At 40.6% G+C, this 144,179-nt stretch overlaps 1 protein-coding gene, 1 long non-coding RNA gene and 4 other non-coding genes across 17 annotated transcripts; 3 read left to right on the forward strand and 3 right to left on the reverse strand.

Annotated features, from left to right (window-relative positions):
* Nucleotides 1–417: 417 nt before the first annotated feature.
* trnas-aga lies at nucleotides 418–499 on the reverse strand. The gene has a single exon. It is a non-coding gene; the product is annotated as a tRNA-Ser (tRNA).
* Nucleotides 500–665: 166 nt separating this feature from the next.
* trnaa-agc lies at nucleotides 666–738 on the forward strand. Its single transcript has one exon. It is a non-coding gene; the product is annotated as a tRNA-Ala (tRNA).
* A 393-nt stretch (nucleotides 739–1,131) lies between these two features.
* trnas-gcu lies at nucleotides 1,132–1,211 on the reverse strand. Its single transcript has one exon. It is a non-coding gene; the product is annotated as a tRNA-Ser (tRNA).
* A 1,055-nt stretch (nucleotides 1,212–2,266) lies between these two features.
* trnag-ucc lies at nucleotides 2,267–2,338 on the reverse strand. Its single transcript has one exon. It is a non-coding gene; the product is annotated as a tRNA-Gly (tRNA).
* An 18,126-nt stretch (nucleotides 2,339–20,464) lies between these two features.
* Nucleotides 20,465–60,467, forward strand: LOC120790107. Its single transcript, XR_005707497.1, has 4 exons — nucleotides 20,465–20,646; nucleotides 27,798–27,866; nucleotides 58,599–58,662; nucleotides 60,424–60,467. It is a non-coding gene; the product is annotated as an uncharacterized LOC120790107 (long non-coding RNA).
* On the forward strand, nucleotides 60,466–104,906 carry svila (supervillin a). 12 transcript variants are annotated; one of them, XM_040127398.1, is made up of 39 exons: nucleotides 60,466–60,515; nucleotides 61,265–61,328; nucleotides 61,439–61,581; nucleotides 61,658–62,381; nucleotides 65,269–65,352; nucleotides 66,470–67,354; nucleotides 68,742–68,776; nucleotides 71,460–71,524; nucleotides 72,109–72,245; nucleotides 73,016–73,111; nucleotides 73,617–73,923; nucleotides 74,797–74,862; nucleotides 75,750–76,272; nucleotides 77,472–77,655; nucleotides 81,577–81,709; nucleotides 83,970–84,023; nucleotides 85,630–85,710; nucleotides 86,281–86,337; nucleotides 86,893–87,058; nucleotides 88,430–88,513; nucleotides 89,327–89,413; nucleotides 90,650–90,827; nucleotides 90,918–91,090; nucleotides 92,169–92,324; nucleotides 93,696–93,832; nucleotides 95,025–95,172; nucleotides 95,265–95,410; nucleotides 95,667–95,842; nucleotides 97,632–97,785; nucleotides 97,908–98,187; nucleotides 99,073–99,227; nucleotides 99,337–99,442; nucleotides 99,964–100,171; nucleotides 100,335–100,468; nucleotides 100,597–100,752; nucleotides 101,639–101,782; nucleotides 101,966–102,087; nucleotides 102,333–102,488; nucleotides 103,909–104,906. In XM_040127398.1, exons 2-39 carry the CDS (start codon nucleotides 61,321–61,323, stop codon nucleotides 103,993–103,995), a joined length of 6,735 nt encoding a protein of 2,244 aa, XP_039983332.1. In that variant the 5' UTR covers nucleotides 60,466–60,515; nucleotides 61,265–61,320; the 3' UTR covers nucleotides 103,996–104,906. The 12 variants fall into 12 exon arrangements, with proteins under 12 accessions (XP_039983332.1, XP_039983335.1, XP_039983333.1 ...); XM_040127401.1 differs by lacking the exon at nucleotides 85,630–85,710 and adding an exon at nucleotides 103,439–103,459; XM_040127399.1 differs by lacking the exon at nucleotides 83,970–84,023 and adding an exon at nucleotides 103,439–103,459.
* Nucleotides 104,907–144,179: the final 39,273 nt, after the last annotated feature.

Genomic DNA, 144,179 nt, shown 5'->3' on the forward strand with positions numbered 1-144,179 from the left:
GGATAATCCAGCAACATAGGGAAGGACAACGTTTTCCTCTCTGTCTGTTCCGCCTCTTTTTGTGGTTTTGACGAAGGCCCAGTTGGGATGACCGCACCACGCTCACAATCTTATCTCGTGCTCTAGATGCCCCTCTCTCCTGCACTGACACTGATGAGCTATTCACTCTCTTCAACTCATCCTGCTCTCATACTCTGGACTATGCAGCTCCTTTGAAACCAAAAACACATAAGGCTAACACTGGCAGTACCCTCTGGCTGCATGACTCAGAGTTTGACTGACCAGTTACACGTGACAGCACCTGCAGACTGAATGACCTTTTGAACTGTCTAGATAACATCAAATGCCTTTGAGTGTACTACAGCGTAGGGTAGGGTGTAGACACCCAAATACAAAAAAAATCCACAAACGGTCACACGTTATTGGCAGGATTCGAACCTGCGCGGGGAGACCCCAATGGATTTCTAGTCCATCGCCTTAACCACTCGGCCACAACAACCACGCGCAGCTTACCTGTGTGCCAAAAATCCTCACAGAGTTGTCTGTAGAGTATCCGGAAAACACGAGTAGTCTTATGCAAGACTGGCTGTGATGACATTGTATTTAGGCCTAATTAGCTAATGTTAGCAAAGTGGAACTTACAGACTCTACACAGCACTGTTACAGGGGAATTAGCTCAAATGGTAGAGCGCTCGCTTAGCATGCGAGAGGTAGCGGGATCGATGCCCGCATTCTCCATAAGACTCTTCAGCATTCCATCTCACACGACCACAGTTGACGAGAATGGGATTCGAACCCACGCGTGCAGAAGCGTGAACGAGTAAGCAGTGGAAAAGCATCTCTGAACCTTGAGGTATCACATATGTGGGTCTGCCCACCAGGTCAGAACAAAAACAAGACAGTTTGAAAATTCTAAGTATGGGTCAAGAGGAGCTAAGCAAGCACTTTTCAGTTCAGATGTTTTTGAGGGTTTGTTCAATGATTTTTTTTTTCTTCTTTTCATGTAACAGTAGATCAATGCAGATGAGAACTTTACTGACAGAGAAAGTGATGGTGTCATAGATGGTTTTTATAATTGAGACAGTTATGTTGTTGAAATTGAGACGTGTCGGACAAAAGTGGGCTCCCTTGCGACGAGAATGGGATTCAAACCCATGCGCAGAGCACAATAGATTAGCAGTCCATCGCCTTAACCTCTCGGCCACCTCGTCTTTGGTTGTTGGTCTAGAAGGTGATCATCCAGGATTAAAACCATAAAAAGCAAAGAACGCTAAACACTGCTCAACTTTTGTTGCTATGCAATGCTAAGTATAAAATCTTGGTCCTAATGAAGTCATACTTTTGATAGATATAAATGTATTTTGACCCTCTGTCACATCTTGAGTCATCCAGGACCTTGTCTCACTTTTGTGACCCTACGTTTGGTGTACACTTCAACACCAGGTGGATCGTGTGGTGCTCTCAGGGTTGATCAGGCATAAATCTGAGGTGTCAATCAGTTCCCACACACGATATAGCAATTCGGAGCAGGCTACGGGTTTCCTCAACCCTGCGAGTTCTCCTTCTGCAATGCTTAGCCAGTTCACTGGAGCTTACAGTTTTGGAAGGGGCAAGCCCGACACGCTTATTCTTCAGCCCTGACCTATTGGTTTCCTTGAAACAACAGAGTTCACGCTGGTCCCCTCTTAAATACAACTAGACAACATTGAGCTGAAATTGCCATAGAGAACATGGTGTTCAGCTGTGAGACCAGTGGTGAATCGACTCATGAAGTGGAAAAGTCCATTCTGATTTTGGTCTTCCAAAAAAAAATCAATATAACAACATCATCAATATAAAACATACTAGTACAATCACTGACCATTGAAGAAAACAAAGACCCGTCAAAGGTTTACAGAGATTTACCTGTAACTTGCGTGCACCTACAACTGCTTGAAAGGCAGACACGCCACCACTATACCACTGTTGCTGTGAGGAAAAAAAAAAAAGAAGAATGTTGCTGAGTCAGGAGTTTACGTCACTGGAGGAATTTGACTGTGACGAGAGGAATTTTGAATTTTTTTAGCACTTAAGCTGTATGATGATGCATCTTATGTAGTAAAAAAAAAAAAAAAAACTAAGTGAAATACTGTTGTGTGTCACTTTGGTGCATATCTGGGCAGCTATGAACAAGCTGAATTCCATAAGCTCTATCACTGTAAAGTTCTGCCATCTTTAGAGACACACGTTACTAACAGTACACCCAAGACTAAAGACAACATACAACTGCGATGGCCGGGAATCGAACTCAGGTCAACTGCTTGGAAGGCAGCTATGCTCACCACTATACCACCATCGCCACGAAAAGGAGAGGATTTGGCTGCTCACTCACGTATTAATGTCACTGGATACTTTTGGTGTAGGAGAGTGAGAAATACTGAAGGAGGAGCCAAGGGGAATAACTGGGAGGTACACCAGGAAGACAAGAGAAAAACGAAGAGAGGAAACAGTTTTAACTCAAAGTTCTGTGTCTCATAAAAGTAACAGTAGTGTTGACTGTATAAATAATGTCTCTCTGACTGAGTACAAGTAGTCAGAGCTTGTTATCACTGCTTTGTATGAAGTTGAGAAGAAAAACATCATCGGTGAGCTTGCCGGTGTGTCAAAAGTAGCCATAACCACTGATGGGTGGACAAGTATCACACAGGATCACTATATCACAGTCACACTCCTCTATGTAAATGAAGGCCAACGGAGACAGAAAGTTCTCAAGACCCAGGCAGTGTATGAGTCTCAGAGTGGTCCTGTTGTGGCTGAGGAGATAGAAGAAATCCTTGCAGAACTGGCTGTAAGAGAGAAGGTTATAGCCATAACAGTAGATAATAGTGCAGTCGTTGACATGGCTGTATGACAGCTCGAAATCATAAAGCGTGGATGCTTCACGCATACTCTGAACCTTAGAGTGGACGGAAAGGATCCAAGATGCCACTGTGTGGATCAAGAGATCATCCATCATGAAGACTGTGCTCCAGGAGAAGCAGTAGATTGTTTCAGTATTATTCAGGCAGGACGAAATAGATTTAAATTGATCTCAGTGGGTCCTTTACATGTGTCAGGCCTAATAAATATTAACGAATAGTCTAAGCAGACATCACAATGTATGACTTAAAAAATGGGTCCATGTCAGCATGATGAAAATTCATGTCATGAAAAAAACAAATAATATTGTAACTTAATGTACAATATGTACATATAATATTATAATAATTTCATCTCAGACTTGAAAAGGTCACAGACGACATCGTCAGGACAAGTAAGGAGTTCATCAGTCTGATGCGCATTCTGTACACGTCTACTCTGCGCGTGTCAAACAACAGGCAGGCTACATGTGGCTAGAGTCTGCCTGTCCTTCAAAAGCTGAAAGGCCATTTCCGAAATCAAGAGGAAGAATCACAGATTGTGGCCTCCGTCGAAGAAAAAGTCTGGGGTGATCTATCTCACCGTTACCGGGTGCAATAAACAAAACAAAACAAAAGAACATTTCATAATCCCAATTCATATAAAGCATATAAAGTTTTCTCCGTAATAAATAAATGACATGATATACCCTTACTGTGAAGTTAGTGTTTAATTGTTTTCTGGAACTTCTCGAGGAGGACACAATAATGGACCCTAGATATAAGGGAAAGGTGAAAAATGATGACGTTTGGGAAGGACTGAAGAAGGCAGCAGTGAGGGAGGTAAGTAATCATCAAAATGTAAGTTCTTTGAGAATGCGTGCAATGTTTATTACAAGGTGTATTTTCATTTTGAATGTAATAATATACAGAGCAGCACGAATAAGGCAATCTCCCTCTCAGATGTCAGAGAAGGATGATGAGGTGACACTGCAGGCTGCAGAGGATGAAGAGGACGAGGAGGAAGATGAAGGCTAGACATACTTTAGTGATACCTATGCTACATTCTAAGAAAAAAGCGATAAGCCTGACTACAATACTGATAAATTTTGAGCTGTATTTGTGCTTCCCGTTTCCAAGGAACCCAGAATGTCTGCACTAGAAGAACTCTTTGCCGAAGAAGATCGAGAGCTGAGGAGGAACCTCATTCTACAGCAAAGCACTGAGACAATCATGAAAAGATCAAGAGTGAAATGTCAGTCTACAGAGGCCTCCCTCCAATCCCTACCGCAGAAGACCCTGCCCTCTGGTGGTGGGGTAAGAAGGATACTCTTCCTCATCTCTCAGAACAGTTTCAATAAGAGTATCGATAAGTATCGGTATCGATAAGCAGTGTCAGTATCAATATCGGTATCAATAAAATTCTAACGATACCGATTCCTACTGGCAATAACGGTCTATATTGGCACAGCCTGATTATATTTGCAGAGGATTTGAACTGCTCATAAAGACACTGAACAAACATATGGCAGCTGAATTGGTAGAGCCACAATTTTGTGAATGGTTGATCATAACTGAGAACATATTATAAACATGTAAAAAGTTTTATACACTCAAATAATAGTTAGGTTCAAAACACCATGAGAGTGACATAAGGTCCATTTTAAACTGGTGTACATCAACTCCAGATTAGCCACATTTATTTAGAGTAAGAATAAATAACCAGTCATTATTCCATTGATATTAACTGCTACAAATCACAGAGCCACTAAGTCAAACTGTCCCTGTCTTTGGCCACTGTGCCAACCGCAATTTTAGTTAAGTTACATTAAAGCTCTATGCAGTCATTTTTGTGTACACTGGAACAAGTGCAGTTGATAAAATGGTGTCTAACTATCAATAGATGAAAACTCAGACTTACTAAGAATCTGCCATAATTAAGACGTATGTACGACACAAGCCCAGCTGTAATTTCTATCAAGAAACTTTAAGTATACATAGGTAAGTAGCCCCAAGCAGACATGAAATGATGCCTCAGCAAACCCCAATGACATCTACAGTCAATCCCTCACTTTTCTTTACACTGATCACAACTCAGTAGTCTGTTAACAGAGAACTATGCACTATTGCTTCTGGCTCCCGCTGTTGGAGACAGCATGACATTGTCAGCAGGTTGCAAACTTCTGCAGGGAGGGCCACTGGATCTCTAGTACATCACCTTAACCACTCGGTCATGACAACCATCCCCACAAGCAACTGACGCCGGGGTCCAAAGAGTATACATTTACCACCTATTCTTCACTATAGTTCAACCTTTACTTTCTCATCTTACAAACAACTTCAAAAATAATCCGCTCAGTTTCCATAGTCAGTATCATTCTTCAGTTTTGGTGTATGACTGTCTCAACAGAGACCTTGTAATGATATACAAGTAAATATGTTTCAGAGACCAATAGCAAAAACAAATCTAGAGTTACCCTATTGGCGGGTGCTTCTAACTTGGTCTATCTAAGTTTACCAAGTTAAAGGCAAATGGATGATCAAAACTGAAATTGCATTGTAAACTAATAAAAACAATTTCAACTTAAGAGTTGGGAAAAAATGCAGGAAGATGACTGCATGAGTGTCTGCACACATACTACTGAAAGAACAGCAGCTATTTATTTTGTTTATCTGAAATAAATCTGAGCTTGAGATATGTTTGAATGTTGTTCCTTCTGACAACATAGGAAGTCTATCAGAATAAAAATTTCCACAAGATGGCAGCGGTTCACATTCACAAGACCCATGAGGGAAACCTGACGAGCAAACTGATGCTAATAGAAACAAATCTCTTTTGCTGTTGGCAAGACCATTATAAAATCTACATTTATGTCTGCTGTTGGGTGATATTGTATAGATGCAAGCCTCTCCCTCCACTTTTAATCCTCATGACTCTGTGTATCAGCGTGCACTGCGCTTTACCACAGGTGATAAATTCCTCACTCACCATTGCATCTTATATAAATGGGTGGAGTTGTCCTCCTTAACCGACAGAGGGAAAGTGCATTGTCTGGTATTTATCTCTAAGGTTCTAACTGCCTCGTCACCTCCGCTGTCTGGTCTCATATAAACACAGCACTCACAATGTCAGGTCACAGAATATTTTAACATTAGCTGAACTACATGTTCAAACTGAGCTTGGAAGAACTGGTTTCAGATGCTATGCTCCCTTCCAATAGACTTAGAGCTTCAAAGAAATTTTAAACAAAAAAGTCTCATTTCACTTTTTAAAAGGTTACATTCAAGTATTTGCACTTCCACTTGTAACTGCTTTTCTAATGTCACTCTAATGTAACGTGTGTGGATTTTCTGTATATCTAAACTGTATATGTTTTATGTCTTGTAAGAAAGTCTCTCTTGAAAAAGAGATCACAATATCAATGTGACTTTTCTTTAAATAAAGGACTAAATAAAAATTCTTGTAAAAGTCACTTTAAGGTAACCCACCACTAAGTTACACGCAGTCGCTGTAACACATGAAAAGAGACAGAGTGTGATGAAGCCTACCCTGCGGGGCAGTTCAATGAAGCTCCATCAGTGTGAATATCCCTCATGTCTCAAACAAAATTCAGGGCCATCTTCCTAAAGTCTTCCTCATGTTGCCATTACAGTTGAACTTTAAACATGCAAAAGCAGAGAAAGGGAAACTGGCAAATGTCAACCAATTCAGTGAAAATGGGGTGGGCTTTTATTTATTTTTTTTAACGAGTGTGAAGGGTGTTGTTTATGCCCAACTACAGGACACCTGTCTGACCACTGTGCGCTGTAAGCGATACCGTAGCCTTTCAGTATTATAGCTTACATGGTTATCTACATTCTCAACCCTGTTTTGGTAGCAGTTTGGTAGCTTCCCTCTACCAAACTGTTTCAATTAAAACAACGACCACCACAGACCGGGCCTCTGAATCAAAGTTACTGAGCGAGAAACAGATACAGGGGACAGCGGGCTGAAATGAGCACAAGTCAGACTACAGCCCGCTAACGCTGGCTCACCTGTGGACGAGCTCAGTTTTCGACCTTTCGACAACACAGGCACCTGCCATTTGCTTTGGCTGTAGACTTATTTTATATTATTATTATTATTATTATTATTATTATTATCATTATTAGTATTTAGTTTTGCATGGATGGATCAGGACCACATTGGAGTGACATCGGAATGTTTTTATGGCCCTCTAGTGGTTACATTGTATAATGTTAGTATTGCCATTGATTCATTTTCTTAGTTACGTTGGGTTATATAACGGTGAAATAACGTTCCTGTACCTCTTTTAACAATATTTTTATTATGCTTTTAAACACACAAACAACACAGACATTTCCAACAATACCAACAATACACAATGGCCACAAGAACTAAACATATGACTTAGATCCGTGATGTATATTAATAATAATAATTCCATAGCATAAATGGGACAATATCTATATATCTATACATACATACATACACATATGCATATACAGTCTATACGTGTGAAAACATATACAGCACACACATGCCCATACATATAAGGATATAAACTTTTGGAGAGAAAGAAGGAAAAATACATATTTACATTGATTATAACCTTGAGAAAAGAGAGAAAAAAACATCCCTCCTCACAAGTCAAAAAACGTCAGTTAGCCAATTTTCATAACTGTAATCTATCATCCCTTTAAATGCAATATATCTTTTACCAACATATTCCATTGGTATTAGCTCAAATATCAACAATTTTCGGTGGTATATTACCAATCCATATAGCAATATATTTTTATGGGTAGCAAATGTAAGAACACTGAACAACTTTCTTTGATTAGAGCCTCTCATACAAGAACTAAGTAAACCGAGAAGAAAAACATGAGGTTCAGTGTCAAGCAGTGTCAAGCTTACCAAGAAATTTACCCCAGTATTCCTTAATATGGATAGATGTCCACATATAGAGCTATAACTTCCCACCTCCACTTGACATTTTGAACACATTTCTGTCGCATTTTGGTGTCTAAGGTGGGGGGTCGTCTGTAAATGATGCAGAATCCTAAACAGAGTCTCTGTGGTCCAATTACATATGGTAATCTCCTTTGCATATTGCCATATTTCTACCAATGTTGTTTCATTAATTATAAGAGTAAACTCATCATTCCATGTGTGTCCTAGATAGTCTGAACTCATGTTACTTGCAAGGTTGAGATCAGCGCATCTGTTCATTTTTAAGTTTCCTAAATGTATTTATATCCTGTATCTCCTCCAAGTATTAGTCAAGATTATTTGTAATTCTCACATTCATTTATTACCATATATATTTACCATAGGTTATTTTCATGGCAGCCATTTTGTTGGAATAGGAAAAGCACAGGTGCAAATAAACTACATTTCTAAATTTCCATTTAGCTGCTTCAGAATCAGGGTCCTGGTACAGTGCGTGCTGGTTTGCTGTCACGCCGTGATGGCTTACTATGACACTGGAATAGAAAAGAACCATAAGAAATGTCATTAGTCACACCTTTTTTTCCTACCATTACAAAGTCAAAGTGTCTACTGTGAAAAAGGCATGTTGATGAATTATGCGCACTGGACAGTTGTGTATCTTGTTCAAAGTAAGACATTTCTGGGGGAAAAACTGACAAGATTTTATTTGTTTTTTTATTGTTTGTTTTTGTATTAGGAAACATGTAATAATAAGCAATTTTCTATGATCTGTCATGGCAGAGAAAGCACAGCTCCTGCTAATAACATTTACAATGGCTTCATTCCATTGAAGTGTCCCAGTAAGCCAGAGCGCAAGCATACACAGTACCAGGGCCCTGGAACCAGCAGACAGGCAGAGCACCCCTTATTAATGTTTTTGAATTAAAACTGTGCTTTTTCTGCTATGACCTGTCCAGCTATTTGCTATGAAATAAGGCCTTTATTCCATTATAAATGAACAAACCCCCCCCACCTTATCTATAAGATAGGGTAGAGTCCTCGTTCTTTCCTGCTGTCATGCAGCTCTTTCATCACAGACAGCAGACCTGAGTATGCAATCGACTCCAAAAGAAAATGTGTCTAAATAATCACCATAATTTGGCGAGAATGTCACCCTCCAGTTTTAATTTATGAGTCATTTTGAAAGGGCTAAAGGCAGTGAAGGTGAAATTATCATAGCTTCTCAACTTCGAGTGCAATCAAGCTTCATTCGGCAAAGGTTTGTGTTGATAAACAGTAATATCCCATCCTGAAACACTCTCCCATGGGCATAGAATAACGGGCTCCACCCATCCAACTATGCTGGTGTTGGCAATATGATTCAAGGCGTAAACACGCTTGTTGTCTGGAGGCTGACACTCAGAGAAAATCACGGATCTTGTTGTGAGAACAAGCTCTCACTGCCAAACACCTGAACAGCATTTTTTGCACATTAGGCAGTAGCAGGATCACTCCTTTTTCTACTAAAGCTAGTTCTTCAGTGTTACACAGCCTGTCTCTCCACACGATATAAAAGCTCCAGTGTGTGTCAGCTCACTGCAGAGATCCAGCTGTTGTGAAACCACTGTGGTCTTTCCACTGAGGAATTCGACCGAATGTTTCCAGTATCTCAATAAGAGGGGTCAAGGGCCTGAGGAGGAGGCTATCCAACTGCTGTAACTGACATAATCCTCATCCTCTCCACGCTTTCTCTCACATGTGGCCAAAAATCGGGAAACTTTTTGTTTTTGTTTGGTCTCCGTCGTGGCAAAGCAACGCAACACAGAGTCTGTTGCTCTGGTGAGAAAGGCTCAGAAAGAGCAGAAAGCAGCATTTTTTATTAGCTGAACTGCCTGAACAGAGCAGAAACTGCAGAGTGAGGGCAACATCTGGCACAGATCAAATGAAGAAAACGAGGGACAGAGTTGTTGTGATTTTCTGGAATGAAAACTCAAAAAAACAACACTTGAAATGACATTGCAAAATTCTTTGCTCTGAGACATTGGGAGAGTGGATTGAAATACGTTACCTCACTTTGGGAAAGTACACCCAGATAAGCCACACGCATGCCTGGCCAGTAGAGAAACTTTATATAAACAGACTGTGTACCAACACCAGCTGACACCAAACTCTTAAAAAAACAGTATGTGGTAGCCTCCAGGTCCTGCATAGCCAGCTGCTATTTTGTAAGAACCTTCCCTTTCGTATCTCCACCTCACTGAATATGTAAATTACCAAGGTACGCGCTGTACGGCAACGGAGAGGAAACCTCTGTCTTTAATTATTCAGCTTGGCTAACAGTGGGCCACAAACAGTACAAGGCCTCACTGCCATTCAGCACTGGCCTAACCATGAATAATGGATGAACTGGGGAGACCTTAGTGGCAGCAGAGTCTTTTTAGACAGATTGGACCACTCAGGTTGCTCCTGTCAAAACACTTCATCTCAACTTCATAATCATAATCTGCAAAGTCTTGCCAAGCTCAATAAATGTTTCAGTGCAAGGAAGTTCCCATAAAGAAAACACTTTGGAGGTCCAACACTGTAAGTCATAGCTTTGTAACTTAATGTCCACTGCTTTTCTTATTCCCAATGAACATACATCCTCCCATAACCACAAAAGCACCTGAGTTTGGAAAAGGAAAGTCATGTTATTGCATTTGTGTCATGTGATGCTGCCACGGTACATTTCACATCTTTTAGGTTATATCTAGTGAGCGAATGTATAAATGCAGAGGGATGCAGCAGCGGACACAGAAGTCTAAATTACATAGAGTGGTTCACTTTCTGCATTGGTCAAATAGCCTAAAAGGTTTTGTTGGCATACAGCAATAACTGAATAGAAGTCTTCTTGCCACTGTCCACAGTACATGAACAGCGTACAGTAGGCTACTGTTTATGTGTTGTGTGTTCATGTGGATTGTGGGCATTGCAAACGGAGCTGCACTGACCACAGAAAAATTCCTCCAGCTGTGTCTGTGTGGTCATTAAACTTAGGCTTGACTTCCCTACACATAACTGGCCAATAACCGGGTTGACAGTCTGAGCCGTCCTCAGGTTGATCATATGACCTGTTCCTGTCTGCTGCACACTCGAAACAATTCACATAAAGCACCAATGCTCGAAACACCTCCGCTGTGACCTCTTTTAACTGACTTCAGTTAAATAAAGGTTAGTAATTGCAAACCTGAAAATTGTTATTTTGACGGTATAACATGACACATTTAGGGAGTTTTGCCAAGAACATCAAGAGGTTGTGGGTCTTGAGCTGCTTCATGGTCACCTTTGTTCTCCTGCTAGCCAGCCACTAACCTTGTCTGACTGTCGCTTTGCACTGAGCAGGTAGTGTACAGTGGGTTTATCAGGGCTTTTTTGCTCAAAATGGACATGAGGTTGATAAGAGCTGCGAGACCGAACCCAAACAGTCAAGTTACTAGCTGTAAAAGCAAAAAACAATGAGCTGGAAGGTGCTATAACAACAGAGTCCAGGAATAATTCTCTGTGGGCTCATCACTATGAGCAACACATTCCACATTAAAAAGAGACAGTTTAATATTGTTGATATAAAAATATTGAATAGTGCATTAAATGAACATCTCCTAGCATGCGAGGACTGTGACGGTTGAAAATTGCATTGGTGGGAGGGCTACATTGCTCACTACTGATTGGGTTAGAGCAAAATAACAACCCCTCCCTAATAGCTAACATGAACTCAGTGTCAGAATGAATAACAGAAATGGCTAGTCAGTCTGATTACCAGGCTAACTGTAACTTAACATCTACCCTTTGAAAAGGTGACAAAAGAGAACAGGCCTCACTTTGGGTGAGTTGGGTAAACTCAGGTTTGGTTCTCACAGGAATAGAAAACACCAGAAAACACACAGACACACTGTTCTGATCATCAGCTCAGACAGCCATATCTCATTTGTGTTTCCTCCCTTCTTTTCCTGTTCTCATCTTGTTGTCCCCTCCGTTATTTCATGTTTTCTCTCGTCCTCTGTCTCTTGCGTGCAGAGCCTTGCATCAACACAAATCTGATTTGTAAGCAACAAGCAGATTGTTTTCTGTCCTCCCTCTAATCTGCACAGCCTGCCGAGCTATTGCATTATTCATGTTTGTCGTTATTCTTCCTTTGAGCTGCAGAGATACATGCTTTCCCAAATATTGTTCATTTTTCCATGTGACTTTGCTTGGGAGGAGAAGACTACGAGGCTTTGTTAGTCAGATACTGATACACCATGGCATGTCTGCAGGATTACAAAGGCAGTAAAAGGTTATGTATGATGCAGACATGGCACAGTTATTTAATGCCATACACCCATTTGCATTAGATCAGACTGAAAGTATACCCAGCTGCATCACATTAGTCTCAAAATGCTGTTTAAAGACAGAACGCAGCTCACTTTTTCCTGTAATTTGTATAAAGCCACAGTTTGTTGTTTTCATCCACCCTGGTTTATTTGTGAATATATTTGTAATAGTATAGTTTTTAAAATGTATTAACTGTTGAAAGGTATGAGTATGTTGTCTGCCACAAACACTACACCTTATTGAAAATTACTGAGTTATACTGGCCTAAGTCCAAACTGTCTCATATAATTTGTTGTTGTTTTAGAATAATCACTTGCAGATGTGACTCTCTCGCTGGTTGGCCTCATCACAGGTCCTGGTAATCTTACAAAAACAGAACCTAGAAAAAGAATGGATTCCTTAATTCAATAGCACACAATTTTTTCACCTGTTTTTCATTTTTACTTTCACTAAAGGATGGCAGTCTAACAAGGCCATTTGCATGAGGTCACATGGTGTTGTTCATGACATTGTTGTCAAAATTCTAGTATTTAAAATCACATCATGAACAGAATCTGAATAGGGAATAAATAAAACCAAATAAACCTGTATACTATATGTCCACATCTAAAAACACAAGTACATTGATACCAAATGCCTGGAATACAAGTGCAGTATTTGGAAATATTGTGACTGAAAGAGTGTCACATGACTAAAAGGAAAGCTCTGATTTACCATGGATACAAGTCAAATAATCCCACCTTGCTGGACATAAATAACAAAGTTGGCTTGAACATTTTCTACAGTGCAGCACCAACCATTCCCAGACAGAGCTGTTACCCAAGGATGCTGAAAGCATGCACTTGTTATTAACAAGGATTTGATATGTAGAAGAAATTTATGGGGTCAGTTTGGAATTAAATTTTACCAGCCAGGATCACATCTATCCTGCAATAGGTCATCACACACACACAAACACACACACGCACACACGCACACACACACACACACACACACACACACACACACACACACACAAATGGGGTACAGTCCTCAGTGTAGAATGCCAACAGAAGGAAGCTTAGAGACCTATTTTGACTGACTGATGAGCAGTTTGAGTTGTCCTTACATCACTACGCCTCTAGAATCATATGCTTCTAAAAGTTAAATGGATAAACATTGCTGCGCCACTTTCTGGTGTGACCTGGCCTAATAATTACATCAATGTGAGTTTGCATTCTCTGATTACACACATATCACAAATGGTGTAAGGCTAATATTTCTGATACATCTGATATTTATTAGGGTAAACGTGATTCCATTTCGATTGCATTCATTCAGTTCCAACTATGCATACAGTAGGGTGTTTTTTTAAAGTTTAAGCTGGTCCATTTTGAGTTTCATATATCACCTTCAGCACATGTTGTAATGGTTTAAAACACATTAAACTGCTTAACTGTGGAGCCTTAAAAGATCTAATTTTCGTGGTTTGAAGCAAAGTGAGGCAAAGTTCACCTGGATGTGTTTGTTCAGGGTCACACTTCACTGCTTACATTCAATAGCTTCTCTTAGGGGTGTACAAGCCCCCGGTGACAGAATGGTATGATTTCTGTGGGAAACTAACTCTAAAAATGGTGCTTCTTCTAGCTAGCTGTCACCATAGTGAGAAGGGCAAAGTTCAAATCCAAGCAGAAGGCTGTGCAGTCAAAGCTTTTCTGATGTCCAAAATTATACTCATTACAGTACCCTGTTGACCTTGAATAACGTCTCATTTAGCTATCTTGGGCATCCACTGGAAGTAAAACAGAAGATATAGATTGCAGTGGGTGAGGATATAGCAGTTCAATGGTGCATCGTTGACAAGTCTGCAATTTTCAGCAGTCGAGTCTTTCTCTCGGGTCATTTCCTTCTCTAAGGCCAAAAGACTATCATTAGGCACATGAATGATGAACAAGGTTTTTCCACAACTTTTTCTCATGTCTGTTTCTCTCAAATGGCCATTAAGAGAACTTACTGACATGTACTGCATCTTCCTCATCAACAGTAACGAAAAGACACTGCAACTCGCATTCAATGCTGACACTGCAAAAAGCAATTAAAAGTAATGTCAGGGAGGGATCTGAAGTATCAGCTGTGCAGGAACAAACAGAGTTCAGTCCAGTCTGTCCCAAAATATATAGAACAATGGAATAACAGAGGTCTTGTTAGTGTAGCCTGTGCTGCCAGAGTACACTACTAGTTTGACCTCATTACTTGGGCTTATACTAGTCACAGAGCTGACGAGGGCCTGAGCAGCACAGTTAAATGCCCTCTGCAGATAGGACAACCCCATACCAAGACTGCACACTCATTTGGCATGCAGAGACAGACCCACACAAACCCAGCTCGCCTATTGCGCCTAAACATCAGTAAGTTCAACAAGGACATGAAATATCACTGAATGTTGTGCAAGACAGGGAACAAAAGTGGTGAAGTGGTGATATTTGCATTTAAGGCATGTCCAACTTGCTTGCAATAATCTGACATGTTGTTTACCAGAATCATTGTATTGATAAATGTTGACAGAGCCATTCTGAAAATACAGGTGCATCATCCAAAGTTTGCACATAGTTGTTGTAACCTCAGCAACAGGTAGTAATAGTTTTTTGGTAGTAGGTGACATTTCAAAAATTATGTTATGTAAAAGTTATTAGACATTATTACATTTTCCCTCCAGCATTTTCATGTGACGTAAAAAAACTGCCTGCTGAGGGCGAGATATGTTAGAAATACTGGATGGAAATTTAAGCTTTGTAACTACAGATGGCTGCGAATGTATTTACCGTATATGCCAACAAACAAAAACGTGGATTTTGACAGCGTTCCGTTGCAAGATATTCAGTCCACATTTTATGTAACCAAAATAATCTAAGCTCAAGCCCCACCTATGAGTTTACAAGTACATCTCTTGGTCTTCCTTCAGTGATGGCATTGGAGCAAGTGTCATCACGTGACCTAAGTGTGAAACGTCTGTCCTGTGATAACAGGAGTTTGGCATCTGCGGTGCAGTATCCTTACAAATTATATCCATATTGGATTATTTTCTTTAAATATTCTTTTGCTGGTGGGGAGCAGTTCTCAGTCGCTCATGGTCCCAAATCTGCCGAAGTTGTTGATCCCAACACATTGCCTCTGGATTGCCGTGAAACTTGGTATAGATAATCGTCATGCCCAGATGATGAATCCTGATAAGTTTAGTGATCCCCTGATAACTATTCTGTCCTGTGATAACAGGAGTTTGGCAGCAGTATCCTTACAAATTATATCCATAAGTCGCTCATGGTCCCAAATCTGCCGAAGTTGTTGATCCCAACACATTGCCTCTAGTGCTTCCATAAGTCTGAAATTTTTGCCGTCTTGCGAAATGTCTCAATAACGATCGGGTGGATTGCCGTGAAACTTGGTATAGATAATCGTCATGCCCAGATGATGAATCCTGATAAGTTTAGTGATCCCCTGATAACTATTGCTACCAGCGTGTCAAAGTTTTGTCTCATCCGGCAAAATATCCCAACAACGTTTAGTTGGATTGCCAAGAAATTATGCTATTTGGACAATCAGCGTTGTCTATTTTAGAAATTCCATGACCTCTCCTATGGTGCGACCATCATGCAAAAATGACACGCAATCACATAATCACATTGGTAGATTGCCGTGAAATTTGTTTAACACATTCATATTGTATCGTTGACAACCCAGTGGTACTTCCTCTAGGAAAAAAATGATTTTTAGATCCACTGCTGGCAAGGATCAAACAATGGCAAAATAGCTGTCCACCATAAATCCAATTCTGAGATGTAATGAATATGGCATCCTCTAGGGGGCACTAGCAGGGTTTTAGGTTTTTTAATTCTATTAAGTACCAACAGCAAAAAAGAGTTGTTTAAAAAAGAAAATATCTGAATTTTACCACTAACAATCAGACAGACGCTTGCAATTTCCAGGTCAAGATATGAATAAATGTGCAAGTACAATATTTGGCTGATATCCCGGAAAAATAAAGGTTAAAGTTAGTAATACATCAAATGGAAATTTTCAGTGTAAGCATTACTACCCCAGACTAACTCTTAATTCTTCTGCCTTGACTCAACTGTGAAATTCAATGATGATGTGATGATATTTTTCAGATGGCCTTCACCCAGCCGTCTGTTTTATGTGATGTTTGAGAACCTCATGTGTGCCCTTGCTGTTCTAAAGATACCAAACCCTTGGTGGCAATGTCACAACCTCAAAGGCTGCTGCTGGAGCCAGATGTGTTTCTTGTGCATTGAGTGCCAAATGGAATTGACGTCAAACCACTCCTTAAGTGCTGGAGAACCTGGTCCTGTTTAGAAAGCATGGCAGACTGTATTTCTGTGAGACCAAAGGGGCTACAGTCAGAACAACAATATGGATCTCATGATATGCTTTCCCACGGTCAGGAAAGTGAAATCAACATAATGGGCCTTCTTCTTACTCCAAGAAACCATTACGGGATGTCTGACCAAATATTGACTGTGGTGTAATGCAAGCATAAAGTATAGTGCACTCACATGCACAAGCACATACAAATCTGATGGCTTGAAACGTAATATGACACAAGGGGAAAGGGAAAAGAAAAGTAACTGCAACCTCATATGACTTGCTGTGATATGGTTTTGTAAAAACTGCTTTGAAGCCTGTTGTAAACCTGCTGGTATACTATATTAGTCAAGACAAGTTAGTTTTATTCATAAAGACCAAAATCACAAATCACAAATTTGCCTCAGAAGGCTTTACAAGCTATACAACATACTTAGACCCTTCATTTGGAAATCAAGGGTCTAAAGGGTCTAAAGTTGCACTAATCGAATTTTTTATATTAACAATGGATCCTATGACTATGTGTAATGTGGAAAGGTGTCACTCATAGTGATAAACAGAGACATTGCTACCTGATTCTGCAGTACAACTCAGCTCTACGAAGTGTTTTAGTGTCAGCTCACTGCTTTGGTTTGGTGTCATTTTCATTCCTGGTAGCTGCTCAGCAAAATGCTGTTATAAACCCAATGTATACTACCTGCCTAGTACCAAACGGCAGGCAGATGAAGTTTGCATTGAGCTGGTGAACATAATGGAAAACTCAGGGGCTAAAGAACCAGATATTTCCCTCAGGAATTGGTGGAGACCAAAGCAGAAACAAAAGTACAGTGAATATTGGGCTTGCATTCATCAGGTGGCCAGAAATATCCAGGCTCGAAACTCCAAATGAATGCTAATGTTGCTCCATATCTGCTGGATGTATTTATAAGGTGATGGAACAAACACTGACTAAGTGGAAGACAAAGACATGGATCAGAAATAGGATGGATCAGATGCAAGTGAGAGGTACATGGCTGCAGACGAGATGGCAGCCCACAATCAAGATCATCAATTAGATGCAGGAAGTCAGCTTGCCTCAACCGATGTATTTGCTTCTTCTTTTTACTTTTGTCAGAGAATGCAACCTATTTTTTCCCAACGCTCTTTTTACAAATAACCTATACATTACAAGTTGGGGGATATAACAAACAATGCATGCTGGAAATCTAAAATGCGAAGAGGTGTGTTTTTGTAAGCTTGTGATGATAGTTTTCGACAGCAGAAAGTCTTAGATCGTGAAATCCCAATATTGTGTGAAGTATTTGAATTGCTAGCTGTATAAACTGTCTACAGAGATTCACATAGCCTCAACTGAGGGCAGAACCATTTTTTTTTTCCATTTTTCTAAAGATAGTCTTGGTTTAATTTGTTTTCCCAATCATGTTTTGAAAGGAAACTTAATTGGAGTCTAGATTATGTCCCCAGGCAACATATTTCCTACCCTAAGGAGTGGGACATCTATTTCCTGTACAACCCACAACCTGTAGGGGGGGGTTTCAGAGGTGGTTAAGGTTAGTCAATAAAAGTACTTTGGTAAAGGAATGGTCCTGGTTTTGTTTATGAAGTGAACACGTTGTGTCTCAGGCATTAGGTCATTTTTAACTTTTTTAGTATCTAACCAAGACCACAATCTTTCTCTATGTGCTGTGAATGCCTAAGTTTACCTATAGAAAACTTTGATCACGCTTTATTTGCTCTGAGCAGATATTGTATAGCAATAGCAGAAAATGTCAGAAAAAAATACAATTCTATTGCAACATTTTGTGACTTGACAAATACGTTCATTAATAATGTTTTCTCATTATGTTGATTCAAACCATAGTATTTCCTGTTGCAAATTAGTGACACACAAACAGAATTTCTAGGAGGTAGGGTTGTAAGGATAGTCCAGTGCAGAAGAAACATAATCACAACTCACCATTTGGAGATCAATTTTAAAAAGACATTACCAGGTAAAACTTTAAGAGGACATACAATTTTTTTCTTATTTTTCAAAGGGCAGCAATGCTGATATTTTTTTGCCTAATGTCTTATGTGTCAGTCTGTACTGATACATGTAGCTCAGTATAGAACTGTTCAGTTTGGTGCTCTATTTGTACTCAGAGAAAAGTAAGAAATCATCTGATACCAGCAGTAGCAGAAGGTCACTTAGCTGTCTGTGTCTATGTGTGTCTGATTTACAACTATCATTTCTTAGCTACTGGCATTTATGGAATGCGCTATCCGACAACATAACTGTTGTCCTTTTCACCATTGTGAAAGGTATATGGTAGCAGTTTCAGCAGCAACAAAAGCATTGTGTATGAGATTCCTCATGTGTAAACAAAGAGTCCTTTATCTTTCATGGTTAAAAATAATTGAGATATGCAGATAGGGAAAACATTTGCAACCACAATGCTGCATAACTTAGAATATAATCACACTGGAGAAGGAATGAACTGAAACTCATTGGCTTTGTGGCCAACCTATGGGTCTGGCCCCCTCCTCCCAATCAACTCATCCCTGTGTTTTCCATATGGTTGCTGGTGAGTTTCATGTGTCATTACAGGCTCATCAGCCATTCTAACTGTGGTTGGGGATCATTTGTTTGCCATTGGCCTGTTAGCCTTAGCAACATCCCTTAAAACTCGCTACCGTGGAGACTATTCAAAGCAGGCAAGGTGTACAAAGAGCAGAGGTGACAAGTCAAACAAAGTCACATGATTACATTCCTATGTAGTAGGACACATTTGATAGAAAGCTGTGCCCCTAATTTTCAAATAATATATCCTCTCTTTCAATAGGGTGTGACAGCAAGAAAGGGCGATCTATTCACCACCAGCATTTTGCATTTTACAAGCCTATTAAGTGCCGCAGTCATAGAGGTAGGAGGGGCTCGAACTGTGGTCAGATTGAATGTTCATCTGGGCTTGTTTTCAATGGGCAGGATATGTGGACTGTTAACTCTGCCATTAGAGCACGCTGGGAAATGACTGTCCATTGTACCGAGGCTGACCCCATAAGTCACTGCAGCAAAAACACTTGGAATGTGTGTGTGTCTGTGCATGTGTATCAGAGATATGAAGGTCACGCTAGAGAATATTAATAGACTGATGAGGAGAAAATTGCACTGGTAAAAGCACTCTCAGATAAAGAGAGGGGAAAGAGGACCTGCAGTACATGCTGCTGATAGAGAAAATTAAACGTACAATGTGTTTAGAAGAAGCTCTATGTTCTGACTACAGGTGAAGACAATGTAGCTGAGCAGAAAGAACTGAGTCAAGCCAGACCAGAGTTCGACAATAATTTTAAAATGCTAATCCTAATATTATCTTGCCTTCAAAATAAAAGCATGAAATGACTCAGTGGAGAGAAAAAAAGAACTTGTATGCAGGGGTGGAATCAGTGGAATCATTGGGACGGCTGCGAATTAGTCAGTCAACAGTGAGTCAGACTCACGCTCTAAATTACAATTAACTGCACAAATGGACTGCGTTTAACACACTTCTTTTACTGTTCTGTCACCCTTTTCCTGTTAAGTGATAGATAAATAAGATAAGATAAGATAAGATAAGATTAAAAAAAAAGAAGAAAATAGGTTAAAAAAAATACAGTGATCAAAAACAAGTAAGGGAAGAATTCAGGTAAAATATAAAAAAGTCCAATATAGTCAGGATTAGCTCTGAAACAAGTATGTTTTAAAAAAAATCTAAATGACAATTCTGACCCAGGGACAAAACAATATCAAGAGCAGTATCTCACGAAGTAAGCTACGACCAGCTGTACAAACCCTGATGGACCTGTCTTTAAAAAGGAGTCAGCTGTGGGCACAGCCAGTCAATATAATGTACTGGCGTTGACGTATTTGTGCGACTTCAACCAGGCTTTTATTTTGAAAATTCAAGTCGGCAGCCCGTTGGGCTGTTGCGGTTAACTTAACAGGAGTGAAAAAGTTTACAGCCGGCATCGGCGGATCTGTGTGTGTGCGTGGGGGGGTATGGGTGTGTGGGTGACAGCCGACCGGTCGTGCTCGTGTGTACCCGCGGGACCCAACAAGAGTTTGTTTTCAGTGGTCTTTCCACAGCCATTGTTCCCTCCGGCACGGCACCGGTAAGTGAATCTGACTGAGCGTCTGTGCACTGGAAACTCCAGCCCCCGTTGTCTTCTAACGTGCGAGGGACTTAAAACATTTTGTCAGCCTGGTGGGTTCTGCGTACAACCGCAGAAGAAGAGCCTTTGAAAGAAGTTTTCGGTCCGTCAAGGCGATAACCCGCAGCAGGGCGTGTTGCCAGTGTCGCCCGTGACCTCGCTTTGCAGATTTCAGGTGGCGTTTGCGGACGGTTTGTCTCATGTGGAATCGTTAGGATGTTTAGAAATAGCGTGCCGCTTGTCGCGTGAACCTTTAGTCGCGGCGCACATCCAGGTGAGCCCGTCCTCCGACAGGTGGAGACTATCCTGCGACACCGTCCACACCGGCTCACATCGCCCCAACCAGGGAAATGAAAGGAAAGGTGGAGTAATGCGTCTGCATTTAGACTGCTCGTTAAACCAAAGACCCAGGCCCAAGGCCACAATAGACTATTTTATGAACTCTCGGCGCCAGATATGTATTATGTTACACGGTACATGACATCCAATACCTCAACAGTGAGGAGAGGACACTGGTCTGCCTCGGTGCGTGCGCTCCACGTTAGGGCGAGAACGCTGTGCCAAACTACGTTGAGAAATCTGGTAATTGAATGTGCTCGTACACAAAGACAGAATTTGACACGCTCTTGCATCTCTCAGCGCAATGTTGTCTTCATTTCGGCATATATCCCACATACCATGCAGCATTTATTGAAGCGAAATTTCGACTTTTATGATTGGCACGCAAGTTATCCCCTCAAAGCAACTTTAAAATGTAGTTTTCCATACGGTGTTTGGCGTAGAAAAAGCAAACATAGTGCCACGACGGATGTTTTGTGGTTATGTGTTTCTTTATCTTTAAAGTGCACTGCATATTACCATGACTTGCAAACACATCGTTGCACTGCGAGTTTGCACAGTAGGCTAGGTCAGTGTATCTGTTGCAGCCAGTGCAGAATGGGCTATGCTACAACTGAAAAAGGGAGTGAATGCATATTTAGTCTAATAGGATCACAGACTTTATACAAACACACACCCACACACACACAGACTGTGCACTGTCCAAGCGTTTCCCTTTCCTTCTTATTTGGCAGGTAGTCTGGTGCTTATAATCAGCCAAAATAAATAACCTGTGGATAATTAGGAAGGCTACTTCTGTGTTTTTTCTCCACACTTGGAAATGCATAAAGAAGCTAATCGGCAGCCATTCCCCTTTTCTTGTACTGTTTTCCCAGACTGGATCACGTATAATGCAATCTGCTGCGGATATTGCTATGTTTATAAACAACGTTCAGATATTCTTACAGGTATCAACGGGTAACATTTCCCTTTGTTCACGTTCCACTACTTGAATACTGTTGTCTAGTTTGAATAATCCCAACATCCGATCAAAATTCAGCAGTTTTTTTTAGTAAGACTCACTCAAAAGTATTAATGTCATAAAATGCATTAATACTGTAGCTTTTGTTCCTACTTAAATGTGATATTGCTGCCTTTGACACAGATGAGGTGAAAACGGAGACATTTTGTTTTCCAAGTTGAAGTTCAGGGTCAGGGTGGTTCCAGAACATTTTTTTCCCCATTCTGTATTCCCATTTCAAATTTTTCTTTAAATGATATCCTTAACATTACTTAACACAGAAACACCCAACCCTGGTAATTTGCCACTCCTATAGGTTTATTTTATGGCCACCAGTTTTAATTATTTCAACTTTGCTTCTGACAAATCATGTTTTGTCATTTTGGCACCGTGGACAGGTCGAAATACTACAATACCCATGAGCCTCGGGCGCCGTTGCTTTGGACGGGAAAACAGTAAGAAATTCAAAACGCTTTGTCATTGCAGTTGTTAACAAAATGTGTTACATAATTGCTAAATTCTATCAAAACTGAGCGAGAATTTAAAAGTTAACTGATTTAAGCTGAAAACTTTTTTGTTTTCTCAATAGTGTAATATTTAGCTCCCCCCTACTGTGACAGAATTTTAAGCTCAATAATTGGACATCTCTTGCTGAGATGTACTTTGGTAATTGTAGTTAACTTTTTTTTTATAAATTTTATTTACACAAGCTTGCACCTTTTTGACTTTTTACCAAAGAACCTGATATTTGTCTAACGCAACTGTTCATCATTTGGACTGATGATTGGACCGGGAGAGTTTCATGATCTAAGCCACAGAAGTACTCCAACTGTGGGTCAACATTGTCTATGGGAAAAACGAATGGGACTTTTACTTACAGATCCAGGGGCGCCCTAAATACTTTCTCCCGTTTCTCAGCTCTATACAACAACAATGGTTTAAGGTATTTCTATGTCCTCTACATGAATCATCAGCTGGTGAGGAACATGTAGTTTTGTCCTCAGTCCTTTGGCACTATATCATGTTTTTAAACATTTACAAAATTTAAACAAAACGGAGAAGTCAGCTAGAAACAGTTTTCAAACAACCAGAGCTGCATTATCATTAGCCTACTGGAAAACTAGTAAGCCACTCACTAGTATGCTAATACTAGTACACTAGAAAGCTACTACACTAGCTAGCTACATTTGATGAAATCTGCTAGCGACAATCATCACTTCAGCTAACAATATCCATGGTCGTCGGTACATGGTCATTTCAGTACTAATTCCGCCAGTTTTATCATATATGCCGTGCTAGAATAGAAACCTTGACGGGCATAGTAACAGTATTTAAGAGCATTCAGGACACATTAGGAAATGGTCTTGCTTTAAATACATCATCATTAGGCAGCCCGGATGAGAGCTTGTGGATTTAACAGGGGATATACATGTAGCTAGACGCTAATAACCTGAGCTTTCAGTCGGTTTGTTGATGAGGGTGATGTTGATTGTTCAGTCTTCCCGTACTTGCTGGGTATTTTAAACCAAAATTTATTTGAAAGGCAAGACAGAACTAGTTATAGTGAAAATAAGTCTTTATTGAAATGTGGGTGTACCAACCTTTACATATGATCCATTTTCTGTGCCATGGTATGTGTATGCAAATGCAGTTGAAGTCCGTGTGGACACACTGAATTACAGTCCAGCGTACTTATATGGTGTGAGTGTTTCCAGGGTCTCTGCCTTCTGTGTTTCAGGGTGAGAAACTTCCAGCAGAGGTTAGTTATATAAGTCAGTGGGGTGTTACATCATTGTTTTGGGGGCCCCGGTCCGGAGAGCTGGGGTTCAGGCTTCAGATGGGCCCAGTGGGTCTGCTGCCTCCCACAGACCTCCTCAGTGGAGGAGGAAGGGAGAAGGCTATTGGAAGCAGATGCTCAGTGAATCTCTCCTGCTGGAGACGTGGCTCAGTGCTGGTGATGAAACGAGGCTCCACCTGTTACATAGATGGAGTTTTTGTATGAGTTCTGTGCTTTTTGTCTATCTGTGTTTGATGATTAACTGATGTATGTTTGAAGTATGATTTGGGTGGGATGGTTGCCATGACACCAAAGGAAAAACGTGCAAAACAGCAATGATTTATAGGTCTATAATCCTCAATACAACCCCACCTCTTTTGTTCCAGTAAATCAATCTCCCAAAAACTCATAACTACTCATAAAAAAAATGTGGGTCAGAGTTGATATGTGCTTACACACAGTATTGGTTGAAAAACCAAAAGTAAAATTCCCTAAATTGCCCATCCAAAGGATTTAAGAGTAGATGTTTTTTGCATTTTGGTGTTTCTGCGATCTGGAACTTGAGAACAAACAGCACATAAAAATCATGAACATATAAAGCCCACTTGGCTGGAACAGCATGCTTTTAATTGGCTGTGTGTCATTTAGATCTGCGCCCATATTAGGCTCCACATCACTAGTTTTTGAAAACAAGCTTTGGATTACCCCTGGTTCTTCTCATAAAGATCCAAAGACCTGCTAATTTTAGAGCACCTTTAGGCTCAGTGATCTAAGGTGTGTACCGTGTAAATTCAGTCTAGACTTGGATCTGATGCAGGTTCTTTGTTAGAAAGCCTCCACTTTATCTCACAATCTTGTTGGTTTCTCTTCTTTGAAAAGTCTAATACCGTTAAAGAGGGGGTTTTAAGTTATTTAAATCCTTTTATCAGCCTCTATGGGCAGGTAGAAGGAACTGCAACAAGATTATGGATCTGTAGTACAGTTCCCCCAACCAGTCTGTCTCATTAAGAAGTGGTGGCTTGTAAGGAACAAATGCTCAAGTCACACTTTCACAACAAAGGGGAACTAAGCCAGCAAGGATGTTGGTATCGACTGACACAAAAAGATTACAGTAATTAAGTGCTGAACTGCATGCTTGGTCACTGAGTATATCTGGCCATTTATTACTTTATACTTTGTAAAGATTTTATCCAATTTCAAGATCACGGCATTTCCTCTGTCAGAGTGAAAAGTCTTGCTTTTTGCCACCTTAATATCATTCCTAAAAGGACTGGACAATATGGATAACATCATTTTATCACCGTATATAATAAATTTCATATTGCAATATTGATGTAGAGTACTGTGTAGACGTTTTAGGCACTAAAAGTAAAGTGAGGATCCTTTCAAAAATAATGCCATGAGTAGTTTTTATTCATCAGTTAACTTAATACAAAGTGCAGTAAACAGAAGAACCCTGATTTAAATCTTTATTTGCTGTGTCGACCCTTTTTCTCTAAAACAGCAGCAATTTGAGACTCTCTTCCCTTATAAAAACAAACCCATAGGTCATTTGTGAAAGCAGCTTATTACAACCCATAGCTACGTTTTATTTTTAAGTGACCTCTAGCAGTTGTATGAGACAACATTAGTCTTTTCAGCCAATTCCCCATGTTTACATTCAAATGACGAAGCCTTTAGTGGCTGTAGTAGTTATGATGTGAGCGAAGGAAGAAGTCAGGGGACATTGTTAAAGAGCCGCAAAGTTGGCGTAGGAAAAAGGTCAGGTTGGATGGATGGGCTTACAAAACATTGGACAAGAGTCAGCTGTTTGTTTTCTGTTTCCATACCATAGTCTACATTGTTTCTTTTAACCAGGACTGTTTTATTGTAACCGTGACAACAGAGGTCCTCTAACCTTATACTTATTTCACCCCAAACCATGATCTTTCCCTAACCATAACTAGGTTGGTTTTGTGCCTAGACCCAACCAAACCTTTACCATAGCATTGTCACATTATAAGAAGGTTAGCTATTTATTTTCAACAGTGATATATATAATTTTTTTTTTTTTTAAATAAACAGTTTATCTGTAGCATAGTTCCTGCCACTGGTAAGGGCGCAATGCCCCTATGGGTCGTATCAGAGGGTAGGAACGGATGACCTATATGGTCATTTAGGTTGGACAACTTGTTGACCAGTTCTCTGTATGTTTGGGTTTATTGTTGTGCTGCAGAGTGAATTTATAAGACGCCTTCCAGATGGTATTGACTGATTAGTAAAAATGTAAACATCTAAATGACCTAACATTTCTGCACAACACTGTATATCGGGGCTACAAATTACTGCTATTTTCATCTCAGATTAATCTGTCGATTATTTTCTTAGTTTGTTGTTGGTCTATAAAATTACAGAGAAACGTTAAAAATTGTAATTACAGTTTCTTCAAGCTTAAGGTGACATCATTAATTTGCTTGTTTTTTCTAATCAACACAGGGGTGGGGGCAGAGGGGTGGTCCAGGGTGGCAGAGACCCCCCTCTGGAATCTGATCGGCCACCCCTGGTGCTTCCTTACCACAGTAAGAAGGTGATATAGTACAGGCCTACCCTCATTACCCTCATTGCAACTCGACTGCTGACAGTTCAGTGGGAGACTCGAGTGTGTTACGCTAGCTTTGGCTAATGTATCCTCAAGCTGCTACGCTCAAGCAGAGATGAGGAACAGAGGTTTGATAAGATCACTTCTCTCTAACTCCACACCCCTAGATTTTTTTCATTTTCAAACTTGTAGTCTTCAGCCCCAACCGATGTTTTGACATTACTTGAGGCGCATAATAAAATGGCTCCATAGGCTCCACGGCTTTAATCTGTTATTACCTCGGCTAAATAGGTTATATTTTCACCTGTGTCTGTTTGTTGGTTTATTTTTGTCGGCAGGAGTACGCAAAAAGTACTGACCCAATTTATACCAAACTTGATGGAGGGATGGGGCATGGTCCAGGGAAGACCCCAGTAAATTTCGGTTTGCATCTGGTTAAAGGGGTGGATCCAGGAATTTAAAAAAAAAATAATTTTACTTAACATTGTGTGAGAGGGCATTTTTCACCATGGCAGAGGTATGTGCTCTACTGAGTGCCAGTCTTGTTGTTGCCAATTATTTTCCTCTAGATCGACCTATTGTTTAATCAACAAATTGTTTCATCTCTATTATAAATCATGATATTGCACATTTAAAATTCTGAAACTATATGCAAAAATCAAAATGCTTGTGTCTGTGTAATTCACTGAATTAAACACTTTACAAGTCAAGAAACTCCACTGATCCAAAAATCATACTAAAATCCAATAAATCTACAATGGCTGGTACACCCAGAAATGGTAAAGGGGATAGCCACTATGGTATAAACAGTATGGCAGAAATATGTATCTTTTGTCATGGTATATACGGCCATATCGCTTTCCCCTAGTTCCTGAGGTGCTGTTGTTGTATTTGAGACATATCGTAGTCATTAATGGATTGCAGGGCTAGAGGGCTACTGGGTTCACAGACCTTACGTCCAGTGGCGTCTATTGGGTATAGGCTGATGTAGGTCACAAAGACAATGCTCCAGTGTTGCACATTAATTGACAGCCACTTGATATGTTAATAGCTTCTGTAATGGTTTTGTTGATTTAATTGGAATGTAATGAGCTTTTTATAGCAGTATATATGGTGTGCATCAATATTTGCAGATTTGTTACTGAATATGGAAGTATGCTGCTTGCCATCACCTGTCACACTTTTCACCTGTCTCCATGCAGTCAAAGGTTATTAGTGTTTTGTTGACATATACCTCAAAGAAGAGATACCAGTGGACTGGTGTGAATTTGTGTTTGTGTCTGTGAATTGCACTTTTTATTTTCCTAATATCTTGCACTGTCGAAGGGGAAAAGGAAACTGGCAACTCCTACACAGCTTTAAGATTAAGTAGAAATTCCTAATACACTCTGGTGACTAATTTGAAAATTTGTTTTCAGGACCAGGTGGCGTTCAGAAGCTTGGACACTGCAGGAAGAAAGCTGGACTTCCGTCTCAATGGTCATCTTGTAAGTACATCAGCTGAGTCCTTTTTTTCCTCGCATAAAAACAGATTCTTCTCTTAGAATGTCTGAAAGTTTTATGGCACAGAAAAAAAGGACCCATCACCTGCAGCTAAGAGGACATGTTGTACGTCACTAAGCAGCATAGCCCATTGATCACAGTAGGAGGGGAGGTGGGGGGAGGGGCAGCTATTTCTTCATGCACACACACATGTATATCATTCCTTTCCTGGGGTCATCCAGAGATGAGCTAGCGTTTAAAAGATGTTTCTCTCTTTTGCTGATTCACTAATCGGCTGTTTGTCATTTGTGAGTGACATCATGTGTATCTATGATGATGTGATTCAACAACATACCCTGGCTGTGCCAAAAAAGCCAAACTCTCCCCTTTCACAATGGTAACAGCTTTGTGTGTGTGTGCACGTGTGTCTTTTGTGGTTACAGACATTATAGTTTTTGATTATACATTAGTTATTTTGAAGTAGTTTTGGAGTTACTTTCTTACCTACGGTTTGTTGTTTTTGGTACTGTTACTTTTAAAAATATTTACATTATGTCTCTATTCTTGTTTTAGTATTATTAGTAGAGGTTATTTATTTTTACAATATAATGATTAGAAGCTCAGATCATAAAAGGGATACAAAAGGTCCAAAGGGTGCAAGATACATCTGAGGATTTGTGAGATGATTAATGGGACAGAAGGCAAGAAGAAATAAAGTTGTGATACACAAATTTGTTTTCATTTGTGGACTCCTCACTAATATTTAGTGATCTTTTTAGTAATTTCTTTGCATTTTGGTAAAATTTTGGATTCTTTTACATCTGTGATCTTAAAACATATCTATTGCCACTTGAAACATGACAGGTTTCCCCGAGCATACACTACTGTTTTTTTGTAAAGGGTCATAAGCAAAAAAGGTTGTGAACCACTGGTTTTATCTTAAATTGTTTGTTTTACAAACCTTTGTTTTTTTATGTAAAATCTTAATATGAAAGGTAACTAGTGACTATAGCTGTCAGATAAATGTAGAGTGACCAGTATAGTATTTTCCTTTGAAATTTAGTGGAGTATAAACTATAAAGTAGCATGGAAATGAAAATTCTCAAGTAAAGTACGAGTACTTCAAAATTAAAGTAAGTACTATTTGAGTAAATGTGCTTTGGAAAAAACAAGAGACAAAAGTCAGTTGGCTTAGCTAAGCCAGAAACAGGGAAAATTGGGGGCAACAACTAGCCTGCTTTTGTCCAAAGTCCTAAAATACACCTACAGAAAACACATTTATACAAAACCAAAACTATAAAAACCTCAAGTTGGGAAATACAGGGATGCTTGTTGTCAACGTGAGGATGCCAGGCAACCAACAGAGACTCCAGGAAGTCACTGCAACCAGAGAAAAGTACTTCCAGCATGTAACTAACAGTTAAACCACAAAGCTTTAAGCAGAGCCAGGCTAGCTGTTTCAACCTGCTTCCAGTCTTTATGCTAAGCTTAGCTAAGCTAAGATAATCAACTCCCAGCTCTAGCTCCCCGGTGAACATAGACATGAGAGTGGAATCATTTTTGTCATCTAACTCTTGGCAAGAAAGCAAAAAAAGAGTACGTAAAATATCAAAATACTGTATATCTTTAATGATTAGGTGGCATCACAACATTATAGTCATATATCAATATCTCCCCATAAATCCCCTGTTTTAACAACCTGGAGGACCTGGACCAGTTCCTCCAGAAAGTAGCTTTGTTCTGAGGGGAGCTTAGCACACACAAACAACCCCTCCCTCTTCAGAACTGACCTTCTTTCTTGTCTCCATTGATACCAGGGCGATGTAGATCCCAGTAGCCAGTTCAAATTTACAATGCAGTTTCTCATTCTGCTGCTGACTGTGTGGATAGTGTGGTATGAGCTTCAGCATAGGTACATTGAATTATTAAATGTATTATCTTTTGTAGGTAATTCCAAAACAGAAAAAGTAATGTGGGCACTTCACATTGATAACGCAATTTTCTAATATTACTACTGGCAATGATGGACAAACTTTCCACTGTTTGTGTTCTATGTCTTTTGAGATGTTGGAAAGATTAGACCTCAGCTGCTGTTGTGTTGACACAATCGGTAGCGCGTTGCCAAGTGCGCGCGCGCACACACACGCACACAAACTTAGACACAGGCTTGAGTGGCCTAACTGTGTCATTGTGTGAGTGGCAGAGTGCACTGAATGCTTTAGCAGAGACCCTAATGGACTTTGATCCACCTATAAACATGTTTATTCCTACTACACTAACTGACATTCTCACACCAAGAAGTTACATCAGATCCATTATCAATGTTTTTCACAGCTGTTTTGTGCTCAGCTGATTATCCAACAATAACACTGTTGGCATTCTTGAAAGAAAGAAGAGTTGGGTTAGAGGCCCTGCTCACATGCTAAACCCACACAGGTGATTTTACTTATTTTGCCTGATTATACTTCTTTCCAGGACTCTGTTGGCCTGAGTTTTATTGACTCCTTTTTTAGTAATTATGCAAAAACATAGCAATATATACAGTGATATAGCAATAATACAAAATTTGATTTTAAGTAGGGATGGTGCAGTAAAATACAATAACTTAACCAGTTTCTTCATAATTATAATATAGTCTTGAACTGTATAACTGTAAATATATGTAAGAAAAGCCATTCACTTAGGTTTTGTTTGACTTCATTGTGTCCCCCTCCCCCCATCTAAAACCAAACACTGTTGGATCTCATTGAGTTAGTACATGTTCTCATAACCAATCAAATGAGGGCCAGAACTACAAAAATAAAATGTGAAATTGTCTCTTAAATCCAGCCCAACTCCATGCACATTTCTAGCAGAGTATCAGATACCGACAAATTTCTTACAGCTTCCCGCTGTAATTATACTCCTCAACCCCCTTATGCCTCTAGGCTCCATACATACACTGACACAACTCCAACACAAATAAACACTCCATCAACAATTCCGCCCACATTGTTCCCATTTACCCATCAGTCTAACACTGGAGTGTGTTTTACTAGAACCTGCTCTGTACTGATGAAGTTTGTTGCTATCAAAAAGAGATATACATGACTCATGCTGAAACAGGACAATGACAATGACAGCAGGACTGAATCAAACAGAGGTTGCAGATAGATTGTGCCAATTGTTTCAGTTCAGATATTTGAAATTTGGTTCAGTCATGTCTGATTGACAGACTGATGCTATTAGTCCTCTGCTGGGAAGGGAAACTCCAACCATCTGGTACTCCAAATGGGTTTAATCATCCAATAAAAATATGTTTGACCCATGTCTCATTGAAACAAGAGACCCTGACGTAGCTGAGTGTGTGAGGTCATGATGTTGGATGTTATCAGGTGGTTCAGGTGCTGTTCATCCCCCTTCGTGTCTAGCCAGTTAGCACAGATCAGAGGTGGGTGATGACTTGAAGACGAGTCATCATGAAGTGCTAAAGTCTGACTGGCTAACTGTTGAGGTGACAGACGTATGTGAACACACACCTGCACCTGGTGCTGCTCATCATTGTCCCTGGTCTAATGCCATGCTGGAGCAAACAGCTTGCCTTTTATAGGAAAGCATTTGAACAGGATGCCTGGGATGGTAGAATTGCATGTGCGGGGGTGTGCACACATGTTTCTGCATGTACTTGTGTGAAATAACATTGATGCACAATCACAGAGCTGCTGAATACTTCTCATTACTTCCGTGATACCAATTTATCAATGATTAATCTAATAAAATTAAAGCGTTTCCTGCCACAGGGACCCATATCAAAACCTGATTAGGCTACAGTGCCTAAAGCCTATAAAAAGGGCTCTATAAATCAAGTTACTCACCTAGCCAAAAAAAACACAGTATTGTATGTAAAAGTGTATTGATTTTTAAAACGTGTACTAAGTTTGGCCCTTTTTCGCTTAGTCCTGCCATGTTTACTCATTTTGTTACAGACTGGCTTACCGGGTCTCTGTCCAATTAGCCCGTAGGTCAGCTTAGTCTGATTGAGGCAATAAACTGGTCTGTTTCTGTGTTTTCCTTCACAATAAACACTTGTCTGAAATGCTCTAAACAGTTTGATTCATTTTGGCTTGTTTGCAGCTACACGTGCTCAGTATTGGCCATTTAAGTATCAGATATCAGCCTGTGATTGTTCTCCTTCCACTATATGGGAGGTTCCTTCCTGACCTCATCTACGTAAAGTGTCTGTACAGCTTGGAGTCCTTTTTTTTCTTTTTTTCTTTTTCTTGATACATTATTTTTATGGACACCAATCAATAATTTTATATTAACATTGCATCAAATGACTATGTGTTGTTTATAGTAAGTCATGGGGAAATATCACCCCGCTCTGCAGTTCCCCTCAAGATTTAAGGCTTTTAGAGTTTATGGGCTCTCCCTGTTTTCAGCAGAAGCAAGCAATTGCTTTATATACTAGCATAAGATGACTGTTGGAGCAGCTGATAACAGCAAAGCCCAGAAAACATCTAGCCATCTATTGAAAATGGACCAAATTCCACTGAAAACTTTTGTTTAGTTTTTTAGATAATAAACTTTATTTTTTATGGCATTTAAATGACTATCCTTTTTAACATGTAATATGCTCTACAGGATCTTTACAAGGTAAAATCGACATTAAATTACATATTACCCAAATTTAGTGAGTGAGATTCCACCACAGCCAAGGCAGGTTGTTTACTTCTACGTACATCCCAGTTCATCTGCACTTCATGGGGGATAATATGTCAGATTAGGGGTTTTTGGTTTGTTCTGCTACGCCAAAGTGGCCAAGAATTAGCAAATGCAGCTTTAATGTGTCTCAGTAAATTACTCCTGAATTTAATGCAGATTTTCTCCAAATTTTAATTAGCTGCATTGGGTCGTGCTGGCTTGAGGAGCAACAACCTTTAATTAGTGCTAGTTTCAGCAGAGAGCTTTAGTGTCCCTTCTTGTCTAAAGGCACTTTTATGGGTTTTCCCACAGTGATAAAACCTTGGAATGTTTGTACAGAGATTCAGCTTTCAAGATATTGATTAATGGTGTAAAATGCATGCTATTATCAGCTTTCATATACACATTTTAGTATCAGTACTGAGTTTCATATTTTCATACTGATTGACATGCGGACATTTTTAAAGAAATTATATCATGAGTCCATTGGACTTCAAAATAATATGTCCGCCTTGGTTTCAGTATAGCACTATAGCAATGTAGTATAGCACAGATCCAAATCAGTCTACGTAACCTCTGACCTGGAGATTAAGACTGCCTCTCAAACTGTCAGAGGGAGTGATGTAGGCACACCTACTTATCTCCTGTAGGAACTGGAATCATGTTTGTTTCTGTGTTTGTCGGTTACGGCCGTTGGGAAAGTGGTTCCCTCTGCCTCTGAGCTGTTGCTTTTTTCTGGTTTACTGTCCCTCTGTTTGACTCATTAGGGCGGCTGGAAGAAATAAAAAGGGATGCCTCCCATTCCTATCTCTGCTGGGTGACTCAGTCCTACCCTCTCCCACCCCATCATTCTCATTCTTTGTTGGAGCTCATTAGGACAGACTGCCATTTCTATTCATTGCTGTCATAATGTCCATTAGTTCTGTCAGACACACTCCAGGTGTATGTATCTTGGCTGCAGTCCTGGTGACCCACTCCCAGATGCCAGGCTGACATTCTAACTGCGCCTGCTGTTGCCTAAACGGGCCAATGCTGGTGTCACTGCCAAACCCACCCTGTGGTTTTGTGAGCCACCAGTCGCTTCCAGTCTGATCATGTGACCCCGATAGTCCTTCCAGTCCTACCCTCTGGCAGTCTCACTCTTTCTGTTCGCCTCCTTCTCTACTATGTCCATGCTATCTCTTCATTTCCTCTTGCTGTTTGTCAAGTGTTCTGACTGTGGATACAAAGTTTTTCTGGAGATAATCTGTTCTACAAATAACAACCGGAATCAGAGGAGCTATGAAAGGTACTCTCCACTGTTCCTCATCCTCTGCCCCAATTTTATCAAACCTTGGCTGTATGATTGCTCTCATTGCTGGACATATCTGCTCATTAATGTGCTTTGAAAGCCTATTTATCTGCCGGGAGCCTGGGCGATATGCTTTGGTGGAAAAGGGGGTCTGGTTTGTGTAACAGCAATTTTGCTGGCATAGAGTAGACATGTAGGTCATGGCTGGGTAGGATGGTAGAGGTGAAATGGGATGGATGGAGCAGAGAGGCTGGAGCTGTCATCAATGGGTGCTGTCAAGATAAGGGTCTTAGCATATAAGTGCAGCTTCAGTTTGGGGAAAATTACACCTTTTATTGTCCTATCTTTCTCTCTCTTCATTCTTGATACCTTGTGTTGAGCTTTTATCAAATGCATGAATCGTCTTCTACCTGTCATATTTTTTTCTTCTTTCTATCACCCACTGACCTTTTCCTCTGCCCTATTTGAAGCTCTTATCTGCTCTTATAATTTCTATTTGTGGCCACTGAATAGCACCTTGAAATCTTGTGTTGTGTGCTGTACTAAAACATGCTCTCGGGGAAACTTTTCCCCTGACGTCTTGTCTTGTGTGTGGTCCTGATGTGCGCTGCATCAAAGTTGCAAAGAGGAGTTTGTAGAGTATTTAGCAAAAAAGAGCAGCTTTGAAAAAACCACTCGAAATGTCTGGACGCTTACCATGCAGTTTGAGAGAGTACAGCTTGGTTGAATCAACTTTGTTGGGGTACTAATGGGAGTGAAAGAGTGGGAAAGTCAAGGTGAGGTTTGAAATTTTTGGACGATGCTTTGTGTGCCAATTGATAATTGAAAAAGGTTGCCTGTTTCACTTTTTATAGCGAGAAATTCATGATTGAAACCTCACAAATTTGAGGTTCTGAAACACCATACAGTGTGCATGTGATTTTCTGTAAACTACTAGTGTGCTAAAAGTTTTTTTTTCTCTCCTAAGGTATTTCCAAACCAAGGTCTGAATTTACATGTGAGATATCAGTGCTAAACCAAACAAGTAGTTAGATGCTTTTTCTAATTGCTTCTTACAAACCATATTCATAATTTAATGCCATGGAAAACAACATTAGATTTGTGTCATTTTTTTTATAAAGTTTTTTGTTGGAAATGAGCATTTGACTTGTGAAATTAGTGTCCACTTAATGAAGGTACAAGATCAAGGCATGAAGTCATGAGTTCAGCATTGTTTCTCAACTAAGCCCGCATTTTATCACCATGGGCTGAGGGAGCCGTAACAACAAAAGCCGTCACATAAAGGTGAATGATACGAATGGGGAAAGAGCCTTTTTCTCTCATATACAAAAAATATTAAGTCCTACCTAAAACACGCTGCAAGTCAGTGACACTCACAAACCTCTTGTGGCCTTGCCATGATTTTTTTAAGTTGACACCTTATTTTTCTTTTGTTAAGAAGCATGAAAAGCAACATATGAATGGTGCTAAAGCTCGGAGAATGTATTACTGACCATATGGGCATAATGAAAACAAAATAGAACGCACAGTGTGCAGTTTTGTGTCTCTAGTTGGTGTGTGTTGTTCGTGTACAGAATTTATGCACATATATTTTCTGCATTTTTGCAATGGAAATTTCCAATCCACTGTGGGATGGCTTTTAGCCTGAAATGTTGCAAATGTGAAAAGACTTTTCTATTAGTTGTTTTGGTTTGTTATTGGGCAAAGTATTTTATGAATGGCATGTAATTATCATCATCCACCTGTTGTCCCAACTCCTCAGTTAAGAAACACCCTCTGCTAAATGACTGTAAAAAAGGTCAAACAAACGTATTTTCTCCTGCTTTTAACCCTGATGAAGACTTACATGGGTCAAAGACAGGTTCATTTTTTCTTTTTAATTATCTCACGCACACTAAGCTTTTCATTAGAATTTAAACATTGCTCCCTCTTCTGCATGCTTGAGTGTTTGATGTATGCTTCTGCATGCGTATGACAAATTCAACCCCTTTTTCTTCAATAGCATCAACATTTGTTCATCCTAAAACACATGCAACCTAAAGCCTACTTTTTGAGCACGACTGTCCTTTTGTACTTCAGTCAGTCTACTCCTGCTATCAATCGTGTAAGACACAGTGGTAATGATGACAGTTTTTTTTTTTTTAAATAAGCAATTGTTTCTTACGCTGTCTCTCTTCAAACTGTTCTCGTGTTGTTCTTCTGTTTTCCCATCTGTTCTTTTCACAGCACTTTAAACAGACTTTTATTGTGTCTCAGTTTAATTGCCGCTGGCGTTTCATGCTCAGTGCTCCGTGTGAATGGTGTCCCATGCTGCTTAATGATTAGAGGGCTGAACAGGCCCAGTCTGGTCTGGTCTGCCTTGCAGTCTCAGGACCGGTCCATGCCCATCTTTATTCTTGTGACTGCTCTGCATATACAGAATATTCCTTTATCCAAACCTGCTGAGTGTGAGTTGTGCTCGCACGTCTTGACAACCACCAAGGGAGGCACTGAAGGAGAGGATTGGGTTTAATAGTACACATATTTCTAGTTTTTCTGTATCTCAGGACATTGTTGTGGTCTATCTGCAACTGTTTATGGAAAAACAGGAGGCGAGTTATTTTGCCCTCAGTTTTCTATGTTTTGCTGACAGTTCAGTGTGGTTGGGACATGTTAGCAATCAACATTCAGCTCTTGCCTGACAGGGGGCTAAATTGAAATCACATTTGCTCTGACTTTTCTCTGCTGCTTGATGAAAAACCAATGTTTCTCCTCTGCTAATTAGCTCTGAAGTGGCTGAATCGCGTCGTTTTCAATGCTCAATTAAAGTACAAAGCCCCGCTGAAGAGTCTCAAAACTGGGCCTCATGCCCAGAGCTGCTTTCACAACCAGCTGGTGAAATCATAAATCAGTTTTAGGGTTTACCTTTAACACAGCGTTTAACAAATCAGTTGGTGGGATGTCTCTGAAGAATGAGGTGGTGTTACGGCTCAAGACTTAAAACACCAGAGGCCAGAGTGAACATTGTGTTTGTTCCATGTTGCCAACACTAGATGGTGCCGTTTGCCTTGAAGCTCAAAACCAAAGTGGAAATGATTGTTTGATCCTAATCACAATGAGTACATGCCAGTTACTCTAAGAATTCTGTAGCCCATAGGTTTCATAGGCTTCCCTCCACTAAAAAGCATCTAATGAAAAATCTGCCTTGTCCTTTATGTCCAACTCTTCCCTCTTCCATGTGACTGGCAGTGTCCCTGTGGCCTCTTCTTTGCGTGGTGTGTCCTTTGTTCATTGGCCAGCTGAATCAGAGCCCTGTCCTCATCTCTGGGTCTTTGTGTGTATTCCTTCCTCTCCATCTGTCCAGTTTTTGCCTTCATTTTTCTTTAGAAACTCAAATGTCAAATCAGCATGATGACTGAGAGGTTTGTCTTGCTTTTAGAGGCTTGTTGAACTGACTTTTACAGTAAGTATGTTCATCTCGCTTTTTAGTACTCTTACCCTAACCCAGACTCTGCAAATAAGATGGTGAGTTGTTAGGTTTCATGTCTTTGTTTGATGGCTGCTTTAAATAAAGATTGTGCCCAAATATGCCACAGGTCTGTGTTTTGGTTTTTACCCATGGCAGTGTCAGTCGGCGTGTTGGTCAGTCAGTCCACCACTTTGGTCTAGAATGAAATATCGCAACAACTATTGGGTGGACTGCCATGCAATTCTTAAAAACATACATAGTGCATGGTGCATAGAGAATGAATTTAATGATAATCCCCCAGTCTTTCCTGTAGTGCCACCAGCGGGTCAAAGCTTTAACTTATCTTGTGAAACATCTAAACATATACTGGATAGACTAGCACAAAATGATAATTTGAAAAGATATGCATGGTTCATTTGGGTCATTCCGTGTCAAATCAGTTAAGGTTGTTGCAGCACCATCTCAGATTTTGTTCGGACTTTGTCTATAACATGAATGGCTCCCAAATACCATGGCCTTTAAATATTTCTGTTCAAATCCTATGTTTTCATATTTTTCCCGTGATATTATTTAATTTTTATGGCCTCAAAAACGCCTTATCTGGGATGCCATGTTTGGGCAATAATATTTTGACAAGTATTGTTCCTAGCCTCACCAAAATTGGTAAGATGGAAGACAAACATGTTTTCTGCATTCCAAAACCATTAAAAGCCTGTAATGCATGCCCTAGATTTGGAAAAATGTGCATAAATCCAAAAGAAGAGTGATATTGAGGGGTACTACAAACCCACAGTTTTGCACTAATATATCAGTCTTTTTTTTTTTCTTCTGCAAATACAATTCTTTATTTATTTTGAAGCCCCTTCACCAATGGAAATGAATATATTATGAATAAAACAAGGTGTGGTAATATATTTTGGTCATTTACATAGGACCTAAATGGGATATGGGTTAGCTAGAAGGAACATTAAAATATACATGATGTATGGTTATTAAGGGTACAAAGTGCCATTGTCCTTCCATTTTTCATTACAAAACTAGACACAGGTTTGAGAGATATTTCAACTTATGGCAAAAAAATATCCATTTCAGGTTTACATTTTGTTCTTCAGTATCTCCATGATTATTGAATTCCTGTGTCATAGGAAATGTAAGAGATAAAGGATAAAGATGTTTTCATTATGTTCATTGGAATAGAGGGCATTTGAGATTTGAACTGTGTAAGGTCCTGGATATTGAGAAGAGGTGAAATATTTTGATAAAACATTAAGGCATATCCTAAATGGCCCCTTTGAGCTCCAGTGGGAGTATCTAAAGGTGTTTCCACATAAAAGGTTGGCTGTTTTTTCTACATGTGTAATTTTACAGTGTGCGTGTTACAAAACTTTATATGGAAATTGTACTGATACGCATGTTGAAACATGTCCACACAGTGAAATCATCAGTATATGCCCTTACATGTTATCAAGAAAACACCAAGAATGTACCCAATTCAGTCCTGGTGTTCAGGTTATATGTGGATAATCGTTTTCATCACATGTACTTTCTAGTACATAATTTGCTACATTGCATATAATTTTCAGTAAAGTTATGTGAATTTGTTGAGTATCTTATTCTTTTTTTTTAAAATCTAGAATATATATAGTATTTAATCACTCCATAAAATATAGCATCTATCAGAGTTAGTGTTTTTCTATAATGAGGCCCTGATAGTAAAGAATGTAGCTTGCATTATTGACCTATAGTCAAATGAACCCACAGAAAACATGTATTTCTTTACTCCAATAAATGTTTAAGAGGCTGGGTAACACATAAGTAGAGATAATAAGGGAAGACCCTATTTCTTCATTATGAACGCTTTTTTTTTTTTTACAAGTAAAGCATTGCCTTTAACTATGTGTATTTATCTATGCAGGAAACATGGAAGGATATTGGCACTTTGTACACTAAATGACCATACATTAAACTATTTCCACATTCATTTTCATGTTCCTACGAGCTACCCCACATACCCTTTTGGTCCTATGAAAATGACTGCTACCACGGCTTGTTTTATTCTTAATATCTTCATGTCCATTAGTGGTAAACACCTCAAATACTGGCAAAAAAATGATAAAAGATTGTGTATGACTAAAAAATAGTGATTAATATCATATGGGTGCAAAAAAATGGGTTACCCTCAGTATCACTGTTGTTTGAGACTTTTGCACTTCTTTCCAAATCTAGAGCCTTATAGAAAATGATAAGGCATGCAGTAGAAACTTTTAATAGTTCAGTCATACTGAAAACATGTTTGTTTTCTATCCTACAAATTTTGGTGAGGCTAGGAATAATATTTTTCAAGATATTAATGCCCAAACATGGTTTCCCAGATAAGGCCTTGAAGAGTGTAAAAATGGAAAAAATATCAAGGGCCAAAGAAATATATGAAAACATAGGAATTGAACAAAAATATTTTACATGGCTTAGTTTTGGAACCAAAACACTGTATTGAAAAACTTTTAACAAAATCCGAGAGATGGCTGCAACCACTTTCCTGGATTCTCTCAGATTTGACACGGAATGACCCAGGAGATTGATCATACTGACTTTGGTGATTCCCCTGACTTTCACTTTAGTGTCACCATCAGGTTGACATTTGAGGTTTTGACTGAAATGTGAATCTACGTGCATACTAGGTTCATCCAGTACTTTATTATGTTGTATATCAGGCCTCAGGTGTTATGCAAAGGTCTTTCTGTCTGTAACTGGTACAAAGCCTGTCTGTGTTTTGCCAGTTTTATGTATATGGGAGGGATTATTGGCCTGACAGCTGATTTGATCCCGGAGACCAGCAGAACTATATTTTCAGGAGAGTGTTATCAATATTTTAATCTGTTTCACCCACTGGGCTATCACATTATTTGTCACTAGCTTGGGACAAGTGTTGTATCAGAATCAGAAGAGCTTTAATAATCTCCAAAGAGAGAGTGTGTGTGTGTGTGTGTGTGTGTGTGTGTGTGTGTGTGTGTGTGTGTGTGTGTGTGTGTGTGTGTGTGTGTGTGTGTGAGAGAGAGAGTGAGATTATACAATGTCTTCTGTGGCTCTACAGGAACTACAGACTGAGAAAACAACCATCGCAATAACATGAGGGTTTGTTTGGGCTTAGAAACTACAACTATTTAAAGTCTGTATCACAAACTATGGGTGTGGAGTTGGAAAATTTGGGCATTTAGGGGAGGTGAAATGAAAATTGCTATATAGTTGTATTTTGGGAAATGTAGGAACCAGCTTTTTGAGGCCAAAAGTCAGGATATCTCAGCCTTTAATTTTGACCCCCCTTTTTTTAAGTGTGTGTCTTGTACCCAGACTTTGTGGAAATGGTATAAAAAAATCAATCTAATACTACTTAAATAGTTTGGGTGAATTTATGTTAGATGAAACATTTTGGCATATAGCTCTAATATGGCGCTTTTTAATATAAATTTTGTGTTAAGTAGGGCTGCAACTTATTTTCACAATCATTTAATCTCTCAAATATTTCACAGTTAACTGATGTAGCCTAGAGTTTATCTCGACATTTTCCCTGTAGTAGGATCCGAATCCAAAACTCAATGCATTGTTTTTTATTTTGTTATAAAGCGCAGAAAAAAGTTAGTTATTGTTGTATTTGTGAAGCTGTAATTTTTTAGAAGAAAATAAGTGATCATATTTAATTGAATAATGATTTCTTAATCGACTGTCCATTTTAGCACAAATCTAAAGTGTGGATGTTGTGACTGTACCAGGTGAATTAACATAAATAAACAAAATAGCCATGGCTCTGTCTGTACATAAATGACAAAAGACTCCGTTGGGTCAATAGAAGCATTTTTATGACTGAAGTCCACAAACTCTACTATACTGTATACAGTATTTTAAAATTACTTTTTATAGATGTAATTGCACCATTCATTACTTTAAACTGTAAATTCAGAAACACTTTGTTAGGCTGTCTTCCTTCATCTTGGCTTCCCACTGCCCCTAGTTTGACAGGCCTCTTGACTCTTAACCTCTGTCATTTGATTGATTTGGCGTAGCGTTGAAGGACTGGGAAAGCACCGTTCTAAATTTATCACCCACCTACCCACCCACCCCTTGAGTTCACGCCTGCTGTGGATCTAGCCACAACACATGCTAAAGGAAGGTTGTTGATAGAAAGTGGGCGGGAGGTGGGGGGTCTGTGGAACTGTCAGTCTATCTTTATGTCTCAGTAGTCCTGTCCCACAAGTCTCCAGAGCTCTGACCTTCTGTAGAGGTGTAGAACCTGTAGGCTGAAAAAAACAGACTATTAACTAACTTGTTACTGTACTTACTCAAAACAATTCAACTTTAAGATTCAATGGCTTTCTGAGAAGATAACCTACATTAAGAAGGTATGTGGCTTTCATTTGATAACTGACTACAGGTTTAGACGTCCATAAAAGTTGTTGAATGACTTTGGAGGTTAAATATTTTTGATTTAATATTCCTTTTTTACCGTGGTTGTATCAGTTAGATTAAATGTTTGGGATTGATACCATTGGATTCCTAACATTTTAAACACTTAAAAGGTTTAAGAAAAGTGGCCTAAAATGTGCTTTTTTTTTTCTTATGTGTTTGGATAAAAATCTATTCTGAATCATGATTATGAGGATTTAATGACAGATTCCACATTTTTCCCAGAAGTAGCTAAGCAACAAATTACAGCGAACTCTCCTTGTGTCAGTAATTGATTACATGTTCAATTATTTAAGTTAACATGTGGAGTTGGTCCAGTCCACTGACTGAAAGTGATTTTCATGCTTCTGGATGTGTATTTATCTGTGTGTATGTGAGTTGAGGAAATGAATGGTCTAATAGAGATTTGGGATTTGGGCTGTTGAGCTCCTCCATGTGCGATTCATTCAGTGGTGAGTGACTGGCTGGGGAGACTACAGTTGTTCATTGTGCTGCACCTGCTCTCACTCTGTCAGGACACACAGATAGAAATAGAGTGCTGCCTAACAGGGCAACACACTCACCAAACATTTTACACATGTTTTTCCATTTATACAAGCCTCGTCTCTTATCATTACTCATGTCCATTAAAGTTTTAGGACTTTTCTGAACACCTAAGAATTAAAATGCACGCTATAATTACACTGTAGCCTCCAGTTACTGTGTGGAAAGTTTTATTATTATTTTCAAGGAAAGAAATACCAAAACAGGATGTAATTCTGTTGTTTAATTGTTTAGAATAACTAATAAAGAAAGATTTATGAACACTCTCCTGTAGGCATCATTTAATCACGACGCGCTGAGCAATAGGTTTATTTTTATCCTCTGCTCCAAATATACAAGAGCCCTAGTTCACAGTTACTTAATTGGCTGAGGTCTGATCTGATTCCTGGCACAGGAGGACGTGAAGTGGAGCGGTGATGTTGTGACTGTCTCCTGTTACGCATGTGCAGTGTTTGACTGTCACTCGGATTGTGTCACTGTCACTTTTCTCAGCTGTTTGTGATGGTGTCAGAATGCTTCGGGGGAATCACTGTGATCTGATTGGCTCAGATCCAGAGTAACTAATCTCTTACTAGGGTTGAGAGGAAGTGCACGGTGTTCGTGTGTTGGAGTATTGATATGTCTGTGTTGTGTCTGCGTCCAGGCAATCATTCGAAGAGCTACAGTCAGTGTGTTTTATTTCCTTTTGAGATCAGCGTCTGATAGCTTATTCACCTGTATTTACCATATCAGTTCATCACGAGCTGCTCTAACAAATGACACATTAACTTTGAGGACGACCTACAGCAGTGTCTTTGCAGTCTTCACAAAATAGAAAACAGACATTAGTCGGGCCTATATGTGGATTAATGTCTCACTGATAGAACCACCATGACTGAACATGTCTCATGCTGCTGTTCAAAGGCTTTTTTTAGCCTGGACGTCCTTTGTCAACCCTCAGGGTCAACCAAACACTAGGCTGAAAAATTAAATGGGGCTTAGACTGACCTATTACTTTTTTTTGTTTACTGTTCTGTCACCATAGACAGGCATCCAGAGTGTGTATCAGCTCAGTTTTCTTTGTCGTAACCTTCCTATTAATTTAACCACATTTGTCATGCTTATGCAATCTAAGTTTTATAGCTAACATATATTTTCATTGTTGATTATTCTTTTGAAATATTTTACCCGATTAATATCGATATGTTTGCATTGCCATTGTGAGCATGTTATAGCCACTAGCATGGTTATGGTCTTTTAGCCATCTTACTTTATTTTGAGGTGCTGGGTTCCAGTTGATGTTGTGCTTACTTTATCTCTTCATGTTCCTAAACACTTTTGTGTTGAATTGTTTGGCCACTTGGAGGTGGCGGAACAAGTTGTAAACAATATTCACTTTTATAAACCTCAAATTGATATGGCTAACGTCATCAGACAAAGAGCAACATTAGCATTCATTTGGAGTCGTGTGTGTGGTTACCTGATGAATCCAAATCCAAAATTGACTTTCCTTTTAACTCTGCTTTTTTCTCTACCAACTCCTGAGAAATATATTTGGCTCATAAGCTGCTAAATACTTCATTATGTTCACCAGCTAGTTGCCAACTTTTTCTGTCTCCTGTTTGTTGCCGACCATGGTGAGTTGCTGACCCTAACCAACAGTCCAAAATCAAAGATAATCAATTTACAATGATTCTGCATAACACAGAGAAAATACACTTTAGAACCTGGAGCTAGCAAATGTTTGACATTTTTACTTAATGAATGCCAGATACTATTAATTAATTATCAAAATTAAAACAACACTGTTGGAGTCATCATAAAGTGTGTTAAGAGTTAGGATAATGATTTTCCTGTCTCCTAGTCTGGATCCTTGTCCAACAGTCTGTCTGGACCAAGGACCAGATGAGGCTGAAGTGTCCCTGACTAGAGACCCACACATGGTCCTGCTCCAGGCTTTATGGTAGCACCCAAAGTCTTGCAGGAGGCTTAGTCCTGGTGGTCACACGTGGTGGGTATTAAGTGCGTATTTACTCCTTCATGACAGCTTTTCCTTTATTTTAAATCCATTAGTCCCAGTTTACAATCTAATTAGTGGTGATTTATGATGAGCCACTAATACATGTAGGACTTTGAGCAGGGGTCTCTGTCCTTGGTGTGACCTCAACCTTGAGCTCTGACTGAGCTGCTATGGCTGAAATGCATTGCAGACTAGGCATTCATTTTGTTAGTTAAACCCCCTGAAAAATATAAAGAAAAAGTGCAACAAAAGTGGCACAAATGCTAAACAAAATATTTCCAAATAAATATAAGCATTTCTCACTCTCTGTTTAGAGACTGCATATGCATTGAATTGTATTTGCTGAAATAAGATTCTTTTTGTAGATAGGCTCTCGAGCAATTAACATAACCTTGGATAGGATGTAACTGTAGAAAGGTAAAATCATCATGATTTGGATTGTTCGGCGACAAAGATGTCCATAGAAAATCTGTAAATTTCAGAAGAAAGAGGGTCACAAATTTGGGAAATATATGCAGTTTACAATGATAACAATGGCAAACTAACCATTGAAATTCTTAGCAGTTTTTGAAACAATGGGTTCTTGATTTCAGACAGAGATAGAGAAATGGAACTTCTGAATTCTAGCCACTGAGCACCAATTTTACTAAGCAAAATTACAACTGTCACAGGCAGACTTTATTAACTGTGGCTGCTAAACTAATGAACCTAGCTCATGAGTTGGTTGAGGACACTGTTTTTAGCTGACCTTTGAATGTTTCCGGTTGGCTCATTTTGAAACAAAAGTCCTGTAAGAGGGTTCTTAGATATGCACTTGATGACTACATACATGATACGATGCTAGACAGAGGCTAAAGCTGCATGTCCCAGGGAAAAAGCCAGCATCCTCACAAGGTGATGCTTCGTGTAGATGTGGAAACGAAGAAACAGCATTGTTCTTTTATTGAAATGGAGAGCTATTTAGTACTATGAGGACAACGAGAAAACATAAGATAAATGTTATTTCTGGAAGTAACACTTATTTAAAGCTGTAGCTACTGTAGTAAGCTGGTTAGCTGGACATGCTTGGAAAAACTGAGAAAGCGACACCATCTTCCAACAGTTGATATGTTGTTCAGCGAGGCAGTTTAGCGAAAGGTTTGTTTCCTTAAGGATTCCAACTTCTCTGGTTGATCAAATGTTTTTAACTGATCAACCATGGGTAAAGTGCTTATGCCACTGATAATGTTTATTTAGGAATAGCATACCTGCTCTACGGAGCTCATAGTTCACTGAGTTCCCAGCTATTAATCTGGAAATAGATCTGGAAAAATAGAATCTGGAAATGCATCCTGCCAGGCACTGATCATCGCACTCATCATTGCAGCTACATTTGGTTCAGGTCATCAATTGCAGCCTTTGCTCTTCTGGCTCAACTCACACGTCATTGACTTTGGAAGGAAATGAGAGACACACGCTTTCCACTAGTGTGTCTCCATCCCTTTAGGTATTCCCATCCTGCAGGATGACAGTTCTTGGGAGGTGTCCACGGCGCCTAGGGATGGAAACAAATTGCCTGGCAAGCTGGATCGATGGAGAATTCTGGTGCTGTAGCTTTCTCTCTTGACCAGATGTGCTGTGTGTATCACACCGAAGCATGCGCCGGTGAGAGCTCTATATGTGTGTGTGCTGACTTGGGTATAGATCTCTCCCCAGGGCTTCTTTTGAATCAGATAGTGTAGATATGTGTTTCAGCATTTCAGGTGCATCACTGAGGAACATTGAGGAACAGATGGTGCCATATTGGCTTATATAATTACAAATTGATCATGATTGCTATTATGGTTATAGCAAGTGTGGACTCCACTCACTTTTAGTATTTTAGTTAAATACCTATTCAGGGGGCAGAAAAAGGAAATGTCACAAAAGTATACAACATGACTTCAAATGTTCTCACCAACATTGATGAAGTTTAACAGCAGAAAGAAAATGGTAATAGCCAAAGTCAGGTTTTGGTGTCAGCCCCATAGAATGACAAAGCAAGATTTCTTCCAAAAACTGCAATTTTTCACCACAATTCAACATTTAAACAGGAACAAATCTGTCAAAGGGCCGAAATTCCTTTTTTCTTTTTTTTTTTTTTAAAAGAACAGCTGCCTCAGCAGATCAGAATCCAATGATGAAAAAATATTCTTAAATAATGGATAGTGCTGAAACGATTTGTTGATCAATCAACCAAGACATGAAAGCCACAACTTCACATCCTTTCATGGGTGGTTCTCAAAAGGCTTTGTGGGAAATTCATCTCATTCAAATTTTGAGAGTCACATCCATCCTTCCGCAAGTCATTTAACACGAGACAATGGGTGTAAATGAGGTATAGCTGATACCCAGGGCCAGATTTAAGCTTTGTGATAGGCCGAGAGGCACACATCGCTGGACCCCTTGGAGCATTCCATTTGGAGTCTCTGAGTCCCCTACTTAACACCTCTTATCTGTTTTATTTTGGAAAACCATGCTGAGCTGCATGTATCTGGGTGTTAATTCACTGTACAATGGCCAGAGAAGGTCAGTGTTGTCTTGCTGTGTCTATTTTCAGTGTGACTATAAAGTTTCAAAGACTCGAGGCAGTTCTGAACACAAGTCGATAATGAGGTTTAAAGCGCTCGTTCTGGAGTGTCTCTTGAGGTCAGTCATATCTGACCTCAGAGACCCTGCAGGGGTCAGAGGGCCACTAAAGGTACAGATGCACAATCTAGCTAACTCTGTTAACACTATACATTTATACAGGGACATATTAACCTGAGCAAATTGGCCACTTTTTGTGACAAAGTTTGGAGAAAAAAAAGGGGGATTTGTTAAGCTCAAAGTGAAATTTTTGAATCTCCTCTCTCTCTTTTTATTAGCAGTTAGCAAGGGGCAGAACATGCAGGTAGTCATTTTTTATATCAGAGTCTCGGTTTTAGTTTTTTTAAGGTCGCTCTCACACCTCTTGTTTAGTTGATTTGGTCCAGAACAAAGAAAAAAATGAGACATTGTTACTTTCTAGTTACAGAAGAGCCAAGACGTATATATATGAATTTATATGGACAGACAGGCAACTAATTCATTTGACAGTTTTGTGACTGTCATCCTGCATCATCAATGATGTATGGAACACAGTGGGGAAATTGTATTGACTTATAATTTATTGTGCCTCTTGTATTAATTTATCTTCTGTGGCAGTCAGCATTATTAGTCAGGGAGGGGAGTCGGTCAGAAGCTCAAGACAATCCTGAAGTCCTATTTTTGCAGTGTTTGACATGCTAGCCTACAACAGATCAGCCTGATAGTGACATGTTTATTGTAATTAATCTTTTATTAACAAATTAACATTTCAATTTCTGCAAGTTTTTGAATGCTTACAGTGCGCACATTTCAACTACTTCAGCACTTCAGCTTTTATCATTTACAATTAAACTAACCTTTCAACTACCTTCATCCCTAATGATTAAATGACCGTTCAACTGCTTTTATCATGCATCAGTTTCTCTATATTTTTTGGAAATTCTTTTTTGGCATTTTTGCTTTTATTTCATACCAGACAGGGGGGTACAACATGCACAAAGCCCAATGGCCAGAATCAAACTGGGAACATTGTGGTTATGTGGTATGTGCCCATACATACATACGTATGTATGTATGTATGTATGTATGTATGTATGTAGAGAGAGGAAGGGATCTCCTAACTCATTTGCTGATATGCTGATGTGTTATGTATATCTGCATGATGCTGAAATTTTCACTAAAATTAACATTTTATTAACATTTTGACTGCTGCCATTACTTCCATACCAACTGAATTTTGTTGCTCTTGCCATTTATAGTTCAACTGACATATCTGTATTACACACACTTTCTGATGTATAAGAGAAAGTCACATGTGCTGACATGCATTCATGTTTCTATGGTTAGTTAATGATCTTACATGTTTATACAAGTTTTCTTCATAAGCAGACAGCTTTTACATTCATGCTGAAACGACACTTCTGGTATCACAGTCCTGCAGGTGTCAAGCTTTGTGTTTGCACCACAAACAAACTGGACCACAGCTCTGTTGGAACTGGATCAAGACCGGTCTTAGATGGTATTGGTCTGGTTGTTTGTTTCAGGTGAGGGCGCTCACACCTGTATAAGGGTTAGGGTAACGAGATGCAGTGAGTTTTTTTAAACTGTACAAAACAGGTTAGATGTACAAGAACCTGAATGTTAATCTTTGAGTATTGGTTTTTATCTTGTTGAGTTAACTTGAACTTTTATAACTTAGAATTGCCAAAAACTGAATGGTAAATGGTCTTTTAGCCTCAGCCTCCCTCCCTCTAACTCCCTTTATGTGTGCATATGAATATCTTTACTTTTCAGTCTCTAACCCCCTAGTCTGAATTTATGACCATGCGGCAGAGGCTCAGGCTCTGTTATGTGTCTGCAGAGATGGCATGGCTGCACGCACTGTATCCCTCCGCCGCTCTCTCGCCAGAGCAGACGGAAGTCTTTCCTGTGGGATGCCATAAATCTGGACTTTATTTCCAAGAGGGCTATGAAAGAGCCCAGAGCAAGAGACAAGCCTTGCTAATACTTAATTATCTCCCTCTTTCTCAGTGTTCTCTCTCTTCTCAAAGATTTTCCAACCATGAAGGTGATGCAGCCATTAAGGACTTCTCTCCTAGCAGACCTGTCGAGATGCCTCTGTGCGTAAGAGGTCATTTTAAGTGCAAACACGGACTGTCTGGAAGTGTTTATCTAATAATGACCCACTGACTTGCTGCACATGTGAGCTTGTCCAGGCTGAAATAGCACCCACTCTGATTGTGTACCTGACTGAACATCTGTGGGGAGGATTTGTGGAAAGGTGTGGCTCTTTTATTATAATGTTAAACACAATGTGCCTTGCTCTTGGTGCTGTTAAATTTCAAGATCCTGAAGAGGCTTTCTCGTAGCATGTTTTACATGTCGGGGGGCGGCTCTGGCTCAGGCGGGAGTGCGGGTCGTCCACTAACCGGATGGTCAGTGGTTTGTTCCTCCACTCTGCATGTCGAAAAGTCCTTGGGCAAGATACTGAACCCCAAATTGCCACCGATGTATCATCAATACATAAAAAGTAACAATTCAACTCCCTACAAGTCTTAAACGCCAAATTTCAAATGTTTTCAGCGACTGCACTTTGACGATTAAGCTTGTTTCAGTTCTTACACCTCAATTGATTTCACAGTCAGTTTGCTTTCATGGCTTAAACTTTGACTGACATACTTTCCTCTCACATGGTGGCTGACAGTTTAACTGCTTTAACTCTTCAACTAGTAATTAATCTACTTTCAGCGCTTACTTACAAATCTGCCAAGTGGGTTTACACTTGAAACTGACATTTCAGCTGCTTTCAACAATTCCACTTAAGCTGATTTCAACTGCTTTCAGTTTTTACACCTGACTCGCTTCAACTTCTATTAATGCTTACACTTTTACTGACACTTCAGACTTCAACTGACACTTCAACTGATTCAAAAACATCTCACATGCAAACAATTAAAATCTAAAGGCGTTTTAACCTGTTAACAGTGCTACATCTTCCAGCATTTTGCATCACATTTAGGTCTCCATGTTGTCATTTCTCTAAGCATTTACAGAATGAAACTTATTCAGTTCCCACAGACACCAACAAAAAAGGTAGAGGGTCCCCTTATGAGAAGGTTTGTCTTGGTCCAATGAGCTGTTTTGGATTTAAAGGATTATAAATAATTAAAAAAGAGTTTGAAATCTTTTACCAAATTAGATGTAATATTAGACTATTTAAGTTTTTAATTGCAGAGTCAGTGGCAGGGCTTTCTTAGAGTAAACACTCAGCTGGTTTTCCTCAGTTTGTTTGAAGTGTGGCTTCCCATTTGACTCCCATATGCCTGTGATGTGTAGCATATGTAGCACTGCACATGCTCATATTTCTCATATCTGCAGAGTAGTTGCTAATTATCACTTATGTGAGCACAGAGCTAAACACCGAATAAATACCATTTCTTTTAAGGTCATCTGTGCATACTTTGTGTCTGTACATTCTTGTTTGTTTATGTGCATGCCTCTTTTCTGAGGGGCCTATATTACTGTCGAAAGAAATCCAACAATCCACCACAAAGATTCCAGAACAAGAGTAGTGTTGCATCATTTCAGCGACCTGTAAGGTCTTGCCCATCTTTGGCGGTAAAAACTTGCTAATAACATTGCTCATAACAGGGTAGTCACTGCTATGTGGTTTTGTTGGTCTGATATAATCCCTGTAGCAGATGAGTCAAAGAAACAAACATTACATATAGTACAAGTCAGACCACCAGATGGTAGATTGTGGTAGGTGCAGAGGTGATAACAGTTTGTGTTTCAAAATCATCACTGAATGTGCTCAGTGTGCTCGATTACGCTGAAAATTGCAGACGCTAATGTACTGTAAACATTTCAGTTTTTTTCACTTAAAGGAGTTGAAGTGTTAGTTGAAACCAGAGCACTGAAACAGTCAAGTGTCAGTCGAGGTGTAAGCTTTGAAAAGAGTTGAGGTGTCAGTTGAAGTGTTGTCACTGAAAGCATTTGAAAGTTTTAGCTTCAAGCCCTGCTAACAGTTTGTATGTAAGCACTGAAAGTAGCAACCCCAACAGTGGAAATGTTAGATACTTGAAACTAGTATGTGCACTGTAAGTAGTCAGTTGGTATGTACTGTCAGCAGTGACAGCAGATGAAATGTTAATAAAATGTTACCTTTTACTGATACAGGATATTTGGAAGCTAACATGTCAAGCATGTGACATTTCAGTCATGTAGGTAGTTGAGTTGTGAGTTTTATGTAAAAGGTCAAAGCAATTAAAACTGTTAGCTGAAGAGATGAAAGCAGCTAAAATTGCAGTGAATATGTAAGCCATGAAAGCAACTGAAATGTCAAGTGTAGGCACTGAAAGCAGTACAATTATCCTTTGAAGAGTAAGAGATGAAAGTTGAATTGTAAACGGTGAAAGCAAGTGAAATTGAAATGAAACAGTCATAAATGTTTTACTTAGCTCACTTATTTCCTTAGGTAAAATCAGCCTTTCAGCAAAGTTACATTTAAACTACTCCAGTTTGAATTCATCAATTGATTAGGTCAAATAATGAACATTAGATGCTTTTTTATTTTAATACATTACTGTATGATTCATCAGCTGTCAGTCTGGCAGTATTCTGTTAGAACCTTACAGCTAGTGCTGAATATAAAACAAGTTAATTGCTGAGTGCAGTGCTCTTCCCGTCCCCTCACCCCCAGTGCAAATTGACAGGTGTGTGTGTGTGTGTGTGTGGTTCACATGCTGAGCCAGATGAGCTCATCTCAAAGAAGGGTCCAAACATGCCACCTCGAAAGGTTTACACACCCCAGTCTTTCAGTCGAGCCACATCTTCACACACCCGTGTAGACCTTGACGGTGAGGCTGGACAGATTTATTTGATCTGACAAATGTCGCGACGTGATCAGCTTATTCTGTATTGGTGCTTTTGAAACGGTCCAACAACCTGGCTTAGATTTAGAATAAGTTCAGAAGTATTCCACTGAGATCCATGTATTCTGGAGAAGGCAGCAGGCTTTCTCTAATCATTTTTCTTACCATTCTGCAATCACTGAATTGAAAAACTAACATTTATCACCGCTTCCATCCATAGATCTGTTTTATGTTGACGCCTGCGTGTTTAGCAGTGACAGCTTTTGCTCTGTATGCTGCAGAAAGATAAGATACCGCTCATTGTTTGCCCAGCAGCATCTGAAAAGCGGCGTTGGGCTCTGCGCCAGCCTCCATGCATTTCCCTCTCAGTACAATGATAAGCACGTCATCACCAGCTTGATGTATAGGTGAGGTGTGTGCATTTGTGCTTTTGTCTCGTTTTTGGCATTCACTTACAGTATAATCACACTAGGAAATAGGTTTATACACACCATGACTCAAGGAATATCAGTTGATGTATGCTTTGTGACACACAAACAATTGATGGGTGTGTTGAAAAGACTGCGGGATTGTCAATAAATCAACCTATTTTACTTCCTCTTGCACTTCTGTTTGGGAAGAACCAAAGTGTTAGCATTTTGCTACTTAGCAAAATCCTAACACAAGTGGACATAACAAAGCTCACTTATCTTTTGTATGGTCCTTCTGTCTTTCTCCTCCTAACTTTGTGTGACTATATCTTTCTTACCTTCTCTTTGTCCCTCTGCCCTTCTCCTTTCTCACTCTGCATGCTCATCCTTTTATTTTGTTACTCCTGAGAGATGACTGGAATTTCTCATTTGGCTGAGAGGACAATTTTAACTTTCTCCTCTTCCTCTGCTCACTTTATTTCCTCTCCCATCCACCCACCCTGCAAGCCCCCCCCCCCACACTCGACATCCCTCTCGAGTATGTGAGCCAAGAGAATGCAGCACTCTCCTGGGACACTCCTAACTATCTCTGTCTTTCTTTCCTCTTCTCTGTGCCTGTGAGGCTCATTCTGTAGCATGCAGGACTCTTCACTCCAAGCTGTAGTGGGGATGGGGCCTAATTTGCTTGCCTTGGCTAATGAGCTTAGCCCATGCTGAGCAGATTTTAGCCCTGCGGGTTGTTGTTGTAGTGGGCACTGGTTAGCCCTAAGTGGTTAGCGAGAGGAACCAGAGCAGAGGAGTGGATCTGAGAAGCAGCAGAGCTGCAGCCACAGCTTCACCACTCCTCTGTTTACCTACAAGAACCACCTCTACTTGTACCAGCACTGCGGCTTGGACGTCTCTCTCTTACTCCCCCCCCCCTCCCCCTCCTCCCTGCTCTGCCTCTCTCTAACACTACCTGACTCTCTCCTCTGTCCCTCTCTCTGTCGCGGAGCACTGACAGACTACTTTTGTAGCTGCATCATCTTTTAGGGAGCTTTCCCTCTTTCTACCCTGTCTTTCCATTGCTTTCACTTCTTTTCTATCCACCCTCTCCCCTGACTTTGTTGCCAAAATGTACCGGAACCCGTGGATCTCAAATTACCTGACTCATGTCAAGTTTTGCAGCCAAGGTAAGAAAGCAACTTGGGGCTCTTTGGCTCAGGGCAGAGCTGAGATTTGAAGCTCAGACTGGAAGCTTGAAGATTGGAAGATTATTCTGGTCGTGGATCTGGGAATCTGAGCTCTTGAAAGTTGGCAAGCAACAAACTGCAGACTCCCTTCCTCTCTGCTCACTGTCCTGCTTTCCAGCCAGCTGTCCTTGCACTGCTGCAGTAGCCTCCAAGGACACGACGTAGCAGAGATAAGGGACTCTTAACAGTGCAGGGGGCTGTTTTAGAGAGGAGTTATTTCTGTGCTCCACAGCTACTTGGACTCAGTTAAGTGTAGTCGCATGTATTGGTGTATGTTTACAGTTGCTCTAATTGATGTATATATGGGCACTAGGGCTGGATAAAAATCTAATTTATTGAATTACCAACAGTAAGGATCTCTAACTGACCTGAATTTACTCTCATCAGAATTTTCAAAAAATAGTCTTACTTCCATATAACTAAATATCCAATGATATAACTAGTGGTTCTAAAAGCCTGTAAGCCCAAAGTCAAACAACCCATTCACACCAGCATTTAAAACAGCCAAATTTTGCCGCAAAATCCATGAATTCAAATGGAGGTGCTGTGATCAGCAAATTAGCTCACATTGGCAAAGAAAATCTTCACAAATTTTTCCTGGGTAATGGCAGAATACATGGGCTGCGAGTTCAACTTGAGTGAACTTTTACACACCAGTTCGTACCACTGACCAATAAGAAAGCCACCTTGACAATGCATCTTGGAGGAATCGGAGCTGGAGACTGTGACTGATGAGTGCAAGCATATTCCGGATTTCCAAAAACGTCAGACAGCCAGCTACATTATGTCACCAACTAGCCCTTTGAGTAATCATTATGTCATCAAGCTACAAGAGCCACATATTTCGCAAAGACACATAGACTAATTTTGCTGTGTCATCTTCTGGTGTGACTTTGCCTTAATACAGAACTCCTGTTGGCCTGTAATTAGTAATACCAAACGTAATAGAAGTGACTCAGCATGAGAAAGGAAATATTATGTACTAATTTAATAAAACATATTTATGGTTAAATTTGTTTTTAGTTGGGTATATTTGACAATTTATTGATTATATTAAAGATTATACTTTGAGATGATGATGATGATGCACCAGGTGCATGTCTGCTTTTCTTTTAGTGCTTCTCATTCCCACCCTTCTCTGTAATACTTTCTGACTGAGAGTTGAGTGTTGAGATCTGGCTTCTCCATGCTTAACTGGCTGGGAATCCACAACAGGTGGCCCACAGTTTGAGGCTGTAATGCAAGGGTAGAGTTTGGTTTAGGGAAAGGGGTGTGTATTGAAGCTTGTTTGAGGGGTTAGACGATTTAGTGTCCTCCGTTTCCTCCCCAGAACTGAATTTGGGACTGAGCTGCTTGTATAGTAATTGTTATTAGTGTTAAATCCATAATTGGCTTAATGTCACATCCTTTTGTTAAGTCTACTGTTTATAGTCTGGGTCTCCCCTAATTTCTGATTCTCCATCAGTTTTTTTTTTTTTTTTTTAATGCTTTACTTCTTAAGCCTCTCTCAGACTCTCTCACTTCCTTTTGGGCTCCCTGTAATCCCAGGAATAAGAGTTAATCCTGTATCTCAAATTGGACATATGCTCAGTCCCTGATGCCTCCTTGGTTATCACACCGGGTGTTTTTGTATGTTAAGACAGGATCTAAGTATTGCTGTTTGATTGACACCTGCTCAAGGTTTCTTGTGAATGGGTCTCTATTTATTTGTAATGTGTTAAAGCTGTGAGGTTTGAGCTTAGCCTCAGGTTAAAGAGGAGTTTATCAGAGCAGAGGTTTCCCAAAGACAATTTAGTTTCTTTGTGTAGACAGGGTTATACAGTCTTTGTGCTTCACACCTTTGATTCGTTCACATAAAAGGCTTTCCTCACTTCAGAGCCTGAATGACAGTCCAATTAATCATGAAATTATTTTATTTTATTATTTTATCCCCATGCTTTATCAGTGTCAAGCCGCTTTTACAGCCCCATAAACAAAAACGGGGCATGGTGCTGAGGAATTCCTAGTGCATTCCCTTGCGGCTCTAGCAGCCATAGTGTTTCTGTAGGTTATAGACAGCATCAAAGGCTCTGTGACATCTGTGATCATTATGGGAGTTTTTATGTCTGTGTCCTGAATGACGAAATGTATTGAGGCACTTAGGCTTACCAAAGGGGGTCGTCCCCGATGGCCAACATGTCACTATGTATCGGCTGTATGGGGTGTGGAAAGAGTACAGGTCTGGGGTGTTGAGAACTCCTTAGACCTGACAGTAGCCTCAGACAGCTGGCCCCAAGGGACAAATGCTTTTATTATTTAGCGCTAGCAGCTAATTAACCTTTACATTGTCACCTGGCTTTGTTTCACACTCCTGTTTAAAGGTAAATTCTGATAAGTCAACTTGGGTGTTATTCTCATATTTCTGATCTGTATGACAAATGGTCATGATGACAGTTTGCTCTCCACCGGCATTATACAGATGTAGGAAAGATGGACTGTAGCAAAGACATGTTAATTGGGGCAAGGAGCCTGCAAGCTTTCCAAAACACCTCAGCTCAACAGAAATCACTTCAAAATACTTGTCTGGCTCAAACTATACACAGAAATTGTTCCACTTTAGCCCTATAGCTTTTGTAGATAAACTGCAAAGCAACTGTAGCCCAGTTAGTCATAACTGGCAAATTCATATATCATATAATGGCGTTCAGATAAAACTAGACCTTGGATACTTTATCATTTTATTTTTGCAACTTGGGAACTTGCACAAATTAACCATCTTGTCGCTATGCTACTACTTCTCTAGCATGTACGTATACCAAATCAATGAAGAATCACAAATAATAACAGCATAAACAAACAACTGTACTCACGTGAGTACAGCAGGTAAATCAGCAGGCAAGTTGACAAGGAAGTGGATCCACTAATCTTTGCACTTCGCTACAATGACTATGGGGACATTGTTCCTATTGGGTTCCGCATCTCCCAAATCTCTACAACAGAGGGGTAAGTAAAATGTTTTGATGATTAATTGACAAGTACTCTTAGTGTCTATGGCGGTTGATAAGTTATATTGGCCAATAATATGAGAATTAGGTTGACAAATACCAGAACTTATGTTACAGGTCTGGTTTTGGTCTGGTTCTGCCTTTGAACCAGATTGACGCAATTCCATCAAACTTTTCACCCTCCAGAGTCGTAATTTCCTGAAATCTGAACATACGGGAGTCATACACACATTGCTGGATTCAGCGGAACTTACACTCCTGTTGAAAGTATTTTGGAGATCTCAATCTAGGATAAACAAATCTGCTTAGAAATAATAGAAAAAATACAATCCTTATAACTTCAGATCTTGCCCAATAATCATTATGTTTAGACTATTTTCAATAATTTTTCAAACTATTTTAATTTGCATAATTTTTTTCCATTAAAAACTTTAATATTTAGAACAAAATAGGTGGAATTTATGAATAGCCTAACTTACCTTGAAAATAACTATACAGTATGACACCTCACTAAGACATAGTGAGTGTGCCAAAAGCCTGTCAATAAAGGGAGTGAGAAATGAGCAAAGAAAGCTGAATGTTCCAAGGGTTAATGTGAAATTTACATGGTAATTTTTGTGCAGAGTAGCACAGCTCTGTAATGAAGCTCAGTCAGAACAAGTTTTCTAGTTGCAGACATGTATGCAGTAGGTGTTAGAGGAAAAATTAGCTAAAGTTTTTCGAGTCTTAGAGAGATGAGTCCTCACAAAGATGAGTTTAAAATGCCATGAGCACATGGGTCGATGTTTGAGATTGCTGAATAATATGTTATTGTCTCAGTTAGGAAAGGATGTGTACACTCAGAATTTATTTAACTATGGTTTTTATACTTTAAAATATCTACTAGAATGGGGTCAGACTAATTTTTGACTCACTGTCAAAACACAATCTGTTCAGATAAGCAGGATCATCATTTAAGGCTTACAAGGAATAAGCCGTGTTTTCACCAGCCATATTCCACCCAGCTGAAACAATACACGACTATCCCCAAACACTGCCCTCTCCAAATAAGCCTTCTTTCTTCTCAAATGATGTTTTGCTTAAGTAGGAGGGATTTAAAGCATCAACCCGAACATCCTTAATAAGGACTAACAGATCTGGAAACTGGAGGGGTTAGGGGTGGGCGGCCTTGGGAGAGGTTAAGGGTTTGGTAGGAGCAGTGGGGGAGTTGGAGGGCGTCAAGTGGCCCTGAGGTGAACTCGGAGGGGATGGAAGTGGGACCACATGTTTGTCCTGAAATTGCACAGCTCTGACCACTCTGAGGTCCGAGGGCAGCCAAAACCGCACATTTGAGGTTTGGAGTCAATAAGTGAAGCAGGTGTAGACATTCCTTAAAGGGATGCTCCACAAAACTCGAATTCCTCGCAAAACTGTTAATGATACTTTATACCCACTAATGCCGGTTTTCTTGGTAATGAGGTTGTATTTCTCTGTAGGCAAGTGTTTATGTCATGTTTTGCTCTTGTTTACTTTGGCCACTTTTCCTAATAGATACCAGACTTTATTAGGTTAGACTGTTAAGTCTTGTGTGTCTAATTGAGGTTTATCACATCGCTTCATAACAGTATGTGTGTACAAGGTTTTGGGAATTGGAAAGTATGATATCTCTGTCTTATCATGCTGTACCCTATCTGTATTCATGATGGGTATAGAAAGGATGCCCAGCAACAATGACGTGCTTGGACCCTCCTGGCACCATCCCAGCTTCACTGCACTGCAACCTTGACGTGTGATCAGACTTTACGCCGCCTGTCTCGGGCAGTGACACAAGACAGTCACCCATCTATCGAACAAGCTTTAGCCTCATGCACAGCACATACTTATATTTACGATGGAGACAGTCACTGTCTCTGGATGTAAGTGCAGTGATGATTTGTGTGACTGTCTGCTGTTTGTGGGGGTGGCGGTTGGAGCGGTGCAAGCCTTTTAACTAAACAGAACATGTTTGATGTGATTCAGTCAGACAGGCAGATTATTGTTTTCCACATCATTTGTTTTCTCTGTGGAAGTCCACTTAATTAATGTTGGTCTGTGCCAAGGACCTGCAGACAGGCTGGCTGGTTCACTTTAAGATGCCTAGTTGCAATGTTTGTCTCTTCATTAAAAGCTAAAACTGAAGATTCTGCTGTTCAAAGTGGAATTGATGAATGAAAAGTGTGACTAAATGTTATTCTTTTCTTCTGCCCACAGGACTTGGGAGTGAGACCCCTATAAAACTAAGCAATCCAAGATTGTTGCAGAAGACAGCTTTGAGGTAATATATGCTAAAACACTTAGACTGTTACCACATTTGGTCAGGTTTTCATTTCTATTGTCCTAGGTCACTTTGTTGAAGAACTGGTAAATAAAAACCTGGGTCCTTTAGGGATCATTTAAATTTAAATGATGCGTGTAATGATGTGATGTGTAAGACTTTGACATCAGATTAAAGCCACATTGAAATGTGTAGCATATGAAATTTTTTTACTCCTCGTGGTAGTATTAGAAAACAGACTGGTAGACCACAGTGCAAAACTAAAGCATACAACAATACAGAGTGAAGATTATCTTATTTTTTTACAAACAAAAATTTATGCCATCAGAGCGATTTTGAAGATGCTACACAAAAATTCTACACATGGGGGCTTTAATTTTCAGATGTTAATGTAAGTACCATAAACAAATGAAGGGATAGGTTTGCGTCAGCATTTCTCTGGATTGATACATTGCATGACAACCAGTGAGATTTGTAGGGAAAGCTGATGGATTGCATTATGGCACAAAACAGACAGAGATGAGAGTCATTACGTGGAGGACAGAAATGATGTGTGAGTAACGGGCAGTTCACACATACAGACTCAAAGTAGCAGCTTTCTCTTCCCTCTCACAAGCTTGAAGCTTGCGGGTGTGTTTAGTTGAGGTTGCAACTTGCATACTCAGCTCTATTTGGACAGTTGATAATAATAAAAACACTCCCATTGCTGCTATACTGGAACACAATGAAGTAGTTGATTTCATAAGCAATGTGTTTCGACACATCATTTTCAAGGCCCAGTAGCTTGTTAAAGTTGTATCATGTTGAATGTGGAATCCACTTACTATGATGATCCCCTTTTCCAACACTCGTTTAGAGTGATCTTACAAGTTGTACTCAGTTTTATACATGAAAAATGCCACAAATAGCTGTAAGACAAAGGAGACAAAAAGAGAGCTAGAGAGAAGCACAAATCCAACTATACCAGTTATCAGGATTAAGCCCTATCCTGGACTAAAACAGAACTGTATGGAGATATCCATTACGCATACATTTTTAATGTAGTACCATGATTGTGCAAACAAACAGATAATAGGGTATCAAGTAAAGCTTGTGTATTTCAGACAGATCCAGTGGCCAAGCTTATTGAGAAAGTAATGGGTGTCAAATACTCCATCATGCCTACACCTTAGTCTCCATTTAGAAAGTTTTCTATATGGCAGTGGGGACATCGAGCACACCAAATTGGTGCCAAACGGTGTGACTATGGCTTTGACCTGGAAACACTTTGCATGCAGGAATCACATGTTGGAAGATATTTACTCATGAAAACAGATGCTGTCATAATAGAAAGGGTTCTACTATTTCTTTGTATATCACTGTGTTTACAACTCATTGGTTGCTGGAATGAGAAAAAACCACAGTCATGTTTTCCCAATTCAGCATTTCTTCATATCAATAATCTACTGCCAGTTCTTTTATAGCTATGTTGCAACTTTGCGGTTTAGAATCAAATCCATAAATGACTTCAGCATGTTTCTGAGAGAGAAATTTGCTGTGTATCTGAGGCAGATGATGTGATGGGGTTAAAACCTACGCATAATTTCTAAATAAATATAAGGAGATTGAAAACTTAACTTGATTTGAACGTGTTTGACTGTTTGATCAGTTTCAGATTCATTCATTGTGCCCCTAAAACTTCCTACACTGTTGTCTGTAAACAAATCCAGTTTCCCACAGCCCCGTTTCAATAGCAGTTGGTATTTTTCCTACATCCCTTAGCTTCCAGAAAGAATACCCTTTCGACGAAAAAGAAGACCCAGCCAAAAGCACCAAGGATATAGATGTTAGTCTCTTGGCCAATCTTCCCAAAGGTGAGTAAAGTTCTTTTTTCTCTGCCTGCTTGCATATGGCACTCACAATGTCAAGTTTTCCCGAGTTTTTGAAAGCCACTGTTGTACAACAGCAGCCCCTTGCCGGGTAGATCTGTATCACGATTTGTCTAAAAACAGTTTTTGTATAAGCACAGTTCTCACATGTTGTACCATATAAACCACTGCAGTTTCTATTTTCTCTACAGGGTCCATTAAATACAAAATGTAAGACCTATAAAGAGATATGGTCCTGTAGAGATTTATTGGTCTGTCAAGTCCAGCTTGATGGTGAATGCTGTATAAGGGTTTGATTAGCTGTGGAAGGCCACTTTAGCTTTTTCCAAGTTATGACTTGTGCAATACGAAAGGATGGTATGGATAAAATCGAAAGTAAAACTGGTCATTGCATGGCATGATTTTCTGGGAAATAAGCCAGTTGAAAAGACTATTGTATTTTGTGCAGCTTTGTTAAAAAGATATTCCCAAATTGAACTCAACAAACCACAGCTATCAAACTCCAACCTTACAAATAATAGGCAAAAAAATTGCTATCCAGATCTAACCTGTAAATGTCCACAACTGTCTTAAAGTGCAACTCTACATCAGCCTCAACTAGCATCACACACCAAAATCTCTGACTGAAGTGTCGGTGGAGCACATTGCCATCTTCTCACAAGGCGTCACTAACAAAACAGATGTTTTCTTTTTATCAAGCTATAACAGTATTTTGTCTTTTATTCCTCCCTAAGTCTCTGAATTGAGAAAACGATTTGAAGGCATTAGCACAAGCACAAGTGACTGGGAAATGAACAGGTAAGAAGATGATCATTTGTGTTTAGAAAGCTTTTTTTTTTTTAATAATAATTTTGAGGATGATAATAGATCAGAGTTTGACTACTTCTTTTGTGTCCATATGTGTGTAGAAAGGAGCGCATTGCTCGTCGGTTGGAGGGCATAGAGGGTGAGGTGCAACCGTCTCTGCTGCCTAGCTTGGTGGCCAACCGGCTTCTAGAGGAGGATACGCCAAGATACACCAGGGGCTCTGACCCCTGTGAACCCTGTGCTGGTGAGACATGTACATACCCGTATAATTTTGTGTCTCATTTTTGTGCTTGTATGTGTATAACAGACTTGTGTTACAGTCCAGTGGTATGGCGTGGAGGGAAACGAAAGCTCAGAAATGCAGCTGATGGCTCCAGAGCAACAGTCCAGAGCTCGATGTAGGCCTGACCCTCAGTCCCCCATCCACACAGAGCCAATCTACAGTTCTGGTTACACCACCAGTGGCCTAGAGCTGGAGTCCAAGGCCGAACGAATTGCCCGCTACAAGGCAGAACGGCGCCGGCAGCTGGCAGAGCGCTACGGTATCTCTTTGGATCAGGAGCCGGACTTGGACTATCCTTCCCGCTACACTGGCACCCGGAAAGAGACAGAAGGCTCAGAGAGGCAAAACAGAGGGGAGTCCGTGGGGGAAGAAGGAAGAGACATCACCCTGACTTCTTATACCAACACCTCTGCCACTAGCCCGGCGCTTGAACGCACAGCAACGCACCACGGCCACGCCGACCCGAGCTACGAGATGGGTCGAACCAGGGTAGGCTCCTTCTCAGAGAGGGAAAGGTTTATGAACCTGGAGAATCAACGCCGGGCTGCTCCTCCTGAGCTGCCATCCTCCTCCTCATACATGGATGTGACATCATCGTCCTCAACCACCAGGGTGCCCGCCAGGGATCATTCAGTCCCAGGGATCTCACCCAGTTCAGCCAAGCTGAGCAGGCACCCTTCCCTCTCCTCACCTAAACATGGTGCGGCTCCTGGAGACTTCTTCATAGAGCAGCAGGCCCACAACATCCTCAGCAGACAGGGGTGAGTGGGTGTAATGACTTGCTTTTTGGCCTTTTTGTTTTTTTTTATCCTTATTTATTCCACAAAGTAGTTTCTCTCCCTAGTAAGTAAATATTACGATTTTTTTCTGTGAAAATGATCAGTCTGTCCTCATCTGTGTTTGATATCTTATTTAGCACAGCATTCCCCCCTAGGGTCCAGACCCCAGCTTCCCTTCAAATCCATATACACAGGGTTAGAGCCAGGTTTCGATGTGGGCCAGAATACTGCTGTGTCATTCTCTTTAATAGATAGATTCACTGTGACAGCGTTATCCATCACACTGACTCTAACTCACTCCATCTCTGTCTCTGTCCCTCTTCTCATCCACAAATGTCCAAGGTAGGACATGTGGTTTCATACCAGGTCAGGCAACCTGAGCTTGTTCTGGAACAATATTTGAGGGCTGACTGACTCCCACTTAGACATAAAGCTGGGCTCGCAAAATACACAGATTAGGCAGATTAGTACAAAATGTATGTGTGTTATGTTTGTATTCCAGAGACTTCAGGTGGATCTGTTGAGAATAGCAAATTCCTGTACTGTTTAAATTCCCTGAGGAGCTGTTACTGGCCAAGTTGTTGCTATTTTGTTAGGAAGATGTATTTCCAAGGCTGTTTGGATAAAGTAAACCACCAGCTCTGTAGCTGATCCCACATTCTTAAAGGAAATTGCTCCTATTTGAGCAGTTCACCAGTGCTGACCCCAGTATGAAGTTCATCCCTACCGGATGCACTTCATGCATACAGATTTTATTACAGATTATTACATTTATTATGATGATGATTCCTACTGTACCGGTAATTACAACCATGCACTCTTCGAGTTATTGTTATCCAAATGATTATTACACAGACAGTCTGTTTTTAACATCCTTCAGTTTGTAGACCGACTTCCTGGTTTAGCTTTGACTTACTGTACTGTTCTTGCTGTAGTTGTGCATGCACCATCATTGGGTTTACAAAGTGGGAGAAGTTGGAAACTGCCTGATGGCCCCAGACCATTACGGGTTTTTGATAGCTCAAGAAAATTGGTGTAAATTTTATCTTTTGGTAATTTTATTACTTGCAAATTAGTTTGGAAATATATACCAGTAAAACAATAAAATCATAAATGGTAAATGCCCTAAAATCTAGTTTTAGTACCTTTAATATTTTAGTGGATGTTATGTTTGCAAGGTGCATATTTGCTAATTAACTGACATACTGCAAACCTGGGACAGGGTAGTGTTCCAGCTTATAGCAACATAAGCTAGTTTCTCAGCTTCTTCTTGTTTATGTTGGTGGTATATGTATATATTTAGTGTAGTTACAGATCCTTAGGATTAAGATATTTGTAGCCATTTATTGTTTACAGCATGAAAAACATCTTCCACAAAACAAGATTATCTGTCCCATTAAAAGCGTTTTTACAAAAAAAACATAGCTCTCCACCAAGACATATTCTTGATTACACATAGCATCGAAAAATATCATCATGACAGTATTTTTTTTTATAAGGAGTGTCTTTATTTAGACAGCAGTTAATTTTAAGATAAGTTGTTGCCATGAATTCCATATTTTAAAAGCAACTACCAAGTAAACTGGCTGTGCTGTTTTGAGAGCTCACAGAAGAGGTCCAGAACAGACCCACAGAAAATCTACCCTAACCCAGTGTGCATAAATAAATGTTTAAAAAAGAGAGAGCCAATCCAAAGGGGACCCAAGCAAAGCCAGACCCAACCCGAATAGACCTCAGGATAATTAGACCCGATCCAAAACATTTTCAAACCAAACAGAACCAACTTTGCAGCGGCATGATGATATCATTATTGTTATCATCATTATCATTATTAGATTTTTTAAAGGTTTTTTTTTTTAAAGGGGTATTTTTTCCTTTTTAGTATAGCGTCAGACAGAAAACAAGAAGAGACAGATATACAGTATAAGATGCAAGACAATTCCATGGCTGGAATCAAACCAGGGACAAAGCAGTTATGCGGTATGTGCCTTAACCATTCAGCCACCATGATGCCCATCCCAAAGTAGTGGTTATTATGTAGGACGTGATCAGAGCTGATGCTTACTATGCTCAGATCCATTTGGATCCACTCGTGTATTAGACATTTTGACTCACAGACCAGAGACTGTACACAACCTGGTTAGACCAAGTATAATTTAGGAAGAGGTTACGTTCCCATCAGATATAACTTTTTGTCTTGTCGGTCCTGGTAGCACTAAAAGGACAATATCTGGTTTATGAATTGATCTTCCCCTCCTGCAGTTTCCCTCTCAAGTCCTCTTTTTCTGCATTTATTACTGAGGGACGTTCTCCATGATTTTGTTAAACTCTGCCTGAGCTTAACAAAACTGTTCAGGCTGTTTCTTTACTCAGCATCAGAAGGCTAGGATGACTCATCGGCCTTTAGCTGTAGTGGAGTGACATGGCATTTCCTCTGCTGCAGAAGATAAGACCTAATTTAGACAGGCCTGACTATAGAGAACCTCTCTAGACACAGTGATGCGTTGCTAACATAGTAAATAAGTAAATTCTGTTTTTTTTTTTTGTTTTTTTTGTTTTTTTTAAGCAGATGCTCTTCATTTGACATACATTTAACATATTAATTTTTTTTTTTGTCATACCTGTTCCAAAACCATAACGACAATGAAATGCCTCACCAGGGAGTTGAACTTGTATTGCTAGTAGGTTCTTGCTGGTGGCCAAGCCCATTCTCACTCTGGTCAAGCTCAGTGTGAAATCAACGATGTGTGTAATGTATTGTAGTGCCTGGTGTGTGCTCCAAGAAAAGAGCTGAACACTGAATCTAGACTATTACCCACCCACTCACTCACTCACTCTCGTGTCTCCTGCTGGGTTTCCATTGGTACAGTGTGAGGGCGATACTGAGCCCTGATTGGTTCTTCCAGACTGATGCTGAGGGCGACACCCACTCCCTCATCAACTGGCCATCGAGGTACACCCAGGCTGGTTGTGTCTCCCCTCAGTATCACCTGCCATGTTCCCATTTTGCTAGACTTAACAAAACCCATCAACCCTTATGAGCAGTGCTTCTTAAACTGTGGATGAGGACAGGACCAAATACTTTTTCAGCTGACATCGCATCATTCATCATCCTCCTCATTGTCACAAGCTCCTTTTGCCTTTGCTTCGGACCATAACTTCATTTCCCATGCACATGTTGCTGTATTCCATTTAATCCACATGTGAAAACAAATATTTAAAGGAACATATTATATTAAACATACTAATGAAGGATAAAACATCTGGTAGTGATGCTGCAGTATAACTTCTTTTCCTAGAGTAATTTTGACTTTACATCAGTGACTATAGATTTGAGGTCCTTGTTTACAGTTAGTGTCCTCCACTCAATTTCTCTTCGAAACTCTCCTCTTAAATGCAATGAGTTTGGGTAACAATGCTAAAACTCCATGTATCAAGTACAGTTTAAATGCTTATTGTTAGATTCAAAACTAAGAACATGATTATCCCAAATAGAAGAAACAAAAAGAATAAAAATAGGAGTTCATATACATATATATGCCATGTGTTGAAAATCTGTTGATAATACAGGCAGAAAACTCAAAAAAAGCAAAAACTGTAATGATGTATAGTACTACTCAAATGCAAACTACTTTCAGTTTTCAATACCTTATTTAGTTCTTGTTTACCAGTCTACAACAATACAAACCTCTTAGTGTATCAGCATTGAATGTGTTAGTACCCCAAACATAGGAAAGTTGCCCTAAATAAAAAGGGGCAAATAGTTTAAAGTTAACAATATTATGATTTTGGAAATGTTTGATCAAACAAGACTAAAAATCTGACCAATCATTCTATTTCAACTTTGGCTATTTGACAATTGTCAGTATTTGGACTCAAAGGACACACTACGGTTATTTTTCATAAGTACTCAAGTTCGGTACCCAAGCCTAATCTCAAACAGGAGAAAGATTCTTCTAGATTACAGTAGGAGTTGAGTGCTGTTTGTCTGTTTTATCAGACCAAGTAATTTTATCATTTTTATGAGTTCTTGCAGTACAAATGTTAACCAGCCCTTTGTTTCCTTGAAGAATCAGAGTTAGGGAGAGGCTTGCCAGGGAGGAGGGCCGACAGAGGAGCCCAGAGCTGGGAAATGTTACAGAAGCCCCAGTGTACCGCAGACAATTTCAGCACCAGTCCCAGACTTCTTCACGCTACCACACAGACCAACCAGGCCCCGAGCAGGCCTTCACCCATCCCCACCATCATACCCAAGTTCAGCACATTCAACCTGGGCAAGCGGGAGGACAAGAAGTTGTTGGTTACCTCAGTTATCTCTCCATGGCCTCTGGTCCTACATCCAGAGGTGGGCAACAGCAGGCACAGGAGAAAGCGACTGAGGAGACAGAAGATGTGAAGACAGAAGGCCTTCTGAGGAGTAGGAAAGCAGTGCTGCCCTCAGAGATCCGCCGTAGGGAGAGGAGCACCGAGGACCTACGAAGAGGAAGGGGGGAAGAGGACCTGGGGATATCCAAGGTACAAAGCCTCAGCCATGCAAGGGAGGCTGAGGCAGAGAATCTTGCAGGAGAAAGACACAGAGGCAGAGCCAGGTGGGATGTAGCAGAGCATACCTCCCGTCTGAGAGCAGCAGAGAACAAGCCCAGAGAGTGGGAAAATGCCTTTTATATCCACAAAGGGGCGACTGCAACCCACATCAAGCCCAGAGTGGCACATGTAGGCCCAGGAAGCTCAACCTCCAGCACAGCCTTGAGTCGCTTCATGTCAGATGCTGGGGCTCCACAAGGGCCCAGTCAGAGGAACGTGCAGCACCAGACCCACGACCTCAAGGAGGTCTGGCAGGGTGAAGGATTCAGTAATGGAGAGAGTCACCAAGACAGCCGGATGTCTGTGGCCCAGCTCAGACATTCCTACATGGAGAGCACCACCACCCCTCCAACCAGCCGCCAGAATGAGCTGTAGGTGACAAAGTAAAAGGCTAGACCGCTGCTACTCACTGGTTAGCTGCTGAGGAACTCACATTGATGCTTGCTACCTAGTAACGGCCAGCTACTGAATGACTAACAAGCAAGTCTAATGTGAAGTTAACATCAAAGCACAATGATTCTATTTCTAATCTTTAGAAATGTCATTCATGCATTAATCGCCTAACACTGCGTAGAGTATGATGTTGGTTTTGTCTAATTTAGTTGCACTGTGACCTGTCTAGTTGCTACCTGGGGCCAATGAATGTGTGCATTCTTTAACCGTTAATAAATCTGCATGGCCTTGCTTACATACTTGATCTAAAAACCATGGGTGTGACTGAATCGTCAAACCTACATCTCTGCTTTTAATCAATTTTGTTTTTGCTACCCGTCCCTCTCTATCTCTCCCGTATTTTCTCTTTCTTTTGGGTACTCTCTCTGTTAGTCCCTCTCCTTGGGTGACCCCTCCAGTGAGGTTGAGGGGGACAGGGCACTCGCAGGCTACGAAGCCCCTTGGAGAGGGAAAAGGGACAGGGGGGGCAGGCCCCGCCAGTATATCTATCCCGGGGAGAGTAGAAAGACCTCAGAGAGGTTTAGGACTCAGCCCATTACTTCTGCTGAGCACCAGGAGACTGATAGGTACTGCTCTGGAGTCAGGAATGCATGGCTAAGATCGAAAGAATGCTGGAAAATGTCCGTATGATTGTACACGTCAAGAAAATCTTAATAAAATGTTAATTTTATTATATTTGATGTACCTAAATGATTCTTCTAGTCAGGTTTTGTTTCACTATACAGATTAGTAAATTATATGCTGTTTAGTTTACAATAATTAATTCTATAGAATGTAGCAAGTCCTTAAGCACAGTAATACCTTGAGCTGGATCATGGGCGTGACATACACACAAACATGCATACGCTCACTTTCTCCTTGATTTAGCCCCTCACTCTAACAACATTAGCAAACAGGGAAGCTTAATGGCCAAAGGTCCCTCTGATTGGGCCTTGGCAGTGGTCATCACATGTGACCATACGAAGGAAGCATGAATTGGCCTTTGTTAGTAATCATTCCCTGAGACCATGGAACTGAACAGGCTTCTGTAATGCTGTCTAATTCTCCAACTTAGTCTGCTTTACTAGGCTGTCTCCCTTTTTCATTTCTTCTCTAACACTCGATGTCACATTTTCAGCATACCAGAAACGACTGTTTTTCACTGCATCTCCTCACCTCCTTTGTACCTAGATTTCTCTCGTTCCTGTCCCTTACTACTCACTGCCCTTTGATATTACTGCTTTATGTATTTTTGCATGGATATTAGGAGATTTTGCTGACTGTTTTTTTTTTTGTTTGTTTGTTTTTTTTCCTGCACTCTTAAAGGTCCTGTGTGAGCTCAGATTTTGCTTCCGCTGAAGGTAAGTTTTTTTTTGTTTTGTTTTTTTTTTTTTTTCCACAACTTGTCTTGGCAAAGATTTGAAGGTGGGAGGGTAGAGCTGGATTTTCAGAATATATAATATTATAATGTAGTATTGTATTATATTATATAGTACATAGAAGAATGCAAGCATATTTGTTGATGTATACGGTTATAAACATTTAGGATTTATTTTAACCCAAAACATGTTCTACAAACACATGTACTGTACTATACATCCAGTAAAAGTAAAGCTCCTGAACTACTGTAGCCTCCGTAAGTGTTTGTGAAGTAATTGACTAACGAGGCTAGCTTTAGTGGAGTCATCAGTATGTGTTTGACCAATGGGACTGCTTGGCTGGGACTTCAGTTGCATAATGTTCAATTGAATATGTACAACAGTAAAAGTAAGGCAGTTTTGTTAGTGGCTAGTGAATCTATGGGCGTTACATTTTTAGTTTCATGAATTAATTTTTGACTCATGAGTTATAACTACCAAATGCATTATTAATGATATATTTGGGTTCTGTAAAGGATAAGAATGTCACCAAAAACTGACAGATACCAGCACAGCTCTCTGACTAAATTTAATTTCATCAGTCCTTTGTTTTGGGATGGGCTGAGTTGATGAGCTCAGAGTGATGTGAAAAACACCAACTTGAGTTTAGAGAGATACTATTTTCAGCGGTATTAAACAATAATTGGTTCATGATGTTTACGTCTGCCAATGAAAACAACCCAGTTGACATGATTATCTTGAGCTTCACAATTGTAGCCATCCACAGATTATTAAAATGTGACTTTCCAGTGGCTTTATATCCAAGCTCCAAGAATAGACATGAAGGTGGAGGAAAAATGACTCAAACGTCTTTTTAAGGTCTTTTTTTTTTTTTTTTTTTTTTTTTCCGGGAAAGCACAACATTTTGAAGTGTTTTGTAGTTTATAAAGTTTACAGAGTCATTACTGGTGCTAACAGTAGCATAACAGCAAAGCAGCTCCAGCAGAACTAGCTCATCTGCTTCTTATAAGCACACGCTCAACCAGGGCGCTTTTTGTAATGATGAGAATTAGAGGGAGCAGTGCTCAGCGAGGCGGCGTCAGTCAAAGGGAATAGTTTTTTGGTGATGTCATGTCATATATGTCTTGCAGAGAGAGTGTGTGTGTGTGTGCATGTCTCTTACACCTGTCTAGCTCTGCATAGTCTCCCCAATGACGCCAGTCATAGGTTTAGCAGTTTATCTTTGCTCCCAGCAACAAAGCCAGATGGGGCTGGTGGTGGTAATAATGAAGTTGAATATAATGACGGTGAACAGAGGATTCTAAGTACATTACACTTACGAATTGTTGCTCATTGTTTGCACTCATAAAGATGGCCACCACTCAGAATTCTTAGTAATTTTATAAACAATGGGTCCTGGATTTCAGACAGATGCAGACTAAAGTAGGCTTTTCCTTTCTAACTGATGATTGTCGAATCCAGTCAGCTGAAGTGACTGTTTCTGACAGATTTTATCACCTGTAGCTAGCCAGCTAATCAATCTTAAACTACCTCAATGAGTTGGTGGAAAACACTGTCGCCAACTGACTTTAAATAGTTTTCAACTGACTCGTTTTAAAACGAGTACCCTGGAAAAGGGTCTTAAGTAGGCTCCTGAGGACTACATACATATGATGCTAAAAGAGGCTAAAGCTACAGGTCCCAAGCAAAAAGTGACAGTTGTCACCAGCTGGTGATCGTTGTAGAAATCATGGAAATGAAGAACCAGAATTGTGCTTGTATTCTAGTGAAGAGTTATTTCTAATAAGTTACACTCTAAGCAAACAAGTATCAACCTTTAATTGCTGGCTCTCTAGTGATTTAGTATTGGGCTTTCATAAAGTTGGGGGACTCGTGGGTGACGGATTAAAAAAGGAATGGTCAAAATCAAAGCAGCAGATTCTCATATGATGACTTTTAGTCCCTAGTATTGGTCAATGTCCAGAACCACTAGATCCTACATTTCCCATAATGCATCAAATAGTGGACAAATACTACTAAAATATCCATTGTCATAAGCCAAGATAACCCTGATGACATCATCTTCTATGACATCATCGGGGTTATTTTCTCATACTTGTGTTCCTCTAGAGCCAGAGAAGACATCGTATAACAAGCCATAAGTAGTTCTCTCCATGACAAGTGAACTAACCTGGCTGTGTAAAAACAGTGGAGTTCCCCTTTAAAACCCCTTCATGTTTTATATCTCCTTAAATTGGCCTTAAGGTTGGAAGAATCATCATATTCTTCCTCTATCTGGCAGCATCATATGTATTCTGTGTTGGCTAGTTCCAACATATTACTGAAATTATATGATGTTTAAAACCCAAGACTCCATGTTTTTATGGTTGCATAATTTCATCAAATGAAAATATTGTCTATCTTGTACATAACACATTTCCTCAAAATACAGTCAGCCATATTTGTATCTTTAGAAACTGTGTTATCTTCTCTTGAAGTTAATAATATCTCCTGAATTAGAATAATGTTTAGTTGGACAGTATGAGTTTGTAATGACTAACCCACCTGCAAGCCACTGCTTGTTAAGGGCTTTTAAGATCATTCTGCCAGTAATTTTTTATGGGGAAGACATCCAAAGTTTCTAATGTCCAAATGTCTTCTTTTCTCTCTGCCTCTCCCTCTGTAGCAGATGAAGAGAAGCTAGATGAACGGGCCAAGCTGAGCGTAGCAGCCAAGCGCTCTCTCTTCAGGGTGAGCTTCAACAATCGCCTGTTTGTCCTCTCTTCTACAGGAGAAATGTGCTTCCAATCAAGGCGCAAATTGACAATGTTGGATTTTTCTCCTCCGTCCTCTCATCTCTGTGAGGATTCAGATCTGAAAACTTGTAAATACTCATGGTTTAATTTAATCTCATGCAGGGATCAGACTAAACAGAGCATTTTAATGGAGCACATTTCACTCCACATCTGTGAAATTGACCCCAAAGATGCTCGGTAGTTCTTGTTTGCTTGAGCTCAAGTCAATAGATACATGAATTGCCAGAGAGCTTTGATATGATCTTAATGTGCTCATTCATCTGTCTTAAATCACTGTTATGCTGATACCTTGAGTAGTTAATCTATTCCAATAGCTAATTCAGTCACTGTAACTTTCAATGGAAATATTCCCTTGTTTAAGCCTGTGAACCCCATGTTTCAACAGTCTTTCACTTTTGACCAAACTCCACAACAAGTGCGTTAACTCTGCCCCTAGATCATCCCACTAGGGTTAAGGTGAAGTAAAATTTTCATTGGGTTCTAATGATTTTCAATGTTTACCTGGATGTGTTCATCCAGGAACTGGAGAAAAGCATTGATGGCGGAGCTCCTAAGCTACGATCCAGGAATGCAGCGGTGGACAGGAGACTAAGGAGGGCACAAGACCGATCAAGAACTCAGCCAGTCACCACTGAGGAAGTAGTCATTGCTGCCACGTAAGTCTCTAAAAGTTACTTTGTTTGATGCATCTTCTCATGTAACTCTCAAGAAGGCAAGAAAGAAAATTAGCTTATTTCCCAAAACTATGCCTTTAAATCAAGCACACCCAACACGCTTTAAAGGGTCAGTTCACCCAAATTACAAAAAAAACATGTTTCTCACTTGTCTCATTGGTTTTTTTCCCGTCCAAATAATTGGTTTTATTTGTGCAGGTTTTCAGATATCCATCCATTCCAATAATCGAACAAATTGATTCTGTGAAGGGTTTGCTGTAGAAAATTTTGAATGTAATTTTTCTAAGTGGGCACCACAAAGGAAATTCATCTCAATCTCAGAGTCAGATATGTCTATAAAACCAAAACTATATGCATGGTTACACACTACTAGGGGTATTAAACAATAAGATTGTAAATATTTGAAACTTGTATGAACAAACGTCATAATGTAGTAACATTTTCTTATTCTGTCATCCTGAAACCTAATCCGTCACATTTTCTGCTCTGGACATAATAAAAAATTTGAACTGTATGCAAAATCCTCTATGAATTCTGAAACGACATTTTGGTTTGAGCCTCCGGCCATCTTTCCGTACACTGATGTATTAACTGTCTACCCTTCAACATGCTGTATACTCCTTTCCATTAACTTGAATCATTCTTTTTCTTAATCACCTGGAAATCACCTGGTTCCTTCCCTCTGTCACCTGTGTGTTTTCTCTGCCACCTGTATATATGTGTGTGCCTTTCTCTCTCCTTGACTATTGTAGCGTCCCCAATCATGTGCCACAAAAGGTGACTATTCACACTGCTGTAGCGCGCATCCCTAGCCCCACCCTAGTTTGTAGGACTGTTCAACCATGCAGGTACATGGCACGCGTGCGTGCTTGGGTATGAATGCTCTCGCCACCCTTTAGTTTGCAGCTAACACTTTTACTGGTTGTTGCTCATTCACCACACCACAGTTTTATTTTAAGAGTGGTATTCTGACTAATATGTTTTAGCCCACAGTGGGAATGGATCTAAGTTCTCAGTAATGTCAAATTCTACTGCACAATGTTTTTTGATGTTTTGGTGCCCTCCTGTGTGATTGGAGGAAATTACATGACTGAATTATTAATTATTATGATTGAGAGGACTAAAAGGGTTTTACTCATGTCATTGTTTTGTTTGTAGTGGGCATGACTCACTCTGCCTGTGTAACCCTTTTTTGCTCTTTGTTTAAAACTTATATTGGGTGTCAAACAGCTCCATAATGCTGTCTGCCATGTAGCATGCCACTTGCTAGCTTGCATGAGCTCCTTCCAGGCTTACCAGATGTCTCCCTTTCTCCCCTACTTCTTTGTCTCTTGGGTGTCATCCTCCCCTCAGCCTGCAGGCATCCTCACAGCAGAGCGCTGCTGCCCAGGAGCAGGCGCGGGAGGCTCAGCTGATGCAGGATTCACATGAGGCCCAGGGCTCTAAGCCAGTGTCCACAATGGAGGGAAAAGACCAGAGTCAGAGTCAGGGTCAGGACGAACCTGACCTCTGTACCCTCAGCCTGGCAGAGAAGATGGCACTGTTCAACCGTCTGGCTCAGCCTCCAATCAAGGTTACCCGCATGAGAGGGGACACACGCCAGCGCAGGACCAATGCTCGCTACCAGACACAACCAATCACACTGGTAGATATGGAGCAGGTAGGGGAAGAGCAGGATAATGTGCAGTTTATCCAGTACATAACAGGAAAGCTGTACAAGCATTTCTTTTGCTTCTTTTTCTTTTTTTTAATGATATTACAGGTTCAAAAGTGTCCAAAGTCAAATTTAAGTTAAATGTATATAGCTCAAAATCCAAAATTTGTCTAAGGAGGTTTTACATTGTCTAATAACGTCTGACATCCTGTAATTGTAGACTCTAAATTAAGGTCAGAAAAACTCAACTCACAAAACAAAAAAGAGGAAGGAAAAAGTAGTGGGGGGGGGAAATGAGGACCCTCGACAAGAGGAAGAGAGGAGGTATCCCTTTTCCAGTATGGATAGACATATAATAGGTGTCATATATATACACCTTTGAGGTTTACGTGGAGACATAAAATTGTGAGAAGTAACTGATCAGAGGATCTGAGGGGACCGTACTGACTATACGGACTGCGGATACTGGTGACAGTGCAGGGAGGCCAGTACAGGGGAGATATTATTGTACTCCTTGGTACCAGTGAGGAGCCTTGCTCCTTTGAACCAGCTGCAGGCAAGACAGTGCTGACTTACTGACTCCCACAGGGAGTTAAGGTAGCCAAGATGTGAACAACCAAAAGCATGCAAGACAATCAACTGAACTCCAACAGAGAGAATTTCGTAGCAGTCATCAGAAAACAATATGGAGAAAAAGAATTACACTTTTAAGTAAATAAAGTACATAACGTATATTATTAAGCAAATATTTAGTGTAATAAGCCAAAGTTACAGTGTATAGTATAGGCAGTATAGGCAGTTACAGTATAACTTATTCCATTTATCAAAATGGAAAATACATGAACCAAATATTGTAGCATGTACATGTTTCTGCTCCAGGAGTCCTCAGACATGGACAACAGGGATGAACAGGAGCTATGTGACAGCCCAGTAGAGCAAATACAAGTAAGGTTCCTCTGAACAATCACCATACATTTGCCTGAGACAGGGAAGGCTGACGCAGCTCGAGAAGTCTTCTCAGAAATGGCCATACATTTCAGTCGACATCATTTGCTGAGCGGCATCTCATTTGTGGCCCATCTGTATGTTCTGTGATTTCATTATGAATGGACATCGCATGGCCTAGCTTCTGATAAAGGTCTGACTCAGCTCTTCATCATCTCACTGTGACGATAAAGAGGTTGTGATGTGGGGCCTGCCAGCAATATTTCAGCAAGGCTGAGGGCTTGAAAGACGCCTCTGTGGTGCGAGAGAGGAGAACAGAAGTAGTTCAACTCTTGTTCACCGCTCCGTGGACTGAAAGCGGCTATTTGTCTTCATCTCATTCGCATCTAGCAACTGTTTCCGGGAGATGAAATGAGAGGGAGAAAGTTGAAGTGAAAAGAAAAAGAAGTTAAAGGAATTTTGCACAAGTTTTCTCAACAGTTTTACACATTCCATGGATGTTTACTGTTGTTTCTCATATGTTACTCAGCAAAAACATAAGGTAAAAATATAAACTATAAGGTTAATTCTTCACATGTTAATACTTCACGTGTATTTGATGAAAGTAATGCTTATAAGAGAGTGTGTCTTTTGGCTCCAGCTGGTTGCATTGTGCACGGGGGAGGGTTGCTGGCATGGCTTTGTGATTTGGGCTGCAACTGACCAGCGAGATAGGCTGCCCTTTGATGCTCAGGAAGTGCAGTGAGTCCGGCAGGCGGTGATTAGTCAGCGTGATTCTCTCTATTTTGTGTGCGTGTGCACTTTGCCAGAGCAGTTTCTCAGCCTCTGTAGCAAACTGCCACACTTCTTTCTTTGTCTGTGTCTCTTTCTGCTTCCCCGTTCCATAGCTTCAAAATGGTACAGGCTCTCGGTTTGGACACTTCCCCTCCTCATCCTCCTCCTCTGCACTGAGAGCAGAAGGCACCGTATCCACTGACCATGCCGGAGACATCCACATAACCAGAGCATCAGCCCAGTTTGAAAACCTCCCTCCCAGCTTTGAAAGGTTTCTGCCCCCTTGCCACCCAGACGGCCAGGCCTTGAGGTCCCAGGAATTCGTGGACCACCAGAGATACAGAATCTTGCCCCACGAAGAAGACGGAGCCGATCTGGGAGGAGGGAAAAGAAAGCTGCCCTCTCCTGAGGGAGCGTTCAGGCAGGCCACTCAGCCCCAGCCACAGACTGGAAGAGAAAGGAGGGAGGGGGGGGGGGAGTTGGAAGAGGTGGAGCAGTGGCTGTCCAGAGGGAGGGCGGAGGGAGCCGTGCAGAGCTCAGAGAGCCACATGCTTCTGGAGAGGCAGGAGCAGAGGGGATATCTCAGGGAGGAAGGACACTACCCTGACAGCCAGAGGAGCAGGGCCGTCAGTGGGGGTAAGAACAGCAGAGAGGGAACTGAAAGCTATTTGAACTTTTTATTCTGCTTCCGTTATATTCTAGACCTACTCCTTTGGTGTCGGAGATTTGTACCTTTTTTCCTTTCTTTTCTCTCATTTACAGAAAGTGAATTTTGATTTTCTTTTTAATAAATTACAGATTGTGTCATTTCAAAGCTTTTCCATAATTTATACAGTATCATGCTTTGCAAAGAATTTTAAACCATATCAGCTATGGCAATACCATTCCTTGACACTGGTCTGTTTTTTTTTTCCCCTGTGTACAGATGTAGTCAGTATATTTTTGTTCTATGTGCAAAAGGAGATGTTTGCAAAAATCTGGTTTTTCGTATGTTTTATCCACAAAAGTGTATGAGGGATTTTTCGATAAGTTGTTGTGGGTTTAACAGGATGAAATTTAGAAAAGCAAAAGTGATGTTTTATAGGAGAATGAAACAGGCTTTAAATATTTAAAGAGCAAGTTGCAAGACTAAATTAACTTTGGTGTCAGTGTCAGTCAAGAGTCAACAACCATTTCTCACTCAACCATATTTCCTGTGTGTGTGTTGTCTGTGAAAATTTTTTTGTAAAAGTTCTGGTTTTCAGGCTTCTTTTTTTTGTCCGAGCGGCAGTGAATTTGAACCAGACAAGTTGATTGTCTGTTGTCAGAAATCAGTCTCATGAACAGAAAAGAAGATCTGCCACTGTCTGTGGACTGGGGACAGGGTGATAGAGCAGTATGGATGAACAAACAAAGATCAGGCAGTTGTGCATCGACCAGAGAGCTCCAGTGCTTGTACAAAACAGTGCGGGTTATTAGATTATAGCCGTGACAGGGACGTTTAAAGCTGTGAAAATTGTCTGCGCTGCTTCTCACCAGCCAGTGAAAGCCTCTTGTTAAGTGTGAAAGATGTTCGCTCCCATGCTGGTTTTGCTGCTGAATTTGCACTGTGAGAGCAATGACTGTACTTTTATGCAAACCCCTGTAGTCATGGAATTTTTGGAATACTGTGTTATTTAAAGGGGTGTATTCTAGACAGTTTGAATGTATTTTAAATGCTTTTTTTCTTCATTTAAGTAATTCCTAAGCGGATCATCCAATCCCCCAAGGGAATCTTGTTAACATCTTTGTAGTTGCTGTCAAGTTTATTGATTCTACTCACTCCTTTGTGTGCGCTCGTCTGCTTGTGCTCACAGAGCTGCCGGAGTCAACTGTGGTGACATCCAGAGCAGCATCTGGTTCGCCCAGGACTGTGTGTCAGCCTCCAGCACCAGATACACACACGGACGGCAGCGGACACATAGCCAGCCTGGTTCAGTCTGAGCAAGGAGACGACCTGAGCGACATGATGACAGCCAGACACATGTCCATCAAAGAGAGGTGAGCCTGGTCAGCTGTTTTTTATTTTTAGGCTTGGAGTGGGTAGAGACTTTTTTTTTTTTTTTTTTTTTTTTCCTTATAAGGGCATATGCAAGTACTGTTAAACTTTTACTTTAATCTGAATTCCGTCAGCCTTGCTTAAAATGTATTTCCTTTGGATCATTTGGTTAATTAATATAGCCAACGAAACTAAGGCTGAAGGAAGAGAAGATTCCCTTTCGTTCTCTGCTAAAATATGGGTTAGATGGATACAGAAGATGAGACCATGAGGACAAGACAGAGTGAGTTAGAGGGTTATTAGAGTTTTTTTTATTTTCAGCCACTGCTGCTGAGCTGCTGGGTTCGCCAAAATGAGGAGTGGAGTAAAACAGCAGCAGTATGCTGGATATGGAATAGATAGAGTGGACCTTTACAATCACACTGAAACTTTTGAATGCTACTAAACCTTAGTGCACAAGGCTACAAAAGGTAATTTATTGAGATAAGTAAATATCTTTAATAAGAATTTTGCAGGCAATCCTCTATGCCCACAAAAGCGTACAGGATTGCCTGTAGGGTGAACAGATCAGTTGTAGTCAGTCCCTATATTTTCCCATTCTTTCTTTTAAATTATTATTATTACGTTACCGATTTGTAGCTCATTAAACGCTAATGCTGGGGATGTCCAGTGTTTTAGTTACTGTCCACAAATCCCATAAGAAACCAAAATCAACACTGTGTTAGTTTGTTTCTCAATACTTTGTCCACTTCCCTAACCCTTCTGGGTGCTTTCTGCACCAAGCCTAATGGTTTCTACTGAAGACGCTAATAGACAAAAAAAACCTATCCCAAATTTATATTTTTGTTTGAAAAAAGGCCAATTAATTTCTGTTTGAAAGAGGTGTTGATTTATTGTAATGGTCCTTTTGGAGGCTGCAATTTGTGGTGCTATTGAACTGTCCATCCTATTATGAATAAAGGTTGACAAAACTAAAGGCACACCTCTAAGTATAACCCAGTACAGTTCAACAGCACCACCAATTACAGCCTCCAAAATGACTATTTAAATAAATCAGCATCCTCTTTTTATCTGTGTACCTAATTAATTGGCAAGTGTGTGTAGATTAATTAAATCGCTGTGTGTCGATAACTATTTCCCTGAACTTGAGAATCAGTATTTTTGTTGAAGAACTAGACCTAAAACCTAAAATGGGTATGACGTGGATTTATTTCATCACTGGAGTAATGTGTGGTCAAGAAAATCACTTGCAAATTTATTTTTTTGCATCAGCAAGGAAAATATTTGAAGCGATTTAACGTCGGTTTTAAGCCATTTTCTCAATCATACATGAGTATTTTAAAGGAAACAAAATATACAACATCAGAAAAAACAACGTTAGATGATGCATGGTGTAACATTACGTTATCATAACAGCACCAGTTCATAAATTACTTGATCCTCCTGTTAATAATCGTTATAAATCATTCTTGGGTGGGGATAAAAAGTAAACAAAACAGTTCTGTCTTGCTGTTGTTTCATCTTAAACAAAGCACTCCGGGATGCTTTTGCTTCAACAGATTGTGCATAGCAGTTGAACTGCTGTTGTGATCCATTTCCAATTTGCAGAGTTTTGGTCTCTGGTTTTGTAGCAGCAGCTCGTTTTCCGGGGAATCCACGCTTTGCCTTCTTTGCGACAGGCAAAGGAGACATCCCAGCCCTTACCGACGGTAGTTTAACGTTTCTCTTTTGATGTTTCTCAAGAACCGCTCATCCAAAAACCTACACAGTCCACACTGCACTTCCTTGGGTCCTCAGCGATATACATTGAAGAGGAGACAGACAGATTTCTGTATTTATTAGTAGGATGAAGGAACATATCACACAGTGCAATAATGTGACTCACTGATGTGTATTTTAATAGTTTTTGGAGCTCTATGGCACAGAGTAATAAGATACATCAGGCTTTGGATACACACACTACTTGTTATTAGGATCTATTGTTGGTATAGTTCTTAATGGAATTTGTTGACAATAAGAAAACTATAGAATATCATCACACTCATACTTTAAAGAAATACCACTGATGATACATAGCATGGTCGTACAGCCTGAAAATTCGTCAGTTTTAAGTTTTCTGTTTTATTCATTTATGTATATATTTATTTATTGTGTGGGCATATGCTCACTTAAGCACGTACCATGCTTTCACAGTATGATCTAAAATGATCGCGTACAACTTTTAACTGGAGCCCAGTATTGGATTCCCCAACACATGACATAATTACGTAAGTCCAGTTATGTCACATGGTGTTAGCGTGCACAGCCTTCCGGTTTGACTGGTAAACACAGTGGGCAGCGATCAGACTAAATTGATTGATGACATAATGGAATAATATATAACCTGGTGTTAAAGGGTACGTATTATCTGTACCACTCTTCTTATACTTTCTGTCACATCTAATGCATTTTTCCTCCTCCTAGATTGTCTTTGAGTCGCTCTCAATTTCAAAGCATTTTGCTGAAGGCAGGATCTGTATGCCAGTTACAGTTGGTGACATCTATTCAGTGTTACTTTCATTCTGTTTTTGGCATTTCAGAGAAGCCCCCTGGGGCAGAACAGTACGTCCTACTCACTGGGTCAGAGGGGTGGCTGTAAGAGGGGCAGAGGGCACTGCCAACACCCTGACCGCTCCCTTATGGGTATCGTCTGCTCCCCATTTAGAGATGAGAGCTCAATAATTGAACCTCTGTTCTCGTCGCTCTATATTATACAGTCCTGGTTGAAGTTATTGGCACCCCTGAATTTTAAGTACAGAATTTAAAATAACTTTAGAAAAAATTTCAACCAGGACTGTACTTCAGTTTGTGATTATCTAAGCATCCATGCATTATATGTAACACTAGTTTTCTGCTACTCCTCAATTAAAAGACTGCAAGTCCAAATAGGGATTTTATGTTACTACTTGCCACATTGCAAACTTTCCTCACTGATTTGCCTACACGTACTTTTGCTAAAATAAAACCCAACATCTTTTCTGTTGTTATAGCTCCTTGTTTAAACCAAAGCTGGTCAGTCTTCCAGCTCCAGTTACACTGACTTGACACCTCTGAGTGATGTTTATGTCTAATTGTACTTTAGCTGTCATTGGTCTGTTTATCTGTGAGCCAGAACTGCGTAGTATTTCTAACTGTGCTGTGCTTCCTCTACTTAGTATTTGTTATCTTTCCTGCAGACTGTCCTGTAGATGCGACTGAAAGACGTGTGGGAACATCCCTGTTTTTTTTTTTTTTTTGCCTCAGTGTTGTGACAGCAAGGTTGAGGTTTTACTGAGTTCTAACCTTGTGCAGTGGGCTGTCCGTCTTCATTTCACACGCTGCTATATTGCTTCAATGTACAGACAACGCACATATTCAGCTAATTTCCGGCAAAAAAGCGAATTTTTCAAAATTTCAAACAATTTCTTTAATTAGAACTTGATTTCTGGAGTAACAACATTGAAATGTTCTTGCCTAAATTTGGCAGTGCTATTACAGTGATGTGTTGCTAGTGTCAGATAAAAGCTCCAAAAATATGGGTTTACAAAGATAACATTTCATTTGGCTTCTTTCTTATTCTCAAATGTAAAGTAGTGGTTTTTAAACATTATCAACATGGCGTTTTAATTGGGGAAAATGCGGTTGGAAATTTATTTTTTATTTATTTATTATTTTTTTTTTAGGCTTTTATTGAATTTAAATCATAAATGAAGGGTTTTTTGGTACCCCTTACCCACTTTTTTGTTTTGAGTCGTGTGAGTCCAACAATGTCTCTCTAAATCACTGCATCTCACACCATGTTGCTTAAGCATACTGGATATTTGAGCTTTTTTTTTTTTCTCCTGATCCCCTATTAGGAATTTTATATTAACTTTTCCACACTTTCTGCCCCTCTCTCCCCCCAGAGTTGCCTTGTTGAAGAAGAGTGGCGAGGAGGACTGGAGGAATAGGATCAATAAGAAGCAGGATGTGGTGAAGGTTGCCATGGGTGAGCAGCATGCTCAGCTCTGGGAGGTGGAGCAGAGCTTCAAGAAGAAGGTAACCGCCTGACCTGCACACTCACTCCTGTCTTAACACAACAGACAAGCCTGAGACTGGCAGTCATCTGCCTGCGACTGTTATGTCGATCATGTCTGTTGCATTGTGTTTTTCATGACTGTTTTGTGCCTTCATGTCATCTTAAAAGAATGGTAGAGTGTCCTACTTGAACTTTTTTCTACTTATGAGCAGAAATCAAATTGTGCTTCAAATTCCCATAATGGCATCTTGAAACAAGTTCAAACACATAAACACCTCCGGGGAACAGCTTTTAACTGTCACTGTATCGCTTTATGCCCATGAGACTTGAAGGAAGCACTAATAAAGTGGCAGCAACATGCCACTGAGGTTTCAGTAATTTGATTTGAGCCACAGTATCACATTATGACAGCAAGTATTTCCTGTATCAGCCTCTGACGTCAGGCTCTTCATAAACATACTTTGGGTATGTTTTTAAACATCTTTTGCTGACATGTAACTCTGAAGACAAAGAGGCTGACATCTATTAAAATATCAGTTCTGCAGAATATACCTGCAAAGACACGTGGAAAGAATTGAGGATATCTCTAAACAGAGAGGTTGTGTATTGTCCATGTTTGTGTCTTTCGATCTCTTTGTCTCCTTATCTTCTGTCTCGTAAACAGCTGCTGCATGTTTTTGTGCTTGAATTTTATCAAGATTTCATATGCTTTTATTCAAGTCATGACCATAGTTTATATGTGTGTACATATAGCATATTGTGTGGCTGCCCATATTGAAGAAATAATTCAATCAAATTGAAACTTAACTTTCAATTTTTTGTGCATATGTGACAACATTAAAATAAATAATAGTAAAATTAAAAAAAATCTAAAATAAATTACAATTGAAAAAGCATAACTCTCAATGACAACTCTGCCAGCAAACAATTTCCAGTGTACTCCAGTGTAGCATAACACTGCCGTAAAGATAATGAAATTGAATGTTTGGTTGTTTTTTTTTAAACTGGCTAATTATTTGCAGCCTACACTTGAAAATGAAATTGCAAACTGTACTTTTGCATTTGAATTTGTTTATATCTTTTTTTTTTAATTTTTTCTAAGAAGTCAATTTTATTCAAATTTATTTAAATTTGATTAGTGGCAGCTTTAGACTTCCATACATATTGTAAAAGCTTAATTTTCCCCGGAAAATCCATGTATTTGCTACAGTAGTTTTGATTAGAGGTGATCGAGATGGGAGCACATTAAGCTGAATTCGAACACCTCATTTTGGCTAAATTACACAAATATTAAAAGGTAAACTCTATTTTTTTTCTCAGAAAAAGGGTACTCACTTTGTACTTTTAAAATAAAAACTGTGTGACTAATTGTCCAGAGTCAGTGACAGTAATGACTAACTGTTCAGTGTAATGTAGCCTCTGTAATTTGTCGTGCCTGTCTTCAACCTTTCTTTCCAGTCAACTGCATGTTACATGTAACTTTTCATTTTTCTGTTTGCCTTTGTCTCTGCTTGCATGTCCTTTACCTTTTTAAAAAAAAAAAAAAAAAAAGAATAAAAGTCATTTCATCCTCTGCATGTTGAGTTTGTTTCTGTGTTGACGTCCTCGGCGTGTTTTTGAAGGGAGGGGCTGGGCGGGACGGTACATGCACCTCTCTGTTTAGACATATTCACAACGGCTACCTTCACAGCTGTTTTTGTTTCCAGCTGCTTATCAGGGTTTGTTCAGATCGGCTCGTCACTTCTGTCTGTCAATATTCTGATTTCAGCTTTTCAGTTCATTCAAGGTCAGGAAGAGCTTTGCTTTGATGCTCTGATGCCATTTTGAGTGATAAGACACAGTGAGTTTGAATTGCCTTTTCTGGATTTTTTTAAAATACAAAACATGTTTTAATCAAATCAGGAAAAATAAATACTTTTTATTCAAGTTCAGGAAGTAACTAAGTAGAGGTCAAGGGTAAGGACAGCTCATGGTGTTCAGCTTGTTTTCATCCTCAAATTCATCAGAGCCAGTGGACACAATTCAGTAAGGTTCCTGCTGTAGATCAAACAAGAGCTACACTACAGATGAGACAGACAAAATGAGCAGAGTCAAACAAAAAGAAACAGTAGAGCATATAAAGACTCACATTGTTTCAACCAAGAACATGGTTTTGATGCAAGTGCCAGTCTTGTTACATCACACCTACATGCATCATGCGATTCGGCCACAGTATTATTTTTGGGACAACACAACCTTCAGAAAGCATGTACCTTCTCACCTGCGGTTGCTTGTCTGTAGGATGATGAAGCACTGATGATGATCGATGAGTTGGCTGTATCTGACCAGCTATGGGTAAGGCCAGTGTGCAAGGCCAGAATCACACACACACACACACACACACACACACACACACACACACACACACACACACACACACACTCACACAAACTGCCGTGGTATTTATCAAATGCATTTAAATTGGATTAGTCATCTAAACTTTACATCTTAAACTGAATTTCCTGGCTGCTAACTCTTTTGAAAATACATCGTTGTTGTTTGTGTGTCTGTGCACATGTGGTGGTATCGTTGGTGGTTCTCTGTGTGGGTATTTCCCTTTACGTTCATGGTGATGAATCACCCCGCCTGTGCTCATTGGCTTTCAGAATTATGGCTGTGTCAAGGAGTTCTCATACTGTCTCACATACTGTGGATGGTTGTGTGTCAAATTTCACATTTGGTTCTAAAATTGAACCATTATTTGTCTCTAATCAACATAACTTTACTAGAGATATTATTTTTTAATTTGTGAGCTGTGTATTAAAGTTGGAGTAGGACTACAATCATTATCCCTGTTCTAAAATCTCAATGGCCAGAACTGTTGACATTTAATCGATTCAAGCTCCTCAGGGCTGTAGGTCATGTCCTAGGTTTAATAACATGAAGAGTTTGCATTCGAATAATACAAATATTACACATGATGAAGTTTTGAACCGGTTTTTTATGTTCAAGCAGACTAAATATCTTAAAATTGGACTTTTTAGACAAAAAAGCAAACAAATGACCTAATCAGCTAATATTGACCGGCTGGTGAACATAGTGGAGCATTTCGCAGCTAAATTCTCAGGAGTTGGTGGAGAGCAAAACAGAGCTAAAAGGAGAGTGAATATTAGGCTTACATTCATCAAGTGACCAGAACCATGACTCAGAATGAACAATAATGTTGCTGTGTGTCTGCTGGACGTATGACTAGGCAACTATTTGCTAAAACGTTCGCCATAAAGACTTCATAAGTTGATAATATGTCTGTGTGTGTTTATAGCTCGTTTTGCTTCCCTCAAGTGGGTAGAAAATCAAATAATATGATTTAAAATAAAACAAATGTAGTATTCTTTACCCAAATTAGATACCTGGCAGGGTATGGAAGGCTTTAAAACAACATTTGGACCATGACTATAATGTTGTGGCAATAATGTTTAGATTAAATGTAACTGAACAGTGAAATAAGGGAATAACGTTGATTTTTATTTTTGAAGAGGTCCTTCAGTGCTTTATGTTAATCTTCCATAAAATTGGGGAATTTGTGAAATAGATTAAAAAAAAAAAAAAAAAAGGTTAATATTGGAGCAGCACAGGCGAAGTTACCTTGACTTCAACTCCCTAGTATGTGTCAGGCTCCAAAAACAATGAATGCTACACTTTCAATAATGAAACTAGATAGTGTCTTTCATTAGACCTTCCCTGCCTCTCTCAAACTCCACTCCTCCAGTTTGTAACGCAGTCTTTTTGTTATAAATTTCTGATCACTAGATAACCTTGATGAAAGGCTGAGCTATCTTACTTGGGTGGGTTTCCTCTGTGGCAATTTTTTTCCCATATAGCTAAGGCTATACGGTTGCTGTACTCTTGACGATGTTGTGTGTGTGTCTGTGTGTATTTCCTCTATCTGTGGCCTCTATAGGAGCCAGTCTTTGCCTCTACTCTTTCTCCTGCTCCCGAATCTCCTTTCCATAGCCCTTCCCCTGATGAATCAGCCAGCCAGGTACGAAGTTGCACCAGATCTTTCTGGCTCTGAAATCACTAAGCACTAAGCTTCACTAAGCTCTGAAATCCATGCACAGATCACAAACCGCATTGTTTAAATAGGCAGCTTCATTATTTGATTTTAAATCACTCCTTGAGAAAGAATATCTGTAAAATGCCATGTACATAGAATAAAGCTTTTCAAAATTCTGCCATTCCTGCGTGGTAAATTGGAACAGTTTCACCACAAATAGTACACTATCTTTGATTTTTTTTTTTTTTTTTTTTTTTTTCTGCTCCGTCAGTTGCAGCTGTGCTGGCAAAGCAATTTTGGCAGGAGAACCTTATGATTACTAGTGGTCTGCAGTCCTTCACAGCCACCCTGCCCCTGTTTTGTGCCACTCAATATCCATCCCTGTCCCAAAGCTTCATCACTTTTCCTATGACGACAGCATGGCAGCCTCCTGCAGCTTCAGCTTGTGGAGAGCTTACTTTTTCTACCATATACACAGCTGCTATCTTATTTTTCATCCTTATCTTGAATCCTCATCCTTTCTTACCTTCCTCATCCCCTCCTTTGGTTGTGAAGGTCACCAGATCTCCTAGACCTATGCAGGTGGATGAGAGACACCCCTGGAGACGGAAGGTGACTCACCCAGCCATGTTAATACTGTATACAGCACTGTCACAAATACCCACTCCCTAGCGATAGCATGCACAAGGTTTATCAAAATTAACGCCAAATTAACGCCGATTACTATAAGAAATTGTCTGCTAATGTCCGTTGTCCTCACTGTATTAACTAACATTATGTTCATTTTTAATTTCATGAGGGACACTAAAATACTTTTAAAGGTCAATTACTGGGTGTAACATTTACCCTCACAGTCATGTGCATCCAGCAGAAGACAATACTCATCAATTATTTCCTCCGGATGTTGGTAAAAGGCTTCACGGGATTAATGTGGTTCATGTGTGTTAGTTTCCCCCCTTTGTGATCCTTGTTTTGCTTGACTACTTTGTCTGTTTGTGAATGTGGCCCGCTGTTAAAGGAAAATTCCACATTTCAACACTTTAACACTGTTAAAAACAGTCAATGGCAATGTAAGATGCAGTCCTTGTTTGAGTTCACATCACACGTCACGTCACGTCACGTCACATGTATTCAGTGTAACTGACAGCAACTTCTCTCCTTTCTTAGAGAATAGCTGAGGCTGAGATGGAGTGCCAGAGGATTGAGGCTCAGATGTCTATCCAGGAGAGGAAACAGCTGATAGTGGCCCAAGAGGAGGCCTGGAAGACCAAAGGCCAAGGAGCCGCCAACGACTCCACCCAGTTCACTGTGGCTGCACGCATGGTGAAGAAAGGTTAGAGGGCAAACTGTGAACACACATATTCTCCTAAAAAATTCTTTCTCCGTCTTTCATAAGCATATGCACACAGGCTGAAATGCATTCAGTCTTTTCACCACAGAGAGGTAAGTCCAAAGTTCAGTCTTGGGGAAGATGATTCTCCTTTTCCCTCCATCAGAACCAGAAACACCAGGCCACAGCAGCTGCTCGGAGGCCTCTCCTGAGGCAGAAAATTATTTAATGGTTGGAGTTTTTTCCTATTAGCTCTGGAGTCAGCCGGGGGGGGGTTGAGTCGATGGAAGGTTTCATTTGTGTTTTGGAGGAATTGGTGGGCTTGACCAGTTTATGGCTAATGGAGAATGGTATAGGAAGGATCCACATTAGAAACAATGGTCTTTTCCAACTTTTCAAGCATCATTGAGAGTTCTTCTATTCACTAGCTCTGGTAGCCTTTTAGGTTTTACCATTTAATTCAGTGTCAGTGTCTTGTTTTTGGCCACAACAGGCAGCCGTTTCCTGCCATAAAAAAAGCACACTGTAGACTACCTGCCCAGCAACAAACAGCAGACAAAGATTGCAAGTAGCTGGTGAACATGGTGGGGCATGTAGCAACTAAAGAGACAGACATTTTCCTCAGGAGTTAATGTAAACCAAAACACAGCTATCCTACAGGAGAATAAATATGACTGACATCAACTAGATAGCCAGAAACAGGACTCCAAATAGATGCTAATGTTGCTCTGTGTCTGCTAATGTGTAAATAAGCAACTGTTTTCTATATTTATAAGGTGCTAATATGTCAGTGTTGTGTTGACAGCTTTTTACGCTGCCAGCAACTCGCCAGATTATCAATTAATGCTGGCTTACATACACTGGTGGCATATTGCAGGTGCTAAAAGCCCTGGACCTGCTGTTTTTTCTATGTAAGCCTACAAAATGACTTCAACATATGCCACTTGCCTGTTTCCCCAGCATTGGAATCAGAAAAGCAGCACTTTTTTAAATGTTTGAGCTTATGATTGGCACATCACTTCATTGGCATGTACAGATGTCACCCTGCTAGCTGGTATGTGCTATGCTTTACAACGCAGCCAGTGGGTGTTGTCTTTTAGAGTGTGACTGTTCCTAAATATTGGTAGTACACGGGACCCTCCTAGCAGTGGTTAACTATTATGTTTCTCTTTCACTGGTTATAATGCATCTTTCAATAACGGTTCTCACAAAGTCACAATCAATGTCCTAACGAAAGGAAACTATGAAAAAAAAAAAAAAAAAAAAATTAAAAACCTATTTGGATATTTCACCATTTGAAAAGGATAACCAGTGTAACCATGTCATGCCGTTTGAGTCACTGCATGCTTAAAGCTGTCTGTGGTCCTTCATCAGGGTTGGCCTCCCCCTCTGCCGTACAGTCTCCAGCGCCATCCAAACCTAAGAACAGTAGCCCTGCCATCTCCAAACCACAAGAAGGTCAGTTCTTTCCTGCTATCTCACTCATCTATTCTACTTTACATTTTTTATGTCTACTTGACATGTTATTTTCTGCCCACACTCTTGTATCCTCTGCTTACTTGTTATGTCACTGTGCTATCACGTAAAACCGTTGAGTTAATTTAGTTAGTACAGCTGCCTCTCCAGTCTGATTTAGACTTAATGACATGACTTTGTTACATCCTCAGCTGTCACCCGACACACATTCTCCAAAAATAAAATTCTACATACAATGAATGAAGTGAAATCTTGTTTTGAACTGATTTGGATTCCTGTGTTATATGATTTCCGGTTCTGCGCCATTGAGTTGATAGTTTGTCCACCCGTGCTAAATTTACAGTTTTTGAATTTATTCTGGCTCAGATCTCATTTGGACACTATGTAACTGATTGTCTTTGCTTCTCTTTCAAAAGACATGGAGGAGATGTCTGATACTGAAGGTCTACCCCTACTTTTTTTGTGTTGCACCGTATCCACAATTCATCATTATCTCCAAACCCACCATATCATCTACACTAATGTGGCCGATGTTGCTGTGAGACTTCTATTAGGTTACAAAGCCTAATAGAATAAACCCATGGGAAAGTGTTTACTTTAATGAATATGCATGATTCCGTATGGCCAGAAGAAATCATATTCAGCGGCTGTTAAATGTGAAATGCTTGAGACTATGTTCACATTTACTTCATTGTGACTCTCTGCGTGTGTTTGTGTGTGTGTGTGTGTGTGTGTGTGTGTGTGTGTGTGTGTGTGTGTGTGTGTGTGTGCGTGCGTGCGTGTGCGTGTGTGCAGAGATCAAGGCCATATCAGATCTGAACCTGGAGTCGGACAGGAAACTGGATAAGCTGGAGTCATTCCTAGGCAAACTGAACAGTAAAGGTCAGTCTTGTTCAGCATCCTGTCTACAAGTTCGTCGTGCTTCAGCTTTGCACCATACTTGGTGACTGAGTGTGGAATTTTTCCTGTCACACTGTTCAAATAATAAAAAATGATGCCACATTATCACCATACAATTATTAATAGATTCATACAAGGATGCATATCTCATTCTTAATCAATGTATAACTGAGACCAAACTTAATGCATTAAATTCAGTGTTCTTTAGTTCACTATGATTCATTTAAGATGAGAGAATCTATTAGTGTTGCTCTTTTCCAGGCAGATATTGCATGCATTTAGTATTTTCATACTTTAATTCACAATCCATAAGAGTCCTAGTGGATTTGGTGAAACCTTTGGTTACTGGAGATGACAGGAAGCATGTTTCAATAGCGCCGCTTTCAGATATGCACCTCGTGACAAAAATGTAAAGGCTGTTTAGCATGTTGGTTTCATGTCTGAATAAGCATCAGAGTCACAGAGTAACATTTCATTTTACTTAATTAGATGTCGTCAGATTAACAGAAAGGATGCAGTAGCTAGAGGTTAAATATGTGCCTTCATAAGCGCACTGTAACAAATGTATTGCTTGATTATCATGTGATATGTACAAAGAAAATGGATTTCTTTAATAAACCAGGAAACACTGTGAAAGAGCCAGTTTTAAGTTGTGGGAGAGATTCCTCTCATATCAAATCAGGATGTTTTCCTTTTTTTCCCCTTTCAGTGCAACCAGGACAAAAAAGATTTTTTTTTAAAACAACCTTTATACAATTCTTTTAGAACCACGGTACTAACCCTAATCATATTTGTTTTTTTTTAACTCAGGGCTTCCACTCATACATCAGATCATTCAATCACTGTGGCATTTTCAGTCCTGTCAGGTCTGCATGCACCAGCTTTTGCCTTCGACAATGTTGACAGACACAGATAGTATCAAAAATTAGTTTTCATATAATAAAAATCAAGAGGATTATAATTTTATAATTTTATAATTCCTTTATGCATGCATAGAAATAAGACTTTTTAGTAGCTTTATGAAAATTTTCTTCGTTAAGAAAAGTTACAATATAAATTTGATATTTATTCATAAATAAGTAAGTCTTACCACTTTCATTAGCAGTAGATAAGCTAAGTGGTGTTTGTACAAGCTTTGACAAATAGTCTGTAGTAGTAACATAAATGAATTCTAGATAATGTATGATGCTGACACAGCCTCGTCTTGTACCTTCCCAGTGTCCGGACTGCCAGAAGCTACCATCACAGTGACAGAGAAGAAGGTAAAGGAAGTGATGACCCTCGAAGATGAAACTTTCTCTAAGTTCTACCGCCAAGTGGAGGAGCTCCCCTCTGTCACCAACAAGGTGGAGTTGGATGACGACTTTGATGCCATCTTCGGTCCCCAGGTGCCAAAGTAAGTTCAGTAAAATAACCTCCGACTAAACCATCAGTATGAGACCTCTTTCCTGTTAATCCCGACCCTTCACCTCTGACCCCCTCCCAGGCTGACCTCGGAGATGGTGCAGCACAAGCGAGCGGTGCGCCCTGCGCGGAACGTCCAGTCGTCCAGGAACCCTCTAAAGATGCTTGCTGCCAGGGAGGACATCAGACATGAGTACACAGAGCAGAGGCTCAATGTGGGCCTGCTGGAGAGCAAGAGGATGAAGGCTGAGAAGAGTGAGTGAGAATGGATGAGGAGCTGGAGAATACATGAGATGAATATGCTTAGGGATGCAACATGTAACAGGCTTGTTTGTCAAGATTAATTCTATATTTGCACGATTAAACTTTTAATACAATTCTTGATGTAACACCATTAAATCTTGAATGTTTTCAAGTGAAATTTGTACATTATCAATCACAATATCAGTCTCTTGAATATGTTCCAATTTGTTTATGGCATCAAATTCTTCTCATTAATCAGAATCCAATCTTGGCCTATCCCATGGGAATTGCACATTTTTAATAAAGTGCAGTAAATGTTTGTCTGTGATCTTGTTTTCCCCTTTATGTCAACCTGTGAAGCCTTGTGAAAAGTTGTTGAACACGGCAGATGCATGAGCTTTTATAGATGTGACCCTGCAGAAACGCAATGACAAATATCCCCGTCTTCTTGTGAAGAGTTGTAATCCTGTAATCATGTAGTGCAATAAATGTCTGGTCTTGTCTTGTCTTTATGATACTGGCAGAAAGATGTATTGACCTGTTGAACACCCGGTGTTTGAAACAAAAAGGCTTCCGCTTTCACAGCGCATGGACGACAACAGAACATACATCTCAATCTCAAATACAAAATTAAGCGTCACTGATATTATACAATCTATAAATAATCTCCCCATGCTGTGAACTAACCCACTCGAGCTACTTGGGGACTTTAACTGACCCACATCTTGCATCAGATATGGCACTGGAGTCAGTTTCCCGTCATTGTGCGGAGCAACCCTCAGAATCTTCGTTGTGTTGTTTTTTGAGCTGCACATGGTCGGAGTGACGTCAGAGAACCTACAAAGTCAAAAGTCGTGTAACTTCCTCCTTCACCTCCGACAGCAGCAATAAAAACATTGAAACTGTCTCTGGAGTATTTGCCGCTGTCATATAGACACCTTCATTGTCATGCCTGAAAGATCATGTGTGCCTAGCTGTTGCTTCTGTACTTATCTTTGTATTAGGGCTAAACATAATGATTTAATGTTTTGTGTTATGACCTTTCTCTCTGTCTCATGTCCCCCCTCTATGTTTTTTCTATTCATTGCAGTGAATAAGAACTCTGGTTTTTCTGAGGTGGCTCTGGCTGGTCTCGCAAGCAAGGAAAACTTCAGCAATGTCAACCTGCGCAGTGTCAGCATCTCCGAACAGATGTCCAACAACAGTGCTGTACCTTACAAGAGACTCATGCTCTTGCAGGTCAAAGGTCAGTTGAACCGACAGGCTTCTTCAATCGCCCAGAAATGGGTGCACCTGCATCCACAACAGGCTGTTTTTATCGTCTGTATTTTTTTTGGGGGGAAGTCTATATTAGATTGACTCTAAAAAGTGTAGTTGTAATGGGCACTCACTAATAGAGAGAGAGAAAAATACATATATATATTTCAGAGATGTATGGTCAATATTATTTAGTAAAACAGTTTAATAAACCAAGAGCAGTGGTTCCCAACAGGTCTAGCCACAGCGTCCAGTTTTCCCTTAGACATTATTTCAGGGTCTATTTGTAGGTTTACTTAGTACCCATTCGGTTTTATTTCCATCCGTCCATTCTGCGTGTCGGTGGATTTGAACCCAGGACCTTCTTGTTTTGAGGAGACGTTGCTAACATTCAACTTCGATTCGCAAAATGAAAACTATAGCACAGCGTAACCCTGGTTCAAAACTCAAAGAAGCAAGCGGCATTGCATGAAGAGAGCAAAGAAGCGCCTTATCTCTTGAAGTCTTCTGTTGGCCATAGAAAAATAAAATTGAAGGCACCCCCTTCAAATAGACAGGCTTAAGGATACAGCTTATTTACTGCACAATCAAGCTAGCCAAGCAGCAGGGTATATAAAACGTCAACATTTTCCTTATCTTTTAAATTAGTTTGTTTGTTCTGTAGAGAAATAGAAGTGAAATATTCAGGCAGTGAAGCATTATCTCCATTCAGATGCTCAAGAGGATGGAAAAACAAACAGCTCCTATTTTACACAAAGCTCTGGAGGATGCTGCTTCAAGGATGTCCTTACCAGAGGATATCTAAAATGGGAGAGGAGAGTGGGTCTATTTCGGTGTCTTTGCACCTCCTCCACAAGTCTGTTGGTGACAGCTGTGGCTCTAAGTCATTCTCCCTATGTCATCTCACGCTGGCATGGGCTGATCCCCCTCCTCCAAACCCCACTGTGTGTAATCCAGAACAAATCCACTACACAGGGGGTACCACCTTGTTAGGTCAACTGTTCCAACCTGACAGTGGTGCTTTAGAGTAGCCTGTGCTGGTTTCTGATGAGCCAAACGGATCCTGAACCACCAAGGACCTTAAACAACCCTGCGTTTGTATTTAGACTCATTTATGATTTCTCAGGTATTTGCATAATGTCTTAGCTACATTTGTTAGTTGTAAATTGAGAAGTTTTTAATACAAATTGCTGGGTTCTTGACTAAGCATATGCATGTACATACATGTACAGAGTCAAATGGTGATGGCTGGCACATTGTTGCCCTGACACCCCTTGTACGATAACCCAGGCATGCTGGCAGCGATAATCAGAGCTGACACTGGTGAGCCACCTGTCTATGTGTTTGTGTGTAAAACCAGGCCGAAGGCACGTCCAGACCAGGCTGGTGGAGCCCAGAGCGCCCTCCCTGAACAGCGGCGATTGTTTCCTGCTCATCACGCCGCACCACTGCTTCATCTGGACTGGAGAGTTTGCCAACGTCATTGAGAGGAACAAGGTTAGTCCGGCTTTTGAATGCTACGAAATAAAACAAAACATTAGAAAACAATCTAGTCTGGGTACACTTTAGATTCAGGCATATCAACATAGGTGGAGTAAGGATGTTGTTATGTGGGACAGGCTTCACGTGCAGGATGTAAACACAGCCGTGGTAGGAAGCAGCAGTGCCAGAGCAAAGGAAGAAGTGTGTGTGAGGACAGAGCGAAAAGGGTGTGTGTGTGTGTGTGTGTGTGTGTGTGTGTGTGTGTGTGTGTGTGTGTGTGTGTGTGTGTGTGTGTGTGTGTGTGTGTGTGTGTGTGTGTGTGTGTGTGTGTGTGTGTGTGTGTGTGTGTGTGTGCGCGCGTGTGCGTGTTGGCAGGGCTGTTGCAGGAAACTGACACAAAACAAGGCCATTGTTCAAAGCCCAGACTGGCTGTTGATCTTTGATTGGCTGAACAGAGTGCTGGCCTCAATCTGACAAAAAGGGACGCTCTGAGCCGTGGCCCACATAATTTCCAAATGGTTGTTATAGTTCAGTTCACTATTAAGTCGGCAAACAAATGGCAAACTTTAAACAGACTTTTCTTTGTATTTTAGACAGGATTGAACCAGTTTTTTCCTGCCAAAATGATATCTAGGTATTTACAAATGAATTTAAAAATCACTATCATTTGGATCTTGGGTTTTTTTAATGCCTCCACACTGGCGCCAGCCACGGTGGAGGCCATCTGTCCATCCCATTCTTGTGAACACGAATGGAATGGACAAACACTCTGAGGGAATTTCTTCAAATTTGGAAAAAATGTTCATTTGGACTCAAGGATGAACTAATTAGAATTTAGCGGTCGAAGGCCAAAGGACAAGGTCACTGTGACCTCACAAAACACATTTTTTGGCCATAAATTAAGAATTCATATGCTAATAATGGTAAAATACACTTAGTACCTTTTATTAAATTCCTTCAAAGTCTTCACTACATATATTATGAGTCAGGCCAGGTATGGATGTAAACTGCAATTTGACTAGTTGGTAGAGGCATATAACCGCAAAGCAGTAATTCTAGTTTGCCTGTTTATACTTATAAACAGTGTGTTAACCATCTCTCTTATTTATTAAAAAGAACAGAAAATCTGTGTTTTTTTTGGAATTTGTTTGAACAGGAACTCATCCAGAAAATGTAATAAACAGTTTTTTCTCTGTCATTCTTTCAGGCTTCAGAGTTGGCCAACTTCATCCAGAGCAAAAGAGATTTGGGTTGTCGTGCTAACTATGTACAGGTCATCGAGGAGGGCGTCAACGCACACAGCCACGCTGCCAAAGAGTTCTGGAAGATTCTGGGAGGGCAGTCAAGTTATCAGTGTAAGGACTTATATCTGACATGGATTGAAGCTGGATAAAACAGTGCACTGACGCACTAAAATGCAACAATGCCCTTGTCCTTTTCCTTGTAGCTGCAGGAACACCAGATGAAGACGAGTTGTATGAGGGTGCCATTGTGGAGACAAACTGTATTTACCGCCTGATGGATGACAAACTGGTCCCAGATGATGATTTTTGGGCCAGGATGCCTCGCTGTTCCTTGCTTAACCCCACGGAGGTCAGACAGCCTAAATTAGCCTTTTTATTCTCTTAGTATTCATTCACATTTTAAATAGTTGAACATGTAAAGCTGTAAATCAGTTAGAACTCTAAAGAACAGTAAGTATTTCAAGCTATTATGCATAGCATTTTAAATTGTTAAACGCTAGTTCCCCCCAGTGGTCATAAAAAAGCAGATATTGTGGCAGACAGCAAATCATGCTACTACTATTGGCTTGTAAAAAAACACCTCTCTCTATCTGTTTCCTGTGCAGGTTTTGGTGTTTGACTTTGGCAGTGAGATGTACATATGGCACGGGAAGGAAGTGACGTTGGCTCAGAGAAAGGTGGCCTTCCAGCTGGCCAAGCACCTGTGGAACGGCACCTTCGACTACACAAACTGTGATATCAACCCGCTCGACCCGGGAGAGTGCAATCCACTCATACCCAAGTATGGAAACCCACACTACAGATCAGAAGCATGACTCGATGCTTATATTATATGCAGTAGGTCATTCACAGGATATGTACTTACACATAGTGCTCCTCGCCTTTGCAAAATCATTACAAGGCAAAGAATTGTCATTTATCTGTTGGTGTTCAGTGTGTTTGGTCAGTATATTTGTATAATGTTGAAATATCAGTTAACAACAAGTAGGCTCCTCTACTCCTGTTGATGATAGAGGACTGTCAGTGACCACAACTTCATAAAGTCTACAAAAACTGCAATGCAATTTGTCATATTTGCAAATTTTGTTTGAGTTTCTTCTGACTCTCAAACTCACAATGGCTTCAGCTTTAATTTCAGTGGGTTTACATTAATATATAAAGGAACTGTGTGGGAGATATAGCCCTTAAAACACATACAGTAGTGCCCACTTTTTTTGGGGTTCAAAAGTAATTGGACACTTGGCTAATAAATGTTTCTTGGGAAACTGCGTGTCATTTCAATGTTGGTTGAGAGTTGCCATTTAGATTGAAGTGGAGTTGTCTGTCAATATGAGGAGTAAGGAGGTGACCATGCAAGTGAAGAGGATAATAATGAGTCTCAAAAAAAGCAAAAATCTATTAGAGAGATATCAAAAGTTGTTGGTTTGCCAAAATCAGCATTTGGGTTCATTCTAAAAAAGCAGGTGTGTACAAGAAAACTAGAAAATGGCAAACGAACTGGTAGCCCGAGGAGCACAAGTCTTGTGGGTGAGCACAAAATCATTTGTATGGTGAAGAAGAACCCCTTTATGACTATACAGCAAGTCAAGAAGGCTCTCCGGGATTTAGGTTGTGCCTGTTTCGTCGTCAACAACATATAGGGGAGAAGATTACATGACCATAATGTCAGGCGATTCACCACAAGATGCAAACTCCTGGTTAACCTTAAAAACACAGAGGTCAGGCTGCAATTCAAAAAAACACAGACACAAAAGAAACTGGTAGAGTTCAGGAAAAAAGTTCTGTAGACTGATGGAAAGAAAAAATCAACCTTAAACTGATGGAAAGAGGAAAGCGTGTCAGAAAAAAGGAACAGCTCATGACCCAAAGCCATCACCTGTCAAACATGGTGTTGTTCTGTTATGGCTTAGGCATGTATGGCTGCCCGTGGAACTGCCAAACTGGCATCTATTGATGATTTCACTCCTGAGCAGCATTCCATTTGGTGAAGACCAGACTAAGGGTAGAGAGACCCCCCAGCAAGCGAGAACTTGAAGGAGGCTGCAGTGAAGCTCTGGGAGAGCATCACCAGTGAAGAAACAAAGCGTTTGGTGATATCTATGGGTCGGAGACTTCAGGCAGTCATTGACTGCAAAGGATTTTCCAAAAAATATTAAATATGATGATTTTCTTTGACCTCGTGTATATGTCCAATTACTTTTGAACCCCTAAAATTTGGGCACCATGTGTTTAAAGGGCTAGATCCCCCACACAATTCTCTTACTATTGATGTAAACCCACTCAAATTAAAATTCAGACTTGGCATATTAAGGTAGTATCTATTATTTAATTTCAAATTGATTTCACAGAGCCTGATGGACAAAAAATGTGTAACTTTCCAATTTAATAATGAACTTGAATGTAAGAATGCAATAGTTCACTCCACTATAGAGTAAATACTCATAATACCTGTCATTAATGACTGAACGCCAGAGATAACCACTATTACTACAACAGTGTATTGAGAACATTTTCATTGATTGAAGTACTGGTATTGTGTCATTGACGCACTGTATCCTCTTCACCTGTAGGAAAGGCCAGGGCCGACCTGACTGGGCAGTGTTCGGCAGACTGACTCAACACAATGAAACCACTCTATTCAAAGAGAAGTTCCTGGACTGGAGCGACTCCAGGAAAACACCCAGTCCCACAAAAAACACCAACGACCAAATCACGGATCAAAAGGTATCCAAAAGTACTTCATCACATAAAAGCCCTAATCCTGTCATTAATGTGACGTCGAGAATTATACACAGGATCAGATGGAGATCTGTCCCTCTCTGCCATCACTCTTATCTTCACCTTAGGAGCAGCCCACCTCTGATCAGCCCCGTGCATACGATGCCTCCCTGATGCTGCCCCTCCATCAGGCGCCCGTCTGCACCATACTGGATGGGTTCAATGTGGGGCGGGGCTACGGCCTGGTGGAGGCTGAGGAGTGGCGGAGCTATGAGATCAGCACTCTAGCGGTGGAGGTGTGGCACATCCTGGAGTTCGACTACAGCCGCTTGCCGCACCAGAGCATTGGCCAGTTCCACGAAGGCGACACCTACGTGGTGAAGTGGAAATACATGGTCAGCACTGCGGGTTAGTACTGATTTCCTACTGTATTGCTGGGGAATTGTCAAATAAAGAATGTACCATCGCTTATGAACACAGTCCTGTCACCGCACAGACTTGGGGATCTTAGGTTGTTGTTACATTTTCTCTTATAGGCTCTGTTTTTACAGTTTTCTCTCACTTTCAACCTCTTAAACTCTGCCCGACTGACTTGGTTTTTTAATCAGGCATTGTTTTAACCCACAGAACTTAATTTTGAATTCGAGCATCCCAAAGTTTCCCAGGACACGTTAGAATGAATTGGTGTAAATGTGTACGAAAAGATCCAAAAAAGAATCTACAACATTTCCATTTGATGCAGTGGTGCAGCCTTAAAATGGTGGTCGGGTTTGAAAGTGTTACTCGGCATAGACTTGATACAATAAAATGAGTAGAATATGCAAGGCTGCAGAACAACAAAGTGATGTTTAGGCTGAAGACACCAATAATAAGAAAAGTTGCAGTTTGCAGAAACCACAGCACTCTCTGAAATACCTCTAACTCACTCTGAATACATGACTAATGTTTAATGGTGTAATTATAATAAACATTGTCCATCTGATAATCCACCTCCCCCTTATAATGTGTGCTTATATGATCAGTTAGAAAAACACCAGAGATTTATGTGATGGGCTATACTACACACAGTTTAATATTTGCTTATAAAGGTGTCTCAACTCGATTCCTAAAGTATAAATGTGGATGACTTGATTTCAGTAGATTCACACAGCACCAAATGCATGCTGTGACAAAATCTTCCAGTAGTCAGGGCTTGCAGCAGGTCACAGTGACCATTACAGAAGCTGAATGCAATATGCAGCACTTTGCAGATGCAGTCTGTCACACCCCTTTCTAACAAACACTTGCCATCAGTTGGGAAGAGACAGAACCCAGAGCAGCTGAAGACGACGGGGGCCGGGAGGGAGAAGTGCTGCTACTTCTTCTGGCAGGGCCGCAACTCCACCGTCAGCGAGAAAGGAACATCAGCGCTGATGACGGTGGAGCTGGACGAAGAGCGAGGAGCACAGGTGCTGTACACAAAATACAAGCCTCTTTTCTTTTCTTGTGTCCGCTTGAGTTTAGCACTGCGTGTGCAGATAGGTTTGACTCCCCCTGTTTCACCTCATATTCCTCCAGGTCCAAGTCCAGCAGGGTAAAGAGCCTCCGTGCTTCCTGCAGTGCTTCAAAGGAGGGATGGTTGTCCACTCAGGGAAGAGAGAAGAGGAAGAGGAAAACTCACAGAGTAAGCCCAGATTATGACTTCAGCACTGTCGTTACTCAAGAAAAACAAACGCGCAATTTGGTTTGCGCTGCTTTTTCATCATTCTTCTGTATGAGGGGAAAAAAGAGTGTGTTTACTGATCTCTGTTTTCTGAGTTATACTCAGATACACAATCTCTGACAGGTCGAGATAAATGAGACTCACAATGGCTTCTTAGACTTACATTCACAGCAGTGATTGCCTGTTTTAGTAGTCATGGACGTCATGTAATCATATATCTGAGAACAACAATTGTATCTTAGAGAAGAATTGCATTTCACGAATAGAGGGGTAAACACTCCCATTGAAATTTTCAGGAGCTCTGTGTTTTCCCACACCTCCAAATAACTGAGTTTCTGTTATTTAGTTTGCTTCTTTTATAGTTACTGTTAACACGGCTCTCTGGATATGAGTTTCAGCTAAATGCCTATAATGTGAAACATATTTTTTAACTGGGGTGTCCATCTCCCCCGTCTCCTCACTTTGCTCCCGCTTGTCCCCAGATGACTGGCGTTTGTATTGTGTGCGGGGAGAGGTGGAGGTGGAGGGCCACTTGCTGGAGGTGGCCTGTCACTGCAGCAGCCTGCGCTCCAGAGTCTGCATGGTGCTGCTGAGTGTCAGCCAAGCCCTCATCTACCTGTGGCACGGCTGCAAGTCTCAGACACACACACGGGAGGTGGCACGCACGGCTGCCAACAAGATCAAAGAACAGTGGGTGGAAACTTAATTGCGTTTAATTTGTCTCTACCAGCAGATAAAAAAAAGGAAATGTCTTTCGATCACCTTGTAAAACCTAATTACATACAGCCAGTTCTGATTTGCTGTGGTATTAGCATTATCATCAAGTCACTCTGAAGCCTTTGTCTTTGTGCAGTTGTCCTCTGGAAACAGGCCTTCACAGCAGCAGCAAGGTGACCATCCGGGAATGTGATGAGGGAGCGGAGCCCACAGGATTCTGGGAAGCCCTCAGGCGGAGGGACAGAAAAGCATATGACTGCATGCTGCAAGGTGGGGGAACATAAGAGCCTACAACCTCACTCTTACCTTTTCTACACCGTAAACATATGCAGGGTGTGAATAGTGTTATTTACTAATGTCCTTGCTTATGTGTCATATTTTTGACCTTTGACCCTCAGACCCGGGCAGGTTTAACTTCACACCTCGTCTCTACCAGCTGAGCAGCAGTTCAGGGGAGTTTGCAGCTGTGGAGTTCCTCTACCCAGCCAGAGCCCCCAAGGAGGTGAACTCTATGCCCTTCCTACAGGAGGACCTTTATGCGGCTTCTCAGCCAGGTACACACACACACACACACACACACACACACACACACACACACACACACACACACACACACACGTTTGACCTTTTATTGTCTACACACATTTCGTAATCCTAACTTTAATCTTAAACGGAATACAAGTCCCAATGTTTTGATTAATTGGCCAGATTACCAATTAAAAGACAAAACATGAACCCTAATGTAAAATGTATTCATTTGTATACACTGTTTTGAGTGATACTCCATGAGGTGACTAACATGACAACATGGTGATTTATCAAAATGAAAAAGCTTTTAGCTCTAAAGCTGCATTTTAACTCTTATAATGTTATTCAGCTGTGTTTGGCAGTTAAAAGTTGAGACGAAATATTCTAGATGATATAAAATGGTTTGGAACCGAGAGGGACTACTTGCCCTTATTAAATGGGAAGTAAATGTGTTGGCCGGTGGGAAAAACCTGTTTTCAGTGATTGAAAATAAGTAACCCCAAAACCTTTTCCAAGCATTTTCCAAAAGATCTTCAGGTTGCAGTAATATAAAAAAGAGAGAAGCAGCAGATCCTCACATTGGAGTGGCTGGATCCAGAGGATGATTTATGTTTATGCTTGGAATATAACAATAATAATAATATTAATAATGAGAGACTATTTTGCTTCAGCTCTAATGTTGAGGCCATCTCATCAAAAAATTCAAAAGCACACACTTGCAAGAAGTGTGTTGTGTCTCTTAGCTTCACAGTGCAAAGAAAAAATGAAACTAATAAATAAAGCATGAGTGAATGGACATAAATTTGTCTAATTTGTGTTTGTGAAGAATGTCTCAAAAAAGTTACCCTTGAGAAAATATTCACCTCCGCGAGGAAGGTGTAAATCATCTTGTTTCCCATCTCCTATGTTCAGCCCTGTTCCTGGTGGACAACCACCATGAGGTGTACCTGTGGCAGGGCTGGTGGCCTCAGGACAGTGAAAGCACCGGCTCAGCCCGAATCCGCTGGGACTCTGACAGGAAGTGTGCCATGGAGACTGTGCTGCAGTACTGTAGAGGTATTATTTCAAGCCACGTACAAGTCACAACTGTTGTTGCTCTCTGTCATCGCTTGTTACAGCATGTTAGTTATTCCTTCCATAACCAGTTCAAGTTAGGTCAGTTTTTTACTGAAAGACCATACACAAAGCAGAGCATTAGCCCCGCTTAGCCAATGACCTATTCTTGATTTATTTCCCCAGAAAAGAATGAGAAGAAGCCTCCCAAAGCATATCTGATCCACGCTGGCCTGGAGCCACTGACCTTCACCAACATGTTCCCCAGCTGGGAGCACAGAGAGGACATCGCTGAGATCACGGAGAGGGTGTGTGGATCAAATGAATTTTTTCTGATTACTCACAGCTACATCATCTGATATGAAACAGTACTGCTCAGCCAGTGTAGCCATCAGTGCACTCTTATATATCGAAATACAGCTCATTGTTGGTTGATTTTCCTAATTCAGTTTATCATTTAATATCCAGCTCTCTGGGTTCTTTTTGCATTGTAATTATAAATATATTTATATATACCGTATACATATATATAGTATTTTGTGTGTGCTCTCAGGAGGCAGAGGTGTGTAACCAGATTATCCTGGTGGAGGACGTGTTGGCCAGGCTGTGTAAAACCACATACCCACTGGCAGACCTTCTGGCACGGCCTCTACCTGAGGGAGTTGACCCTCTTCGCCTGGAGGTCTACCTGTCTGATGAGGACTTTGAGGTAGGAAGACTGTCACTTGTGTTGCTCTAAAGGTGCATACGTTTTTTAGATATTAATATGATATCTGTCAATAAATAAAAGAGAGAGAAAACATTTGTTTTAGTTTAGTTTAGTTGACATTATGAGAAGGAGGATATCAAATCACCCCCAATGACAATGTCCAACCCACAATAATTATAGTGTACATGCCATCATCAGTAAAATCACTATACGTCAAACATAAAAAAAAATTTATTTATATTAAAGTGTTACATACAAATTTTTAACTTGTTTGGTAAGTTCTCCAATCTCACGAAAAGGCAAAAACCAACAATGTGTTAGTCCATCTCTCAGTACTTTCTGACTTTCCTATCCTGTCTGTGGCTCTCAGAAGCCCACTGGTCCCTGCTAGAGACGTAAGTCTTAAAGAAAGGATCATGAACATATAATTTCATTTTTTAAAATTCTAAATCAGAGTTGGAGACTGTTATAAGCAGCTGAGTAATACACATTTGGTGCTCTAGCACCAGGAAAGTGTACATATGTGGGACTGAGTGAAAGTAACCTACAGTGTGTGTGTGTGTGTGTGTGTGTGTGTGTGTGTGTGTGTGTGTGTGTGTGTCTGTGTGTGTGTGTCTGTGTGTGTCTGTGTGTGTGTCTGTGTGTGTGTGTTCATGGGTAATGAAGGAAAGTGTCACACAGTGCAACAGTGTGGCTCATTGATGTGTTTTTGATAGTCAAATGTTACGGTGTTTCCTATCACTGTCTGGAATGTTGTATATGCTTGTCCTGACTTTTTTATGGCTATTTGTTGATCATTTAGCTTATTCAGATTTCTGTCTTCGTTCATCCTTCTCTTTGGCTTTTCTACCTGCAATCTTGTGCATTTGTCCTTTGTCCGTTCTATCATTTTTTCTTCATCCTCCTGTCTCTTTGTGAATTTTTTCTGTTTTATTCATTCCCACCTCCAGGGTGTAGGTTCTTACGGGAAGGTGAGTCATCTGAGTTGAGCATGGATGACCCCGTCTCGTTGCACAGCATCCTCACTCCTCATCAGCTCTATCACACATAATCCATTTCCCTCCCAACTCTACTGAACTAATCTTTTTTTTATTTTCTCTCTGATAAAACATCTAAGTTCTCATTTGTTTCGCATGATGTTCACTCACGATCTACTAGTTGGTGTGGGCACCGCACTGAATCCTGAAATAAGAGGTCTTAATCCAACTTGACACAGACCATATTTTACTCGAACAGCAGAATGGTGGTTTGAATCATTGATGCATGAGTGTGTTCTCAGAAGTTACTCATTCTTCACCATGCCGTTTGCAGGATTTGTTGGTTTTCGAAATTCTGAACAATTTATACGGTAAACTACTACGTGACTGCCGGTGAGGTGTTGTATGCTTCATACTGACTGTGTGCATGACTGGTTCCACAGAAAGCCTTGGAGATGACCAGAGAGGAGTATGGGGGTTTGCCCGTCTGGAAACAGGTGAACTTGAAGAAGGCCAAGGGACTATTCTAAACAGCTGAAAGAGAAAGCCGAGCTATAAGCATCAGAAAAAGCCACCAACATGTTGTTTTGTCTCCTTTTGTTTACGCCTGGACACAACAGAGGCTCGGTGGTAGCCTCTCCTGAGTTAACCCGGCAATGGCGGGTTGAGGACGGCCGAGAGGAGTTATAAAGTCGTGGAATCGGCAGGCGAGAGGCGTGCCAGCTTCTCGTGCTGCAGACTTCCCTTTCATCTGCTTTTCGTGTCGGTGTTTTGGATGTGTAAGTAGGAGACAAATGTAGGCAGAAGCAACCACGAGTGAATGTGTCAATAGTGCTTATTTAAATTTACACTCTGTTAATGTATGTACATATGTACAATACGCAGGACAGCCAGCGCCCTTACATTGTCAGCAACGCAGCCATCTGTTAGAGTGGGAGCAGGCCTGTCAACCTGTTCAACACACTCCACATCACGCTCTCTGCTATTCTTGTATGTATGTTTATGCATCACAAATAATTTATATTTATATTAAAATCTATATAGGATTTTTTAAAAGCTTCATGAATTCCCTGAACTAAAATAATTAAATAAACTGTATAATGAATGTTGAGGAGGTTTGTGTCATATGTTGAGAAATACTGGATATTAGAGAAATTCTGTCTCGCTGTACAGTTCACCATTTGCCCTTTACAAATCAAATGATGCAGTTTTACTTGGACACATCTAGTGTCATTATTATTTCAGACAGAAGAAAGGACACAGGCTTGATTAAAGGCAAAGATCGAGTGATGATGAAATGCATTGGATTTTTAAGTCCTACGGTGTATAGTGCCTTGTTTTGTGTACAGTTTATACACAGATCATAGTCTGCATTTTGAGGACTTTTTGTGATATAAAGAAGTATTAGCGAAATAAACCCTGAAAGTTGGATATCCGAAAACTTGTTGCCTTTTCTTGTCTTTATCTCTCTACAGTTTACTGTTCTCGATGGTACGGTCCAAGTCATCACAGAAGTAGCATCGCTCGTTGAGCTGAATCGTGTTTACCTTTACCATTGTATGCCACCGGTGTCTATAAAATGAATGCTTATGTAATCACCCAGTAGAGGGCAGTATAGCACTAATTTCTGCAGACTGAAGAGATGACTGTTGCAGACACTCCGATCAGTTCTACTCACGATCAGTCATATTAGGGGGGTCAGAGATGCACCTGATCGGGAAGAAAAAACACGGAAAAGAATAAAAATTGAATTAATCTGATTTACAGGCCTTTTTGACGCAGATAGTTTGGCTTTTTGTCATGGTAGGAGAAGTACAGGTGCTACTACTAACATTAATGATGGCTCTGTTCTATTCAAGTGTCCCCGTAAGCCATGGCAGTGTGAAAGTGGACTATACCAGGGCCCTGAAACTGAAGCAGCTAAATGGAATTCAGCCGTCATTAATTTTATTATTAATACATCCGTGAATTTCCTACACTGACGCGTTAAAATGTCATCTGTGGAAAAGGCCTGTTCGGGAACAATAAAGAAGCATTGCTCTGATGCCAGCAAGGCTATCATGTTAGCAGGGTTTATTTAGAAAGCAAAATACATGCAAAGCAAAAGATGGGCAATTTTTTGAGAAGAAAAGATACATAAAATCATGTGCAGTTTATGTTTTTAACAATGTTTTCCCAGTAATTTCAACTTGGCTTTTTTTGTCACTAGTATTGTTAGCAGCAGATAAAAATTCACTACACAGTGTGTCAGGACGGGGAGTAGACAGTATTTTCAGCATCCAAAGGAGGGCATGCCAGAGAAGGTTTGGGAACTACTGGTTGAGACAGTTAACCCCTAACAAACCCAAAGATGCTCGGGCACCAAAAACTCAAGACTGACTGTGTGCTGTGTAAATCCCCAGTGAGTTTGGAACATGAGGGCATGGACTCATGCAGTAAGACTGGTAACTATAATGAAAAAGTCACCGTGTGTTGATGTTCTGCTCTTTGCTTTTGGCTGTGATCACCGCCGCTCCTTTGGGTTTTGATATGCAGTAACAACCTACATTTGGTCCGTATGGCAGCTTTGTGGAGTCTGTTGAAAGCTCAATTACCAATGTGAAGTCACATACGCACACAGGTGAAAAGTACAATCAGCCATCCAACCTGTTAAACCTCACAGCCTCATTTTCCAGGCCGTCCTCCAACTCTATATACACACACACACACACACACACACACACACACACACACACACACACACGATAGTACTGAAAGCTCTCAGATGTTCTCAATATCAGCCGTTGGCCTGTGTTGAGGAATAAGAGCAATTAGAGGGGAATTTCATGCAATCACAGTAGAACAATATACACAGCAGGTTTCTGTCCATCCAAGTGTTGCTCGAGTGTTGCTCAATATTTTAACAACCTTGCTGACAGCCTGCCCTGAAACAGCAACAAGAGAGAGAAGAAGCTGCTGCCTTTCCCAAAAAGGTTGGCAAGGAGCCGCGTGGTTCTCACTGTTTTCAACTGCTGCCCTCTCTTGCATGCTCAGTTGCTGGATGCAGAGCCTGTGCTGGATTATTCTCTTACACATGCCTCCTCTGAACTCCTCCGGCCTGCCAGGGGTTTGATGTGCGACACAGTGCGTATCCGCCCCCACCCACTCCTCCACACCCACTCAGTGCAACGAACTCCGACTCCCCCTCCCCCAACCCTATTCATCCCTCCGCTCTCTGTCTCTGGGAAGACGGTAGGATGTACAGCACGCCGCTGTGCACTCACTGCCAGGTGTGTGTAGTATCTCTGAGCCCGTTTTTGACTCTGAGCCCAGTTTCTGTGCTGAGCTCCAACTAGCTTTTCATTTGATACAATCCCTTTACAGGATGCAAAGACATGAATGCAAAACATCATAACACACACACCTGTACAGTTCAATCTGTTAATAAACACACACACAAACACACAGTAGTTGCTGTTAGATTCGTATATAAAGGCAGAGGTAGTGAAAGCACTAAAGGAATAGGATGGAGAGTAGAGGTCATTGTATGCTATGTCACTCTTCTATTCCAATACCTTTCAGAGGGAAATATTGTCCTTTTTTTACTTATCTATACTTATGTGACCGTTATAGGCAGAACAGTTTCATTTATATAGGCCAGTAAGTTACAAGTAAACTATGTGATTGCATGAAAAAGCATATGGAACCATTTACCCAAAGACAATAGACAACCCACATCCACTCCACAGACATAAAGCACAGCCATACAGTACAGCACACAGTAACTTATTTTAAGGCTGAGAAAATAGACAAGTTTTTGGTTTGCTTTTGAATCTGGACACAGTCGTGACAGAGTTCAGGTCATCAGCCCCTTCGCTTCAGGACCAAAGAACAGTTAGAAAACCGCCACCTAATGACCTGAGAGCTCGGACTGTAATCAGTGACCAGGTATTTTTGGAAGTTGATTCTGTATTGCGATGGAAGCCGATGAAATGATTTAAGCAGTGAGTAATGGATTTGGATTCAGAGATGGAGCCTTCGCATTGTTTGGGTAACCCAGCAAAGAGAGCGTTACGATAATCTACCCTGGTTGAGATGAATGTATCACCTGCTTTATGAGAAACTGAGATCCCCTTTAATATGTTTTTTAAGTCATTAAAAGCTGATTTACTGACATGCCTCTCAAAGTTGAGACCAGAGGACAAAATAATTTAGATGTTACTGACTTGTAGTCATCAGCTACTTTGGATATCAAGATTTACGCCGAACATGCAGGACGTGATCACCAGATTATAACATATGATGCAATATTGATAACTTAAAGGTGCCCTGTGGAGTTCAGTGTTAACAAACGAGAGGCACTGTATGTATTCTTGAGGTCAAATTCTATGAGGAAGTAAATGTTGAATGCATTTACTTCCTCATAAAACATCTGATGCGCTGATCATTGAAATATTCTAAATCCCGCATTGTTTGCATCCACGTTTGCTTGCTAGCAGTCTCCTTCTTCACTGCCACATTGCTACGTGTGTTGGCACACCACTGACACGAACTGTCGATCAGTGGAACAGCGCGAAACCGATGACGAGATGTGTGTCGCGCTGGCCGCAGCTCGTGCGCGTAGATGTGTGTCGTCGTGCAGAAGAACATCCAACACGTTGCTTCGTAGTGCTACTACCGGTCAAAAACTTCACAGGATACCTTTAACGGGGTACTCCAGAGATTTAGTATTGCACTTCCATAATGTTGGGGGACTTGATTGAGAGACCAATTAAAGGACCAATGTGTAGGACTTACTGGCATCTAGTGGTGAGGTTGCAGATTCTAACCAATTTAATACCCCTCCTCTCAACCCTCCCTTTGCAAGTGTGTAGGAGAACCCGGGTGGTCTTCTCCAGAGCAAGGGTTTGGTTTGTCCATTCTGGGCTTCTGTAGAAACATGCCGGTGCAACAACGGTGGGATCTTTGGAAGAGGACCCGCTCCATATGTAGCTATGAAGGGCTCATTCTAAGCTAATGAAAACACAACAATTCTTAGCGTCATGTGATTATACATTATTATGAATATTATATTTAGTTTCCGCCAATGGATCCTCCTAAATCCTGCACACGGGTCCTTAAAGGAAAAGAAATTGATGCAAGAGAGGCAAGATATCCTGACTTTTAGTCCAATTGCATCATTTTTTTGACCCTCCCTAAATGCCCATGTTTTTTAAACTGCCACCCCCACTTTGTTATGCAGTCTTTCAGTTATATGTGTTTAGTCTCCAAGCCCAAGCTGAGATAACTGGGATGACATAATCAGGTTTGTTTTTCTTAACTTTATAAAGCTCCCTCCAGTGCCAGAAAAGACATTATACAACTGTTTTCACAGGCTGAGTAGTGCTCCTCGTGACAAATAAACGGACCCATAAGTGTAAAACTGGTAGAGTGCACCTTTTAGGCCAGAATGCAAAGTAAATCTGCTTTCGATATTTTGAATTTTATTTTGGATCACCTTATGAAATATAATATGACTTACCTATCAAACAGTTAAAGGTAAAGTAGTTAAAAAGTCTTCTGCCTCAACCAGATGCACCATGTTCATCCCTGCTTACACATTAACCAGTAATTATAATAAAATAAAATATAAAATGTTGTTGATACTGCATTATTGTGCCTTTTGCCTAAATAAAGTATTTGAATACCTCTTCTGCAATGCATTTAAAAATAAACAAGAAACATCAGACCCATGATTAGTATGTGACAGCGCTTCACGCTGAACCTTCACAGAGGCTCAGGATGAGTTTTTAAGCCCTGTACCTCTGTCGCAGCGCAGGGGAAAGGGGAAACTGTAATGTTTGTGATTAATTATTAGATTATGCAAGGGGTAATTAAAATATCAGTCAATATTTACTGGGCCATATGCCATGGGTGCTTTTGCAGCCATGACTCGCCTGTGAATTCTAATAGCCCGAACAGGGGTGAAAAGCGCCCTTTGGCAGGTATCTCCCTAATGCTCTTAACCATCTGCCGACGCTCAGCCCACTTCCACACCAAGATAATGTTTTGTTTATGATAACAGTGTTAATTCAACACAGGCTTAGGTGCAAAGTGGCACAGTTGAGCTTTAGCACCATTTATTCCACAATATTTGCATTTGGCGGCATGCCTGCCAAAACAGCCCTCCCCTCTCCTCCTCTCCTCAATCCACAGATGATGACAAGCAGTGAACAATGAGAGTCTAAATAAGGCTTAGCACATATTCTTCTGCATGCTGTGTTTCCTTTTTGTTCAGAGTTTCTATTTATGTGTGGATTATCACTTGCACTCAGCATCACAATAGAGCTATGGGTTCCTCCTCCCCTCTCCTTTCCTGATTCCTCACACTTCCTTTCCTCTTCTCCTCTTCTCCTCTTCTCCTCTCCTCTCTCCTCTCCCGATCCCTCGCCTCTTTGGAAAAAAGCTCTCCAAAGCTGTCCAAAGTCTAAGAACGCCACTTCAAAGACTCTGGGCCGAGATGATTTATGGGAAATGAATTTCAGAAAGAAAGCCCTTTTCTTCTCTTTTATGGTGCCCTGGGCTTTTAGTGGTAAGCTATGTTTGTTAACCCAGATTTAGATCTCTGCCCTGATGGACCCCATAAAAGTGGTGTGGATTTATATATCGTGGAGCGCAGCCACGTGCCTTGGGTCCTTCATATTTGCCATCCAAGTTAGTCCTGGACGGTCACTCTTAAGGTTGGATGGAGGCTCTGTACCATCTGAAGCTCCTCAGCTGGAAGAAAAAGTAGACCACATACTACAGTGTGAGCTCTGCAGAAGTTTAGGCTTTATTCCACTGGTTTACGATGGAATTATCCTTCCACCTCTGCAGCTACTTTGACTTTTAAGAGAAAGGATAAAAAGTAGGTAGTAAGTTGAAAGTAGGCCTGCCACTAATGTTCATTTTTTGGCAAAATCACCTTAACTCAAGGTCCACTTACTACCTTTTATAAAATGTTTATATTTTTTCCACATGAATGTCAAAACTAGCTCCATCTGAATGTATACGAACAGCTATGCATGGCCAGCTTGAACAAATAGAACAGTCGAGGAGTTGCTGAAGTTCCAGCGTCCACCAGTGAAAATACCAAAAGCCCCTTCAGCAAAAACTGGTTGCGTTACAATGAGGTTTGTTAATGAAGAAATACTTAGTGGCCAGCCATTGCACATGTTGACGGATGAAACTTTCCAAATAGAAACACCAATGTCCAAATAATTTCCTACTTATTTTCCTAGAAAGAACCATATAAACTAGGACTAATTATAGGAGAAATTCTTTGAAAGAACCTGCCCCTTTTCAACCCAAGTAAATGTTCATTTATGATTCATTTTTTATAGGAAACTTTATTCTTCTTGTTGAATTATATGCTCTCCTTTAGACAAATTTTGCATTTTTGCATGTACAGTTGACCTACTGTGCTCTAACAAAACATTATGCTGGCAATGAATTAACAGTAGTTAACTGGAAGTGTACCAACAGAGCTCTGGCTCTATTTCAACTATAATTAGAATCATATTACATTGTGCTTCGTTTGTGAAACGTCACTGGAAATTATTAGGAAATTACAGACCTGTGAAATAAAAAACCTAAATTATTGAAGACCATAAAGCAAAGCTGGTAAAGTGACACTGAGTTAGTATTATGTTATCAAAGTACTTTGCAAGGTCAAGAATGAAGTATACCCTTTCACACTCAGTGATTATTTTCATTATTGATTAGGGAAAAACAAAACTAGTATCATTAATCAATTTTTTTAAATGAACTAACCATTTAGTCTATGAGAGATCAGAAAATAGAGAAAAAATCTTCATAACAATTTCACAGTGTTTTAATTGCTTGTTTTGTTCAACTAACAGTCCAGACCCCAAGATATTTGGTTTGCAATGATATAAAACAGAAAAAAGCAGCAAATTCTGACATTTGAGAAACTGGAATCAGCAAATGTTTGACATTTTTAATTGGTAAATGACTTCAAAGATTATTCAACTATTAAAGAAGTTGTGGTACCAATTCTTTCAGCGCTCAACAAGGGTTGATGTCTTCTGTCCACAAGTAGCTACTCTCAAAAATTGAGTACAGTCCAGACCTTAAGTATTTGGACAGTTACACATTTTTTTGTTCTAAGCTCTGGGCACTATATGTTAAAATGGCTATATCTCCCACACGTTTTATCTGCATGAACAAGAACAAAAATATTTGTGTCACTATCCAAACACTTAGAGTCTTTACTGTATTTTAGTATCGAATGCAAGTTGGTTCAATGCTGTATCTTGGTTAGAATGAGTATTTAGTCTGAAATCTGGATGAGAGTTCAAAGCAGTAGTCTGGGTCACATTATTCCTGGACATTATTGCTGCTTGAAGAATCAGCCAATAACTGAATCAATTAAAAGTATCTTAGGCTTTTAAAGGAGCTCCGATACGATGCACTTCACCATTAGGTGTAACTCTGTGTGTGTGTGTGTGTGTGTGTGTGTGTGTGTGTGTGTGTGTGTGTGTGTGTGTGTGTGTGTGTGTGTGTGTGTGCGCGCGCCCGCGCACGCGCATATGCTGTTTCATGTGGCCCATACCTCAAAATCAAAGCCTTTGGACTGGAGTAAAGAGCGTTCCCTTCCACTTGGCATCATTAGAGGTTCTGATCCTCTAATCAACACCAACAAACCCACTCCTTTCCCTCCTCCTGCTCCATCCATCCTCCCCTCCACCTCTCCATCCTGTGGCCCAGCCCCAGGCCTTGCAGCCTGCAATGGAGAGCAGACTAGTGGGTGTTTTTTTGGGGGGGGTAGGGGAGGATGTTTCTAACCAGGTGGGTGATGATGTGAGCAGATCTGGCTGCTCCTCAGCAAAGAGAATGCTGGGTGGTAATGGAGGATTCAGAGAAGATTTGGAGAAGAGGAGCAGTTTACTAAAATTGCAGTGCAGTTGCACTGACATATGTTTGTGGTTGTTTTCCATTCACCAGCTCACTGCAGAAGTTATTTTCTGCTAGACTAATGAGCCAGAAGTGGATTTTTGGATTTGTGAAGCAAGAAGAGGCTGCCTGCGTCATGTAGAAAACATGTGCCGGTCGGAACTTAAATGAACTTCACATCAAACATTGGTGTGCGTTTGCAGGGAAAAGAGACAGGTCAAGTGGATAATTTGAGATGCACATGGATCCAAACAAAAACACAAAGTGGCGTAACCAAGAGGAGAGAGTAACTCAGCCTCAGGACTTGCTCTCTCACTGCTGTGCTCTCCAAAACACAAAGCTGGGGAAACACAAACACTGTTACTCTCTTTAGTTCAACTCCAATTGGGATGTGTGTTGCCCTGCTCTACCTGCTGGCGCTGAGTGTGAAGAGTGATGGGGAGACAAGCTGAAAAATCGTGGGCTCTCGACAGCACATTTACCTCACTGTAATGCCACAGTTCACTCTCAGGTGACAAACAAGCTCATTTATTCCCCCCACACACACATAAACACACCCAGACTCTAACTGGAGGGAGAGCTGCAGTGTGCAAACAGCTGGCTGCTGTCTGAAGCATAATTAGTGGTTAATAAAAGAGGCTAATGTGGACTTACCTTTAATAGTCAATAGCTAAATTCATTTGGTCAGAGAGGAGGGGAGGATCAGCAGTGGCTGACGGACTGATAGGACTGATAAAATGTGTGACCTACAAATGTCCTCCAGAGCTGTTTAAACTGCCCAGTAATCAAACTTTTTGTGTTCAGAGTTGGCAGAAAAGGAAATTGAGTGTTAAAAGCAATTTCTGTGTTGTTCAGAAAAGTAGTTAAATCCAATTACAATGTACAACACAATCAAGAAAAATAAAAATCCAATTCAGTCATATTTAGCTTGAAAAAATAGGGTCCTTCTCAAAGTCTTGATCAGTTTTTAGTCACACTACATGGCTCTGGGCATGGCAGTGACGATCTATCAGTCGTCCACCACTTTGGTCCAGACAGAAACAAACAATATATTCACAAAATACCCATCAGCCTCAGCTGTACTTTGTGTTAAGTACTAATTACCAAATGTTGGCATGCTAACATGCTAAACTAAAATTGTGAACTTGATAATTATACCTGCTTACACATATAGTCTTAATTGCTTCGGGCGTGTCTTCATTTTGGTCTCTTAAACCCCTCAGTGTTAAAGAAAGCACTGCTGTGTACCTGACACGCCTGAGCTGTATGGTCATGCTTCTGTGACAATATGCTAACGTGGAGAAACTTTTTCATCCATGTGCAATCATCAGTATCAGTGACACAACATGAGGCCATACGGGAAAACACATTACCTGGTATTACCTGCTATCGGCTGATTCTGACTCTGATCTGCATGTTGTGTAAAAAAATTACACTTACCTCTTACCTGTGGTCTCTATAGACCCCATAAAACAAGAGTTAAACACTATGAAAACAATGATTTTATTAATTTTGAAATATACGTAAGCTATCGCTGCAAAAAATTACAGTGTACTGCAAACATATGGCCGCAATTCCAGCTTCCCAAACACTTCAGCTAAAGCTGGTCTTTGTCATAACTTGCGATGGTTTGAGGGTACATAACCATTTGCACTTTTTTAAATTAAGTGTTCATATCCCGAAAAGCTCTACAGTGTTTATTACGTAATGTTCTCATTACAGTAACAATCATGTAGTACTTATTGTTACCATATGGACTGTCTATAAAAACTACATCCGCAGTATTGACAATCAAGTAATCAAATGACATCTCATCCTTCCCTTTCTGCACCAATAGCAGTTCAGTGAAATATATACAGTAACTCTTTCTTAAACCTGATCCTGTCCACTCTCTTGCTATACTCCGTGACCTCATCTCTGTTCTGTGTTTTCAGCTCGGCCTGCTACCTGGCTTGTTGTGCTCGCTGTATCTGTGACCTCCTCCCAGCCTGATCGCTTCTGTGATTTATCGTCAGAACCTGAGGCCCAGAAAAAAATGATTTAAGTCCCTATTTTGATTAACTCCGTGCCCTCCCACCAGAACTGCCACTGATTCGGCAGTGTAAAGCAGATGCAGGTGATGTTCCCTGCTCTCTTCCAGGGATGCAGTAAATTAAAACCAGGACAGGTCTGAATCTGACGAGCCCTGCAAGGAACCTGATACCCGCTCAGGCCTTGGCCAGGACCTGTGGACATACCTATGGGCTTAGGAATAAATATTTCTCACTGAACTATGCCGTCTTCAGCCTGTACTCAATGTAAAAGATTACAGTTGTTTTATTACCACCTAGTAAGCACTAATTCAGCCAAGGATGCAAAGTGATGCAAGCCAGAGCAATCCACTGAGAGTGGGTAGCTTTCATCGCATTTCCATTTTCTCGATAGCTGTGATCCTGCGCCGTCAGCTTTAAAAAGCTTATCGGCTGGGGAGACACAGGAGCAGTACTGGCCCTAGACACAAAAATTAAGATATTACTCATTTTAATAGCATTTTAAGTTCTCCATGGAAGCTGCTAATTTTTTCCCTGAAATTAAGGATTTAAGATAAATTGATGTCCTTGTCACTTTTCATGTAATAAATTCAAAATTACAGAAATACTTTTACCCAGAGTTAGTTCACAATGGGTAGAATGACTATGTGCAATATGGCAGGTGTAACTCATAGTGTCAGACCCACAGAGAATTAACAGTTGTGTATTTATAAATCCAGTAGGAGCAACATTATCATTCATTTGGAGTCATGTTTTGGTCACCTGGTGAATCTAAGTCCAATATTCCCTCTCTTTTAGTTCTGTTTTGGTCACTAGCAACTGCTGAGTGAAATATCTGGCTCTTTAGCTACTGCTTTTAATACTCCACTGTGTTCATCAGCCAGTCGCTAACTGTGTCTGTCTGCTGTTTGGTGCTCAGCAGGTAGTTTTCACTGGGTTTTTAGAGGTTTTTTTGTTGAAAACTTCCTCCTGCGATTGAAAACAACACGATGTGAGCCGTGAGTGAACCAAAACACTAAAGTTGTGGTTCTGGACAGATAAACAATGACCTGAAACTCCCTATAAAGCTCCATAAAGAAAACTTGGAGCTGCAGATTCAGGTGATAATTTACTGTGGGTTCATCGCTTTGAGTGAACCCTTTGACATTGTCACATTGTGTTCATTCTATAGATCATTAGTGTAAAATATTTCGAAATTACTACCACTTTTAACGATATCACATCTGCCCCCTCACTCCACCTTCCATTGTGGTGGCCGTTGTGGTGACAACTATTAACACTGTTGATTTCCAGCATGGTCGGACAGCACATCATATGTTGATCGAGCATACAAAGACTTTTGCATTCATCAGGGGGCCAGAACCACGACTCCAAATTAATTATTTTGCCTTTTGCCTGTTGGATATGTAAACGGCAACTGTTTTGCTATGACGTTTGCAATACCAACTTTAAAAGGTGACAGTGCTCAAAATTGTGTTTACAGCTTGTTCAGCTGGCCTCATGAAGCAAAAAAAAAAAATCAATTAACAAAGATCATTCATCATTCATTTAAGATCATTCAACTTCAGTCTAATGTTGAGCAAAAAATGACATTGATCAAAGCAGTTACAACAGAAATAAATTCGAGATAGAAGAAGAATTAAAGGCTAGAAAATCTAGAAAAATCTGGGAGCTGCAATGATCTTAGCTTTACCATTACCCTCCACTTGAAAAGGTGTTCCTCTTATTCTTACTTCACTAGGATGTTTGATGTAAGAAGGCTGCTGTCACATTCACCTAAAGAAGTGGAAGGTTTGCCTGTGCTCATCTCAAATCTGAGTTTAAAATGGCTCATGATTGGTTTACAAACTAGGCGTTATGTCACAAAATCATGCTTGTATGTGCAACATTCTGGACAGATATGCAACTTAGGGCCAGTTAATGTAGTTTGGAAATGTCAAACTTCCGGTACACGTGCACATGAGACCATATCAGAAAAAATTATTATTCACAGCAGAGTATTTTTCTATGTCTTAAAACATGTCTGAGGGGGATCTTTAATGTGTGCCGCTCACCTTGTGTCATGAGTCGATCTAAACAGAGACATCTTGTTTCACAGGAAGGTGTCACTCGTAAATCCTACAGCCTACAGGAATCAGGAATCGAGCCAGTATCAACAACCACCCATACAGATAATTTTTGAAATTTTTTTTGTAAAGGAAACCACAACAGTTCGTGTGATTTCTTGACACATTTAATGGATTTATGCATTTGTTATTATAGCTGTCCATCAGTGTGTAATTAGATGTTTGCCCTGGGAAAGATCAGATGATACATCATGTACTGTAAATACTACGCTGTCATGTTATGAAGGGAATAAGTCATGGGGATACTTTTCCACAAACATACCAGTCAGTAGAAAAACTGTTAAATGAAAAATGACAGAGAGAACTCCTCAGGCGATAGAAGCAGCAGTGTACCCAAATTAACATAAGCATCATTCCAGTTGTCAAGCCCATTCTCTACTCTACTGGTATTTTTAAGTCAGGATAAACCTGAGGAATGGAACAACCATTAAAACAAACAATGATTCTGTTTTCTCTGGCAGAGAGCTGCAGTTCGGTGGGGAAAGAGAAGAAAAAGAGAAGAAAAAAGACAGGAAAGAAAACAACCACGGCTGCTTTTCTGGCAGGGGCGTGAGATGTGGTGGTAGGGAGCCGAGAGCAGTGTCTCGTGCCAGCACATCCACATGTCATCTCTGTTTAGACACACCTTGGAGAATGTGACCTCTTTCCAAGCCTGGCCTGGCAAGGGGTCTACGGTGGAGGGAGGAAAAGCCCCGGATTGTGGCTAACCTGTGCCAGAAAGCAGCGTCCCACTGTGTGCATGCATGCATATGTGTGTCCATGACTCACTACAGGAGGGTATGTGTGTATTTGCATGCAAGTTCACTGCTTAATGATGTGGGCTCTGGCATGTCAAGCACTCACTGGATCCACTACTTTATTGCGAGCCATTGCTGGGCTTTGTCACAGCATCGCCACCACCATCTTAGTTCAAATAGCCTCCGCTCTGCCAATGTGCTTATGTTTCGGCATTTGTGACGCTTGTTTGTAAGAAGAGGTGGAAAGAGCAAACACATCATGCCAATGGTAAAATTCCTGAGGGGGAACCACGTCAGAAATTACCCCTCACAATGGTGGATTTAAGATGGCACTTTAGCAGCAAGGGGGCACCCACGCTGTCCTGGGGTTGTGGGAAGACAGTGGGGGATGAAGTGTAGAGTAGACAGGCAGGCAAAAAAGGCATTCACCTGTGTATGGGAGGGATAAGCAAGCCGCCAGCCACACAAAGTACAGACACAGCAGAGTCCTACTCCCTGCCCGCCATTTGGCCTCCGGCAGCGGGGGATAACTGAATTACAGTAGCAGCAAAAGGCTAATCTCGCTTCCTCTGTGGGGGTCGCATGTGTGTGCTCTTGCATGCCTGTTTGCGGGGCGTTCGTATGTGAGGCCGAGTGCATTCGATCATGCTCAGCATGGATTTTGGAAAGCATGTTAGCCTGACAGTGAGAGTGTTTGTTTACTAGATGTAGATGAAGGCTCACATCCAACTGTCCTGTAGGGACCAGAAGGTGAGGAGTAATAGAGGTGAGGAGCATACAAGTTTGTGTGTGTGTGTGTGTGTGTGTGTGTGTGTGTGTGTGTGTGTGTGTGTGTGTGTGTGTGTGTGTGTGTGTATGTGTGTGTCCCTGTTTTAGGCTACTTTTGGGGACAAATTTCGGACTAAAGACCACTTAATTGGGGATGGCTTGTCCAATTGGGGACAAAAGTCATGACCCCGATTGGGAAATTGTTGATTTTTGGGGTCAGTGGTTAAGGTTCGGACAAGGGCTAGAATTAGGCTAAGTCTCCAGGGAAACAGTAATGTCCCAAAAAGTGACAAAGGTCAACGTGTGAACTTCCGTGGTGTGTGTGTGTGTGTGTGTGTGTGTGTGTGTGTGTGTGTGTGTGTGTGTGTGTGTGTGTTTACATACAGTATCCTGAGCGTGTATCCACATGTTAAAGCACCCCCACACCTGTCATTCAACTTGACGAGCTGTCATCTGACATGCGGCTGAGTCAACAAGCAATTGTAGACAGATGGAAAACACAGGCAATGTGCAAAAAAGAAAAAGAATTTAAAAAAAAAAAAAAAAAGGTGTGTGTGTGTGTGTGTGTGTGTGTGTGTGTGTGTAAAAATGTGTCACTGTGTTTAACTTTCATTTTGTCATACAGGGGCCTGCTGGCCACCACTGCAAGGTTAGTGAACAGTATGCCGCAAAATGTCACAATTCATCACTGTGAAGTTCCGTGGTGTACACAAAGTCTCTATCGGACAGGGGCCAAAATGAAATGAGAAGTCCACCGCTCTGCCAGCTGCTTTGTGGGGCAATTTGAGCGAAATGCCAGCATGCTCATGACAATGCAAACATGCAAATGTTTAGTAGGTATAATGTTTACCATGTACTCCAAGTATTTAGTCATAAACCAAAGTAACTAAAGTACACCCCAAATGTGAACCTCAAAGTGGTGCTAGAGGAAAAGTCAGGCAACTGCCAGAGTCATCAGGATTCATCTTCTGGGGACCACAAATATCTGTACAAGATTTCATGGCAATCCATCTGACAGTTGTTGAGATATTTCAGTTTACACCAAAGTGGTGGGTCAACCGACTGACAGAGCCTGACATCGAGCCATGCTGCTAACACAACTAAAAAAGAGCGCCTGAGAAATCTCCAGTGGCAATTATGCCGCAACCTTTTCTCCTACAGGGTGCTTTAACTCCTAACCTGAACTCTGCTGTGTTTGCCTTTTTTGTTTGGTTTCTTTGGACTGGTTTGAAAGCTGATGATCGACTAAACATTTGGAAAAGCATATGTGTGTTGACAGTGCAGGGTTTTTACCCGATCAATGAGAGAAAGGACTTAAAACAGCTGTGTGTTGTGCTTGTCGGACTCTGTGTAGTTGCGTAACTCCTCATTTAACAGAAAGTGAGATGGATTGACACGTGATAGGTAGGCCTATACCTTCTCTCTGATTCTGTTTCTGTCTGTTCATCATTATTTTACATATGAGGTCCAGCTGCAGTTTTGACTATTGATGCTCACAATCAGCATTTTTTTTGTGAGCTCTTTGTAATATAAGAGAACATAAATAAACACATAAGGTTTAGTAAAGTGCAGCATGACTCACTGTCACTCATTGGAAAAACAAACCAGAACTAAAATGCAGCAATGTATCTTTCTTTTTTTCCTAGACCAACTCAACTGAACTGCAGCTGTGATGACACATGCAAGTGTTGACCTTTTCAATGTTCAACCAAGACCACGATCTTTCCCTAACCTTAACCGGGCGCGTGTAGTTGCCTGAGCATAACCAGAAAACTTTTTATCACGCTGTTGTTGCCAGGAGTGGGTAGAGTAAGGAAAACAATTAAATCCGTTGAGAGTGAACAGTTTTCAGATACATTCAAGTAAACTAGTCCTTGTTATGATGTTACAGAGTGTAATAAGAGCAGCATTACATTTGCATTAACTGTGTATGACTAACCTGTAAAACCTAAGTCACACGGTGGCGTCTCTGGTGTCACATCAGGGCAAAAGTGGCTACAAAGGTCCCATTGGCCAGCATCAAATAATTGTTGAATAAGTCTTCTAGAAAGGGGACTTCAGCACTGAAAGCATGCCGCTGGTACATCCAATTTCAGTGATTGATTTGGAAAAGTTACATATTGGAGCTGAAACAGACATACCTTTCATCACCCTTCCCGGGCATTCAGTCTCACCTTGGAGCCCGAACAGTAGAGTGTTGCTGTTTCCCTTTTCTTGCTGCAGCGTGGTCAGAACCGGCTCACTGGGTAAGGCTGGAACCCAGGTTCTCATCCAAATGTCTGGGAAGTGTAGCATGGGTGTGTGTGTCGTTCCGCCACAGTCTCGCTGTAGTTTTTTCGTGGGTTCAGCGTCTGATGTGGTTGTGATATGGAGGTAGAACACGTCAGCGTTCTCCCACACGTAGAACTCGGCCGTGTGAGATTTGAGTGTTTGTCTATGTGTGAATGCTTGCTCAATAGCGTTTACATCTGTTTGAACACTTTTAGCTGTGATGTTTGCTGCTAAATGTCAGCAGCTGGTAGATCACGGATGTGAGTGAACGGCAGTGAGCACCTCCTGGATCCAAAACCACTCGGTTTGCAAAGACACTGTTGGCCAGTGATTCAACCATCTGACTTCGGGAATGTTCAGATGTGGTGAGATGACGATGAAACACTGGAAATTACGATGTTGTAGCAGAAATTTTGGCTGTAGCTGCAAATATATCTAGTACTAGCTTAACTCAGAATTTAGAAAAAAAAGAGTATAACTGCAGTATAACTTAAGGGTCACTCTGCCAATGCCACATGTCAAAATCAGTTCACTTGTAATGGGGAATACTACAGTTGTATTTTTGCTCGATGGGCTTTGACTGTGAAAATGACTCACATGGCACCACTTGAGTAATCGCAGTTTGGGACTGAAAAATACAAATTTTTAACAGTAAGCTTAAATTTCATACCGTGGGTGTGTAGTTGTGAGGCTATAACATCTTCTCTACGCCAGATGTTTGTTGGGCAGCACTCAAAGCCCAATATACAAGTGCTTTAGATATGTGTGTAAATCACAAGGAAATAAACTTTTAAGTGTCAAAACATGTTTTGGTTTTGGCGACAAAAGCATGAGTGAACTGTGAGCCACTGTGGGGCAAGTGTAGACACTGTATTATGCTGTAAAATGTAATATCATATGATTTTATGGAAACTGATGGGCATCTGTCTGAGAGGGACAACTGAAAAATGCAGTCGAAACATATCTGTCGTATACAGCCTGTTATGTAAGACACTATCTATTTGCATTATTATTATTATTATGAGCCATTCGAGGAACTAACTAAGTCAGGATATCTTCTCTATCTTCTCTATCTATCGCTGTTACGTCGATTTTCTCCCTTCTTTTTGCAACAGTACTAAATCACTGGAGTACTATATTAAGAGTGTCCAAAATAGAAGTAGTCTTGGCACTGGAAAATAACACATTTCACTAGCATTAGAGAGTAAAAGAGAGTAATAGAGAATTACAGCCCCACTGATTTCTAGACTGATACCAATATCGGATGTACCAATGATACTGATTCTAAACTACTTCAAAAATATCTTTGCCATGTCTGTGCTGACATTTCTTGTTACTTACCAGCTGACGCACTTGCAACATGCTTTTCGATTGTTGGTGATGTTGTTGGGCTCTGTGTTATCGGACACTATGGAGCACTATGCTGTTTGATGTCTGTCTTTAATTGTAATGTCCTTTGTTGTTGTTGTTGTTGTGTTTGTCTGACAAATGCCTAAACATAAAAGGAATTTCCATAAGGATAGTACACGCAAGTGCCAGTCTAGACTCTTGGTTCCTCTAACTACAGAAGAGTGCATTGTATTGGGCTGTGTTGGGGGGAAAAAAATGGTAATGTGTTGTCAGCACTGTGAGCCTCTAATGGGATGCAAACTTTGCGATGTTCAGTAACTGCAGACATGACACTTTCTTTCCCTGTATGATGAAAATGAAAATATTTCCTTACACAGCCTTTCAAGCATAGCATGCACACACACACGAGTGCACACACACACACACACACACACACATCCACACACAGAAATTGACCGCCACTTTCCTCAGACTGTTTATCATATGGTCCTATCTGAGTCACACTTGTTTGCACTGGTGATCAAGTTGGCCAGAGCAACAGAGCTCCAATCTGTGCAGCCCATTTTCAGGCCGGAAGGTGAAAGAAAATGTGTCTGGGTCAACATTTTTTGATCTAAAGTTTCAAATTGGAGCATTTTGTGTTTCACAAAGATAAAGTGACGAATGTGAGAGGCTGTGATAGCTTTGATATTATGATACGCTTTCAATAAGCTACCACGGGGTTGAAACCATGCATTTAGAGAAAAAGAACTAAAAAATAACCGTGTAAAACTATGTGTTTCCATTTTTTCGTGAAGCAATATCCCTTCTGCTATGTAAATCTATGTTAGAGCAGTAGAGGCTGTCAGTCTTCAAACATGGTCTCATATGCATAAGACAATTATACTTATAGCTGTAATTTTACCGAATAAGAATAAATGGAAGTTGTAATGCTGCAGTTGTGCTGCAATGTTTCTAGTCATCTACCATAGCACTAACTACAACTCAAGGTAGATACACTCCCTTACATTCACATCCTAGAGAAAATTGGATGTAGAAGTAGTAAAGAGGTTCTTTTATGTTTCATTGATTTTTGTATCTTTGCAATCTAATTTTATTTATTCATTTTTCTTTAGATAAAACTGCTTTAACATTCACAGTTGCCCCCTCACAGGCTGCTGATAGTGGGCACAGAGTACTGCCTTCTGAGAGGCCTTCTGTGTATTTAAACAGCCGGACTGAAGGCAGTGAAATCACCAGAGGAGAAGAGCTAAACCCTGTGTGATAAAAAGCGTCCTCTTAATCTTACCTTGAAAGCTACGACAGAGGGGATCCTCCTCTTGCAAAGAAAAATTGGCGGATTTTTTCCATTTGAAAGAACATGCCAAATTACACAAACGTGTTTTCAGGCTCTCTTTTCAAAAGTGGCAACAGATGGAGGCCGGTCGGCGTGAGCAGGTTGGAGTTGACGGTCTACCGCCGGTATGTTTGCTGTGTCTGCTGGTGTTTATCAGCAGACACAGGTAGCCCAAGAATCCATTATACTCACAGATCTTATTCAGCTGTACTCAAAGAGCGAATCCTGCCCAGGTGGGTGCTGTCTTTCACAGATTTTTATTTCCATTTTCCTGTTTTGAATACAGACTATGTACTTAAAATGTAGCACCTGCTGCATAACTTGTCTCTGCAGTTTGGAACAAAGTGCAGTGATTAGACAACTGAGAAATCAACTTGGGAATAAGATGAGTGTTGTTGGAAATAAATAAAAGCTGGAGGTTGATGGCAAAAACATTTAAATTAGAGCTCAGGCATGATACTGACTGGGAACACTGTAGTGTTTTTTTCCACCGTGAATGCCTGATAATGTTTATCACACATACACATGCCAATGCTAATTTTACCGCCTGATTTTGCTTTTATTTTACTCTTGGTATTTTGAAAAATGTTTATTAAATTTAGTCACATTTTAGATTATTGTTAGGTTGTTTTTTAGGTCAACAAAAATTAAAGACACTTTAGTTCACTGGTGAAATTTTTTCTTTTTTTTTTCTTTCCAAGAATCAGTAACATTAGCTAACTTTACTGGCAGATATAGAACAATACAGAAGCAACAGGTCAAGCAGCTAAATCAACTTCTGAAAAAGAGATTGTTACTTGCCTTAAATGAATGAGCAAATCTTTTCTACTGATTCAATACAAATCGAGTTCACACTGGTATGTACTACCTCCAGGAAATAGCCATATCCTCTAAAGTCCGACACTGACAAAAGCTTTCAACCCTTCTCCTTCCTATTCAGCTTTTATATGTTAACAAATTAACTCCCAGCCACATGAGTCTCAGCATACGCAACATTAAATAGTGTTATTATTTCACTTGAGTACTGTGTCACAAAATTTGGCTTGCTTTAAGCAGTGGTGGTAGTGAAGGACTGAAATGATTTCCCCCTGGGGATTATCATAGCTGTATGTACTCGCTGCTGAGACTGTTCAGTACTACAAACCTGTAAAAACCCATATACTCAACTCGACTCGGCTGCTACTGATACCAGCTCTCGTGCAGACTTGCTGCTCTCCGCACTTCCTGCAAATGCCGAACTGCATTCCCTAAGCCAAAGAAATGCCAGAGAGACTTCAGGGCTCGCCAAATTCGTTCATGTGCTATAGGCAAGACAGTAGAAAGGAAGACTTACTGATTTCCTAATTTATTAGCTTTTTGTAACCTGCAGCTATTTTGCGAGCATTATGAAACATTTTTTTAATTTCCACTGGATACTGGCATATCATGTTAATGTTCCCTGCACTCTTGTGACACTCAATACTTGAAAATTCATAATACTCAAAATACTCAATACATTTAGAGGTCCGCACCTGGTATATAGGGAAAATAACACTCAAACAGCCTGGCACCAGAAGAGACTGAACACAACTAAACTAAAAAAGGCATTAAATAATTTGTCTTTGAGATTATTTTTATTTCTTGTCAAAAATTGTAATACCTTTCCGTATAGTTTTTGTTTTCAAATGTTACTTGAGTAACATCAGTTTCCAGTATATTGGGTAAAGATAGCTTAAACAAATGCAGTCTTATACAAAAACCTGTGGTAAATAATAATAATAATGATAATAATAATAAAAATAACTTTATTTATGTAGCACTTACATATGTTATAAGTTTATCACTAAAAAAACCCTAAAATCAATTCTAAAATTTTGGAAGCTAAAAGAGGCTAAATGTTTGATGTCTTCAAACCTGTTTACTCTGGTTAAGAGCCTGGCAGCTGAGTTCTGTAGCCAGTGCTGTCTGTAGCCGGTATTTAGGCATGTAAAAAGGCTGTTACAGTAATCCAGAAGTGATGAGATGAAAGCTAAAGCTAAAATAGTTTCTGTATCTTTAAATCTTAACGTAAGTTGAATTCTGGCAATGTTCCTTAGACGACAAAAACATTCTCGTACAAGTTTGTGCTGCTCAAGGCTTGAGTTACAGTCAAATAGGATGCCAAGATTTCTTGCAACAAGTTTAACGTAATCAGACAGGTACCTAGTAGTATCTGAATGTTTGTGTTAATGAGCGAATGATAATAATTTCTGTTTTGGTTGAGTTCAATTGAAGAAAATTATTAGATATCCAGTTTCTTACATCGACAAGGCACTCCTGTTTAGAACAGGAGCAGGCTTAATGGGTACATACAATTATGTGGCGTCAGCATAACAGTGAAAGGAAACACCATGTCTACAAATAATACTGCCTATTGGGATCATTTAAAAAGAGAATAAAATTGGTCCCAAAATCGACCCCTGAGGTACCCCATACTTGATTGTAGCAAATGAAGACAAATGGTTGTTTTTGGACACACAGGATTTTCTTTCTGAAAGATAGGATTTGATCCAGCTCAGTGCAGTACCTGATGTGCCCACCCATACCAATTATATTGACCACCCAGAGCATTATATTGACCCTAATAGATTCCACTTTTTCTGTAAAGTAAGTTAAAAAAATTTCAGTCAGCATCAAATTCAGCGGAAACATTCGGAGGGTGAGGATTTACTAGTTGATCAACAGTCTTGAATAAAATCTGGGATTGTGCTCATTCTCTGATATAAGATTTGAGAAGTAGCGTGATTTTCTTCCACCTCCGTTCAGCCCTCCTGCGCTCTTTTTTACAGCTATAAGTGCTTACATGTATCTGAGGTTGCAATTTACAACTTGCTTTAATTCTATTTTTGAGGCGAGCACCCCTATCTTTGTTCATTAAGAACAAAGATAGGGGTGCTTTGTTCATTAAGAGCACATTTGCAAAAAGGTCGGGATGGGACACAAGTAGTGGACTGCAATTCACAAGTAAAAATTATGATTTGCGTTCAGAAATTGGTAAATTCAGACACCCTTTGATTGACACATTCATGCCTTGGTTTAAAATTAAATGAAGTGTATGACCACAGTTATGAGTTGGGCCAAACACATGTTGTACAAGGTTGAAAGAGTCCCTAATATTTAAAAAACTACAGGCAAGAGTACTGGGTGGGTCATCAACGTGAAGGTTAAAATCGCCACAGAGAACAGCCTTGTCGTAATTTATCACAAGACTAGATAAGAAATAAGAGAACTCTGATAAAACATCCACAGTTGTTCCACAATTGATTTTGGGGGACAGTAAATGGAACCACAAGGATGAACTATTGATCTTAAATGTTAGCACCTCAAAGGAGGAAAACTTGTGGGCCAGATGTCTGGTTACATTTGAATTATTTTTAATACACTCTCACTAGGCCACCCCCACGTCTGCTACTCCTAGGACGGCTTAAACAATCATAGAATGGAGAACATAGCTCAATGAGCAGACTGCTGTAATTGGTATGTAACCGAGACTCAATTAAAAACAAGCAATCCAGGTTTGCCGACAAAATTAAGTAATTTAAAACAAAGGTTTTACAGGAGACAGACCTCACATTAAAAACATTTGGCTTTATCTACAGTTTGAGATGGTGAGAGTGTCAGAATCTCAACCAGATTATTCATGTTTCTGTTTACATGTGTGTTCCGTTTAACAGATCTATGAGTAATATTCACAGGAATGTTAACGATACTAGGAACCGCGTTCAACAGAGACGGACTAACCCAGGAGTCAGTTGCACTGGCTTTTTTAGAGTAAGCTGCATGTTAATGGCCATAAAATGGGATCTAATCCTGTTAGGATGATGAACATTTCATTTAAAGAAAGTGGGTCTGTGTAAGTTGTGAAATTGTCTAAATAACGTATGCCTAGAGAGCAGCAGTGTCCATTGCCCAGATATGTAATTGGCAGATCTGCCTGAATTTAACATCCCCCAAACAGAGAGACAGAATCAGACAAGATATAATAAAACGTCTATGGGAGTCCAGTATGTTGTTTATAAGCCTCTTGAAGTCAGCCTTTAAAGTTTTAGAGGCTTGGTACATAATATCATTTGCTCCAACATGAACAATGACAGCTTCAGTAGATGGATGTTTTTATATTAGCTGAAGAATTTCCTCATCAATGTCCAAGACTATGGCTCCTGAATAACAGTAAATCACAGCCTGAGGAAGCCGTGCATGACAGACCACTGATGAGAGACCCATGATCAAAGTCTTTGGAAAAGGATCAGTTCGTAGACCTGGCGCTGGGTTCATGCAGGGTTTCTGGTGCCGCTGGGCTGGGCAACCACTCCTCTGCCGGCGATTACTCCATGGCCGGGAGCGCATCGGGATGGTACATGCATGAGCAGCTGGCACCCGCTGGTGTCCGTCAACTTAGGCGGTGCCAAGCTTTTGGCCTGTACTGGAGATGGCGAATCCCCGGCAGAATTTGCAGGATTTGGAAACAGTTCTCTAATTGCAGGGGTTCCTGCAGCGATCTCCATGAGGGAGGCCCCTACGTAACTCTACCCTTTCTGCCCATGACCAGCAACCAGGACTCCGGTGTAGAGCAGGCTTGCATCTTGGGCTTTGCTCCAAGTTTTAGCCATTTATCACAATTCAGAGTCAAATTTGCTTCAGATGGGACCAAGTCATACTCAGCTCCAGGCAGGAATGGCAAGTTGAGGTTCGAAATAAGCCTGTAACCAGGCTGTTCTGATTAATCTCCAGTTATAGAGTTCCCCGACCAGGGTAGGGGGATGTTGTTAGCATCCAAGCGAAAGGCTGATGATATTGTGCTCGATATACTTTGCCTGGCGGATGGCAGCTGATAGGCCTAGCTCTCACCAAGTCCCGGCAGAGGAACTTGATGTCATCCATCCGCTTAAGGAATGCTGGTTTACAATTCATACAGACGCCCATTAGGCAGAGGTAACTATCTGTTTAATGCTAATGCTAATGCTAATGATTTCAGGGTGTGGAAAGCTTACATTTTGGAGGCAGTAGTTTGCACTGCTGTTGAAATGTAATTCATTATACTGTGGTATAGTCCTGTTTCTAATATTTAGTCTGCCTTTATTGAATTAAATGGAGTGGACAAAATATTAGAAACACCTCTCAGTATAATGCGGTACAAATCAACAGCACTAACTGACAAAATGGCCATTAAATAAAAAAATAAAAATTAAAAAAAACACCCCAAAACGGTTTTACAAAAACTGAATATTATAACTTTCATGAAGGTTGACTTAATTGCAGGGTTGATGTTTTAGACTGCATTAGTTTTCGATACATGTACCTAATAAACTGGCAACTGGCAGTACATACAGTGTGTTCTCCTGGCTCAGGGAGACTGGTCATAAGGATGGAGAGTTTGCAACAGATGCCTCTTTGCACCCTCTAGTTTTAAATATTACACACACACACACACACACACACACACACACACACACAGTTCCCTCTTCTCTCCCCTCCTTCCATTCGCTTCACAAACTCAGATTAAGAGTAGTAATCAAGAGCTGGCAGCAGACAAGAGGCTATTTACTCAGGTGAGGAGTAGAGAGATGGGGGCCACTTCATTGGATGCAAAGCGTAGCCCAAGGGTGCCACCCACTTATTTCCAATCAGGACAACCCCCAAGAGTTGTCAGAGTAACATAATCCATCCATGCTTTTGTTTGATATGTCATATCATTTTAATTTTTCCCAGAAAAGGAGACGAAAATGGCAGAGGTGAAATTAATCTTTTCAATTACAAGAATCTTATTTAGAAAACTTGTTGTTAATATTTACTGGTCTCACATGAAGAAAGCCAACTGAAAGAAAAATCATGGAGGAGTTTCTAACTGAGCTGCCCCAGGCTGCTAAGCTGATGAAGATACAATCCAGAAGAGGCTCTTCTCCTCTTCTCCCTCCTTCTACTCCTGCTACTTCTCTCCCCTTTTTTCCTCTCACTGTGGCATTTGACAGGAAAGGAAAAAAGAAGAAAGTGAAAAAAAGACAGGCATTGAAGTCGATCCCTCTGTGTATAAAGCAGTCTCTGAATCCAATTTCAGTGAAAAGAGACAGAGTCAGCACGAGGGTGGTGCTGTAAAGAGGCAGGTACAGGCAGATGAATCAGGAATAGGAGAAGCCTTGGGTTGGAGAGATCAAAGATAGTGTGGAAAAGAGAGGAAGAAGGAGAGACTGTTGAATTATTTTGGAGGTGTTTGAGGGGTATTTTCCATCTAGCGTGTCTAACCTCAGAGGGGCATGTTCTGCCAGCTCTCTCTGCATGCAAGCCACACTCACACACGTAAAAGGAGAGAGAAACACACACACACACACACACACACACACACACACACACACACACACACACACACACACACACACACACACACACACAGGGGCTTTAGCTTCTGATTCTTATTTGCATTGCTCTTCTGCAGCAAGTCAAATTTCCTGGACGATGGGAACGAAGGCTTTTTGAGCCTTTCGAAAGCTCTTTTGACATGCACTCTTTTTGGCAACGTCATCGACTGTTACAATAAATACTAAAAGCAAATCAAAGCAGGCTGTATACTGAATTTGGGATAAGAGCAGGGTGGGCTGTGTCTGGTTAAATCCTGTTAAATGTGTCTAATCTAATGTCAATGAGAAGTGAGGCACCTATGAACCCTGAGTGGAGGTGGTGACCTAGAACAACCATATGGCTCCAAAGCACCTATGGCTCTGGAGAGGATCCAACCAGCCATCATGACTTCCTGTGTGCATGTGAGTGTGTATGTGTGGACAGACTAGCTGTAACAGCTGTCTCCTGCAGACTTCTCTGGGGAATGGTTGACCTTATGCCTCTAAGGTGATCTCAAAATGACATTTTTGTCATCTCTGAGATCGGAAATCTTACTACTTGATTCAAATGATTTCACTTTCCAATTGCAAGCCTATTTTTTGCTTTTTGCCCTGCACTCTGCCCAAACAATTTATTATAGAGGCTGCCACTGCATCTCACTTTTGAAGTAAAATATGCAGATGCATACTGTGTATGTACATATCTTACTATACATGTAGCTCTTTTCAACTGCAGGAACTTAATAAGCCATAACAAGGGGCTCCTCATAACTTGGACTTCAAGAAACTTGTGAGACTTTCGTACAAGGCTCCCCCTGCATTTTGCCTGTGTTTTTCAAACTGGGACATTTCAATCATCATCATCATTTTTATGTACCATTTGGGAAATGAGTGAAGTAAGCAGCTGTGGGACAGACAAAAATAGAAGAAGTGATATTATTAATTTTTTTAATGTGTGCACAGTATATAAAGAATTGGTGGGATCGGCACAAGCTAGCTGTTAGCCCAAGACAGTGTCCAATGTCTTGAGCCAGTTGGTAGTTTTCCTGCACACATTGTGATCCTGTTTTTTAGTGTCATGCTGCCATTTATGACTCTGTTAATCTGTAACTTTGTGTATCAATTCTTCTGAACACAATAACTCAAGATCTATGAATAGTAGAAGCTACATACTTCATACTACACACGTGGCGTAGATTTCTGCATAAATTTGCACATTAATGAGGGAACACTTATTTCCCTAGAATTTGCTGTAACACTCAGGTAACAATTTAGCTAAAAAGTTCAAATTGATACCGGCATAAGTGGAGGGACCATTGGGGCAGGTGGTGCGACTGCACCAAGGCCCACGCTCAGTAGGTGCCCCTGAGTGGAGGTCAGGGACAGACATCCGGTCTGCACCAAGGCCCACGCTCAGTAGGTGCCCCTACTGAGGAATTTGTGGCTAGACAAAAAACACCGGATGTCTGTCCCTGACTGACAAAACTGGTCAGCCAAATGCTGCGTGACTGATTGATGAAGTCACAATGTAACCAGGGCTTAATTTGTGCCTAACTTGGACCTCCCAGATTGGGACCAGCATCCATTTGATTGGATCTGGCATCTCCTTTGTCACTATCAAAATCTGTAAATAAATGTTGTGTAATATTTTGCTTAATGTTATCTGTTCTGTCATTTCCCATTGAAGTTACTTGTAAATCGTTTGTTTGGCTATTTTGGATGCATTTTAATCCTGATTTAAAAAAAAGGGCGAGCAAGACGTCAATCACTCAGGTCACACGATGATGCCTGAAGCGTGTGGACCATGGACAGGGCTGTTTGTTGTGTGTAGGTCCCATGCTATGATAGTAGCCTACTGATATGGAGTGTAGTTGTAAATAGAACTTCCTGCCCTGATTCTGTTTTCCCCCCATTATAGCAATCCACAGACAGAAGGGAAACAACAGGGAAGTGAAGACACCGCTGATCTTGAGTGATTAATGTGAATGCTCTGATTAAGTGTAAATAAATAATAAATGATGCTTTGTTTGTGATGAGACTTTTGTTTAGTTTGTTTAGTTTTAACAGTTAGCATCTATGCATTGTCTAATGTGCTCCAGGCAGTGAGGATTTTTTTGATGCAATCCATGACTTTTTCTCTCCCTTGACCCACAGTCGGACTGGTATAAAGTTTCTACCGATCCTCTTAGTCTCCTTACTGGCTCTCTGTATGTCTGTCATATGGGGTTTGCATGAGAACATGCTGAGTGCTTGTTCCAGGACAGGGCACAGTGGCCCAGCACACCAGGAACCAAGTTTCAACTCTCACCTCCCAACCCGACCCGGCACGCTGGAAAAGCACCCTATCTGAGTTCCAGGATGTCTAGATTAACAATTTAAGTACTGCGTGTAAGTGTAATGTTAACCAATGTAGTCAAAGTACAAATCGGGTGCATTAAAATGCAAGCAGTGAGAGAGTACGATCCCGTGCTCTTCTTACTTCTTACTTCTCGTCAGGATTGTCCTTTCAACACAACCGTGATGATGATGTAACGAACTTTTAAAAAGGGACCATGACATGTACAAAGATTGTTAACCTGTTCAGATTATTTTGTTCTATGGCGGATGGTGGAATACACAAATGGTCTACTCTAAACTACAGCAGGCTGAAATAGGACAATTGGTGAATGAAACATCCATAATTAGCCTTTATTACCTCAAATTTTGGTTATGAAGAAATTAGCCAGAATGTTAGATTAATCTGTTGTTCAATTCCATGTTTACCGCATCTTGGCACCTGTCTGTTTCACTGCCTGTCATGTTGTAGACTTTCTGCTTTATGTTATCTAAGTCACTTCCTTGGAATATTGTAAACCACTGTATCTATGTTATGTTTGAATAAGCCATGTCTGTTTTATGTTTATATTATTCCCATGTGAGAAAGACATGCTGAGCAAGCGCACCTGCCTGTCGCTGTCTGTTGGCAGTGGTGCTGAACTGTTCATCAACTGATGCATTTGGACGCACACAGAGAGCCACGTGCTGTCCTCGGTGCTGAAACATCTGAATGCAACTGGCAACCTGTTTTCTTTTTTTGTTCTTCAGAACAAGCTTGTCTGACATAGTGGCTCCAGGATACGTTTTCTTAGACATAGGTTTGCTTGGCTCAATAACTGAGCATTTGTGTTTATGGACAGGATACGATAGGATATATCAGCTATTATACAGTTGTGAATTGTGCTGAGAGTCTAGCCCCACCCCTGGATACCAGATATATAGTATGCAAAGACAATCATAGTGCCTCTTGTTAAAGTATTGGTTTCTGTTTTTTTTTTTAAGGTCCAGGTTAATACTGGTAGAGCAGTAAAATGATGGTTTCTGTTGTGTTTTTTTGGAGTCATCTTTGTTGTGATGTGACATCACAACTGATTAACAAATCACAGTCGAGATATTGTGAAACCCCTGAAAGTACTTAGAACTTGGCATTTACATTAATTTCACGTCCAAAGTTGACAAGAACCACTGTCACAGAACCTAGGACAATGGTTGTGCATATAGAACTTATGACAATAGTAGATACATACTTACATATACATGCATTTGTACATGTTAGTATGCAGCAAAGTGCAGCTTCTATGTTATGTTACAGTACTTTACATTGCAGCACTGAAAAAAGGCTAATGTTCAAGCATACTTACACAAGTTTACACTTACAGAAGCGAAACTTTTTTTGCCACTTCAGACCTAATAAGGTGCCTTTGAAGGGGTCTTCAAGTTAACAAGCAGCTGTTTTGCTGATGGCAGACCTGTATGATACACTCTTCAATAAGACCACAGTAATTTAAGCCAAGAATCATCATTCAGAAATGAGATGGTAAATAAGAGATTTCCTAGCCTAAAATATTTGATATAATCCTAATGACTCATTTATAAAGTATGGATTCTTTTTCTGCATTCCCATCCCATGTGCTGAATTGACCCAATATAAAAAATCAAACATAGTTAACAATGTGGAGATGCCGAACAAGTATGAGGAATTGAATATTCATAGTATTCGGGCACGTGGATAATGTTTGCTGTTCCTGCTGGGATGTGGTTTGTGATTTGCCACCACATGGTGTCTCTGTGGTGCAACCAAAAAAGGTGTGAAGCACATCTGAGAAAACTGAAACTGTAACCTCCTTCATCACCATTCACAGGCTGTAATCAAACAGAACATAAGGGGTTAACTGGATGAAAACTGTATGTACTTATCTTCAGCTGTGACAAAAGAAAAGACAGGGGATAGTGGCGCTTTGTTTTTGACTCTCAAGTGTGATTTGGGAACAGGATCCAGTTTCCCAGCCTGGTAGAAAACAGGTGCTCATGCCAGTTGTTCTTTTGTCCCACTACGCTTCTCGCAGATTGAAAGTGGAGCCAGCACCTGTTAACATTCCTCAGTGGTTGTGAAAGAAAAGGAAATGCGAGAGAAAAAAGAAGAAACACTGTGGTGAAATACAAATGTTTAACACAGGGACTTAAAGAAAACATTCCACAAATTCAATAAAAGAGAAATCATTATAAGGATTTAGTTTTTCTCTCTGTACATATATAATCAAACCGACTAACTGAAAATGATGGTACAATGTGACGTGGCTACAGTTAATTTAAAGTTTTAAAATTCCTGCAAGCAGTCTCAAGCTAACTCCTGTTACTGCATCACAAGCAGACATGGATGCGATTGGCTTGCCTCAGTAAATCGTTAAAGTCCTGTCAGTTAAGATAGTTCGCTGCGTTTTCACAGGAAAGCATCAACTCAGCAGATTTACCAGTTAGAAAAGTTGTTGTTGTTGTTGGCCAATCAGAATCCCACAGTGAGAATCTTTATCCTACTCAAACTTTTTCTGAAATCTAATTCAAAGTCGTCAGTTTAACTGAACTACATTTGTTTTTGTTTTTTCACGTTTTTATATTAAAATTAGTGAGTTTAAATCTCTCAGCTGACTAAGAATCCCCGTTGACTGAGTTGTTCTTTGGGGATACAACTCAGTCAACGTTGTGCCATAGTCCACCATATTAAAGATGGGGAGGACCATGGGTGTTGCTCAGCTCTGCTCGGGCCACAGCTGTGCATGGCTGTCGAAAGGCTCTGATGTCATGTATAATGGAAGTCCACAGGGATGCAGGAGTGGAAGGATGAGGGAAGAGTGAGGGGCTGAAACCAGATCCCTGCCCTCTACTGCGCTTTGCTGTTCTGCGCTGCTCAGACTATGGGCAGAGGTTAATGTGGAGCCACCTGCTGCATGCACACTGCACATCTGATACTGTAGCGCAAAAACAAAAAACAGAATAACTCCTGAACAGATTGTGGATTTTTTCTTTGTTGTTGTTGATTTATTTACATTCTGCATAGAGAAAATGGCAATCAAATAGAAATAAATTAACTGTGCATGCTTGTGTGTTAGGACTTGTGCATGTGTGAGTGCAGGAGGAAGCATGAAGAAGGAAGGAGGCTGACAGTTACAGTGACTTAATACCATTTGATATTTCATGGCTGGGGGAATGTGGCGGCACTCCCTGCTTTATGGAGCTGGCCTGGATTATTTAGCTGGATGGAGTCCTGCCCAGAGGAACAGCTGAATGATGTCATGCAGCACGCACACACAAATACACACACACAAGCGTTTTCTGTCCGTCCACACGTCTGAGATCTGCATTTGGATTTGAGGTGTTGTTCTGGTTTGCTCTGCAGCCTTTGGATTGTTTGTGGGTTTCTACAGAGCGGGTTGTTGGGTAATTGGGATGGTGAGCAGAGAAAAGGTGGGTGGGGTTTACTAATAAGCGCCTGAAGGGGGGCAACGGGGAGACGCTGATGCATGTTTGGAGAGCGAGATGAGACACTGAGGTGAGGTTTTCAGGGCCTCTCAGTTTGCCGGTAAGATGACTTCACGGGGCATATGGTTGTGCAGATGTGTGGGTACGTGCCTATATTCATGTTTGTTTGTGCACGTGTGTTCCGTCCGCACAAATCAATGTCTGCTTCACTCTTAATGGGTAGAATCAGGTTCTCCCCTCCTCCCTGCTGCTCAGAGAGGAGCGTTTTAGCATGCGAGGTCCTCTCTTCTCTCCTCCATATAAGAACCTAAATATGGAAACAGTGATTGGAAATTGTTTAGACAATCTGAAATGGTTTATCCTGGGGCTGCGCACAGCTCGCAGATCAAAGCAGAGGAAACATGAATCATAGAGTTTCTGTACGGAAACAAACCCTGCGCCTTTCTTCCTTTTCACATACACACTGCCACAAATGAGAATGTTAAGGAAAACAAAGATAAAGAGGCAAACACATGAGAGGCTGAGACTGCTGAGTTCATTGGTACTGGCTTCTTTGTTTGATCATACTGCACTTGACATCGTGTTGCCTGCAACTTCACTCCCACCACTAAATTGTCTCTCAGACAATCAGCGGAGGGGAAGTCTCAAGAGACAAAACTCTTCCGAGATCAACGTCTGTCCCTGTTCTCCATAAAGACCAACACCACAGCTCTCCTGGGGGGCAGCATCTGTCACAGATTCTGCCACCTCTGTTCAGCAAAAACTGAGCTGAGTGTCTAAAGAGCATTACTCTGCTCCAGCCATCTCCACTTACCCTCTCCTAGATGCAGACTGAAAAATGCCAAATGACAGCATTGTGCTCCCACCGACAGTCCTCAGTGGCCAAACTCGAACGCTTTTTGTTCCGTCTAACAGATTACCTAAATGCTTTCTTTTCTTCTCTGCTTGCTCTTTAAGTGATTTCATAAAGATTTTAAAGCAGACTTAACCTTCTTTTCCTCTCTTATGTCTTATGTGTTTCCCTCACCTCTCTCACAGTATGGACGTGGTCCAGCGCACAGGCCCCAAGGCTTGAGGTCAGTCTCTCTGATCTCCTACCCATGGAAAAGGGTAATGAATTAACAAAATTAATGAAATAACAAAAGAAATAAATACAACAAAAACTGCTCAATTTGAGCATAAAGGATTGTAAATGGAAATGCCAAGAATAAGAAAAGCTGATATACTGCCCCCCCCAAAAAGTTGTCATATTGATAAAGCAAAATACAACAGTGCAATGGAAACTTAAATGTCCACTGAAGCTACACTACTCTGAAGAGACAAAAAAAAAAAAAATACGTGAAACAAACAGAAATGTCAGCTCCACTAGGTTTTCCCAATCATTATTGGTTGTTTTTGGTTTGACTAGCACACCATTACATTGAGTTCTCTTCTTCTGCAATGTCTTAATGGCCCCCGATTGGCGAATTAGCTCCATCAGTTGTGTATCTCGATGAACCAGGTCAGAATATTTGCATAACAGTAGTGGATCAAATCGTGCATTCATTCGCATTTTCCTCAGATTCATTCTGAAAATTCTGATCAAATTTCTGCTAAATTTGGATGGAAACTTGACTACTGTTTGAATGAAAAATGCCGACTGGGAGGATTAGGTGAAGGCTATCCACGATCCACTTCTTGTACTCCACATCTCAAGTTTCCACGCCTTTCCGATGGGCACACCATTTTCATCCTTGTCATTTCTACCTTTCGGCTCTTCTGCTTTTCCTCTCCTCTCCCTCTGTCAAACAGACAGGAGTGGCTAACTCATTTGTGTCAGGGAACTGAAGCTGCACTGATGTCATCTTGACAGACAGAGTAGTCCAGTAAACACAGCAGGGATGGCGTCAGACCTCAGATTCATCACTCTCGGCTGACAGAGGTGCGAGGTGATGTCAGCGGGTGATGAAATCATAATGCGGGCACATCTTCCAGTGTGTGATGTAAGCATGGCCCTGGCATGACTGAGCATTGTGGAACTATTTTCCTCCCATTACTTAAAATGAAGGGGTGAAGTTTGGAAATACATGATGTAAATATTTTGCTTGTGTTTTTATCCATTACACATGGTTCCCACTGTGGATTTGCCTTGTTCACATTTACTGGCTGGGAAACACCGTCAAGAAGGCTGCAAAGCAAAGGAGACCAGGAATTTTAAAAATGTCCTTTGACCTTTTATTAATATCAAATTATGATGACAACAATCTTTTTTTTTTTTTTTTTTTTGGACCAAATAATTCCTAAACATAACCACAGTCCTGGTGTAGATGAATGGTCTGGAAGAAATCATGATTGAACTGGGACAACTGGGACTCTTAAATTTAAATTAACTGTCAGACTTTAAGCTGCACTAAACACAAATTTTGAATAAACAATGGGTTAAAATGATTAATACGAAAGGTGTCACTCATAGTGATGAACCTAGGAAGAGTTATCACCCAACTCTGCAGTTCCCTTCAATTCTACAGAGTGTTGCAGCATCTTTAGCTTATTGTTTTGGTTTTATCTCCCACAAATTTACTGTTTTGGTTCAGCGTCACCACTCTCATCAACCTCATTGGTGAGACACAGCATGGAGCGGTTTTCAGCAAAAAAGTTCAGATAAATCCACTGTAAACTACCTGCCCACTACCAAATGGCAGACAGACACAGTTAACAACTAACTGGTGTACACAGTGAACCATTTAGCAAATAGAGATATATTTGTCAGAAGTTGGGGGAGACAAAAAACAGGTGAATGCTAATGCTGCAATGCTACAGTTAGCAAGCATCAACTGCTTGCTAACTACTTTAGAAGGTGGTAGTAGGTCAGTTTTGTGTTCACAGCCTGTTGCACTGCTCCCAAATGACCAAGAATTGAATTAATGCAGCTTTAATGTAACTAGTGTGATATTATGTAGGGCCGGACCCAGAGCATTTGTTCTGCAAAGATGCAAAGAACATTTTTTTAATGTCAGTAAACTTTACCAGCCTTCAAGAAAGCATACTGTGATCAAAAAACAGGAGGGGGGGGGGTTAAATCACTGGAACTAAAGGGAGGATTGGCTGAGCAGCTAACATCTGCTAACACCAAGTGTAATGTGTGAGACTTTTACGAGTGGACTAGACGCAAAATTCTCACACACCACTGCAGGGACCTTGTCTTCAATTGCTGGTAACAGTACCTTTGTTTGGCTCGTGTGTCCCAGCAAACCCAATTAGCAATCTTCTAGTGAGAAAACTGTGTGGGATCACATTCTTGTCGCTGCACTAGTGACTCCTCCTGGTAAAATACTGCAAGAGAAATTGGCATTCCAGATTAGAAGAAAAAATGGTCGCAGAATAAAAAGATATTGTTGCACAAGTTGTAGGGTCCAAATCACAATTAGAACTACGGTGCTTGTTTTGGAGGTAATACGAGGCATCTTCTGAGACAAGGTGAAATAAATCAAATATGGCTTCTGTGTGAATAAGGTCAGAAGGTGAACAGTACACTCTCTCCTTGTATTTACTGCCAAAATCGGGTTGCGTCTCGTAGACAAGCCCTCTCTGTGATCTGCACCTCAGACCATATCGTGTGTCGCTTTAAATATACCTCTGTGGATGGTTCATTTCATGGTCACTTGAACATACAAGGCACGCAGGACTTAGCGCCTGATTGTGTCACTTCCCGTGTGGCTCAAGTGAAGCAGGTTAAGCTTTAGCCAGCTTAGCATGGAGAAAAAATTCTCCTTTGTGTCCCCATGGCCAGCGGCTCGATACGACCGAGCCCCATGGAGTCTTGGCCTTCACCCTTGGCAGGTGTGACCCCCCCCCCCCCTCCACCTCACCCCATCCACCCCTCCCCCCACTGTTCCCCCTGCGCTCACACACTTATTCACAAACATACTGGACATACTCATAGAGGTTCTCAGGTTCCTCTGAAATGAGAGACTGGACGAAGATCTATCAACAAAAAAATGACGAGGTAATGACATACTTAACCTCCCGTTGTGTGTGCATGCGTGCTCCTATGTGTGTGTGCTGGCTCACTCGTGTTCACATGTGCACAGAATGCAGAAAGGGGTAGCCTCCCACCTCTCCCTCGCCACTCGGAAACTTTTGCCTCGCCTCATTTGCTTCATGGTGAAGGGGCTGATTAAATATTTAAAGTATGGAGTACTTTCCCTTGGCATCAGGTGTAACTCATTCCTGTAATCTCAGATAGCCTGGTGCACGGCACAGTAGTTGAGCTAACCGTGTGAGGTGGAGAGGGGCTACGACAGGCTTTGTTGTTTATGTCTGCTTACAAGTTTATAGGCTTGTTTTCAATTTCACTTGTTCCCATGAGCAGCCACATGGCCTTTTTGCATCCATTCTTGTAAGAAGGATATTGTTTTGTTTCAAGATGCATGACAGCATAATGGTTTTGTGAACATTATGAAAAGATTGCATTTAGTATATTTTGTGTTTCACCAAAACTGAACATATGTGGAAAATTAGAACCACTTTCTAATAACCCTTTAAGAATGTTGTAACTATGGCTTTATTGATCGTTAATACATCAGCTACTAATGCTTTATAGATTAGTTAGACGCTATTAACAGGCCAGGCACTGTACTCAAGCAGGTAGCGTTATTAATTATGATGTCTGTCCCACCAACGTGTGTGTGTTTTGGCACATTTATCAGTACTCTAGACTATTTTACTTGTTTTTGCTAATGCAAATAACATTGGCTTGTTACTTAAGTGAAGCAGCAGAGGCACCATGAATGAACAGAACAACATTAGGACAGGCTGCTTGGATTCTGTTCAAATTGATTTAAACAAATTACAATTTAGTTTAAATTTGTTCAAACTTGATGTTTTTTTTTTTTTGAAGTGACAGTCCTACAATCCATAGTTAAATGTTTCTGGATGTCTCGCTTTCCAATAAGCCTCAAGTCTGCAGCTGCAGTTTTGTGAGTTGAAATGTCACTTATAAGGCCTTTGGATGATCTTCTATCGGGTCTGCGATCGTAAATGTTGTCTGCAGCCTTTTTTTCCAGAAGGTGAGTGGGAATCCTGATGAACTCAAGAGCAAGCTGAAAAGAAACGTGTCATGGTGGAGGAGGATAAACACCCATAGGGATTTTTCACCCCCTTGCAACCCAGAAGTTGTCCTTTGTAAGGGTTTATAACTGATCTATAAACATTTGTAAATTACTAATTGATCATTAATAAAGCCATTACTAACAACTTATAAATGATTTATAAAGGGCCCTTAATTACAAAGTGGTAGAAAATTATACTTATGAAACTCTTTCCAAACCACTGGATACTATGAAAAATGCATCATTATTGATGCTCAAAGCAAAGCTGCTTTTCTTAGAAAAGAATTTGGGATAAACAAAATCTTCACTGGACATTTGTAAGACACTGGCCTTTTTTTTTTTTCTTGGGCAAATGAACGAATTTCAAATATAAAAAAATAACGATTTAGAAAATCCTATAAACGAATACAAAAAGTATGAAAAACCTACAAGACCTAGGTGAGATACACTGTTATATAAAAGTACTTTTACAAAAGTTATACCCTGTGCTGTGCAGCCTCGTGGACAGTCTCCTTTAATCTTTGGAAACAATACGCTTCCAACTGTGAAGCACAACCTAAGAGCCTTTAAAAGAAGAACAATAGATGGCAGTGTTAGGTACCTCCAAATGTCTGAGCCTAAGCTCTCCTGAACAGACAATTCAGGAGCTGTAAGAAAGTCACAGTGGGCGGCTGGTTGAACATCAAAGCATACAGTCACAAAGATACAGTGAAGAGGATATATGCCTAAATGTCTGTTTTGTATAAGGAGTGAATTGTGACTTTAATCCATTTAGGTACGTACCTCCTCCAAAAGAGATCTCTTGAATGTAAGATGAGTAATAAAGCAAAAGGAGCCACATCTATGCTTTACCTTAATCCCACACACTCTCATTTCTGTCACTAATCTGACAGATTTACACCCTTTTATTACCTGAAAATGCCGCCCTCTACATTTTTCACCTTATGGAGAATCCTATTTAAAAATGTTTAAGTTGCAGGACCATTTCTTCATGGTTTCTGAGAACACGTTATCTCAGACAACAGCTGAATAGACTTTGTGGAAAAAGGTGAAACGCTACCTCAAGTTACAGCAAAGGCCTTTTAACTTTTAAGTCCTGCCAGCTGTTGAGCTGCAATCCTAAATAAAGTTTCTTGGATACTGTTATTATTCCAAAAGGACTTGAAATACAAGCCCCACAATTATCCTTCGGAGGAGCTAATATTGTAAGTTTAGGAAAGATGACAGTAATAACCTACTAATGCGTAAGCCTTACTGACTTTATACTCATGAGGAACAGAATAAGGGAGAGTGACAAATTGCGGTTACTCATGTTGTGTTCATAAACCTATTCGTTCAGGCATTTGGGTTTAAATATTGCTCTATTTCCATTACAAAATTTGGAAGGTCCCTCTCTCTGTCTCTGCTGTTCTTGTTCTGCAAAGTTCTTGGTTTAATCTGAAACGTTGCCAAGGATATTTATGAGTTTTTGGCTAGTGATGCATTCAAATAAACAAACTCCCTCACTGTTTCCACAGCAGGGAGACTGCAGCTCCACGGTGTACTGTAATGATCAATGAGGGTTTCATCGTCTGAGTAAATGCAGGGCCTCGTCATGTTGAGCGTTGCTGTGAGGCCCCTCTGAAACATGGCTCGTGTTGTCGCATTTAGAAACGCTCTAATTTCTTACATGTGTCTGTGAGGGTGTGAATTCACAAACTGTGCTCCTTGCTGGCTTGTTTGCCGTAGCTTTTTTCATGTGGATTGATGAACTGATTTTAAAGGAATGAATCTGCCGAGCTGAGACACTTCTGTGATTTAGGTGTTTGACTCCGGTTCTTTCCAGCGGGAACAATGAAGAAACTCTCATTCAGCGTTGTAGTTTCACCCTGACTTTCTGCATAGCCTCAAATGCACTCTGAGGTGTTTTTTTCACACATGCTTCGAAAGATGATAGAAAATCACTCAGGTTGTATTGTGTGGGCGGAGGTGAGTTTTTGTGAAACGACTGTGTGAGAGGTGCTTGTTTTCCTGAAAGTCTTCAGGGGATTCCCCTCTCCTTTCTCTACCGTGAACCAGCATCACTGCACCGCTGATGGACGTTTCTGTTTGGCAGGTGCTCATATACTTGGCACCTACTGTTGCCCATAGCAATGAGGCTGTCAGGGCAGAATGCCTTCCAAGAGAGCAGGGGAACATTATATTTCACATTATCTCGGAACAATAGGTCATTTCCTGCTTGCTGCAAGCCAGAGAGGCTGATCAGGGGCTGCCAAACTCCAGGAAGAGAGCACAGACTGCAGGAGAGGTTGGCGTCAAAAGGAGGGGAACTGTATGAAGTTGATGGATTGTTAGGTAGGTGGTTCCAGAGCGGGTGCAACTTGAACTAACCTGCCAGTTAGTGTGAGCAAGAACAGCCACAGAGCGTTTTTCAGGTATGATTTGAACAGAAACACATGTCCATGACCTAAGCGCCAGCTTGAATTTTTTAGCCACGTGGCGGGGCGGTGACTCTATGGATAGCAATGTCAGTCTGTTGGTCAGTCAGTCTATCAGTCCACCTTGGATCAGACTGAAATGTCTCAATGACTATTGAATAAATTGCCATGATATTTGGTACAGACATTCAAGGTACCCAGAGGACGAAACACGCTGACTTTGGTGATGCCCTGACTTTTCCTTTAGCACCACCATGAGGTCGACATTTGTGGCTTTCAGGGAAATATGTCGATCCTTAACGTTTAATCTATCACAACTATCAGGTCAAAACTTTTAATTTGTCCAGTTTTTTTTATTTTATGACCAAATACCTGCAAAACTAATGACATTCCCATTAGCATCAGCTGAACTTTGCATTTAGTGCTAATTAGCAAATGTTAGCATGCCAACATTTTGAACATGGTCAATTTTACCTGCTAAACATCAGCATGTTAACATCATCATTCTGGGCATGTTAGCATGCTGATGCTAGCATTTAGCTCAAAGCACCACAGTGCGTAAGTACAGCCTCACAGAGTCACTAGCGTGGCTTAGTGTCTTAGTCTTGTTCTACCCTGAATTGGTTGGAGGGTGCTAAACAACTGCTATCAATCAATGCAGAAGTTGAGTAAGTTGGCGGATCTCACAGATTTCAACACACTGTAGTTAAAGTGACTTTTAGTGAAATAAACAAGTCGGAGGTCAGCTGGGGTCACTGGGTTACTGTTTGCCCTACCTGGATGCATCCAACTATTAAGTGTGGGAACCAAATGCTCTGCAACCTCTGAAAATACCTTTTCACTGAGAGCTCTTTTTCTCTCACTCACCCCTTTCCTTGGGTTGCGTAACTGCTCTTGTGTTGTATTATTGAAACGTTTGGCTCTGATTAGTGCAGCAGATGAAACGGCTAAATGCTAATGTGTGATTTCCCAGGGGGCCGCCCAGTTTCATGGGCTGCAGGTGTTTGCAGGGGAGGAGGAGAGCTTTTAAAGTGTATCAATGCCAATTACACCCAGCATTGTTTGTATTTTCTGTTGCTCATTGGAGCAGGTAAACACCAGATTTGCTTCCGAAGTATTTTTGAAGTGCTTGCGGATGCCCGGTATATTTGGTACTGATCCCCTCCTCCCCTTGCCCATGAGGTATGTTAGCTGTTAAAATCATTCAAGCATTAAATATGAGAACTGTTAGGAGCACAAGAACCTCTCCTTGGCTCTGCTCTAGCAAATAACATGGTATTGATTATTTTGATGGACACAAACCCTCCCACGTATCAGCCGTAGGTCGCAGATCTGTTGTTTTCTCCTCAGTAATATCTGTTATACCTGAGCATTTATTTCAGCAGCTGAACATCACAGGTCCAAGGTCATTCCGCTTTGCATTTATGTTGAAAGATGTTTTTACAGATCTGGCTCAGGAGGAGCACTAAAGGCTTCCAGCTGTATGATATCCTGTAAGCAGACGTAGCTGCATTCAGGATCGTGTATTCATTG

Source organism: Xiphias gladius, chromosome 5 (assembly GCF_016859285.1).
Source record: "Xiphias gladius isolate SHS-SW01 ecotype Sanya breed wild chromosome 5, ASM1685928v1, whole genome shotgun sequence".
In the NCBI taxonomy this organism is placed as follows: domain Eukaryota; kingdom Metazoa; phylum Chordata; class Actinopteri; order Istiophoriformes; family Xiphiidae; genus Xiphias; species Xiphias gladius.

Coding starts and splice junctions, on each gene's coding strand:
- svila (XM_040127398.1), top strand. Junction 92,325..93,695: donor CATGCTCTTGCAGGTCAAAG/GTCAGTTGAACC, acceptor GTGTAAAACCAG/GCCGAAGGCACGTCCAGACC. Junction 100,469..100,596: donor ATATGACTGCATGCTGCAAG/GTGGGGGAACAT, acceptor TTTGACCCTCAG/ACCCGGGCAGGTTTAACTTC.